Below are 144,179 nucleotides of genomic sequence, written 5' to 3'. Positions count from 1 at the left end.
CCAATTACTAAAATATTTAATATTAGACCTAATAAGATTTAATTTATACCAGAAAATATTTATCAAGAAATTGTAAATAAAAAACGCTAGTGGCAATTTGTGTCCAGTATATGGCAATAGGCTCACCCCTTATTACATGGGACTTATAACACAAATGGTGAAACGTGGGTACCTATATTGTATAGCGGCACTACGTGTCGGAATGAGCACCTCTGCCTACCCCTCCGGGGATAAAAGGCGTGACGTTGCTGCTGTGAAACGCTCATTCAGTTCATGCCAAATCTAAACCTTAATCGAACTAAAACACCCAAAAAACCTAATAAGTAAGAAGGTCCAATCTTTTGACTTCTCAAATGACAATAGATATTTTCGCAACCTAACGGCGACTCTATGGAAGTCTCGGTCATTTAATAAATTGCTTCCATTATCAAACGGAGCCGGGACGAAAGCGCAGCAATTTGTTTGCAAACTTTTTGACTCCCGAATAATGAACGTCCGTTCAAATTGTAGGGATCGATGGTGGTCTATAAATTAACTCTTTATTGCTTCAAGACAGTTTGACTTTGAACTAAAATAGGAAACAGTGGTTAAATGGTGACCTTAAGATATATTTTCAGAAATAGTCAAATTGAACAGTTCCTAATTAAATTGAATTAACTTCTGGTTTTGATTTGCAACAGTAATCACAATTTTCATAATCTACTGATACTTACCAATTTTTTTTTGCATTGAACAAAAAAATAATTACTTAATGTTATCAACTTTAAAAAGGATCTCATATCAAGTCAATAGGAAAATTAAAAACAAAAAAAAATCATCCTTATCACTACTGAATACAATTTAATTTAGACCCAAAATGTACTATCTTTTTACCACCCAAAATAATTTCAGTTTATCATCCAGTATTTCACTGTACAAAATGAATACAATACTACTTTCATTTAGTTATACACACTACAGTACTCTACAACGTTAATCTCTAGTATAAGTAACAAGCTTTATGAGACGAAAAGACATGTTTCATAATATTCCGTTTCTACCCCGAACTTTCTCTTCAGTTGAAACGCAAGGTTTAAATTTAATTTAGACGAGAAAGTTTCTTTGGCTGTCTAGTCTAACGATAGCAAGAAAGACTGCTACATACAACGATCTTAGGATGAAGAAAAGTCCGAAGCACAGGTCGGTAGAAATATTTTGGCTGTTCTCGATTACAAAATACTTAAGAAAAGAAACACAATTATCTACATAGTCTTGATGTTTGCAAGTAAACCTGTACTGTACCTTTAATATGAGTTTGCTTTACGTTTAAAGTAATCGAAACTAGAGCGCGTTCTACGCTCTGATTGGCTGGCTCGAATAAACCAACCAATCAGAGCGCCCAACGCATAGTAATATTATTTGCTCAACCTAGGCTCTTTCGGTGTTCTAAATACTTTGTAGTACATTTATTTATTAATTCATCTAAATCTTAACACAAACAGACATGAAGACACCACAGCATAACCACTTCCTACTCCCTCAAACTCATCAACAATTTTTATTTAAACGTTTAAGAAAAGAAACCTAGATTTTATTGAGAACAAAACGTAACACCCAGTAGTACCTATCCATTTTGCTTGTAACTTGTAACAATACAAAAAAACGTTTGTTAGGAGTACATTTAAAACCACATGTCACCTTTGATACGTGTACAACCGATCGGTCCGAGGCCTGGGCCGCAGTTTGTAGCACAATAGAGTATGACCGGTCGTTCCACAATCTCGTTTAGAATATTTTGCAGGCCTTCGTGTTATGCATGACATAACATAGCTGGGCCTGACGTAGGTGACTTGCGGAGTAACAGCTTTTGTTACGAAAACCCAGTCTACTACGGTATGCTTACAACGTAAACCGATTTTACTAAAATCGGTTTGTTGGTGATACTGATTTTTATCAAGGAAAATATTTTTTGGCAGTAATATGAAGACGGTTATAATTTATCTTAGTTTGTTTCATATTTCCTGCATCGACTGAGCGCACTACTTGTACCCACAAGAATATTTTTTATTTTAATGTCCGTCTGGAAGATTATTTAGAAACATTATCCAAGTGTTTTTTTTTTACTTGTATTACTTATTATTTTGTACTTGTATTGTATTTTTAAACGACATACTAAGAAAAATTAGGTAATATTTTTAACTGACGGAATAAATAGATTTTTATTGTTCATACTCTGCCCAATTATCTGTTTAAGATACAATTTCAATATGGTACATTTATTAATTACAAAGTTCATAGTTTGTTAATATGGCACATTTTTAACCCTTTAACTCACCTTAAATTAACTTAAGCACAGACACCGTTTAAGTACCCATTTTTTGGTAATGAGCACACAAAACAAATAGTCCTTTAAATGTATACGCAAAAGATTTAATGTTCTGACCCCTAGTCTCACCTGAATAAGTTCAACGACTTTCAGACTTGTCATGACATTAAATCCATCAAGTTTTAAGAACTCAATTTTAAAATACGTGGCCCCTATTAAAACCTGTTTAGAACATAATTCTTTGATGTTAACGTGTTCAACGTACAAATAAAATACAATAATTATTATAATTCTTTCTAAAATGATTATTATAAAAGATAATATATCTCCGCAGATGAATGTGAAGAATATTCTCACAAAGATATGTACCTAAGTTGTTACCTAATTCGAAAGACGTTGTATTCAAAATCTTTTGAGAAACACGTACTTCGTTATTACATTGAGAATTCAATATGAAAATGAAATTTTCACATTATTGGAGCTGAGAATAAATATGTACAGATCTTATTTTAAAAGTATATTTCATTGAATAATACCGTAGTGAATTGCGAAGAATTTTAATAAAATAAAATTATTACGTCATCCTTTTTAAAATACAACTTTATATATAAAATGCACGTGCTCCTGTGCATATACATTTGTCTCCCATTGGTAGGCAGATATAATGGAACAGCTTCAAAGAGCATACCTCGGCCCCTCTTTATACATTAATCCGTGTTTTCCAATGCATGCGTTTTCAATAACTTCTTACAGACAGTATCATTAATATATTCATTAATTTTTAATTCTCTTTGGATTAAAAAAATTGAATCACACACTTTGATGTGTTTTTTTTTTCGGATATGTAATTCAGAATTCCTAAATATGTATTACACTTTTTGAATATACATACTATGAGCTGCCAATGTATAAACACACGCAGCTAATTTTAAAACAAAAATGGCGTTTGAAGAAAATCTGGTTCAAGTGCTTAAGCAATTACTACAGGGGGAATTTTTAATCTTCTCATTATGAGTAAGGGCCACTGAGATTATGAGAGAGAATTATGAGATTAGATGGTAGAATACGGTAAATTATAACCACCGGTAACAAAGTAAGCGCACACAATTATTTTTGTTTATTTATGACGAGGATTTGTGGTTCGCTTATTTTATTTTATCCCGTTTATATATTAAGTTTTTGTAGGAGTCTTATCATGACCTCACCGAAAACCGACGTGAAACAACGCTTGCGTTGTGTTTCGTTGTGTGAGTTAGGTTACTGGAGACCCAATTCCCCCCTTCCCAATCTTTCCTATCCCCGATTCCCCAACAACCCTTAAATGTCTAATGGCAGCAACGCACTTGTTACGCCTCTGGTGTTTCAAGTGTCCATGGGCGGCAGCGATCGCTTACATTCAGGTGATACGTCTGCTAGTTTACCGACAGATTCCAATAAAAAAAATGTTTTTTTAAGTCTTGTCATGAAGACAAACATGGCGTGAATAGTTTGATTTGCGAGGAAATCGTAAAATTTTATTGAAAAGAAGTATGGCTGACGAACAATCTGCGGATGTATGCTGAACGCTTGCATGTAGATATAAAAATAAAAAATAAACGTCCGACTGGTTTGAAGTGCTAACTTTTTTGTGGATGTACGTAAAAGCTGTGGGTGTTGGGATCCAGCTAGGAATTCCATATTTATTTTCTTTTTTTTTGTTTGTGTACATCTAGCCCATGCCCATGTAGTCTGCCTGGTTCAACAGACTTCTTTCTATACGTTTTTCATAGGAACTTACAACAGAATTTAACATTTTTTATAAAAAAGTAATAAGAAAAAAGTGAGAAAATGTTACTGAAATCACATCTGAAACTTAAGGCGCAATAACGTACTTTTATCTATTCTACGTTAAAACATTTATACACATATAAGAATGCATTAACAAACCCATAAATCACATTTGAACCTTTAGGCCACCAGAAACAAACAAATATGTGAGGAAGGAAATCGTAAATAAACCACGTACTATCTATCTTCAAGACCTGCGTAAGTGTTAGCGCGTGTCTATAGAGGTGGCTTTGTTATTCAGGGTTGGTGATAACACTTACTTGGGCGCATCAGACTCGGAGCCCTTTCCACGTATTCGGATCACGACGCTCACATAAACTTTCATGGGTAACTTATAGCGTATTTGTGTCGAAAACCAATTACCTACGCAGGATTTCGTATCCCTTACTTCTGTGAAAAAAGTGGCGACACTGTGAATTTTAAGTTGGCAAATTAATATCGTTTTGTTTGTGATTTTTTTGTAAAAACGTGCTTTCATTGTAATTGGCCAAAATATTCACTACTGACTTATAGGAGGAGGATCCTCTTTAAAAGAAGAGGATTCTCACGTTTAGTAAAAGACTTGTAGTAAGTCACTAATAGAAAATTACTGACCATACCTTATGTCCGAATACTCAAACGCTACTCAATTTTAAGACGCTCTCAAATGTAGTTCAATGTGATAGTAACAACTATCAATTCTTTATAAAATGACAAAGATAGCACGATATTTTAGTATAACTTAAAATTGAGTAGCATTTGAGTATTCGGGCATTAGTCTGTATTTCAATATGGAAATTCTTCATTTATTACTATTTATTATAATCAAACAAACAACGGTACATATTTCCCGATACCCTAAAAGTTCAAAGACCTTTTCCATGACAGGGTAAGCGTGATACATATCAACTAAAGAGGTATCCTTAGGAATGTCTAATAAGATGTATATTTGCCGACAGAGTCCGGTTATCCGGTCCTACCTAACGACGCAGTAAAGTTGACCAGAACCGTGTAAGGTGAGGGACGACCCTCGTGACATATAAATTTTGGACCACTAAGTAGATGCTTAAAATTCATGAGCTTAGTTCTCCGTCTTATTGAAAATATTTATGTTTTTGCAATAATAGGCTCGATTACTAGGATTTCTATCACACAGGCTAACAATGTTGAGACATTTTTCTTTTGATGCAGATTAATTTCTTTAACTCAAAATTCCTTAATTCCTTTGTTGCTTACTTGTAAGTATTTATAAATTGATAAAAATGTAGTCATACCTTAATAGGTATACAAATACAAATACAAAATAAAAATAAACGAAGTCAAGAAAATTTTCTTTGAAATAAAACTGTAACGATATCATGTCTATACGTAATTACTCTTGATAACTAAAAATAAAAATTCAAAATAACCAAGGAACTGATACTCCCAAAATTAACACCAACAAAGCATTTCAAACTTTATTCCCTTTACTCTACATTACATAACAGTTTGATCTCCCAAACTGTAACAGAAGTACACAAACTTATTATTCCCAGGGGTTTTAATATATAAAAATATCGCTTGCGTTCGAGTTTACACTGTAAAGTTGTAAATCCCCTGTTTACGACCACCATAACCTCTCTGCTTCAAGTTTACTGTTGACGCGGAAAATAAGTCTATGATACACTCTCTATTGCTTTTACTCTCGAAATAACGACGATATTGTGAAATGAAACATAATATAAAGTATTTGATTCTAGGAAATTAATAAAAATATGAAAAAAGAGATACCATTTTCTGGTAAAGGACCACTTTTATAATTCTTGTTTGGTTAGGGACCACCATTACTTTTACTTTTTTCATGTGGTCCCAAACTCAGATTTTCTCATTCACTGAAAAAAATGTGACTACAGGATTATTGAAATCAGTAGCTCCTCTTGTTGAACTCCTTTGATATAAGTTTTGAGATTTGACCGTAGTATTTATTGGACAGACGTATGGTGATGTGTATTTGATTTCATGTACAGATTATGGTTATATTACTCCAAAGAAGTATGGTTGTGAACCACTGCATTTGAGCTTTATTGTACAGTAATTGAAGTCTAATACAATAGAAAATAATAGTAATTGGTTATTGGACCCCCCAAAAAATCGCGTACAAGTCACCTTGCTTTACACTTGTCACTCGACCTAACGTCTGAATAAAAACTGTAGACATTAATTTTATAGGCACTTCAAACATAAAGTGAAAACTTTATAAAGGTTACCACAAAGTCTAAAATGTAAAGAGACAAGCTTTTAATATACTGAGGTAGTTAGCTACATAATATGGCTAAGTGCGTGCCCGCTATTAAATTACCTTTTACCTGACTAATTAAAAACCCATTTAGGATCTTATTTAGACGGTAAATACCGTATTCTGGTTCGTTTTTAGATTAAAGGCTTTTATGAAACTAAAAGAACCTATATGTTTAAAACACATTGGAAATTGATCGCTAGTAACATTTCTTTAGAATTTATTTTTATCTGCTCGGCATTTGAAAACGCTGTTTCAATTGTTGATATTATCGTAAAAAAAGTTGAAGAAAACTCTCATAAAACATTATGTTTTCACATAAAAAATTTGTTGAATTTAATTATCATGGCCGTCGCCCTGAAATATAAGTTAATATAGTTAAATAAAACTTTGTCTCACAATTGTCCTTTGTAGTAAATGCGGACAAATGCAGAATAGAACAAAGAAAGCTTTACATTATCTTACAATACAATTTATCTTGAATTCTTTTATAACGATGTGAGAATGCACATGTAATTTCCTAACAAAGGCATTGCATGTATACGAGGCTGTTTATCTAGCTATACATAACCAGTATGAAATGACCGTTGAATATACGTAAAGATCATACAAAGTGAGGCTATGATAAACTGGTTATATATAGCTTGAGCTATATTAGAACGTTTTATCGAAATAAGTCTTATTTGCAACATTTATGTGGGTATTTTGTCTTAGTACATGATAAAGGAATTTCTTAGAAAATTCTACGTTTACAATAAAGGCTTCCGTACTGACTTTTCTTCTAAGAAACGTTTTCTCGGAGGACTTGCTAATGCTTCTTGTTAACTTGTTGAGAAGACTTAATACCGACCACACAAATGTCTTCGTAAACAACAACATTTGTTATTCTCCGAAAACATTACTGATAAATTAAGGTTTTATTTACATTAAAGCGATATATTGAATGTTAATGTAGTTAAACCTATTATTTTTAAACGTAACATGAAATTCTGCCGTACATCTCTTTTTGCTCGATTTGGAAATGTATTTAGCCACCAATAAAACAGTAGTATACATGAAATGCTACTAGAAGTTTTGGAAAAAATATAACAATGCTTTACCAGGGATTCCCAAGACCTATTGGTAGGTCGGTTTGTAGTATGACTCACTAACCTACCATTCTGCATTTTACTTTTCATATTAGTAACGGTTTAATTTCCTAAAAGTGGGTCCTGAATATAGTAACTTGATTTAGATAGGTTGTACTCCAGACAACTTTGGAAACCACTGCTTTAGACTTTCAAAGCTTATGATCTCTCGCTCATAATCGCACTTCTAATGCTTATCAGTCAAACAGATATGACTAACATAACATTTTGCTAATATTATTTCCTCAACTAAAGGGTTCAAAGTCGTAAATCAATCGTGTCTGTCACATGTTGCTACAGTCTTAGCATTTTGTTGAACACAAGAAAAGTATGGGTCAGCTGAGCGGGCATCGAATCGTTCGTATCGAATGGCATCCTTGCCATTACCGCAGGACTAAGTGAGAGGTTTCAATTGGCTCCTTTCCAACGAGTATTGGAAACGATCCAAGTCACGCGACCTCTTATTTGGAGAGAACCATTAGCAGATTTTAACACTTATTTATTTCATCTCTAAATTACGAGCTTGTATACTCGTATATCTTATGGGTGATCAAGATGTTGGCGCTTGTAATTTCTTTTATGCGATGGTAATTATTTTGTTTATGTAGATTGTGATTTTATTTGCATTAAGTTACGAGGCGGTACAAACGGACTTCGTGTTGTCAGAGTTTCAACATAGGTTTAGTCCCGCATTAAAATACGGACAAATTGCTTTACTTCCTCTTAAATCGTATCAATCACCATCTTTAGGACAAAGTTAAGACGTTTCTAATAAATTTGACTGCTTTATTAAAATACTTTATCATAAGGAAAGTAGTATATCACATCACAACAGCATCCTATAAGTGGCCACTGCAGACCAAAGGCCTCTTATCTCACGGAGAAGGTTTGAGCATTAATCGCCACGCTTGCTCATTGCGGATTGGCAATTTCAAACTTATAATTTGAAATAACGATAATAAGCCCAGGTTTCCTCGCGATGTTTTCTTCCCTGTTTGTCAATGGTGTCTAAATAATCTTAAAAAGAAAATATAAGTCGGCAAAGTCCCATTGGTACAGTACTTGTAGTAGGTTTCGAACCTGCACTCTCATGCATGACAAGCGCCTTGAACCTCTGGTCCAACACGACATTGGTTTTCAAGTCAGCAGTTAATTAACTGAATATGCTATTATTGAAACGAACATTAGTACTCATCTTTGACCCAAACCGTTTAGAAAAAGGTTTTGCAAAGAACATCTTTTTACACGTGACCGTATTTTGACATAAAAGTTCAAAGTGTTTTTCATCCAAAGGTCCTTTATGAGCATTTACGAAGGATGGCAGATATAATAATACTCGAAAACTCACTGAGCAATACAAAATGGTTTTACAATAAGGACCTACAGGAGATCATAGAATGAAAGAATCTCATTGCCCATAAATACTTCACAGTCCTGTTCAAAATTAAAATCAAAGAAATTCTGAAGTGTAGGTACTAAGTAATCGCACTGGAAAAATTAGCTACGTCATTTTGATTACAGTTTGAGAAATATCCAAACACAGACTACGTAAAAAAAATATTCAAGTACATTTATTGATAGATACCATTGTAATGTTTTTCTTGTAGGAAAAAACCACATACAACAACATTTAACCCTTCACAAAAACAGAATTAATATATTTATCTTCAAAGGATTGTTCGAAACTAGACGTGCGGTATATAGGAGACCAATCACGGAATATTTTCTTTGTAAAAAAAATAACCTTATGTCTGAAGCTTTGTAAAATAACATGTCATTTCCATTCTCATGGTAGGCAGACAAGACTCTGTTGATATCTAATAACGTATTCACTACACACTCTATGTCATATAAAACTTATGTATTTATACCAATACATTCATACGAAGGAAGAATTTGCTTTTTATGTATGAGTTCCGATCCAAGAAACGTTTTGACTTAGTTTGACAAATCTTCAAGTTAATGCATTGCTCTGTAAGTGTCGCGACGTGTTTTTCGAATTTTGATAGATATTTGGACGTTTGAAGAATAAATCATTTTGTATTACCATGTGCCATGTACACACGGCGGCAGGTCAACGTGTTCTCTTCTATCGAATGGTTGTATTTAATTTTCAACTTTATTATTCTCTTATATGAAGTCGAAAATCCAATGGAAGAATAAGTCAATGTATATGTTTCATTTGATATAAATATATAAGTATAAACAGACAGGACATAGGGCACTGCTCTTGGGTAGCGGAAAATAAAACAGCGTGGAGTTCAATGGCACGTTAATTTGGACGTGTTTAGGATAAAGGTGTGTTTCGTCAATTATATAGAAACGCTGGGGATATACATCTCATTTGTTGTTTACCTAAAGGTCGTTTACCTTAACTGATAACACGAAGTCTTCTAGGAGAGATACGTTTCTAATTTTAAACAAATATATTACGTGATTCGATATTTCCGAATAAACTTATTTATCTGATTGATAGCAGCTTTGTAGATATCCAAAAATAGAATCTAAGATATTTGCGAAGTATTTAAAGAAAATTCAGAAACGATACTTTTAAATGTATGGAAATAAATAAATGCTTAGTGTACGATCACACATAAACCTTTAATAGCTATACATAATCTAGTCCAATTGAATCAAAGAAACAATGTAACCCAGAATTGTATTGTGAACCTGATTAGAAAAGCGTAATCTATAGAGTTTGTCGCTCAAATGAACAAATAGAGGTCCTTATAACTGACCGACAGATTTTTTTTTATATTGTAATATTTGCTTTGACATTCAAACCTTCTCGGTCTATTTGAAATAAATAATTCTGATTTTGACTTAGTTAAAACCATTTAGATAAGTTTTGCCTACGTCCAATGATACATCATAATGTATCATAAGTTCTAAACATGGAGGTATTAAACAGTTACCAATGTGTTCAGTCCAAAGCATTCCAAGACGATAATTAAGCGGTTGCCTCGCATAATTAAAAGTAACCTTATACAACTAGTTATTAGGATGAAAATTGAATGTTATGTAAGCAGAAACTTTGAAATGTGGGATGCAGTTAGTTCTGTAAGTTATGATTAATTTATTGGTTCATTGAAGCGGTGTACGTAACTTAAAGGGGTAAATACCGGGTTCGGTCTCGTCTACATATTCGAGAGACGGTCGTTTTGGCATACATTTAAAGTGTCTGAGTAATAATTTATTAAATTGCCAATTATTCTAGTATGGGGCAACGTTTTTTTATTCCAATTATTTTAAACATTTAAGTAATTTTCTTATATTTGGGTAACTTAAACTCATTACACACGCACGCATAAATATAAGTATACCGCTGGCATTTCTGTGCTTCAATAAAATTATTCGTAAATTTTTCGATAATTTCGAAGTCGTAAGGTCTAAATTTGAAGTCGTAAGGCTGTGATTCATTGTTGTTGAATGACGTAGCAAGCGCACTATCGGTAGGTGTAGGCACTGTGCGTAATTAAATCACGTTACGACCCAAATTTAATGAGTCCTAAAATCTATGTCTAATTTCGTAACACTTCATATGTTTTGACTCATTAATACATTTTACATATAAAAAAATATAATACAAAAATAAAAATAAACTATTACCAAAGTACTATCGCACAACATTACAGATGACTAGGCAGCAATTACAAGTATAAAATGTGGTAAAGTTGACAATGCGCATGTTCTAAACACTGACATTAGCACTGCCAGCAACTATCACGCGACACGGTGACAACTTCAAATTAGTTTCAGCTAGACTGACGTAAAGTTGGATGGAAGCTATGAAACAACTTCAGTGTGTAAATTGACGTAAATAGTGTGAAAGTACTATTGACTTATGTTTTGGTGTTGTTAGAATATACATTTTTTAAAGACTCTCATTGCTGAGAGAGGTGAGAAAATTAAATTCAATAATAATGCAACGTCACGCCTTTTATACGGTAGACGGATGTGCACATTACGGCACGTAATGGCGCTATACAATGTAGACCCATTTTTCACCATTTGTGTTATAAGTCCCATGTAATAGGGGGTGAGCCTATTGCCACATACTGGGCACAATTCCAGACTCCGTGCTACTACTACAAAATTTTCGAAAATCTGATAAAAGCCCAGTAATACTTTGCCCGACCGATGAACGATCCGAATCGAATCCGAGACCCATTGTCCGGCAGTCGCGCTTAAATACGCAGAACTAACTAAATAAGTCAAATATTAAATACGCAGAACCAAGTAGTTTTTGAAAATGTGTTTAAAATTCAATAAAATACTAACAAGACGTCACTTATGCAATGACTCTATCACCCTAAAAACATTACAACAGTACATACATTATCCCAAGACATCGGTACATGTTTACACAACCCGAGTCCACCTTCGGCCAATCTCGTAAAAAGGTGTCGACTTGGACATCCAACGTGGATATCTACTTACTTACTTAACTCGAAACCCCTTTGTTCCGACCTTTTCCTAGCGGGAAACGGTACTAAAGATACTAAAACTATTACTAGAAAAAATACAAGTAAGTGCTTGTACTTTTGTCGAAGTAATTTCAAGAAGTGCACTTTACTGGACGAAACCAAAACGGAGTCCCATTATTCAGACTGATTTACGTCTTGTACCTCAACTGGAAATCTCTAGAGCGAGAGGTACCACTTTCTTTCTATATGTCTTGTATTGTAGAGAGTTTTTGCCTATATGATGCGTAATTCACCTTTCAATTTTATATAGCATAGAAACAATAGTCTCAAATTATAAATTAAAAACGTTAAATTACTTCACATACTTATTTCGACCAACAATCGGGATGATATGAACCTTTCATACCATTTAGAAGTATAGAATCAATTATATGGAGCTGCGGACTACCTAGCAGGTTACCGGAGCTCCGGCTCGAAAGGCAGGAGCGGGAACTGGGTGGTTTTAAGACAGTAAGAGTCTGACACTCCCTCTCACCTCGCTTAAGGCGGGAGAAATCATTGGATGATTTTCGCCCCTCAAAAAAATAGTTTATACAGAGCTCTAACCTACAAAAAGTCAATATAGAAACTAAACCTCGCCAAAATAATTAAAGCCACAATAGGTTTAGGCATCACATGTCATCTCACTTTATCAAACAAATCAAAACACGAAGTTCTCGTGATACAACACTGACAATAAACTAGAACGCAGATTAAAAGTGACTCTAGGGAAAATGGTATAGACATGTTCAACTCACTCGGGCCCCGGGGAGACCCGTCAGCCATGCCCATAACCTTTTCTTATCAAGACAACACAGCAACCACGAGGCCCATTCCCATCCGTTTCTCGACACAAAACATCTTACTCCTATACATATCCCTTTACGGTTATAAGCGAATCAACAGTGAGGATAAAGGGCTCAATGAACTGCAGCTTAGCTGTTTAATTATGTAATCTGGTTTGAGAGTACTTATATGCGTAATGTCGTGATGAAATCTTTTGTAGTAATTCATCTACGTATGAGTAACTCAGATATAATATTAGAGGACTAACTTAGATACATAAAATAGATTACCAAGTAAATTTTATGTTTTTTAAATCTACAATGACTTCCAGTGTTTTACACGACGGTGCGTACAAATATCATCATCATTTCATTTTATCAAAACATGGTGATGTCATTGTCACGTCCTTCTACATGAGATAAATATTTAATTTCACGTAGAAAAACGAAACCTTGTAACAAACAAACCCGAACGTCATGGTCATGAAGCGACTGTGTACCTGAATCAAAACCAGCTAATCCAAAATAGCAATCTGAATGAGTAGTATATGACAATAAAAGTAGCAACAACATACGTTGGATATTTTTTGCAGTCGCTCTAAAAGCTGAAGCATAAAACACGTTATGTTTGCTGTAAATCTTGAAGAATAATAACTCTCGTCGACAAAAAGGGACGTGTTTACACACACAAATCGAACTGAATAATAAAACGGAACATGAAATCTGGATTCCGAATGACTTTGTGCCATGAACGTCAAGAAAAAATATTTTCATTTTCTTTACGCGTGGGCACGGTCTTAAACACAGGACTCGGCTGCTTAACCTCACTTAATCCGCAAGCAAACCAGAGGCGAGGGTCGATTTTACACGCGATAAACCTGCAAAAGGATTTTGTTGGACGTCTGTACCCCGACCACTGCCCATATTCGCTGGTAAAACCATAAATCTGCCGGCGATCGTTCGTAATTGGTCGATTTTATGGAACGACTTTAACGGCTCCATCTACTCAAGCCGCTAGAGCCTAATCGCGTCACAACTCACACTAGTAAAATTATGTAAATTGAAAACGTTACGAACTAGTTTCAATAAATTTAAATATTCTAAGTATAACAAAAGACGTTTTACTAGAAAATACGTAAATAAAGAAAGGATTTTAAAGTTTCATAAGATTTTAAATGTTTAGAAATACATTTTCCACCCTTTATTTGCAAATCTTGTTAAAAAGTCGTTGTAGGTACTTTAAAAATTAGGAATCATTATTTATTTTAAAACAAATTTTACAAGATCTATTTAAAACGTAACTTAGAATAATTTAACTTATCTGCAGTAATAAAAAAGAAGATATACATAACTACATTGCAAAACAGCTCTTATTACATTAATAATAGGGGTTGGTCAACATTATTAACGAACCGGCTCACTGTCCGTGTCCGCGCGTCTGTTGTCTACAGCTTAATTCAGTAAACAGGACTTATTCGTCTGTAATTTGAACACACATGCGTAAAATTGTCTGTCTGTCTTTCCGGCGAAAATGTGAAATTTTATAAAATTATTTGTATTCAATTATACTCGCTATTTGCGATGTCAGTTTCAGCGGTTGTCGCCTTTCATATCAGATCCATGAAAGGTTTTATTTATTTGGTTTAAAGTGTGATATTACATTCTGGTCTCCTGTCGTCAGTTCTCTTATAAATATTACAGTAAGCTCAGTAGGGTTGCGCTTACGAGATCTTGTTTGTGGGTCAGTAATAAAGATCGACAAGAGAATCCCTAAGCGTAACCTTTTAGGATTTCTCGTACGACAGAAGCATGAAAACTGTCTCGACGGAGTAGAAAGAGTATATTTCAGCACATCAAACCATCATTCTTGTCGTCTATGGACTTTAGATTTTATTACAAAACAATAAAGATGAAAATATGTTATCAGACGGCTTGACGATAATAACTCAATTTATATAAATAAACCATTCTCACGACCATTTTTCTCATTAAGAATGCCTTCTTATTACGCACTTTTGTTACAAGTTACTTAATTGTAATTGAAGACAACTCTATTATTATAATAATAATTATAAACCAAACACAGTTCAAGACAGAGTCTTATTTATAGAACCAGACTTACTAAAAAATTACAAAATCGACAAAAAAGTCTGCCATATAAATATTATGAAATCCCATCCCATATGTAGGGATAATTTAGATGCGTAATTATGTTTTGCTCTCCTAACGAACAAAGGGTTCGTCGTGGTCGGTAACTGATACATGTAACAAACATGGGTACCGCGTTCATTTTACCAACATAATGAAATAATGCCACATTTTTAGGCACAGCTTCTTTTCATGTCACAAATGAATGTATTATTTTAATGGCGTAATGTTTTATTTTGTCATACGCTTTATTTGTGTGTACTGACAAAGTGGGGGATTTGTCTAAATGCTGGGTTGAATATAAATTTTGTTATAGATTCTGTAGCTATATGTGAAGTGAAGTGGGAATAATTGAGAGAACTTCCATACTGGTCCAGTAACAAGTGGGATAGATTTCTAGGTCGGACAAAGTATAATTGGTGTTTTGAAAATTCTTAATAAAAACACGTATCTAGTCTGCATATTAAGCAGTACTTAGCATATTATAGCAATAGGTTCACACTCAGTTATAGAACATAACATATTTATAGGTATATTTATACGCATTTATTTGCATCGCTATGTTCTATTATTATGTTCTCTACCTAAAATAAAAGATAATAACACATTTATAATATCAAATTCATTGAATAATAATGTAAGTATTACATTGCAAAATACGTTCTCATTTTGTAATTACCGTACGATAATATTTTATTATAAATACATAAGTGGTAACCCTATCACACTGCATTATATTTGATATTTTGTTTTAAACGTTGCGCCCACGCTAGGATTTTCTCCTGTATCGTGAGTGTGTTCACAAACATACAAGTTCACATACACATGATTACTTCAATGGCAACGGTAAGCCATCTCATATTGATGAAAATTAATATAATAATTGCAGTTATGACAAAGTATTTTTAAGTAGATAAAGTCCAAAATACACAGGTCGAATGACAGATGGTAAGCGGTCTCAGCACCTCTTCGATCAATCATAATACAAATCCCTTCAAAGGTTATACGTTCAAATCTACTAAAAAAGAGCGATGGTACTCCTTTTTAAAAAGTATTTGTGACTCCTCTGGTGTCTATACACTAAGTACCTACACCACAAATGTATTCATCATTATATCAAGTATCGTCACGCCTCTTATATCTTATATCGCCTCTTAAATCCCATGTAATAGGGGATGAGTCTATTGCGTGCTACTACTGAGAAATTTTGGAAAATTCGAGAAATTCTCAGTAATACTTTGCTCTACCTGGGAATCGAACCCAAGACCCCTTACCTGACAGTCACACTTGCAACCAGTTGATCAGCACGGCAATTATCATTATATAAGTACATTTCCGAGCGATCGATCATGCCAGACGAAAATAAATCGATTCTCTTCATCAGAGAAATATTTATAGGGAATATACCCACATTCTATATATACTCAAAAAAAATGACGAAAAGTGCTTTATAAATATTAAAATACAAACAATTGCGCACGCCAGCCCACCCTTTAAATAGATATAACATTTGCGTAGGAGTAAAACATAATAAAACAGGACAAAGCTCTTAGTTTATACAAAGGCTTTACTATTAACAGTGCAAACAAAATAATATTTTGTCGCAGCACTCCTCCATTAAGTCGACAGACTTATTCCAATTAGCTTGTAATCGCAGACGTTACAAAACGGGTCAGGTTTGCTTAGTCGCTTAGGATGTTCTCGATTTTATGCTATTATTTTAAAATGTTATGGAGAGAAATTTGAGGTAAGTCTTTATTATTGTTATTGCTTTAATGGGCTTTGAAGCTGAAACATATAATAGGGAGGATGACGGGGTATGAAAATTAAATATATTTTTTTTATGTTATAAGCCAGTAAACGAGCAAGCGGATCACCTGGTAAGCAATCGCATTACAAGTGCGCGACTGGCCTTTTGGGGGTTAGAAAATTGAGGATTTTTGGGGTATCGGGGTTGGGAAAATTGGAAAGGGGGGTAATTGGGCCTCCGATAACCTCACTCACACAACACAAGCGTTGTTTCACGTCGGTTTTCTGTAAGGCCATTTTAAAAATAATTTACAAGACGAACATTAAAATAAGAATTAGTTATCTACCATATTGAAGGAAACGACGGCACTTACCGGGAGTATCGTGAGAGGTAATTAAGGGACTACATATTTAGCAGAGACCAGGCGGTAGCGCTCTCTGATCAACCTGAAACTTTTGAACAACGATGTCCTACCCAAGCAGTAGCATGTCTGCTTGTATACAAACTTGAAAATAATGTTAAACCCTCTTAGAGGTGGTCTATAGGACAGCAGTGGACTATCACGATCTATACCCGGTTATAAAAAGACCGCTCTCGATAATACTAATGATAACGAATCGAATACCACAAAAAAACCGAGTTTATTATTATCGGCAAGCGACCCGAGCCGCTGTCAGCTGTGCGCGTTCGTTCGTTCACCTCTAGCGACAGCTGATTTTTGTATTTACATTGCTTATTTAAAAAAAGAAGAAATTACATGTTTTTTATGGTATAAAAGGTATATTTAATTAATTGCACAAAGCCCATATTACATGACAAAATCAAAAACAAAATTATTATTGTAATAATAAAACTCGGTTTTTTGTGGTATCCGATCAATTATCATCAGCATTATCACCTGTATTCGTTTTTGGGAGCGTTCTTTTTACACAAGTTAGATGTAAATGTTGCTTGTACAGAATTCCCCAACTATTTATCTAAAACCTGTTTTGCCGTATCTGTCCTTTCTAACGTGATTATTACACCGTCATTTTGTTTAGTTAGTAACAATATATAGTGTCCAATTAACGACTGACTAATTTAGTAGCGAAACGTGACTTGACCTAATAGAGCGCTGCCGGCTACAAACTATTGCTAGAATGTTCCACGGATATATAGCCAATTAACTAATCCCAATTAATCCTTGCAACTAAGCAGAATATTTTATTAGAAGAAAAAGAAAATGTTGTTTCTTTTTTTTAGATCTTTTCCTACGGACGGGAAAAAATGTCACAAGTAATTCTCGGTAATTTCCAGTAAAATTAAATCATTATTAGCACCAAATTTCTTATCGCTGGAATCGAAAAAAAAACTTAATTCAATTAATTTAAATTCAAATATGCGGTAAGAATTCGAAACATAGAAACACAAATACTAAAACGGGCAAAAAACCTAGGTACCTATTGTCCAAATAAATCCATGCGTAAATTAACGGCGAATTAGACACGGATCCATTAATTCCATTCGGGACAGCTGCCACTTCCAGTCGCTATGTAATGTCGTGAAAACCCAAAGGACGCGAGACTAATATTCGACACATAAAGGTAGAACGGGAGCCACCAATTAAGATAGCACCTAGTGGTCACTTGCACGTCTGACCAGAGCAGTTTACTACAGCATAATACGATGATTTTATTCCTCAAAGGGGTAAGCAGAGATGACCATACTTATACTATACACATTAAATACATATCGCTCACCTAGTAATACTGGCACATCTGCAAAAAATGCGAAATTGACTTTATATGTTTTACGTGTTTAAAAGGGCGTATTAATCTATTTATTTCCATATTCATCAAGAGAGGTCGTAAGTGCCATTATACCATTATTGTAGTTTCCCCCTTCACGCACGTAAAACAACGGTTCATTGGTCAGTAAACTAAAAACTAAACAAGTCAGGTAAACTATGAAAACCGTAAATGTGCCAATATATTACTAGGTGTGCGATATGTTAGACACCTTTGTCAGTTTTGTTACTGGGAAGTTCGCCAGATATGTTATGTGTCCCATTTTATATAGGGTCACAGTAGTAGTGAGATCCGAAATATTCCTGGGAGTCCAGAAAATGCTCTCGATCGATACTCGATTTTTGAATCGAATTTCTCAGTGACCACACTTATGACCACTTTGTCAACGAGACCATGAAGCCTTTTAGTAAATAAGTCCTGTCTATCCAGAAAAGTGGTTTCCCTCTAAGTAATTGATGAGAATTACAAGTAAGATTCTTAGTATTAGTCGACGGCTAAGTGATGACAAGCGTATCACGTACGGTAATGGACAGTGCCTAGACTAAAATAGAAGATCTTTTTTGGCTTTTTCTCTCTTATACTGTATCATTTGATTCGGAAAATAAGGCCAATGTACAGACATTAATTATGTATCTAATATTCAGTTGTAGCCAGTTATGTTATAGTTCTAACTTAATAAACGACCTTTCTCCTAGATTCTAAGATATAAATAGCTGAGTATTTCGAAATCCCTATTATAAATAGATCTTTGAGACTTTACTATACCTTATTTTTTGAGGGTGTCATTCAATGACTTCTCCCGCCCGACCTTACAAGACTCTTACTGACTAAAAACCACTCCGTTCCTACTCCTGCTTTTCGAGACGGAGCCCTGGTAACCAGCTAAGCAGTCCGCAGCTCCAAGACTTTACGAGACCTGGGAAATGAAACGAGACTTTAGCTAAGCAATAACTTGATCATTAGACAGTAACAAAGATCAAGTTACAAAAAGGCATCGTAAATAAGTACATTTCTACGACCGAACAGTCGAACCTAAATAAAATATACATTACCATCTAAATCTAAAAGAAACTTTGGAGAAGGAAGCGATTCCTATAGTTCAAAGGAAAGTTAAAGGAAACTAAAAGTAAAAGAAACAAACGAAGTTAGTGTAAAATTTACTGAGAAGTCGTTGTAGCCTTTCATGTGAAACGAACGGGCACGAGTGTGTTTGTAGTATATGTTTTGTAGGTAGAAACTAACCTCTTTTTAGAATATATGTACTTAGTATTGTAAGTAATTAGTTCTTGCAAAGGAAGCTATGTATGTACACGCAAGAGCGTAGAAAAAAGTATAACTACAAACGATAAATTACAAAAGGACAACTAATTTTCATTTATGTCTGGTATATCTATCATTTTCAAACATATTTTTATTGTCTTATAGAAATAAACACTTTGGACGATGTATTGATTTGTTATATCGCGTTACATTACTTTTGTGTACGTTCTATACTTAAAAGTGACGTAGTTAGCTCCTACTCCTACTACTTTGATTCGTTTTGTATAAGTATTATTTTCTTATAGGTACGACAGAAATAAAAAATTACATGTCTAACATTTTTTCATTACCTAACTAATGGACTAAATAGAATTTTACTTTTCATACCCTTCATTCTCAGCTTTGAGTTAAATGACAGTTCTACATTTCGCCATCAAAACTATTGAAACGTAAATAATAAATCAAAATATTCAGTGGTAATACTGTAATACCTTCCAAACAATAATTCCTAAGCTCGAAGCGAAATCACTAAAACACATAATTCGCAGTCAAGAATACGGAACGTAAGGAATGCGACAAATCGCACGATTTATCGTCGCACCGTGTTCGAAAATAACATTTTGATTAATTAAAACAACGTATTTTATAGAAGCGTAAATTAATTATTCGTGAATATTTTACGTTATAACTCGAGAATGTTATTAGGTTCTGTTTTCCAATTATTCGAATTATGTTTTCAAACATTCAACAGCTGTTCGTCATTGTTTCATTTCTGTTTACTTCAATTTCTCAATTTTTATAGTAAAACTTCGTCCAGACATTATTTGACTTAGAACTGATAAACCTAACTGGCACACTAAATATATATGTACCAACATATTTCCTGACATACGATTCACATTACTATCGCCATTGCTACTAAATTGTGGGCGAAACGTCATCAAACTTCAACGAAGCCCGCTAGGGATACCCTACAGACAGAAGCCAGTCACCAACACACGTACATTTAGTGAAACACTTCAAAGGCACTGAATATAACTCCATATGTTCCTAGCTTTTACATCGGTCCCTCGACACAGCCCGCAATGGACACCGTCCGTGCGATTTTATCGTACATATGAATAGTAGATATTTGAATAGTTAACGTAAAGGTAGCTTTTACGCAGAAATGGCACAAATGTACGTACGTTGAGGTACCTACCTACATTGCCACTTTAGTAGGTAAGTAGGTATGTGTGTGGCCGCTTTGTGTATTCACATTGTTAAATTCAATTTGACTTTTCAATGCTTAGTGTGTAACGTTACAATTTCGAGGAAGACGAAATTTCTCTTTTTATGCTGTCATTGAAACTTTTGATACGAGGTTGTCGAGCAAAATCTCAGTAGAGATTTACGATATCCTAGCTCCAATGGCTTACCTCCTTGTCACCAATTTTGATGCTAGAATTTAGCGAACATTCAATAATAAATCATTTAACTAAGTCTAAATTGATGAATAACAAAACATTCGATGTTCATTGTCTACATAATCCGCATCAGCCACGATAAGCGAGCCACAATATAGCAGTTAAACTAAAATATACTGCAAATAAAACATTGTGCAGTGCACAAACAAAGATTAGACTGTTTTTGTCACAATATATTAATCTAAATCAAAGCCAATAGCCAAACATAATACGATTAGCGGCCACTAAAACACAGCCAGCGGTCCATTCAACCACGCTATTATATTACTCAGCGACATATCGACATAGGGTCATCTAACATTCGTGCCAAACGCATTCGGCCCGTTGTCACCCACTGCTGATGCTACATGTCGAGAGATTTATTCATTTGAACGCCACGTGACGTCAACAGCCCTGTAATCTATCAACGTTTTATACGAAACCGCTTTCATATTGTTTCGGTGACGGAATTGTTGATTTCGAATTGATTTTCGTCGCTCATAAAGGTCAATTAGAGGTCGGATTAATATGATGCTTCATCGCACCGCCATGTAGTGATAGTAGAGTAGAATACGTTAGTCCCTATTCTTCTCGATGGTGTCATAAGAACCGATTAAGGACATTTAACGGAGACTTGGCAAGCGTCGATATTATGACAAAACTTCTTTTCTAGAATACGCCTAATCCAGTAGTGTACTGTAACAGACTGTTAATATTTAAATTAGTGAAGATAATAACTCCTATACTTACACAAAAACAAATAAAGAAAAGAAATGACACAAAGCATACGTACTCCGCTTTACCTCTACCTCCCCTTTCAAAAACCGTACATGATATTTACACTCATATACAGACGTGAGATTTAATTAAATTTACGTGTACCACAATAGGACAATGGATCGAAAATATAATAAAAGTTGAACAAAAGACTAAACTTATTAGAATGCAATGGAATGCACGAGCGACGGGAGATAGGACCGACTCAAATGGACAATACCATTTGAATAGACTTGCCTCTTACTCAGTACCCAGTGCAGCATCGATGCCTGAGGCAATCGCCAGTGTCCCATAATGCTGGCTTGTCAATGCAGATACAAAGGTTATGTGTTCTCTATGTATATTTACGTTATACACTAGCTTGTGTTTCATACGCGTGTAGAAAAATAAAAAATATAGTAGCAAATCCTCAATACGAGTAACAACTACTGAATAATGGTTGTTCTAAATGTACAGCTCTAAAAAGCATGCTTTTAGATTATTTTTTTATGGAAGAGGTGGCAAACAAGCAAATGGGTCACTTATTGGTAAGCGATCAGGGCCGCTCATGGACAATCGAAACACCAGAGGAATCCACTGTAAGTTGTGTTGATTCATGCTTAACTTAAAAGGCTATATATTTTTAAGGGTTATGACACACATGTTAGCATCATCTGATGGTAAGTTAACTAAACAACACTAAAACCAGAATCATGACTCTCCCACATGTAAACCCAAAGGTTTCTGATCATTCTGTAAAAAAAAATTATTATTTTATTATTCGATAGCAATGTTCATATTTCAACATAATTACGTACTTTATTTAGCTTCTATCGGTTGAACAACCAGTTGCTCGATTCAACTTTTGTAAGCTCTGCACGTGAGAGCAACTTGCAACTAACAAAGTTACTTCGGTAACTGCCTTTTTGTAAGCAAGTATTTTTCAAGCATAATCGATTCTCTTTCTTATAACATAATAACGTGAAAGCATTTATTTTATGCTGAGTTTAGCCTGTGGATTCATTCATACGATTTTTCTTAGTATAGTCTACCAATAAACAAAAACTAAATAGTGTGACCGAGTTAGAAAATAACCTAAATAAATAAGCATAAATCGATGCTTTACGCTGCTCGAGTAACCTATGGAGTTTCTCCATAGGAATCTACACTTTGAAACGAGCAAATAGCTTCACTAGAGGACTGACCGACAGAGAGACATTTTGGCTTTTTTTAAATATTGTAATATTAGCTTGACGTTCAAAAGTTATTATAGCATAGAGGATAGGTTGTTCTTTTTTAATTTCGCGGTTTATTTGAAATAAATAATGTTGACTTTACATATTACACAAATATGTAATTAAAACCGAATCTGTATTTACACGTAAATGCAACGGAACAAACAATATCAAATTGAATATTGTTAATAACTTGAGTCGGTAAGAAAGGGATGAGAACCATAATTCATGGATTATTGTTCGTAATGGAAAGGAAATTGAATACAAAGTCGATTACCATAAATAATTCCCAGTAGACTTGGTTAGGATGAAGTCAATTGACAGGATTTGTTGAATATTATGAGAAATTTTTCATTGATAGGTAATATTTTGAATATGTATTTTCGAGGCTTGCCTATCTGCCGAGAGCTAATTTAAAATTATGTCAATATGTTAGGTAACTAGAAAGAAAAAAGAAAGAAAAATCGTTTATTAGCGTTATGATATACATGACCATAGAACTACTACTATCGATTCCATTTAACTTCTTCCATTTAATACTGATGTGATACTGGATTCCACGTAGCATATTTTTAGTGTGAATCACTCAAACCAAATCACTCAAACATCAAATCCTAGAGTCAAAGCAATTTGTTCACGAAGTTTTTTAGGCGTTACTAAAATAATGTTTTCCAAACGTTTTGTCTTCTTTTTGTAATCGAGCGAAAGGTATGATAAGCAATCAGCGCAGCCCATGGTCACCCGCAACACCGGAGGCGTCACAGGCGCGTCGCCGTTTTAAAAAGGAGGCCGGCCTTTTTCTTGAAGATATTTAATATTTTCTATTGGGTATAATGAGACTGTTGCTTTGTCTACAAAAAAGGCACAAAATATACAGTACCTACGAGTATATCACAGACTGAAAGCTGAAAGTGTTCAAGTCGCTTATTATATGGAGAGGTACCTTCGGAACATTCTCAACGAATATAAAGTTGTACCGTTCACGGAATGGCGCCTAAAAAATTTCACGTGTCATTACTCTTTCTTACAAAAGAAAGGGTGCTTGCCGGATCATGTACCCTTAACACTCTTATGTACTCATTTAATAGTCAATATTTCTTGGTTTTTGTAATACTTTTTGCTTGTATTTGTTTCCTTTCTTGCATTTGATTACCTAATTGCTTAGGTGGAATACTGCGTGTCTCTTACCGTTCGTTCTAATACTAAACTTAATTATTATGTTTTTCGGCTTACTCGCGTAATTGTTTGACGAGGAACTCGACTAGTTTGAAGCCATGCTAGAGGCTTATATTCATGAGCAGCATTCCGCGACATTCGGCGCGGTGCTACTGATAATTACGTTAGTAAGCCGAAAAACATATATTATAATATAAATACTAAATTTATTCAAACAATTTCAAAAGCTTACAATCCTTTAAATTGTCAAACAAATTCCTTAAAAACAAACACTTTAAAAGCTTAAAGAAACAATTTCTTAGATCAACTTCTGCCACCTAAAGTGAGAATCGAAATGATTTCGCTGAAAACTGCTTAGACGTGCATAGCGGACTAAGTAAGGTAACTTTCGTGCTGGCTTGATGCCAATGTTTGTAAGAAGTTCCCCCGTACCGTACTAAGGTACTATAAAGTTTGAGAAAACTGTTCTGTACCGCCTTTGTGTCTGTTACGCTGACCGCAATTTGGAACTTTGGTAACAGCTACATGTATTCTTGAAACTGATAGCTATGAACGTATCAACTGTTCCTTCTTTATAATGGAATTTAATCCTCTAGTGATAGTAAAACTTGGTTTTAAAACTGCTGAGTTTAAGCAATAAAATCTTGTTCAAGCACAAACCTAGATTGCAATAACTTTTAACTTGAGATTTAAAGTATTCATCTATAATACCTGCATGTATGTCACCATGCTAGAAAATCTTATATTTATGTATAGCGACATAGTTTTCAATCAAATTGTATTGAGTGACAGAACACTTCGATCCGCAAGTTTATGTCTCCGTAGGGACTATAAACAGTACAGGAAAATAGACTAGGATAAGGAAACATGTAAAATATATCGAAACCGAGTCTACGAGTTTATGAACGAACGACGTAGAAGCTTCGAGAAATTTCTCGAAGTTATAAAGATCACGATCGATGTTCTAACGCTTGAGCGATAAGAAAATGATGAATGGATGATCGAGGTAATATTGAACGTTGCCCTACATGACGTGAATTTCGAAAGGTGTCAAGAAAAGCATGAAATTTTATAAGAAAAATCGCTGCGGGAGGTAGCATATGACTCCGCTCTCTGCGGGCTACAAACAAGTGTAATCGAAGAAAGTCAAAGTTTTGTTTCTTGAACCCTCGGGACATAAAAGTTTCTATTAAATGGATTGGTTCGTTCACGTGGCTTCGTATGTGATATTGTCTTGTTTGTTTTTAGTACTTACTTGATTATTCACCTCATCATCAATCTTGTGGTGTTTCATTAGAACTGAAAACGGGATATTTGCGATGTTTATTAGATTTTGTGGGTTTCCGATATTTCGGCACTACGACACAATGATATTACAAGTGGCCATATCAGTTTAAAAACTTATATCTTCTGATATTTGTTGATTTTCACTTCTTCTTAGTACAAGTACAAAGACTTGTTACGAAACATTTCCTTCTTTTCCTTTTATCAATGAGCTGAGACCAAATAAAACAAAAAACTTCTATGACCTTGGCATTGCACGACTTTGACATCCGGACAAACTATGTTCAAATGTCTTTGGCAAACCTATAATAAAAAGCATTGGATAAAGAAAACGGAACCAGACTATCATTAGAACGATGAACCCTGTCTCAAGGTCGTTCTATTGGTAAACTATGAAAGACTACCCCAGAGGAGACTATTTTTGGCAAACATTGTTCTTGTTAGCATAATATTATTTTGTTCAGTTATGTTTGTGCAGACAGCTTCAAGTAAACTAAACTCTGAATTAAAATTCGCGTTAAAAATTGGGTTCCAATAAAAAATACTCTATCACAATTAACAGGAAAAGCAGCTCAATGAACAGACTTAAATTTGTCTTATGTGTCTTAGGACTTGTTTCACAATATCTGGATAGCCGCAATGTATCCGATAACTTTGAATTAAGAACGTAATCTGTATGCACTATCTTTCGCATAAGTTTATTAGGCACTTCTATTATGAAGGTGGTGAAACGGGCGCTTAGTCTAACCATTTCCCTCTCTTTTAATTCTTGATTAACAACATGTGTAACATAAAAAGCATTATGTTTTTAATAATTAAAAAGTTTAATAAAAACCTTCCAATAACATTCTTCTCCATTCAAATCATCTTTTTAACATCAAACAAAATAATGAAAATTACAAGCCTATTCATTACATCGAATATTAAATCATGAACCACACATTATCAAGAACATACTGAGATTAAACGGCTTAAGGTTTTAATAGCTTCGTCATGGGAATAATGAGAGGAATGAATATTAATATGGCGAGACTTGAATGGCATTCATCTTTGCATTGCAAAGAGATTTCGTCTCAATGAGGTGCTCTGAATGATTATGTATGAGTGAAATGATATGGCTATTGACACAGAATACTCGTATATTGTTATTAGGTTATGCTTTTAGCGTAAAAATGGAGTAGCATAAAATCAATACTCCAGTATAGAATTTTGTTAAGTCTAAGTAATAACATGGAGTATTGAAATTCTATAGGAGCTTCGTTGCGTGCTGTTTTTGATTATAGGTTTGGTTTCTTATATGCATACAGTCCTTTAGTCCAAATAATCTTATATGTTTCTGCAGCCTATCTTACCTTACTATTTTATCTTATATATATTGTTATTCGTCTTTATAATAATTAGAAAAATAGAACATCGACTTTGAAGGATTCCTAAGCTAAAGATTTATTCTTTACAAACTGTATCCCATGACTCAGAATTTGAATATTCTGTTATAGGTATTTCATTGTAATCAGAATCTGTTATAGCATACCCTGGGTTTTAGCTGAAACATCTAAAGTGCCAGTTAGGGAGCAACATTCAATTCGGATCACAGCAACAGAATGCAGGCTGGTAACATCTCTTGAATCATTTCTCGGACTTGAACAATTGACGATAGATATTCTAGGAGGCACATGGTACATGGACATTGCAGTTACCTATATCGTTAAGCCTAAAGGAGAAATGTATGTATAGTTATTCTTCATTGTATTATGTACCTAAGTGTATAGTTTTTAAAGTTTATTCTTGTATTAGCTCGAACATAATTGGATACAAGTGTTCTGTCACAGGTTCTGTACCCTTAGTACGACTAGTACGAGTTGGTTTTACGTTGAACGAAAACGAAACGAAAGAACGTTCGGCACTCTGATTGGTCGGCGAAAATGAATCAAGCAATCAGAGCGTCGAACGCGCTTTCGTTGTGAGAGTGAGTGATGATATTGGTTAGCAAGTCAACATTTTTGATTTCGAAGTTCAAAGAAACTTACTATTTCGTACAAAAACCTAAACCTTCAAAATGCGCCTAGTTTTTTGGGGAAAAAACTAAGGAGTGTGGGATTTTTACTTCACTAACACCCTCCCATTCGCCACCATCTGCACCAAAAGGAGGCACCGGGTCCTCTTAATACGTATAGACAGTTATACGTTCGTACAGACACACCTACTGACACACTCTGAACATACACATTCAATACCACATACCAATAAAAGTTAACCAAAAAACACTACTGTATCTATTTGGACAACACGTGTAACCTCACGTATAAAAATCTAGCATTTCGTTAGCCCCTGCGTGATACATAATGTATGTACGCTACGTACGAGTACCGGCCATTCTCCAATGAGAAATGGCTGAAATAAATCCTAATTCAGTGCATTACATCAGCCGGTAAACGATGATGATACGAATTTATGAACAAACCTGCAGTCCTATATAATTCATATTTTAATGGTGTTTTTATCTGGTGCTACTTTTAATGGCGTGGAACATAGAAGAGAGAAATAGAAGCAAAAAAAAATGTTCATTATACGTAGATACCTATTGCTTGTTGACTAACACGTTGGTCGAGTGATCGCAAGTGCGACTGCCAGACAAGTTTCGGGTCCGATTCTCTGGTCAGGCAAAGTATTACTGAACTTTTTTTGGATTTTTCGATAAATTTTTCACTAGTAGCACAGTGTCTGGAATTGTGCCCAGTATATGGCAATAGGCTCACCCCCTATTACATGGGGCTTATAACACAAATGGTAATAAGTGGGTGTACATTGTATAGCGGCATTACGTGCCGTAATTTGCACCTCTGCCTACCCTTTCGGGGATAAAAGGCGTGACGTTGCATGACCTCTTGTAGATTATAATATAAGTAACATAATAATCTCTTCTAATTACTTGCTTTAACTCTTTGAAATCATAGTTTGTTTACAAGTCTAGCGATTCATTAGCGGCCAGTTCTTCGAATTATAGGTACTTTCTTTAAAATCAGATGTAAAGTGCAGATCACACTGATCAAGCAAGGCGGGCAAGTCTAGTCTAATATTCTTAGCATTCATTCCAGAATATATGTGGTCTTTGCAAATAGACTTAGATAACACTAACAGGATTAACCACATTGTTATTGATGTTACTTGTCCTGACATACAAAAAACAGTTATCAGAGGTCGTGACGTCTTCTCTTCTTCCTTTTTTTAAAATGTTGCCCCACTTTAGGATTTTCTCTTGTATCGTAGGTGCGTTTACAAACATACAAATTCAGATACACATTACAATCAAACCTGAAACAACTATTTGTAAATCTCACAAAGGGTTGGTCCGTTAGGCGATTCTAACCTGCGACATGTTACGCAGTAGCCAATTGCATAGCCACCGCACCAACTGTGCAGTCAAAGTCAAAGTTAGTCTATCCATACCACCAGTATGAGAAGTTCAGAGATGAGTTAGGTAGATACTAGATACTACATAGTTTCTGTATTCCGTGGGTATACAGCGTGTAACAAAATACCCATATACATCAAAAAGCACTGAAGAATACAGGTTGAATAGAAACTCTACACAAAGTTTCAAACTTAAAATACTTTAAAAAAACATTAGTACCAAATACTTGGTGTCGCATGGTTCTTGATTTTATAAATCATACAAACGTGTCACAATACTACAGGGGACACTCGCTAATTACGAAATATTTCTTCTGTAAATCTGATCGCCTAGTACCTATCAACCTAATTTTAAAAAATAAAAAAAAATGGAAAACATCATAACGTTTCATGAAAACATGAGTTTGAAAAACCCTTCCCGTATCGTTTGTTATGTAATCTAGAAACCGTGCACTTGATATGTATACCCCCTTTTTGTTACACCGTGTATACGTAATGTAACTATGTTCACCCATCTCACTCGCTAGTTAGCCAGTATGATCTCCGCTTAAACCAATCCCTGGAACACACAACTAACTTTGACATTACTTTGAAGTTCCAAAGTCACAATACAAAGATAACTTAATACTTATTAAATTCGAAACTAAAACCATGTTGGCGATTGTAAGATTATTAAATTCCCTTAGTTAACAAGTTTCGTGACCTCATAAGTTCTGTTGTTGCGATTATTCGTAATCTGCTTTAGTTGTTAATACTTATTAAACGATATTGAGATTTGAGCAGGTGCAAATGGTTAGCAAATACGGCGAAGAATCTAATGAGATTGTTGATTTAAAAAAGGACTACCATGTCATTATTGAGTATCTAACTCTTCATGGTATAATCATGTTCTGTCAATGCACCATTTGTCAATTTCTCAGTCACTTCTGCTACAAAAGCAAAAATATTTTACACGTGAAAATATTCAAACTCAATCATTATTATGTTTCGTTAACGAATACAAACAAAAACATTCATACAACGTTTGTGTTTATTCATATACGCACCTTAATAATACTTTCGTACCTACATATCGTTACAAATCAGTCCAATGTAAATGACAATCGTATTCAAAATCACTGTTATTCCGAACAATTTTTGTCAATCCCAATAGCCAAACATCACGTTTCAACCCTAAAGTCATGCAAATGAACCCGCCCGTCCATGTTTCACGTCCAATAACAATAAAATTCAACCCAACACCAGATATTTTACGAGCAGTCTCACAAACCCGAGCTTTTCCCTAATTAATTCTGCTAGGAAAAATATATTATTAAATTTTTCTTCATAGTATCAATTTTTAAAGTTGCCAGCGAGCCGTTGACCGGGGCATAGCGGTGCACCATTCATATTCGTTAGCCCTAGCTGACTGCAAGTGACAGCGTCATTTATTGTCCTTTTTTTACGTCCGACAGACGGTAGTGGAACATTCTAAATGTAGCCCACTAAAACCCTACGTGAAAAACATTAATGCAATGCTCAGCGAGGAAATGCTGCAGAAATTGCAAGTGAAAATTTCTTACTACTTTTTATAGACTTATTTACCGCAAAACGAGTCTTGTTAACGTTGGTGTATTTTTACCGATAAACAGCGTAATTAATGTTTCGTTTTAGTTCAGTTTTACGATATTTTCAGTGTAGTTTCGCAACGTCAGTACCTACATTTAAGCGATCGCATTATCTCAGACGCCACACGCCGTTCTACAAGAATCTCATTATCTCTTGAGAGTAGAAATTCTTTTTAAAAGCGCAGAGTACATTACGGTGCACTTCTTTAAATAATTACGTCTATTAAAATGAATATGAAAGATGGAAACTCAACTAAGAGCGAGTAGCTCTCAACTATAATTACCGTTATACGCGTGTCTTGCTTTATAATGTGAACTTCTACTTGAACTAACTATTCATTAAGTTTCTAACCTGCCAACCTCTTAAGTTATGAACACGACCTGGGTTCATTTCTTAACATATATATCTGTATTTTTTAACATCAAAATCACAAAAACCAATACGCTTATCGTCAAATTAAACAGGACTAAGAACCACTCGAAAAGTAAACACCTTTGTATCACAACTCCTTTACATAAAGACACCCTATAAAATGTCACACGTGTCACTTAAAACCAGACATACCACTCAAGATCACAAAGTTCAAAGTACAACAACCACCACATTTATTGGATCATCGTGTCTAACATCAAACAACAGTACGGACATGTCCTTAAACACCATCCGAAGTTTCGCCTTTAAACTTTATCGATCACAACTTTATCAATAGTCGGTCCGATCTCAAATAAGGTAAACTAACCGATTTAACCGATAGTTACTAAGATTTACAACACAAGTTAATGGTGAATTCAGATGCGATGTCGATACCAATAAAGTCGGTAAATCAAATAGTCCGGTTTAGTGAGGATCAAAGCATTCGATGCTGGTTGGTTGATAGTCGTTTGGTCAACCAATAAGATTAATTCGAGTTTGAAGATAAATATCAAATCAATATTATAAAAATTGTCCCCAACTAGTGACCTAGTGACTTAGTGACCTAAGTAAAATTGGAACGAAGATGAAAAGCATGTAGATTCCTTGGAGACTGTAGGAGAGGAGTAAGAGGATTTTGCATAATTCCCATGGGACGAGAAAAAATGAATAGTGATGGAATGCACGTTATAAGTTATGGGGAAAGGCTAGTGAACTGACACAAATACTATGCTATAAATCTTAAAATACCATAGATCTTATATGCAAAAAATAACGGTATAAAAATACAATAAAAAAACATAATAAGAATGATAGATTTAATTTCGGAATAATTTTGAATTTATTTGCAAAAGAATTGCAGGATAAAAATAACAAATTAAATTCTGTAATATTCTGTATACCTACCCACTCAAAATTACGATGCGAAAGTGAGGCGCCTTTTCCAACATTATCCCCTTTTAATGGCCGAAGCACAAAACGAAATTCCGTATTTTATTAAGAACAATAATTTAACATTTGCAGAAAAAAAAAATATAAGATTTATGAATCACTTCGGGCAGACATAATTCATAAACATCTGTCGAGGCAATAAAGGTTTAACGATGGTAACTTGCTGCCCTTACCCCACTTACATATATGAGATAAAACTGCTGTAGTTAATATCAAAAGAGATTCTATGGTCCCGAATATTTCTCAGTAGTAACACGGAGTCTGGTATTGTGCCCATTGGCAATAGGCTTGCCCCCTATTACATGGGACTTATAGACACAAATGGTAAAAAGTGAGTGTATGTATATTGTACAGTAGCATTACGTGCCATAAAGTTCACCTCCGATTACCGCTTCAGGGATAAATGATAAAACGATACGTAGATAGTATTACGTAAAAGATATTATATTACCATGCAAATTGAGCTAATGCTGCTTTCAGCATTAGCTTAGACTTAACCTTAGCCGTTGTCTTAGCCTTAAAACTATTGCAGCGATGTAGCAAAATTTTGATAATTATTAAGATTTGGAGTTTCTAAGAGTACCTATGTCGATGTCCTTACAATATTTTATTTTATTACCAAGTCGTTTCCCTACTATATTTACTTTACTTTTTAGTGTACCTAAAGAAGATCTAACACAGCTTTGTCCTTTTATTCCAAAATACATAAAAACAAAAAGATAAAACTCATATTGTTCAGGAGCGTCAGCCGTAACTTTGTGGCCTTTTTCATATATTATGCTAATAAGGACCGTAAAGGCATACTCATTAACATTCTTTTCTATTTTTTTTAATATCATATTAAAATTGCTTTGTTTCCAACTAGGGTGACCCAAGTAATAGGTTGGTTCAAGCTAAAGGAGAGTGTGTAAACATGTTTGTGCCTTTCATAATGGTATTGTGTGAAAAAGGTTAGACAGGGTCATTTATTTTTGTAAAGAGACCTAAAATATTCAGCGTATAAACATCTTTGGTATTTTACGCGTTGGAGTAAAAATATCGTTCTCGTATAAGAATGACTCTCGGAAAATTGAACCCTAAAAAGATTTGCTCATTACCTTATTGGGCATATTTTACTGGAAGTTGTTTAAAAAATGTTTGGCTATGAGTAGCCAAATATTTTTTATTTGTATATTCAAAGAAGGAAGTTTTCAAAGATTATTACACTAACAATCAAAAATATACTGCCTCGTTGGTTCAGTGGTCGCAAGTGTGACAAGGGGTCTTGGGTTCGATTCCCGGGTCGGATATAAGTATTACTGGGCTTTTTACGGTTTTTCAAATATTTCTCAGTAGTAGCACGGACTTTGGAATAGACTAACCCCCAATTACATGGGACTTACAACACAAATGGTGAAAAGTGGGTGTACATTGTACAGTGGCATTACGTGCCGTAATGTGCAGACACACCTCTGCCTACTCCTTCGGCTTAAAGATGTAACGTTATTATTGTATAAAAATTAGGAAGATTCATTATAGTTGGTCGCGGAAATTAGGTTCCTTTGAAAAAGTCTTTGTTACAAAAATAGTTCTTGATGTAACGATACTGGGTTGAAGGGCACGTGTGTTTTATGACTAAATATAAAAACACCTTCGCGCAGTAACTGAACGATACATTTACGATCTGAGCTCGCATTTATATTGGACAAACTTTATATGAAACTCTTAGTAAGCAAGTCTTTATTTGAATCAATAAAATGGAGTTATACTTGATAGTGTCGAAAGAAACTTGTGTTTCCTACTTTCATTGTTGTTTCAAAACATGCAAGCGTTTTCGTAAACTTGCGACTTGATGCGACGAACTTGCACCGTTTGCGCGTTCGTCTTTTACAATCCAGTTCTGATCTTAAGGTAACTCCTCCTGTAAGTTATAAATTAAGGTAAAGGTAAGGTAAGTAATATGAAGTGAAGTGTAAGGAACAACTGCTGCTCATTACATGAATTTCTCGTTCTAAAGAGCTATTAAAATGATTTATTTTGTTCAAAACAACGTGGCTCTTTCTTCCAGGTCATATTTGGTGAGCTGCGGATTACCTAGCGGGTTTACCGGCTCGAAAACCAAGAGTATGAACGGGGTCGTTTTTAGTCAGTAAGAGTCTGACACTCCCTCTCGCCTCGCCCAAGGCAAGAGAAGTCACTGGATGAAGTTCCACCTCAAAAAAGGAGTTCTTTAGAATTTGAGGTTTATAAAGAGGTTATTTGAAGTATAGAGAGGTTGTCACCAACCTCTATAATTAGCATTGCGAATAGGCATTGCTTCCATAGATAGTCAGTTAAACATCATATTTGAATTCGAACCAATTAATCGTGGCGTAGATATGACACTGATTATGATGCACTGATGCACTGCCATATAATTACTTGCACGAGAACTGCAAAATTGTGAACGAAACATATTACATAATTATGCATTTATTAGCCTAATTTCCCGCCACGTAATTTCGTTTCGCCAACACATAATGCTTAATTATTATAACAACATGGTGGATATTAATTTGATTTGCGGCCCTCAAATTAATATTAATGTCATTGTATTATTATTCAGGAAGGAAGGAATTTGTTTAATGAAAATAAGAACACATGCGAGTAATAACAGCAAATTAGAATACATTTATCTTAACTTCAACCTTTTGAAACCAATTCCGATCAACTTTCATATGGTGAAATTTCGTACTCTTGAGTTGCAACACTTGCATATCGTCGTAATAATTTGATTAAGATCAATGGATTTTGATTAAAGGTGATGCGTACGATGCGGGCCTGTGGACCTTAAGTCTCCCATCACGCCACCCAGACACCCACTAAATGATCTATTAGTGACCAATGTATTATGCTCTACCATCATTACACGACTATTTTAAAATGTACTGTATCCTTATATCTATAGAAATCAATATTCTTTAACAGTATTCCATGGTATACACACATATACATAACGCTACATAAACCAGTTTATCGTGATCTCATTTTATATGATCTTTCAACACATTCGACGGTTCATTTATAATGGTTTTTCATTCTTTGATATACTGGTTTTGCTCCAATAGGCTAAAAGTATCAAACCATTTGGAAACATCAAATCAAATGTTATTGTGGCGATTGATCAAAGACTGTGATTTTATTATTGCATGATACCGTCCCCGGTGTTACTGCGTTATCTGCATTTAATGCTGTTTTACGTTCTAAAGGTCCGTTCACACAGTTTTATTGATAACTACAAGGATTTATAGCGAAAATTAACTTACTAAAAATCACGGTTTACTCACGAGCCACGTAAATTAATGGAGAAAAGCTCAGTAGTCTGCGCACGTTGCTCATGGTGAAGAGTCCCACGGTGACTCGAAACTAGTAGAGCTTTTCTCTATTAATTTATTTTAATTAAGTTAATATATAAATGAACCATTTATTAAGTACTATTTTTATAATTATGTATCGTATGGGCAACATTTTCAAAGGGATAACTTTTTTTAAAAAACTGATAACATTTAGCTGAGTCTCGTTTAGACCCACAGTAGTTAGAGAAGAGCCAAAAGGAAAAAAAAAGTCTTGTGCAAAGATGTATGAGACTTTTTGAAAATGATACCCGCGTCAGGAGTTGATGCTGTACCAAAGCTACAGGCAATAGTAAGTATAAAAAATCCAAAAAATATACGACACATATAAAAGAACGCTTGATATACCTATCAATATTTTTAACAGTAACAGCTTTGTTTAAAACGTTGTGCAAAAGATTAATAGGTACATATCAACCTCTTGTTTTTGTATACTCTTTTAAAAAAGTCACAAAAACCAAATTGACATGTTTCACAAAGCTTTTATTTATTTTTTTGTCCATGATGTCAACACGTCTGTTAGTTCGCAATTCATGTATTGGTTATATATACGTACACTGAACAATATTTTGACTATTTACGAACAAAAAAAAAATATTTATTCGACGACAAAACTGAAGTTTTATACAGACGACAGCACATCAAACTACCCCAAACTAACAATTATTTCAATGGATTTTCAACTTTAATGTTACACAGTAAAGGTTGAAATTGCTATCTAAATAAAAGAGTACATTGAAGTGCTGGTGTAGCACGCCGTGTGCAGCTGAACAGTTTCATCTAAAAGGCCTTTAGGGACATAAACGCGATAGGAAACAATAACAAGCAAATATTATCAGCAGGGGTGCTTCATAACCGTGTTTATGTCTTTATCGACGGCTAGGGTTGCCACATAAATCGACGTCACTAGCCGCTCGTCTATAGATTGTTCCTGGCTTATGAGGAGGTTGTTAGTGGTTGAAGTTTTATTATGTAGATATTAATTTGTCTATAATTATACTTTTTCTACGTAATCATTCTTAATCGTTGTTATTAAATAAACACAGAAGAAAAAAATAATTACCTAGAATCCAAAATCTGATTTCTTTATCTGCTTATTAAAATCTAATTTATTGTAATCTTTTACGTAAAACTCACATTTACCCAATACAGAAGCGTAGATACTAGACCCTATTAGACTGTAGGTATTATTTAATTTACTTTATTATATTTCATACGTTTAATCACTACATTCACTGGCTATTAAAATTATAAAGCTCTTATAACATACTTTTACCCGTGTAAAATTAACAGTAATAATACCTGCAGGCAAATATAATATCTAGTTACACATAGATTATTTACTAATTTTGACCAAAATCCCGTAAAGCCACAGACTATAGGTATCTGTGTATAGCAAGCAACCCTTGCCGCAACCTAACGATAGATAATTGGCTGATCGATCGTTTATGCATGAGCACTGGCCGGTTAGAACGAACTGATGCTGAATTAAAAATCGCCAACCGTTCCACGTTTAAATATAGAAACAAAAAAAAATAAGGACGCCATTTTGCATGACGTTCTTAGAAGTTTGAAATTCGATTTTCATATTTTTTTATCTAGCTTTTGTTTTAGTAAACAGGCCAATCATTTTAAAAAACGTTTAAGGAATTCGAATTAGAATTTCAAAAGACGATAGTTATTTTACTGAAGGCTGATTTTTCAATCAACAGAATTTTTTGTTATCTGTAGAATAAAATTGACATTTTTGTCAGTTCTTAGTATGAAAGAAATTGTCTAATATTCAAAAATATTCCTACGGTACGATAAAATTTATCTGGCATTAGAAAATATGCCAGTAAAAAATCGGAGAAAATACCTCTAAATATAAAAAAAATCTTAACATTCAAACAATTCTCCAAAAATGTGCATAATTAACATTTGGTATCGGTGGTAATTTGGCCCCTTCATAACGATGTCGTCTATAAAATAATATCGACGCTACACAATCATGGAACATTTAAAGCGTAAATAGGAACGCAAAATGACGAAACGTTTTCCGATAATGGACCCATTAAAAAGCCCAACTACTGGTACCCAGTTTTTATGCATAATCGGTTTTTTATTAGGTTTTATGAATATTCATTTATAATAAGGCGCTTGTAATAAGGATGGTTAAGTAAAAGTAACAGCCTGTAACAATCTACTTACTGCATATGATAGTTGGTCATAATCTCCATGCTTTGCTGTTTGCTTGCTCCATGGTTTGAAGATCGTATCGGTTCGGAAATCCCACTAACGACAGCTCATTCCATAGCTTTGCTGTGCGAGGCAGAAAGTTTCGTGAAAAACAAATAGTTGTGGCCTGCCAACCACCTATATGATGTGGATGGAAATGCTGTCATGTAGGTCGATACCGAAAAGATGTGGTGGGTATCAGACCAAACATATCCTCAGAGCACTCCACGTGGTATAAACGATACAGAATGCACAACGAAGCTAAGAACTCTACGCATTCCCAAACTATCAAGTGGGTTTGAAATATCAATGTTTTGTAAAACGAATGCCCCATGGCACTTACACTATAAAGAGGACCAAGCAGTCAAGATATTTAAATAACTAATTATAATGCATACATTACCACAATTCACCGTAAAAAAACGACCCACATAATTTATGAATCTAAAACATAACTCGAGTCCAAATTCCAAGATACCTAACACTTTGAAGTTTTTGATGAATGGGTGAATAAAAAACACAGCCGCTTTACCCCACTTTCCCATTTTAGATAAGAGCAGGAAATTAAGACGTTTTTATTTTAACACAGAAAAAAAGTAAGAAAAAGACGAGAAAATTGTGTTCAAAAGAGAGAAATGGCCAAAAAAATAATAAGACAAAACGAACAAGTTAGTATAAAGTGTTAAAATCCTAACTCGCGCAAAGAACAAAGATTTAGAAAGCTAAAGAAAGAGAATTTACCTTAAAACTTTTCTGCCAACGTAGGTCGGTAATAAGTAACACCACGGGAGGCCATAAATTTTGCTAAGAAACAGCGTTTATACTCAATACCCGTAACATTAATACAGATTTTCTGCGATTATTGTAACTTACTCTTTGGAGAATCGTGGCCGCTTTCATTTGAAAAAATGTTAAGCGAAATATATTGGCGAACCAAGCCCTATTAAATGTCCAAGATGGTTTTATTGTCTCCGCAGGATTGCGAGTTATTATCATTTACTATTTTATGGTCCTAGACAATAATAATAAAAGATATTAAATCTTCTTATCTTATAAAACGCAAACTTGCCTGCTGAGCATAATCTTCTATTACTAACCTTTAGTATTAGAGGATAAATCATAAATCAAATAAATGGGAGTTTGCACTATTTTGCACTTGCATTTACAGCATAAAAAGACTAAAATAAAAATAGGCTTTTATTTATAAGCATTGGACATACTTTGCACGGAGTGATACCACGACCTCACAGAAAATCAACGTGATACAACACGTGTGTTGTATTTCGTTGTGTGAGTGATGTCACCGGAGACCCAATTACCCCTTAATCTTCCGATTCTCCAACAAGCTTTAAATTCCTAACGCCCAAAAGGCCGGCAACGCGCTTATAACGTCTCTGGTGTTGCGGGTGTCTATGATCGGCGGCGATTGCTTACCATCGGATGATCCATCTTATCGTTTACTGGCGTAAACAACAAAAAGAATATTACTTTGTAGGTATTTATCGCGCCTATTCTAAATTTGAAACAAAAATCAAATTCAGTCTGCTGTGGTTCTTTAAAAGACCTACATAGGTTAAGCGTCTGACATAAAATAAAATTAATACGATTACGAAATCAAACAAAGGTGTAATGATTAACCTGAATACTTACTAATAGTGGATAAATATAGTATATTTACATGTATAAGGGCTCCGTTTCTTAATACGAATGACAGTCTAATACAATGAACTATTGAATGTTAATTAGTTTCACTGATTACCATGTTTTGTGATAAAATGTTTTGTGGTTCTGTACATAGGAGTAGAATGTTTTTGTGTGGATAAATGTGGATATTTTTGTAGATACAGTTGCATTTTGTTGTTAAATTGGGTTCTATTACTTCATAATTTTTACCTTTACAACAAAACGATTGGTTTTGTGGCTTACCTAAATAATTGAGTGACTACGTCTTCTTTTTATTTTTTCCTAAGCATTATACAAAACACCAACCATTTTTTTAATACTAAACCATCAATCACACTTAAAATAGTATAAAAGTGAAATTTTGCTTGTTTGGATGTTTGTCCGTCAATCACGCCGAAACTACTGAACGGATTCCATCGAGCCGCCTACACTAGGTACATGTCAACATCGGCTGATTCGTCAGTCGCGCCATTTATGTAATAAAAAACACACAAACATCTAACATTTTAACTAACAAATTAAGTTGCGAATATTAAATGTGCTACTAAACAAGACATTAATTAACTGTCACAGTGAATGGTCACGATTTAATTCTACTATAATTGAAACATTATATTAATTACACACTGACTCCTAAAACAGTGTAAATCAGATGGACGCGCGCATGTAGTAGCCGTACCTATATTTACCTATTACTCTGAATACATGATAATTCACATTTACATTTAGCCAGTACATCGCCGAAGTTTATTTAAGCTGGTATAAACATGATTCAAAAGCACACGTCGGGTGACATCCGACGGTCGCAGTTAGCAATGGGACAAACTATGGAAGACAAGAGAATTAAACGCGGTATAACATTAAGTGTAATAGTTCAGAATTTCGAAAAGAATCTAGGTTTCAAAAATGACATAAAGTGGTCTAGTTTTATATTCATCACGTTGTATCATGTGCTTGCTGTGTACTGGTGCTACCACTACGCGTTCCCTGTGAAATGGCAGTCGCTTGTATTCGGTAAGTAATGATGAGTCACTGAACCTAATACCCATTTCTTCTTGACCTTTACCCGCCTCCTCGTATTTTACTTTACAAAAAACCTATTTAGAGAGATCTTGGAAAATAGTTCTTCTATTTTATCACACAAAAGCCTTTCTTAAATCATAGTTATTGAAGCACTTAATTCTGGTTCTCGTGCTTTCTTTTCTGTTATAGCATTAGTAGTTGTTTTCATTCTAGGGTTCTAGGAATGTATTCTTTTTAAATGGCTGAACATAACACCTCATATAATAGCCTACACGCGATAAACAGAAAAACTTTCATTTACGCAAGACTAGAATTTATTAAAGTAATAATTTCTAGTACTCAGATTCAAAGTTTATACGACTTTTCATTTATGTCATTCCAATTAAGTTCTGGCAATTTAATTAAACAACTAATTATGTTCGCAGCGTTGATTATGTACGTGGCATCTGGATTCGGAATAACTGGGGGCGCTCACCGCCTGTGGACGCACAAATCTTACAAAGCAACACTGCCTCTCAAACTATTTCTACTTTTATGTTTCTCAAGTGCGGGACAGGTAAACAAAGCTTAATTAAACATTTACTTTGTCTCTTAACTTTATTTTTGCCTTTTTACGAGCTGTAAAGAAACACACAACATTAAGCTAATAGCTACCTGGGATCTGGATGAATGAAGCTCTGAGAAATTGCGTGAAACATTGTACAAAAATGTTGAGATACTTTTTAAACTGAGCACGCAAGCTGCTTTTGCGTGGCTGTTTATTCGGAAACACGGGAATATTTTTAAGTCGGTATCACGTCTGACGTAAACAAATCTTAAGCAGATACCTAGTATGGCGTCTAAGAAAAATATCTTATGAAGAGAAAACAAAAAAGATATTAATGTTGTACATCAAAGCTACACCTACCTGTAATCCTTCATTCGATTTTCAAATTTATATTCTTTGAAATAAAGCCCTTTACACATTGAACTTTCTTCTTTCCTACAATTCTTCTGCAAAATGCTACCTTAATTATTATCTGAACAGAACTCCTTACTCCACTGGGTTCGTGATCACCGAGTACACCATAAATACAGCGACACTGATGCCGATCCTCATAATGCGAAACGCGGACTCTTCTTCTCACACATCGGCTGGCTGATGATGAAGAAGAACAGTGAAGTCATACTCCGAGGGAAACAGATGGACATGAGTGATATAGAAAATGATCCCTTAATACAGTTCTATGAAAGGTAACTATAAAATACTTTTACATGACATGAATGCTCGTCCCTCACGTAGACAATTTGTTTTCTGTACGCTGAATCTAATGGCTGGGTTGTTGCTGCGTAACGGAACACATATTTTCGTATTAAGGAGACAAGAGGTATTAGGTACATAATATATTATTCTAAAAGACAAAAAAATGGGATTTGAAACAGACTGTTAGAAATTAGAGATCTGCGGACTTCCTAGCGGGCTATCGGAGCTCCGGCTCGAAAAGCAGGAGTAGGAACGGGGTGGATTTTTATCAGTAAGAGTCTGACGCTCCCTCTCGCCCAGCCCAAGGCTAGAGAAGTCATTGGATGACTTCCAAAAAACAAAGAAAAATTTGCGATCATATCGTTACATAATGATTACTTAAACTATTCCTTAGTAACAAACTTGTTCCGAAAACAATAGCTATGGACTGGGTCAAGTAACCATTAAATGACTCTGAGTACGATATTTTAAACTAAAAATTATGGATTACGATTTTGATTAACTCGTGGAATAAACTTACACAAAATCAAGCCAGACTGGTATTAAATGGTAATAAATTATTACCAACTGTTACACTTTGAAACACATTAATAATTTAAATAACCCCACTTACATTAACTAAGTATTTACGAGTATTAGAAGTATTAAAACAAACTGTCTACAAAACTTGTTCTCATTCCAGAGTAAATAATTGATTTAAGACAATTAAAAACTGAATATAGAATCGGAAACTAAACCAATATAATAACATGTTACATAGGAACATTATTTTGAAATCGTGAATATTTCAATATCTGTTATAACTAAATGTTTGCTGCCCTAGTTTCCTTTCAAGTTCGTATGTACTTCGGTCGTGGCCCTGATTTCTAAGTCGGTCAAAGTAGTATTCATATTTTCAACTTAAAAACGTCCAATGCAGACACGGAAACTATAAATGCCTGATATGTTATTCGTAATAATCTCTATAATTACAGTGTCGTGAAATTGCAAATATTTACGTGATATGAGAAACATCTATCTTATGGGTTGAATTATTATAAAACTTTTAACGAATGCAACTACGCTACTATGTAAATAAGTTTTTTTTAATTGTAAAAGTCTTAATTTGTTGGGTTGGTAACAGGCGACTTAAAATCTTTGCAGTTTGGTTATAAGGTCGAATTTGCTTTCTATTACCTTTTTCGCGTAATTCTTCTTTATATGATCGACAAATTATTATTACTGCCATCTTTCACCTACAAAAGAGAAAAAAATTCCAGAGTAGAACGACAAAATAAATGAAATTGTTATTTCCAGAAACTTCAACATGCTCAAACTGGTATTCTGCTATATCCTACCAACAATGCTTGGAGTGTGGCTGTGGAATGAAGATTGGAAGTGCGCTGTAGCTTGGCAGTGCTTCATCAGGTTTCTCGGCATGTTCCACAGCGAACTCACTGTCAACAGCCTCGCACATGCTTATGGATATAAACCGTACAACAAGTGAGTTATTTTTAAAGAATACGGTTTTATAAATCCCGTTGGAGTACTCTCTGGGCCTTTTACTGCGATCTCTAATGCTTAGGCCTGCTAAACGTGGAGATTATAGCAAATATTGTTATGTAGAGGAGGCCCACAGTCTTACATAGAGGAAAAACATCATCAGTCTGCTTGTATCCGCTACAATATAGACACAGTCCTTTAAAATTCCATACTACTGAGCTTCATTTTTAGTTCTTTTCAACCAATATTGATGATAATATTTTTCTTCCATATACTTACCACTCTCAAAAACTTACAAAAGAAGTATCTTCATTTAATTTTCCGTTAGGCACATGTATAAAATGTTCAGAGATAAAAACATGTACCTACCTAACTTTAATTAAAATAACTTCATATTGATGTTAACTAAATGATAAACAATATGTAGGTACTCTACTAAGTATAATTATAAAGGTGTTTATCATCTACACAGCGTTGTTGCTGTATAATTAAACTCTTGTCTTCGTAAACATCGCCAATTTCTTACCATAATATTGTTACTCAATTTCCTTTAAAATTACAAACTTCCAATATCTGCCATCTTCCAGGCTCTTGTTGACAACTTACTTAAGTAACAGCCATCCTATCATTGAAGTATCGTCCCGTTTTGATTTTGTAACACAATCTACTGCCGAGCAGATACCTATATGCCAATATTTGCATGTTGTTTACAGAAATATAGTTCCTGCAGAGAATCGCTTCGTGGCGACGTGTACACTTGGTGAAGGTTGGCATAATTACCACCACGCTTTCCCCTTTGACTACAAAGCAGCTGAACACTTCGACGTACTCAACTTCGCCACTACTTTCATAAGATTTTTCGAGAAAATAGGATGGGCGTACGACTTGCGGGAAGCGAGCGCAGAAGTTATTAACTCAATGGCTAATAGATTAGGCGATGGCACGCCAGTTCATTTCCCACTACCCGCTGATAAATTAACAGAAGAAAGGGCAACTGGATGAAGTATTATCACCAATATCGGTCAGCTCTTCAAGGGCATAAGTAACGAATGAGTATTAAAATGGTGAACGAACGAATCAATAAAGAAAACCACAGATGTGTTTATAAATGGTATACACGTAGCCTAAGTTAGAATGTATTGTGAAACTTAAAGTAATGAAGACAATCTTCGTCTTAATAGAAACTAAATAAAATTATAACTAAATTATAAACTCTTTTCTTACATTAAGTACCTAAATGCAATCAATCTTTCTCCACTTTGGCGTACTACGTATACTATATGCATAAATTGGAGATATCCTTACAGTCCCGGTAATGTGGCGGGTCCGCTTGAGGCCCCAAACCTTTGACATAAGAGTATCTTCTTCCGTAAGCCGAACCCTTCAAATTGCTTGGATCAATTTGCCATCCATGTAACCAACTGGTACACTCTATGAAGTTGTACCTTTTAACTGGAGGTTCAGTATAACGCCTTTTTAAGTAAATCGTCCTTTGATCGGTGTGCAATAATTTCTTTATTTCTTCTGGTACTGGCTTCATGCATGGTACACTTTCTTTGATGTTGTCTAGCTTTACCAGATCAATGTCTCGAGGGGGTAATTTGTACCGAGTTTGAAAGCTCGTATTATGGTACTTCGCTAAAATCCCCATACTACCATCTATACGACACCTTTGAACATCAGTAGCAGAGTAATTTTTGACTTCCCTGTTCAAAGTAATTGCGGACTGTATACGCTGTGGATTCTTCTCAAACCAACGTGTGCGGCAAACTTTTTCTTTTTCAATCATATCACCATAAAAATTTATCAGTGCAGGGTCACCAAACAAACGAGTCGCCATTTTTTATGAATTACGTATTAATTAGTATACAAGGAATTTACTCTTATGTAATAAAAATCTCATCTTTCTTATCAGTCGACTATTATAGACATACTTATCACTATCTCATTTATATGTTTAGATCAAACAAATACAACAATCGGCAAATGGATGTCATTGTACCATAGATTAAATAAACACACTTCGATCAAGAGGTGGATTATAAATCCTTTTCCGTTATATTTTGCGTTATTTACTTTTGCCTATAATCATATTTATCAGCATATAATAGAAAGTAAATACCTAAGACTTAAGTAGGTACAATTTGAACGTTTTAGTAAACACGTAGTAAAAAAAACACTTGCGATTCCATGCAAGTGTCTTCTCTGTCAATGCTAGCTATGGCTATAAGGTTTTCTTAATTTATCAAATTATCATAGTGCCATTCACAAATGTTGCTGTTTCAATTTGTTACGATAGATATTTCACAGTAAGTTGTAAAACCTATTTGCTTGTCCTGTTTCGGTACTCTTTTTGATTTGAGGTATCAATGTTTTGTCTGTTCTCTTCTTTATTGAAGTTTTCATTCGTCTATCAGACATTTTGCTATTGTTGAATTGTATTTATTTTTGTTAAGTAATTTATTTTATATTCACACAATGCCTCTAGTTGACATAAATAATCCCCAAATGATAAAGTTCTTAGTTGAAACTTATGAAAAAACAGCACGATTGCGGATGAGATGGAACATCCTTAATGCTGATAAGTTGAATTCCGCTGCGAATCTCGATCGAGAAGAAAAGGGTTATCGAGACGTAGATGTTACCAAAGCGACCATGGAACTAGGCTTAGCTGGATTGCAAAGAGATAATATAACGGACGCTAGGAACAAACGACTAAAGCACAAGATAGACGGTAAAATACCTGGCATTGAGAGCCTACGAAAAGGACACTCTATCGTCGACGTTGAGCTCGGTAAAGCTACAGATGATCCTAAACTAGCACGACCAGACACAGATCTATCAATCGACCCGATCATGAGACCTGTGAATCCAAAACAAAAGAAGATATTATACATGGGCCGTCCCTACTATGGTCGTGAAGTTTATTTGAAGAAGAGATGTAAAGCACAGGCTCCTGAAGATAGATATTACTTTGCTGAAACCAGTTCTTGGGTGTATGGCTGGAGGATGAAAGACAGTTATCAGAAATCAAGAGGGCCGCTACACGGGCGTGTGTGGCGCCTGGCTCGCGAAGTAAGCCGCACAGGACCTGCCCCGGATCCAGCATATTACCAACAGCCTGGAAAGGATCCCGGTAAATGTTAACGTATGGACATTGAGTGATTTTATTCTTCAGTGTGATTTGTTATTTATTTATTGTCCTAACTTTTATTTGTTAATCGTATTACATAATTATTTCTATTATTTTTCGGTATTGTTTTTGTAGCGAGAATTATTTCACTATTTAACTGTGCATAGAACATACATTTTATACAAACGCAGATTTTTATGTTAATTTCAAAAGCTTATCACATTTAGAAGATACAGACCTACAAACAAATATTGAGATTGAATATTTTTTATAAATTCCCATTAATTTACCTACTAGCAATAGCAATGCCTAAATCGTTATTTTTAAAATTAGCGTGTGCCCTCTATAGGATATGGTCGCAAGGTCGCAAGCACAACACTGCAACGAATAAGGTTCAAATCGTGCAAAGTACTATTGGATTACATTTATTAATATGTGACTCAAGCTACTATTATTTACCTTAATAAATACTATTTCTTACTAGGTAACGGCATAGACGAAATGATTGGAGTTTTTTCCATAGTAGCTATGGCATGGCTATGACATTCTCATTACATATTGACAATGACATTATTGATGTTTTGATTTTATTGTGTATACACATTTTATATAACTATTATTTTTTATACATTTTACTCTTTTTACCTGATATCAAAATGCCACTAGACTACTCGAATCCAATGATACAAAAGTTTTTAATAGAAAGACAGGATCAGGAAAACTTGAAATGTATGCAGTGGTTCCTTAAAAATAAAGAGAAGATAATTAAGAATGCACCGAAGGTTGAGAATTGCAAGCATTATACTAGTGAGCAAGTAGCTAAGAAGAGAATGGAGGCTGATGTTAATATGTTAAGTGAGCAAAACAATATTAGCAGACGCTATCGAAGGAAGCTCTCCATGCAAGAAGCTGAAAGAACCATATTGCACGGATTCTTTGAGAAAAGCGAAGATGTTCCGATTATGAAACCTGTCGACCCAGAAGACTCTAGCATTCTTACCAGGGAATTAGCGGCCGGTGGTGGACGCAACGCGTACCTTAAGACGAGACATCGCAAGTTACCAGAAGACAAATACACTTCTTGTGTGACAACAAGCAACACGTATGGATGGAAACTTAATGAAAATAAATTAAAAAGGGTTCCACCAAAGCATAACCGTTATAGCGTATTTACCCATGAGCTAGTAGGGCGTTCTGGAGCACACCCAGACCCACCAGAAGCCTTACAGCCAAAGGATGCTCAGTATATACGCTGTAGTGGATTTTAACAATACTTTTAAAAATATTTCACTTGCAACGCTTAGGTGGAAATCCTTTCAAAACTTACAATATTACAAGAGTGGCAAATCACGGATCAATTGCAGATTGTAGATAATTCAATAAAGATCTTGTGGCAAAAAAAATATTTTTTCTTTCACTTAGCAGTTACAAAACTGTCTTTCCACGTTTTCCTATAGGAAAACGTGGAAAGACAGTTCAAAATAGTTGTATGTCAATAGATATATCTATTGACATACAACAGTTCAAAATAGTTGTATGTCAATATCTATTGACATACTACAACTATTTTGAACTTTCGTCACCCTACAGGAACATATATTTTAGTAAAAAATAATTTATAAACCGTATTAACAATCAATATTAGTAGATGTTGCAACTGAAGGACTATCCCAATTAGCACAGAATACTCCCTTAGTATATACTTGCATCACGTTTAAAGGAATCGAAACGAGAGCGCGTTTGGCGATCCGATTGGTCGGCTCGAATAAACCAACCAATCAGAGTGCCGAACCTGCTCTTGTTTCTATTACTTACGTAAACATAATTCATTGTAGGTAGGTACATTCTTAGACCTGACAGGCTACAAGGTAGTACTTTTAAGGGTTTGAACAAAAAGTAACAGCAATGTAAAACCCTTGAGCACGACACGTTTCAACAAAACATCGTCTAACGGTCACAATGGGACTGAAACTTTTATCATCTACCCAGCAACCACCCACTGAGCTCTAAGTTTTATTTAGCCCATAAACGACCGTGTAGATATGTAGTGTACAGACTATGCGACCCTAGCAATTTACCCAAAGTATAAAATAATTAAGGATATAGCTGTTTTTATGTCTTAACAGATAAACTCTTTAAATATAATTTTTGTTTCGATTAGAGTAGATTTTAGACAAACAATAATAACTATTTTTTTTGTTTTGGTTACAATAATATTGTTTTTGAATTACAAGCAACCGACCCGACCTTCTTGAATCGTGAATACAAGTAAAACTTTAAATACTCTTTGGTCACACAAGTTTTTGACATTGATTAACTTTTAAAACCACTTTTGAAAAGATTGTTTGCAAGATTTTATAATTTTACTTTCGCAACTTTTAATAATTTACCTAAAACATCAAAATGCCTCCTATCGATATGACCAATCCTGAGAAAATCAAATTCTTCATAGAAAATTACGAGAAGACCGCCCGTCTTCGTATGAGATGGAATAACCTTTATAGCGACAAGTTGCAAAAGGCTGCTACTCTAACCCGAGAAGAAAGAGGATATAGGGTCGAGGATGTTTTGAAAGAAACAATGGCCGGAGGTTTACCAACTATAACAAGAGATAATATATCTGGTGCGAGGAACAAGAGAAAGATACCACTCCGCGACGCAGCTTATATACCAGGTATAAAAGACATGAGGAAGGGGCATTCGATTGTTGACGTTGGGCTGGCAGATCCTGAAAAGGATCCGACCGTCGTCCGACCCGATACTGACCTCAAACCAGACCCCAAAATGCGGCCTGTTAATCCGAAGCATAGCAGGCTTATCTACAAAGGTCTTCCGAACTTTGGTCGAGAAGTTTACTTAAGGGAAAGGAATAAGATGGCTCCTGAAGAGAAGTATTATTTTCTTGAAACTACTGGCTGGGAATACGGATGGCGTCTCCACGACAGTTACTTCGGTAGACATGCACCGGAATATGGACGAGTGTGGTTACTGACTCGCGGCTCCGCATCCCGCAGCGGTCCGCAACCAGATCCGGACCACTACCAAACCATAAAACTACCGGGACCCGATAAATGTAATATGTAGGACGAATTCTCCATATTTTTAGGTAATGTTTTTCTCTATGCGGTTGTATGTGAACTAATTATTTTGATAGCTTTAATTTCTATTTGATAATTTAGTGATTTAATACACTTGTATTTTAAGATTAAGTTATCTTTTATTTCACTTTTAACTTTAAGTGAAAGATAGAGCATTCGTCACTTTGATCGCTATTCCCAATCTTCGGAACTAGATATGAGTAGGTGGTTTCGAGTGATTTTTGTAGGTAGGTACTTAACAAAATAATTAAATTAACTATCATAAGCTACTACACAATTGTAAGCATATACCTACTCAATTACTTGCCTACACTCTACGTGTGTATACTTATTTAGGTAAGTAGGTAGGTACGTACGTGCCCTCTAAAAGAAACACGTGCGTTAAACGTAAAAACTTCAGATAGTTTTTAATTCCCAAAATGGCGATCTCGGTGCCTAATTAAACTGGAGGTAATAACGAACTTTATGCGGTAAAATAAGAAACTAAAACAAATAACGTTAGCCGTAAGACCAAAAGACATAAATCAAGTTTAAATCTCCAGCCAATGTCGTCTCGTTTGCGCGTTATATAAAAGTTAGTAACGATAGAAGTTCCTTGCTAAACCGGTTCCAAGTCGTGAGACTTGGTTGATGCATACTGGGTTCATGTTTAGAATCTACACAGCTACTTGAACACTATCGTGAGACATACTAAATTAACTAAAAAAATCACGGTTTACTCACGTATATCAGTAGGCTGCGCGACGTCACCGCATCTGCGCACGCTGCTCCTGATAAAGAGTCCCTGTGTGACTCGAAACTAGTAGAGAGTTTCTCCATTAATGTACGAGAGTAAACCGTGACTTTTTAATTAATTTATTACTTATGACTTATAAGTTATAGTTACCTAATCACCACTGAATATTCTTGTGCTGAGCACTGGCCTTTTTGCTTCGTGTTGATTATTAATTATTAAAATTATTTTCTTGTTTTGCCTGCAATACGGTAACAATAAACTGTTTTCTTTCTTTCTTTCTAATAGATAGGTAACTAGTAGGTAGGTTCTTTATCGATTTTCCAAATCCGTATTTTGATTTTTCCGAATTTATAACCAACTGCTTTATTTTTCTGGATTATGGATATTGGGATATAAAAAATACATAGGTACACTATACAGTGCAAAATAATACAAAAGTGTCAATTTTCCACTATTTATTTTTGAAACTTAAGCTAAGATTTCATTAACCTAATAATATTTACAATCGTCATCGTAATAACAGACAACACACACAACACTTTTGTACAGTCAAATGATCGGTAAAAATAGATAAGGCATAGCTCCAGTTATCTAGCACAGACCCCAACAAAGTCATTAGATTTTCGACACAATAACAAACTCATAAAATAGAAAATCTATTATTAGAACAGGGCAATCTGCTGGCGTCTACGTATGTAGGTGATTTCTTTTTACCCAATCAAAACTAGCATTGCTAAATTTTATGGCAAGTTTTCTGGTACCATTCGTCATTATTCAACTTTATATTTATTGCTGAGCTTATAAAAATCTAATATTCAGTACTTTTAGAACACAATCCTTTAAGTTTGTTGCCTTCAAGACCACGTATAACACAAGACCTATAGCTAAAGGCCATTCTTGAAAGAGGTCCGCGCAGAAAAATAACCTGCACGAAAGGGAGCCCACGAATAGGACCATGTCTCGATAAAATTTGCTACAGACCTCGTGTCCACTAAATCCGCCATTATTTTATTACCTATTTATTCTCTTCAACTGTACAGTGATAAAGTATATAATTATCAGACATTATGCTTCCTCTTAGCGGACGGTTTGTCAAAAACTTGCTTCATGCCTCCTCTGAAGTTGGCCAGTCTAGCCGCTGCGCCTTCGTTGCTCCAAGCTGAATCAAACTCCGTTGTATCTTGGTCCACCAGATGTGTATATTTCGTACGTCCCGATCGACCGAATTTCTTTACTTGCATTACCTGTAAGAGAAATAATGTTGAGCCAATTTCAATTTTAGAGTTGACGCAATAAAGTTGTTATTTATACAAGAATAAAGGTAGAACTTACCTTAGGCAAAACAGTCTTATCAAAGTGATCGTCCAAAGTTGGACCAGAGAAGTCTTGTTTGAACACTTCGTCTTCTTTGTCCAAGTAGAAGGCACCCCTGCAATTTTAATCAAATATTAATTTAAGTACCTATATAATAAATCTAAACCGCTGGTTACAATCCTACTTATAAGAAGTTAACTTATTATAATAAAGTTAGCTTTACGTTGAATGAAAACAAATCGAGAGGTTATCGGCGGTCTGATTGGTCGACGCAAATGAACCAACCAATCAGAGCGCCGAACGCGTTTTGTTTTCGTTCAACATAAAGCCAACTCGTACTAAGGGTAAAGAATACTGATATTACAATTAAAATAAAATAGTATACCTGTGGTAATATTTCTGTAGGAACTTGTATTTGCCCTTGACAGACTTGTTGGTGACGAGTTTGGGATTGAGGCGTTGTTCCACGCGGCGTTCCTCTTCAGTCATGTTACGCATACGCTCGATAGCCAATAGTTCCTTCTCCACACTAAAATTAAAACAATAAAAGATGTTAGGAATTATATTATTTGTCGCTTAGTGATTGGAGAATAGAATACATTTTGTCTGCCTCTTTAGTTCCAACTCCGGGCTCCGGCTCAAAGCAGAAGAAAAAACGGGGTGGTTTTTAGTCGGTAGGAGTCTGACACTCCCTCCAACCTCACCCAATACGGGAGAAGTCATTGGATGACTTTCCACCCTCAAAAAAAAACTACATATTTTACGGAAACAAGGCAACAGCACTCTCAAGAGTTACTTAGCTTTAGGGAGCACCTAAAACTCTTTGATGAAAATGGGCGTAAGACATGATTAAAGGTTACTTACGCTTCTCTCTCTTCCTTGTCACGTTTGATGCGCTTCATTTCACGTAACTTCCACGCTTCATACTCGAGTTCATCGTTCTCGTCATCGGTGCATACGTCGTTGATGTTACCTTCTTTATGTTCACCCTGGAATACAAATGGTATTTTTTTTTATTGTAAAGGAGCAGACGGATCACTTGATGGTAAGCAATCACCGTCGCCCATGGACATCCGAAACGCGTAATGAGTGCGTTCCCGGCCTTTTGGGGATTAGGAATTTAACGGTTATGGAATCAGGGATTGGGAAGGAGGTTAATTAGGCCTCCGGTAGCCTCACACACACAACAAAACACAACGTAAGCGTTGCTACACGTCGGTCTGTGAGTCCCTGGTATCACTCTTTTCGAGCTGGCCCATTCGTGCCAAAGCATGGCTCTCTTTCACTTAATAAGAGTAAAGTTAAAAGACACCCTGAAGAGAACTAAGTGCTAAGCAGTAACTTAAACTGTGCAGAATTTAAAGGAGCTAGTACATAATTATTCAACCAACCTGTGTAGCCCTCTGCTCAGACCTTATGGTCTCTTCAACCAGTTTCAGAGCCTCTCTTCTCCTTTCTTCTTTTTCTTTCCTAGCTTCTGCTTCTTCTTTCTTCTGCTGTTTTATTTTCCGTTCTCTCTCTTGCACTGTCATTCTGTCTGAGGCCCTTACGAAAACGGGTTTCACGCGAGGACCTGAGAAAATAATTATTGTAGTTAGAAATAGTGTTGAATCAAAATTAAAATATAGCACAACATTTTTTATTGATATTTATGATATTGTAAGTCCCATGTAATAGAGAATGAGCCTATGGCTATATACGGGACACAATCCCAGATACCACTGAGAAATTTTCGAAAAACCGAAAAAAGACCAGTACCTACTACTTTGCCCGACAACCGGAATCAAATAGGGCAACCTAATTAATTAACTAACAGTCAGTTGCAGGAACGATCATTAAATTTTTAAAGTGACTTTAAATATTAATGAAGCTTTAAAGTGTTGCACAAAGAAGTATTTCTATCTCATTTTAATGCCGGATTAACTTTAATTAAAGAAACGTCAAATCGGGACTTTAGCCTATTTTTTACGTTGCACAAAACGTCATTAGCGCTAAAGGAGCATTAAATTGACAGTTTGGGGTTATAATTTTTAATGGCTAGTCAAACATCCATTAAACTTGTTATTAAACTCTCAATTCTTTTGTAAATAGTGCTAGTAATATTTTTTTACTTTATTACAGTATTATTTTGTCCCTTTCATCTTTATCCGCTCCTTCCACGACGACGTCGTGTAATTCCAGATAGGATAAATTTATTTGAAAAACATGACGGAGAAGAGTTTCGTGTGAGATACAGGATTTCTAAAGCTTTACACATTTGCGAGATACTCAATTTACAAACAAACTCGAAGAAATAGAGCCATCGATGGCCTCACATAGTTATTGATATGTTTGAGATTCTTCGCTACTGGATCTGCCGAAGATCAGCTTCCTGCCAAACATAGGCCTTCCTTAGTGTTAACAACCACTAGCAACACCAGACAGATATAATGTAGGATGTAATTATAATATAATAGTATTTAATTACTGAGTACTATTCATATAGAGATGAAAACTCCCAGGAAAGTTTCCATCTATAAGGAAAGATTCCTGAAAAATTCCATAGCTTCCGGAAGTTTTGGAAGTTTATAAAAAATATTATAATATCACTGAATTATAGCATTATTTCCCTTTTTTAATTTTATTATTATAAATGGAGTAGGTACTAATAGAAATATAAAATAGTTGCGGAAATACATTCAGAGAGCAAGCGCAAGTACTAACTTGTTCGCGGGCGGGGGACAATATTTTGGCGGGGGGAGGTGAGTGCCACTGCGCCGGCCGCCGAGATACGTCGTCCCGCTAGTATTGCTCATACGTCACTCGAAGCCGCGCGCCTGCGTCATTGCTGGATCGTTTTGTTTGTAAGGGCAGAGTCTTGCTTTTTTCTGTTATATATAGTATAGCAGTGCAGTGTGTAATAATAAGTGTTTAGGGAACAGAGAGTAAAGTTCCCTAAGAAAAGGAGGATCCTCCGACCAGGCGAGGTGATCAGCCTGGCGGGCTTTCTGCCCAACTGTTGTTCGTTGGGATTTTCTATCCGTGTTAATTCGCATGCAAACTTCATATGTGCGATGCAGGATATTTGTGACGTCATCCATTGATTTGCTCGTCGATAGTCTATGTGCGACTTCTGTCATCTGTCACTTGTTACTTGTCAATGTGTCGCCACAAGTGCAAGTTTAATTAAATAAATGAACTGTAAAAATGCCTCGGAAAACCGGAAAGGTTTGGGATTATTTTGAATTGATAAATACGGATGGCAAAAAAACCGCTAGGTGCAATTTTTGTCGAAAACATTTTGGAACCAATGCAACAAAGTTAAAAAATCATTGTTTGAGTGCTTGTAAACAGTGTCCGGAAGATATTAAAACAATTTTACAAGACAAGCCCATTGAAATATCACCATCTTCTGTGGGTAGTTCAACATCAACACAGTTCCAGCATGTTTTGTCCACAATTCCTATATCTACGCCGAGTCCTTTAGGAAGAGAAAACTCATTACAGTCATTAGCTTCTTCTCATGAGTCAAATGAACAACCACAAAATTCAATTACGCCAAATCAAAAAAGAGAAATAGATCTTAGTTTTGCTCGTGCAATTTATGCTACTGGTACGCCATTAAATATTTTAGAATCCAGTTTGTGGCAAAAGGCAATAAATGCTTTGAATCCAGCTTACTCAGTCCCTACAAGGTACATGATAAGCAATAGTCTGTTAAATGCTGAATATGAACGCGTGCAAAAAGAAACATCTGATATCATTAATCAAGCAGAAGCCCTGACAATTGTGATGGACGGCTGGACAGACATAAATGGTAAGGGTACCGTTAATTTTATAATAACGACCCCAAAGCCATTTTTTTACAAGTGTGTATACCCTGGTACAAATCGCGAGACTGCAACGTATTTATTTACACAATTAAAAACTATTATTGATGAAATTGGTCCATCTAAATTTGTAGCACTTGTGACTGACAATACGAATAGTATGAAAGCCACGTGGAGAATGATCGAGACCGAGTATATGCACGTCTTCGCGATAGGTTGTGCATCACACACTTTAAGTTTGCTCTTAAAGGATATCATGAAGCTTGAAAACTTTAAAGCATGCTGTGATTTGATTACTAAAATCATAAAATACATAAAAAAGAGGCACGTAGAATCAGCGTATTTTGAAAAGATGCAAAAAGAAAAATATGAAAATAATTCGAAGACTTTAAAGTTACCAAGCCCAACACGATGGGGAGGTTTTGTAATAATGATGGAATCCTTTCTTAGTAACCGAGAGGCTCTCGAAGCGACAATGATTTGTCAAGATTTAAGCATTAATCGGGAAATTAAGCAACATGTGCTTACGGAAGACATTTGGATCAAGGTCAATGCATACCACAATATCTTAAAGCCCATCCTTGTGGCAACTACTAAACTAGAATCAGACGCTGCAGTTATATCTGAAGTACCCCAAATGCTTGATTATGTTAAAGAAATTATGTCTAGCGCTCTAAGTACTTGCGAAGTCGTAACAGAAGAAGAGGAACGGTACATTATTGGAGCTATTGGGAAAAGGCAGCATTTCGTTGAGAAGCCCATTCATTTTGCGGCCAACATTTTAGACCCCAGATTTAGAGGGCTTAAGCTGACACCTGAAAAAGTTGCGAAAGGGCAAGAATTCATTAACCAATACGCCGGAATACTTCAAAAAAATACTGCTAAGATCATGGCAAACTTAGCTGAATACCGCGCAAAAAGTGGTTTTTACAGTCAAACTGGTATTTGGACTACTGTTGATCATATTGAACCAAGAACTTGGTGGAGAGGTCTCTGTAACTGCCAAATTCTATCATCCGTTGCCAGAAAATTGTTATCTATACCTCCATCTTCAGCGTCTACCGAACGAAATTGGTCCCTTTTTGGAAATACACTGACTCGTTGTAGAAATAGAATTACAACTGAAAGACTGCAGAAGCTGATTACAGTGCGAGCCAATATAAGATTGTTATCCGATAACCCAAACGAAAATGTTTATTTTGCTGATAAGGAGGAGGAATATATCAGTGATTTAGAGGAAGAAGAAATTGATGAAGATATAGAAGAAATTAGCTTCCAAGAGCCAGAAGCAAGCTTATCTAATTTTAATGTGTCAGAATCAGAGAATTCAGAGGGAATTGATCCTACACAAGATTCATTGAATTAGATTTTAGCAGAATCACTAATGATAAAAACTTAAATTAATGTTTCGATTATTTAATTAGTATTTTTATTACTTTACGTTCCTTAAATTATTTCGTATTTAACAAAGATTGCATCTATTATGCATTTCAAGTCATTGTGGTTACCTAAAATAAAAAAACGTTGCTTTTTTTCAAGAATATTATATTTTTGATAACTTCCAAAATTCCCTTGTTTTGGAAACTTTCCAGAATAATTCCGGAATTTTACCTGGAAAACTTCCAAAGTTTCAGAAACATTCCGAAATTTTCATCTCTCATAGGAATAAATATATTAAACCTTTTTCGTCATTTCATATTAAACCTTTTTCGTCATTTCATAGACTACATAAACTGTTTAAAATAAATGTTAGCTGACATGGAACGTCAAATGATATATTTAAAAACCGGCCAAGTGCGAGTCGGACTCGCCCATGAAGGGTTCCGTAACAGCAAGTAGATGACATATTATAAAAGTTACAAAATAACTTGGTTTTACATAGTGTTTGTATGAACGACAAAATTATATTTACGGTTTTTGATATCTCGTTCAAACCAATTTTCGTTGTTAGTTTCTATTGAAATCTACACCATATATTTTTTTTTTGTTTTTTCACTCTCTTATTTTAAAAGTTAGAGGGGGGGGGCACTCATTTTTCCTCTTTGGAAGCGTCTAACTTTCAAACGGTTGATTTTGACGAAAAATGGTTTTGGGAACCTTTTGGATGGGTGTCTATGGATATGTCTTTTTTAAAGACATTACTTTAAAAAAGACATATCCATAGACACCCATCACGGGTATGTTAGCTGAAAAAAAATTTTTTTGAATCAGTTCCATGTATGGATGTAAAAACCCTTTAATTTTTAAATTTAATAATTTTTATTCAAAATTCGAATAGCGGTTATCGAAATACATCAACCTACAGAGTTTCAACTATGTAGGCCCAACAGTTTCGGAAATAAATGGCTGTGACATACGGATGGACAGACAGACAGACAAACATGACGAATCTATAAGGGTTCCGTTTTTTGCCATTGGCTACGGAACCCTAAAAATGGCGGAAAATAATTAATTCGAATACTGGTCGATGAGACGGATTGTTGGTTTATAATAGTTCTGTAAAAATAAATTGTAATTCCTGAAATGTTATGAATTTCATTTAATCTTCTCGCATCTTGAAATAACATTCGGTATTTCCATATCATGCTAGGGGAATAGGTGTATTAATAGATGTATATACCTTGTATATTTTTAAGAATAAATAAAACGACTAATCTTGTTTTAAATTAATTTATTTTATTAGATATTTATTTTACTAAAATACCATACCGTCATTACATGGGGGCAATTCGTACTTCCTCTGTGGGTGCAATATTATACCATTCTTTGGTTAATTCTTTGCTTAAAAAGTTAGTACAAGGGCGATGCATACTGCCTGAACCAGCCTGTATTGCACCAGATACCATGGTTAATGAATAATGCTGAAAATTCTTTCTACAAAAGGAAAACTCGAGACGAGTCCAATTCTCAATTAATCACAACAATAACAAACACCTGGAAGCTACGTTAAATCTTCTCTCTTACAAACGCTGTTACGATACCAATGAAAGATAATTCAACACCACATTAAAGCAATTGATAATATTTTTATCGTAAAAAATTGGATTTTTCCTAAATACAGAGATGACAGAAACGCTCATGATGTCAATATTGACAACTAGGGCTGGCGATCTAGGAATTTCTTCCCGCGAACCAAAAAGGTTGATACCTATTTTAAATCGGAACACATAATTGAATCGGTCAGTGAATTAGAATAAGATTTGATATTTATATGTATTCCACTATTAAGATACTACAAAAAACATTTAATAGTAGCTAATTAAATTAACACATATGCTTAATCTGTCAAATATAGAGATATTTAATCAAATACAAAATATAGATATAGCTATTACGTAAATAATGTAATTAGCTCTGAAAAAACTCATAACTGAGTCTTAATTTACAAGTAACTAAGTAGTAACAAATGGTATTGTATTGATTTTTATAGTGTCCTTTAACTACATGAAATAAATCCAAACACAATCGATAAATCGTCATTTTAAAAAATCGGTTTCTTTCGAAGCGGGATTCGCTTCCTTCCATCCTTAATGACAATTTACATTCAATCAGTTCCAGAGAGTATACAAATACTACGTAATCAGTTCATTCAAAATATGTGTTTTAACTTGCAACACTTTTTAATGTCGTCTTTAGTTAAAGTCCCATTAAAGGGACCCGCAACAGTTTTGTGCAACGTCTTTAAATTTAATGGAATATTAGCGATAATGACGGATTAACTAATGTCGAATTTAAAGACAGTTTTCTGCAACTGACTGTAAATGATTTAAAAAATGTCAGTGATTTCAACATCATTATTATAATTGTAATCACTTTACCTGTATCTTCCTCACTGTCTGTGTACTCAGTGTCTGATGAGCCACTCTCTTCCTTATCTCCATCCAACATCTCCTCATCATCATCTCTACCAAGTACCTCCTTCTCAGCTTCCCTTTAAATGCAAATCAATAATGAATAACAGTAATAAAAGGTAACAGAGTTAAAGTCTTAGAATTCTAGTCTTTATCTCCTGATATTATTCTAAGACAATATTTTTGTGCACTTTAACTTGTTATTAAATTAAAGCTTAATACAGATTTTAAAACTTTGTATTGCCAAACAAATTGTATTTCTTTTATACCAAGACTGTGGTAAGAAAGCACACGGCCTACCTGATGGTGAGTGGTTACCGTGGCCTATGAACACTTGCAACACTTGGGGCATTTAATGTGCTTTGCCAACCATTAAGGAACCTATTTACTTCCTTCTTGAAACTAAAATTAAAGGCAAACATTTAATTTATGTACCTGGCAGCAAGTTTAGCTTTGAGAGCCTGTCGGCGTCTCTCAATCTCTTCTTCATCAAGTTCATCCTCACTCTCAGAACTGTCCTTGAATTCTTCAACACTACTTTCATGCTCCTCCTCAGGCTCTGCATCAATGATCTCTGGCTTGTGCTCAGCTCGTCTCGGAGGAGACTGGGCTGCTTGTCTTAAACGCCGCAAACGCGGATCATCAACCTAATGAACAAAGTTAATTAACTATTTAGTGAAATTACTTTTTAATGCTATAGAAGCAAGTTTTTTTTTTCAGTAATCTCACCTTAAGGCAAGAGCCTCATTAGGTAGGAAATATTTAAATGAAATAAACTAACTTCTTTCTCAGAATCACTATGGTGTTCTTCCTTCTTGCTTATAATCTGTGGTAAGGTCTGCTGCCTGCGATCTGGCTTCTGTTGCTCAATAAAGTCTTCAGTATCAGATTCTTCTGACGACGATGCTCCTTGGGCATAGTCTGGCTTTTTACCCGATATGTACCTCTGTACTTTCACCTTCTGCATAGAAATCTCTCCTGCAAACAAAAAAATGTGGAAGATGAAACATCAAAGAAAAACGGCAACGAAAAAATGGCAATATTGATACAAATACAAATAATGACTATTTATTATCAAAATGTATACTAACCTTTTTCATTTCGGATGGGAACAGCACCTGCTGTACTCTGTATCCCAACGGGCTGGGCTGGAAGCGTATTCATTTTGTCTTACGGATACTGCTTTTCAGTCACTTAAACTTTTCGTGATAAAATTTAGATTCCACACAGATATTAGATGAAGAAAGACAGTGTAATAGAGTTTAAGATGTAAGTAAATTATATGTATCAGTAGGAATTATTGGATCATAAAGTGAAGAAATAAACACAACCATCAACCACACTGAAATCACTTTTGTCAATGTCTTTTTGACAGCAAAATGACATTTACGTTGTAAAACCATCGAGTATAGAATATAATAGAGGAGCATTAGGAGTCCAGTCCAAAGTCCAACCAGTAACATTTGAAATCATGTCATTTATCGCATAATTGGCATATGGAAACAAAAATAAATTTTACAGTGTAATGTAATATGTTTGAAATACTGAAGAAGAAAGCAGAAGCTCGAAAATGTTCTAAACTTCTAGCAACATAAGTTGGAAATAACCCGACGACAACCCAGCGGCCCAACGTTGTTGAAAAATTAATAAATAGGCAAATAACAATCAATCGCAATCCAACAAAGAGATAATTTCATTCTCTTTACTAAAAGAATCCAAGTTGAAGTCCAATGGCACTCTACGGTTATAAGGCTAAGCTACAATAACCTATCCCAAATAAAAATAAATCATTTGTTTTTAATAGTTTGAAATGAAATAGCAGTGTTATATTTAGTTTTACTACAACTTTTACTTTACACCAGACTTCAGTATCTGTCAAATTCCATTAGATCAAGTTTATATAAATAACTTTCTGCGACTGTGACTTTCAACTTTCAACATTTATCATTTACATACCTATTTGGCATTTGTTAATAACATGTTTAATTATATACCTACATAATTTATATCTTATATAGATCTCATATTTTATTCATCTATTAAATGCATGTTGCGAGCTTCTGGTATTTGTATCACATTTGACTTTTGTTTTTATCAGTTTGTTATCATATTTTTACTCAACAGTCAACAACTTTATCTGTTTGATGTTTAGTTATTTCATATTACTGTTCTGTTAGTAACTGATAGGGAATTCAGACAGTTATTTTTCGGGTTTTGAGTAGGCCTAAGCACTTATAATGGCAGCTTCTTCTTCAGAGCTTCAGAGCCTAGACTTGTTGATATCAAAGAATTTGTCGAGTGTTGAATTACAAGAATACAACAGAATTCACTATGGCCGCACCCACCATCACGAACTGAACGTAAAGGAAAGCAGCCAAGAATCTGCAAAGGAAAATGGTTTCGAAATTGCTTCCTATGACTTTCCGACCAAGAAAGAAGAAACTAGAAGTCCACGCATAGTAAGAGTTGGTGTTGTTCAAAATACTATAGCTACATCCACCGATAAACCAATAGCGGTACAGAGACAAGCTATTTTTGATAAAATTCGCAAAATCATAGAAGTAGCTGGAGAGGAAGATGTGAATGTACTTTGTTTACAAGAAGCTTGGAGTATGCCATTTGCTTTTTGCACAAGGGAGAAGCAACCTTGGTGTGAATTTGCTGAATCTGCTGTAAATGGGCCAAGTACTCAATTCTTAAAAGATTTAGCCATCAAATATGGGATGGTTATTGTATCACCAATCTTAGAAAGAGATGAAGTTCATGGAGACACTATCTGGAACACTGCTGTGGTCATTAATGAAGTAGGAAAGGTAATTGGAAAGCATCGCAAGAACCATATTCCCCGTGTTGGAGATTTTAATGAATCTACTTACTACTTTGAGGGAAATACTGGCCACCCAGTGTTTGACACAAAATATGGCAAGATAGCTATTAACATTTGTTATGGCCGTCACCACCCACTTAACTGGCTTATGTTTGGAGTCAATGGTGCTGAAATTGTGTTCAACCCTTCAGCTACTGTAGCAGGATTGAGTGAACACCTGTGGGCTGTTGAAGCCAGAAATGCTGCTATAGCAAACAGCTATTTTACATTTGCTATCAATAGAGTTGGAACTGAATCATTCCCTAATGAATTTACATCTGGAGATGGTAAGCCAGCCCATAAAGACTTTGGACATTTCTATGGATCCAGCTACTGCACTGCTCCTGATGGTGCCAGAACTCCATCTTTGTCCAGAGTAAAGGATGGCTTGCTGATAAGCCAGATAGATCTCAATCTGTGCAGGCAGATCAAGGATAAATGGGGCTTCACAATGACCCAGCGTCTCGATTTATATGCAGACAGCCTCAACAAAGCTGTCAAACATGATTTTGTACCTCAAGTTGTTTCCAACAACTAATGCTGATCATACACAGCTTCTATGTTGTTTGATTGTGTTATAAATGGTGCTAATTTGTTGTGTTGATATTTTTTAAGCTTAAATGTACACTTTAAAATTGTTATCACAAATTATTTTTTTAAATGGTGTTGTAATCTAATGTAATGTCTTTACTAATTGTCTATTTTTATATGTTATGTTTTAAAAGTATACAACTTGTTATATCATAAACATGTTTTATTTAAGATATGAAATAAAACAACAATTTATAAAACCATTGTGTATCAATGAGAATAATACAGAAGTGAGCTATACATAAATATAGGGGTTAAAATGGGGTACACTCAGGCAATACCTCATTCAGCCAATCACAAAAACTTTGAGCACATCACTAATTACCATAACTTTGACAGAAGAATGCAACTAAATGGTATACAATTTTACTAAGAACTTAAAGTAGTTCATTCTAGATCAATTGATTTTGAATAATAAATACCAAAGGTACATAGAGGAATTAGGTGTACCTCATATTTATGTCTATCTACTTACAATTGCACAATAACAATGGCCAGCACCAGATTACAGCTGACAATGTTTAGAAAAATATTACAGCAAAAATAAGGCCCACGACTGTATGTACCCCAGTTCCATGACTGTATAATTAGTTTATCACTAAGCACTAATACTCTATGCAGTCTTTGCACGGATGGCAGCACGTTTACCGGTGACAGCCTGGAAACCAGACTTGATGCTGGCCACAGAGCAACGGGAACCACATGTTTCACACTGAAGGAAGAATAATCGAGTATCTTTCTGGAGGATGGTGTCAGGGGAGCGGCATGTGTGACATGTTACGTATTCCTTAATATACCGACGCAGTACATTCTCTATCTGTTTCTGTTGGAAACGACCTTTGATAATGAGTTGACTGTTACCATCCACGGACCCACTTGTACCCAACTCAGCCAATAAAAAGTCTAATAAATGTTTAGGCTGTCGATGAAGAGTTTTACAGATCTCTGTGAAGTTGGCAAATGATGTTTTCTTAGTACCAATTCTAACAACTTGTGGAGGTCTCATGATGAATTTCTGTTTTTTACCAGAAACCATGCTGGGGTTCTTTTCTCGCATGATGTCGAACACTCGCTCTAGTAGCTCGTCGTACGTGTAGTCACGGTCTGTGCCGCTCCATAAATCACCACTAACATCCTCGACATTCTCTTGATCTTCTCCCTTGGTGTCATCTTCAAGGACAAGCTCCTCGATGTTTTTCTTCTTCTTCTTCTTTTTCGTTTTAGAGAAGTCAATATCTAGATCTAAATCGTCAATAACTTCGTCCTCCTGCTGTTCCGGCTCTTCGGCCGGAGGTGTTTCCGGTAACGTACTTTCAAGTTCTTCCATGTTAAAGACTCCCTTCTTCTTCTTCTTCTTTTTCTTGCCAAAATTATCCAAATCGAGGTTATCATCCTCAGGCAAGTCGACGTCACCCGACCCAGCGGGCGCCTCCACGCTCGTGCTCTCACCTTGTTCGCCTGCGAGAGCGGCATCTAAGTCGAAACCGGTCTTCTTCTTCTTCTTTTTCTTTAAAGATGGATCAAATACCATGTCGTCGTCCATGATTAAGTTTAGAATTAACCACTAAATTACGTTAAATATTTTAGTGAATGGTTATATTTCAAGATAATTTGGCAGGTGGCTATCAGGCTGTGGCTAATGTCAAAACGTTGCATCAGCCTAGGACATTTCGTTCTGGAACGACTAATATTTTTAGTTGGTAACACTGAAAAATGTTTATAATTTTAACCATTTATTAAATATTTGCTTACTTTTATGTCAATGAAATAGAAAAGAAATATTGTTTGATGAAAATTCTAAAGTATTTTCAAATCTACACATTTTTATTGTTGTTTTTAGAAACCATCCTGTGTTCTTTGGATTTTGAATCTGTTTTTTGACATAATTGATTACAGTCAATTACAGAACGAAACATAACCTCAAAAATTAAATAAGCCTTCAAAATACTACAAACCCGAAGTGATTTAATTGTGGATCCAAAATGTATCTAAACAGAGTCCACAGAACGTTTCCTAAATTAAAAAAGTTAGTAACAAGACCGCAGTCTCAAGCTGTGCTCCCGGAACAAAATGAGTACACCGATACACCGGAGTATCCACCAATTTTGGACATGTCTTTGCAAGGGAAAAAATTAAGAGAAAGACAAGAACTTCATAAAAAAATTCAGGCAATAAATACTGTTGAGGAGAAACAGATTGCTCTGAATATGCCTCGTTATTATGGGTGGAAATGTATTTTATTTAATGAAGATAAGGTTCCCTACAATGCTATGCCATTAGTTCAATATTATACAAGAAGTCACTTCATCCCTGTTGATAAGCTCCCGGAATATTATAAGGAAACAAGCGAGGCAGCTGATGCCGTTGTTCAAGAGATTAAGGGCCTCATTGAAGAAGCAATTCTTATTGAAAATGGGGGTGTTGAGTAAGTACTAGATTACCTAAGTCTTAAAAGTAAACAACATCTTTGAGAAGCTTATAAGCTTCATAAGATGAATGATAAATGATGATTAAAGATGTTTACATCTTAGGAATGTTATAGTATTAAATGTTATTTATATAGTACAAAGTAAAAGGATTTTTTTTTTTACTATTATATTCTTAATATTAAACTATTTTACATTTCAGCCGAAAATTCATTACCAGCACAAAAAAGAAAGAACAGCCACAGTTGGAGGATGCATTAGCTAAATGTATAGTAAAGCAAATAAACAGAATCATCTCTAACAATTTGGCTGACAAAGTGGAACATGTTTTGTCATCTCAAGTAAGTACAAATACTAAATAAAAAATATCTATTTCAGTACAAATATTTATATACTAGATACAACATTATGGTTTAACTAGCTTCTGCCAGTAGCTTTGCCTGTGTTCCCATGGAATAAAAAGTAGCCTATTTGATTTTCCAGGCTTTAATCTACCCCTGTTCTGAATTTCATTCTGATCCCTTAAACTGTTTTGACATGAAACAGTCACAAACATCCATACTCAGAAACTTTTGCATTTATAATATTAGTATGATTTTTATTTTACATAAAGCTTCAAATCTAAGCATTCAGTTTAAATAGTTTTTACTTGCTTTAAAGTACATTTAATTATTATTAATGTAATTTTATTTGTATTCTAGGTTGATTATGATCCTCGTCATGAAGCATTTTGGTTTATTGGTGGTGTAGATACACCCATCAATGTTGTGAGGTGGAGACAGCAATATGGAAAGCTCAAGGATCGTTGGTACGAGTCTATTGACAGGCCTATTCAATACTTAGGTGGGTAATACATCACAATCATTGAAATTACAAATCTTAAACAAAAGGAACTTGTAATTGATTTATTATTGATCTTTGTTTCAGGATCTCCATTACTGACTGTAAGAAACCGTCTACCTTTGAAGCCCATTCTGCCTTTTGAGGAAGCTGTGAATCCTGAATTCAAAGTACCTAAGTTCACAGCTGAACCTCAAGCTTGTGGATATAGCACAGAACACAGACATGGCACGAATATACCAGGTAAAGTAAATTAACACTTATTGTCAAAGCTATTAAATTGTCATTTGTATAGCAATAAATCAAGTCCATTACTTCTTTTATTTCCACTAATTAAGGAAAATAATATCTTGTTTATTTTACAGGTTTCTGGCCTGGTGACTTTGATGAATTTGGCTTGGTATCTTATCATGGCCGTGGTCACATCCTAGGCAGAAGGGAATCCTTTGGACCTGAAGACCATATTGAGGCTTTGCATTGTCAAGCAATGAAGGCCAGCTTTGGTTGGCTACTAGCCCAGGCCAATTACCAAGGATTCACCACTTTCAATGATGTAACTTATCCTTTAGTTACACAAACTGTTATTACTAATGGTCAGCTGTGGTCTCTTTATGCATACCAATTAAATACTATAGAGTTGCATCGAGACAAGGTTGATAGCCCCAAAAGCAACATCTGCTTTGGAACAAAGCCTCTGAAATTATATGACAGCATAGAGAATGGAAAAGTACAGGGGCTTAATGAAGATGTCTTGAAAATGATTGTCCAGTTTTATTTGAATGCTCCTGAAGAACGAGACCATGAAATGAAACCTTATCTAGGAGAAGAGGAACAAGTTGTAGCTGATATTGAAGATGATAATAAGCGCTGTTGGCTTGAAAACCGATACAAACACTTAGTATCTAATAGACCCAAACATTACTTATTGCCTGAAGTTTACTTATGGGAGAGAGTGTTCAAGATTCAATTCAACTCAAGATTCTTTGAAGCTAAGAGGAGACCATTTGAACTTGGTATTAATCCTTACACCAGAAGATTGGATCAACATCTACCTCCTTATATTCCTAAAGTTTTGAGGCCATATCCCAAGAGCAGAAAGAAGTTCGAAACAACTTATTACCCTAAGGTTTAAACTAGATATCTATGTATGTATTAGCTGTAGCTACTGTAATTTATAGAGATAAACATTATTGTGTTGATTGGCACAGTTTTATTTTATGTTATCTTCCTATTGCAATTTTTTTTCTTTCTAAGTACAAATTGTACTTAGTAGGGATTGCTATAATTATTTCATTTATATATAATACTAGCAAACCCGGCGAACTCCGTTTCGCCACCAATAATTTTCCCTGTTTTCCTGCTTTTCTCTTGATTTTTTCCTGAATTTTCTTCTGCTATAAACCTCACGGAACCCGAGACCTTTCCAACGAATGCAAATCGTGGAAATCGGTTCGTGTGTTCTGGAGTTATAGCGTCAGGAAGGAAAAACCGACTTATTTTTATATTATAGACTAGCTACTTTCGGGCGGTTTCACCCGCTCTCTTCGGCTCCTATTGGTCATAGCGTGATGTTTTATAGCCTATAGCCTTCCTCGATAAATGCACTATCCAACACAAAAAGAATTATTCAATTCGGACCAGTAGTTCCGGAGATTAGCGCGTTCAAACAAACAAACTCTTCAGCTTTATAATATTATAGTATAGATTAATTTATTAATTGCCTACATCGCTTCTTACCGACGCCGCTCATCACGTGTCGGGTGCACAGAGATGTTTGTACTTGTGAAATACATTGTTATTACTTGACCGAACTTTAATTTAAACTCTAGACGTCATGCATTCGTGTTCATTCATCAAACGTGATTGTGATTATTTATTTATTATAAAAATATCACATAAACCTATTTTCGTGGTGCTTAAAATACTCAGTGTCAAGCATGCGCTAAAAATTTTTTTTCAAAATAGTAATGTCAATGTCATCTTGACATTGACGTTTGAAATTGTCATTTGTGTAAATCATTGATTCAAAACGTGTGTTTACGTTCGTATTTTCCACATTTTGCGACAATGAAAAACTTAAATGTTTGGGATGTTTCCGTCGGAGACCTCAATCTTAAATCAGTGGATAAACTTATAGTGTGTAATGGCCACGATGAAGTTAGTTCTACAAACGAACTGTATGTTTGTACACATAACCTAAGTGTGATTAATTTCGATCAAAATAATCAACTTAAGTGGACTAAAGATCTTTCGGACATCGCTTCTCCTGACAATAGTCCGATAAACATTACATTTCTCACACTTACCAACACTCTATGTGTTGGTCTTGCGAACGGTGAACTAATTACCATCAGCAATGATGGTAACAATGTAGAATTGACTGGACTGTGTGACAGTGGACTACTGGTATGTATCATATTAAATATACGACATTTTTATGTTACAAATTATTGTAATAGTAGTACTATTGGAATTGGAAAATCATACCACCACATACAATACTTGGTATTGCCGTATAGCAATACAATCATTGTTGTGGTTATGTTAGGAATTACCTACTCTAAATGTGTACATAATTTAAAAAAAACATAAAAATTATACTTTACTCAATTTCCAATAAGAAACTTTATTGTTCACTTATTGATTGAAAACTGCCTACTACAACAATGTGCCTGACAATCTTTTACAGGCTATGGAATGGAGTCCAGACCAAGAACTATTGGTACTAGTTACAAAAGACAAGAATATGATTCTAATGAGCATGTTTGATCCTGTACATGAGATCAGCCTGTTTAATGAAGAGTTTGGAGAGAAACAGTTCATCACTGTGGGTTGGGGGAAAAAAGAAACTCAGTTCCATGGGTCAGCTGGGAAACAGGCTGCTAAACAGAAAACTGAAGTTACTGCAGGTAAATTTATTATACATAGATTCTAGATACATACATAACCTCACACCTGTCTCCCATGGAGGTAGGCAAAAACAATGGACTGCCAATTGCTACAAATCTTACTTACTTCATTCACTTCATCAACAGTTGTAGTAAAGGGTACTTTTAATTTGGTCCTTCTTTAATTTATCACCAAACTGGTGTCTATACGTCCATCTAGAGCACCTTCTACCAACTATATTCTATGATATAATTTATTTTATCATCTGGAGCAGGAATATTGTCCAATGCGGAGTAGTCTAATACCTAGTCTTCACAGGACTTTTTATAACACAACAATAATTCTGTAAGTAACTTTTTATGATAAAATAATTAAAGTAGGTAATGGTTTGTTTTAGATCCTGAAATAGCAGACGATTCAGTTAAAATATCATGGAGAGGTGATGGTAACTTGTATGCAGTTGGATTCATGATGGATGGAATAAGAAGGTTCAAGGTTTTTGACAAAGAAGGCCATCTACAGTACACAAGTGAAAAACAACAAGGTTTGGAATCTAACCTGTCTTGGAGGCCCAGTGGCAATCTTATTGCTACAACACAGAAAATTAATGATAAGTACCTTGTTTCTTTCTTTGAGAAGAATGGCCTGAAACATGGTGAATTCGACATTCCTGTAAACACTAATACATTAGTAGAGGATATTAGTTGGAGTTCAGATTCAGAAATATTGACTTTACAGTGCAGAAACACTGAAAATAATACACAGACTTTACTTCTTTATACTATTGGCAACTACCATTGGTACCTTAAACAAAGCTTAACATTTAACAGCGACCAGAATATCAGCAGGATCATGTGGGACAATGACTTTGATATTGCCAACAACAAAAAATTGCATGTCTTTTTACACAATGGGCAACACTTTTCTTACACTTGGATTTGGAATGTAGATCACAGTAGAGGGTATGGGCCTGATGATGATGCAGTCGTTGCTGTTATTGATGGGAGTAAACTCCTCATGACAGGGTTCAGGCAAACTGTTGTACCACCACCAATGGCAGCAGTTGAAATCAAACTTGATGCTAATGTAAACTCAGTACATTTTGCGCCTAAAAAAGAGAAAGAAGGAGATCCCAATCCTAATTGCTTCTTTGCATACACTGCAGATAATAGGTTGGTGTTCTATGAACAAACTAATAAGTTTCCTCTGGAATATAAAGCATACAAAACTGTTGAAGCTCCTAAATACGATTATCCATTCCAATGTTACAATTGGTTCTGGGTCAATACTGACACAGTAGTGTGCAATGCAGTTGAAAATAGTGATACTTTTAAATTGGTAGAGTATTCAATTGGTGAAGATAAAATTGTTAAGAAACATGACATCTCCTTGCCAGCACCTATAACAAGGGTTCAATCACACCCAACTGAACATACATCACTATATTTCCAACTTCATGATGGTGATATTGCATTTGGCAAACTTGGGGAGGATCTTGAAATCCAAGATGTGTCTTTTGGGGTAACTTGTCCAAAATTTGATGTATTTACAGTAGACAATGAAGTGTATTTCATTGGACTATCACATAAAGGCCAACTCTACATTAATGACACAATGATAATGAACAATGTTAGCTCATTCTTTGTCCATACACATTTTCTTCTGTTAACAACACTACAGCATGTACTTCTTTGCACTGAATTAACAAAAACAGGTATTGAAGCCATTAGTGAATACCAGAAAACTGAATCAAATCACGTCTATAAAAGGAAAATTGAAAGGGGAGCTAAATTGGTTATTGCTGTACCAAATGATACAAGAACTGTGTTCCAAATGCCAAGAGGAAACCTTGAAACTATCCAGCCTAGGCCTTTGTCCTTGAAGATTATTGGAGAATTCCTAGATCGTCTTCAGTATCATGAAGCTTTCGACCTGATGAGGAAACAGAGAATCAACTTGAACCTCATTTATGACCATGACCCAGAAAAGTTCGTAAAACACATTGAGGTATTCCTAGATTCTGTGAAAAACATATCATGGTTGAATCTCTTCTTGTCAGATTTAGAAAACTCAGATGTAACAAAAACCATGTATTCCAGCAGTTACGCTGGTAAACCAGAAAAGCTTAAAAGCGAAGTAGATGGTAAGGTGCAGAAAATATGTGATATCGTTAGAGAATATTTGAAGAAGAGGTCAGATAAGGAAACTAAGATATTGCCTTTACTTACAACATTTGTGAAGAAAAATACGATAAAGGACTTGGAAAATGCTTTGTTGATCATAAAAGAGCTCAAGGTCCAAGAATCTGGCGGGTCAAAGTTGCCAGTTGGATCTGATGAAGCATTGAAGTACCTTCTGTACATGGTCGATGTGAATCAATTGTTTGATGTTGCATTAGGAATGTATGACTTTGATTTAGTCCTGTTAGTAGCTTACAAGTCACAGAAAGACCCAAAAGAATATGTTCCCATGCTTGATGAACTGAATGAAATGGAAGAAAATTACAAGAGATTCACAATTAATAAGCACTTGAAAAGGTTTGACAGGGCTGTAGAAAGTCTTGTTTCGTGTGGTGCCAGCAGACATAATGAATTGAAAACGTTTGTAAAGTACCATAGCTTGTACAGAGAAGCATTGTCCTTATTTTCGCCTGCTGACGAAATATTTCAAGAGATATCGGAAGATTTTGGTCTGTATTTGAAATTGAAAAAGCAATACACAGAAGCTGGTATTGTTTATGAAAGGGCCAATTGTGTAGATAAAGCTATTGAATGTTATAAAGAAGCTGTTGAATGGGAATTGGCGATCAATTTGGCGCAATCGTGGCCTGAAGACCAGTTTAAGGATTTGTGCTGGTATGTTTTCTTTAGATTACTTAGATGCTCTTTATTTTATTGAAATGAGGAGTTAAATAAATAATTATTTTGTTGTAGGGATCTGGTGGAAGCTTTGAAAGAAGAGAAGCGTCACAAGGAAGCATTGACGATACTAGATCAGTTTTATGGCAACTGTGACCTAACAATTTCTTACGCCATTGAATGTGCGCAATATAAAACAGCACTGAGACTCTGCTCGAAATACAATAAGTTAAATCTGAAAGGTTTGTATTGCGTTTTATTACTTAGTTTAGCCTAGACATATGTCAGTCAAACTCTTTCTGGTGATTCGAATATTTTTTTATGTCTTGTCATTTCATGTTCTTTTTATTTTTCTAGAAGAGAAACTTCTACCAGCGTTGTTAGAGGAATACAACAACACTAGAGAAATAATTGAGACTAACTACGCAACGTTTATAAGACATCGGGAGCGTCTCCAAGTAGTGAGAGTGAATAAAACGAAACACCCTGTAGATACATTCGATTTCTACACAAATAAGGACAGTGACTTATATTCAGATGCTGGAAGTACCGTCGCCTCATCTAGGGGTTCCACGTAAGGAAACTCTTTTATTTACTAACTATTTGATACTGAAATAACTTTAATAAAGTTTTGTAGTTGGTAGGTAAGTGTAGGTAGAAAGTACCGACACTCGACGTTAGGTACTGATTGGACACTGATGACATTTTATAAGTACCAAGATAGTGCTTGCTTGTAGGATATACCCTTATTTTCGAAAAGCCCAATAATAAAATTCCAGTGCATTTGTTGATATTTTTCCACTTTTATCTTTTACTCTGCAAGTTGTGCTTGACATTACCTACGAGGTAGTCTTCACTATTATTTGTACTTAAATTTATTTATTTTATTACAGCCGATCCTTCCGGTCAAGTAAGAACCGAAGAAAACATGAGCGCAAGGTAGCATCACTGAAAGAAGGATCTCAGTATGAAGATGTTGCATTGGTCATGGCTTTGCATACTCTAGTTACGGCTACATACGATCTGAGATTGTCTGTTAAAGAATTAGTTATTGCTCTCAGCTACTTTAGCAAAGACAAGGAGGCTTATATTTTACAGGTAAAAATTCTTCTTATACAGGGTGTCCCTGAAGTCGACGTCCAACAGGCACCAGATGATCGGCAAGGTTCCAAATGTTATCAGAAAAATATAAAAAAAATTCTAAGTCCTACAGTTTTTAAATTACAGTGACTTATGTATTACCCACGAAAAAGTACACCCTGTGCCAGTCTTTTGACTCTTGTTGCTACAAATCTTTATTTTTTCGTCTGCAGTCTTCTTTACATTATCCTGAATAGTGCTCCAGTAATATGGAATCATAAATTCTTAGCCAACTGCTTTAGATTGGAAAACATTGTTAGTTTTAGAGGAACCAAATACTCTGAATAAAATTTTCACCTTACTTTAAGTGACTGTACTGAATAAATTATGTATGGCGCTAGTAGTGGCAAATTTCACCAAAATTGGCGCATTTAATAAGGATTATAAAATGGTATAGCACTTTGCAAATTATTTCTTAAATTCGACACAAAAAAAGATTTTTCCACGAAACTCCGTTTCGATGAATTTATTTGAACTTACTAAAAATTCTTCTAGTGTACTCAAATTATACGTTATAACCTCGTACGTACTAGACAGCACTTTGCACGCGATTTGTTATCATTATGTTGAAAATCAGCGAGTATCTCTTGTCAAACAACATTGTCTGTCTACTCATGATTTCGCTTGCAGCTTTCGTCGGCAATATTAGCGCTAGACGAACTGGTGTTGTGCATCTCGAGCCATCGTACTCGGGTTTCGGCATTTTAGCTGAGCACTGGCTTTTTTGCGCCGTTTTGATTATTTATTTTTTAAATTATTTTTTGCTTTCCCTGCAATTCCTTATAAAGGTGCAAATAATTCTTTCTCGACAAACTAAAGAATATTTGATGCTTCATCCCGCATTTGATCACAAAGCATGAACACGTAATTTAATCGGAGGATTCACCCATTTCTTTTTTTTTTTTTTGATGGGGATATGACGAGTAATTGTGCGTAAGGGCTCATGTACACCATACCACTACCGCGTCGATACGCTGTATACATGACGCTGCCGCGTCCGTTCCTTTTGATTTTACTACACATTTGATAATGTGTTTGATACACTATGAACATCATATTGCAATCATTCCATATTATTTAGTGAAACATGATACACAACATCGGTTCCTCTAGTAAGTCTAGTAATATTGCCGACGAAAGCTGCAAGCGAAATCATGAGTAGACAGACAATGTTGTTTGACAAGAGATACTCGCTGATTTTCAACATAATGATAACAAATCGCGTGCAAAGTGTTGTCTAGTGCATACGAGGTTGTAACGTATGATTTGAGTACACTAGAAGAAATATTAGTAAGTTCAAATAAATTCATCGAAACGGAGTTTCGTTGAAAAATCTTTTTTTGTGTCGAATTTAAGAAATAATTTTCAAAGTGCTATACCATTTTATAATCCTTATTAAATGAGCCAACTTTGGTGAAATTTGCCACTACTAGCGCCATACATAATTTATTCAGTACAGTCACTTAAAGTAAGGTGAAAATTTTATTCAGAGTATTTGGTTCCTCTAAAACTAACAATGTTTTCCAATCTAAAGCAGTTGGCTAAGAATTTATGATTCCATATTACTGGAGCACTATTCAGGATAATGTAAGGAAGACTGCAGACGAAAAAATAAAGATTTGTAGCAACAAGAGTCAAAAGACTGGCACAGGGTGTACTTTTTCGTGGGTAATACATAAGTCACTGTAATTTAAAAACTGTAGGACTTAGAATTTTTTTTATATTTTTCTGATAACATTTGGAACCTTGCCGATCATCTGGTGCCCGTTGGACGTCGATTTCAGGGACACCCTGTATATTTTTTTAACGTGTTGTTAAATCTATGTTCGTAATAAAGGACAAGCCATAGCAAAGAAACAGGCACCTATATCCTCAACAGGACTCTTTTCGGCCTTGAGCTTCTAAAAACTGTGATGTGCAATATTTAAATATTTAATATGTTACGGTAAGAGTGAATAATTGAAAATTATTAATAATTATCTATGATTATTAATAATTACCGAAACTCGAGGTAAAAGTGATAAATTAATCACATTTGTCGGTTATTATTAATAATTTTACCCTAGTAGTGATAAATGTAATAAGTGGCCAAGATGTTATTTTTATTTCAATTTAAACGGCAATATATTGTACTTGCACAAGAAATATTTTTTGAAAATTTTAATTTGTTACATTTATAGGTGCTACAGAAGATTTACAGGCAAATCAAATAATATGATTGTTGATGATTTAGGATTCGTGTTGATTTTGTTAATGAAACAATAATTGTTTAATTATATTTTTGGTATAATTTTATGTACCACGAAAGACTTTCTTGCATAATTTTGATGGTAGATTAAATTTTTAAAAGAATTTTATCTTTAATTTTGTGATAAATGTGCCCTTTTTGGCAAGGCGAGAGGGTGTGTCAGAATTTTACTGACTAAAAACCATCCCGTTCCTACTCCTCCTTTTCGAGCCGGAGCCCCGGTAAATCCGCTAGGTAGTCCGCATTCCGCAACTTTTCGATTTAAGCTACTTACTATTTTCTAATTTTAGCACTATTTGTGTACCTAGGTACTCATGCTGAAATCTTTAAATTACAAAACTTAGGGTATAGTTTTCATAGTTTAGAATGAGTGAATTTGTTGTCCTTTCGTTTTAAAGCAAGTACAAGTAACCTTGTTTGTGTGATTTCTAATTAATATAATCGTAAGACTGTGTTTAATATTATAAATAAATACCGGCTGGTCAAAAAACATTGGGTTTATATTTATTTTATTACTTTCACCAATATGTGTCGTGAATTATTAATAATTACTAAAAGTAATAAATTTCGATCGATTATTCACATTTACCAAAACGTGTGATTATTATTAATAATTTCGTAAAATTATTAATAATTTTCAATTAATCAGATTTACCGTAACATTTACATCTATCTAAACCATTAAGTTGTTTTATAAAAAGACAAATATCTAACAAATTCTATATCTATCTACAGACGTCTTTGGAGAAAGTTTTGAAAGAAATGAAGGATAGTTTCAAAGAAATCTGGACAAATGAGTTTGTGCTAGAAGCGACAAACGCATCTATAGCGGCACAGAATGTTCCAGAAGGACAGAGCATAATACCACAAGGCATTGCCTCACTCGGTAAGTATTTATTATACCTACATAAGTATTTTATTTATTACACACATAAGTCATCACAGGCTTACATTACAATGCTTTTTCTTTCAGATCCACACATAAGAATAGCTCCAGTTATTTCCGACATCAGTTGGAAGCTTGAAGGTCTTAATTAAGTTATAATCATAAAATGAAAGCACATTTATCAATAAATATTTTATTTGATTGTTTAACTCAGTACTTTTATTATATCACACACATTTAGGCGAGCAGTAATAGCATAGGAAGGACACAGTGCCCTTTCTGCTCTTATCAGACACTACAACATGAAAATAATCTTTTAATTGGAACTCTTTATAGCTATAATGTTCTTTATTCATGACGGGTTCTCCACAAACACATGAGTTGGCATCATCTAAGTATTCTACTAAAGTCCATGGAATAGTATTGGGAGCATAAGAGATCTTCTGTTTTACAACAACTCTGGCTGCTAAGTCTACTAAACTGTTAACATACATTTCCCAGGGATTGTTTTTAAGTATTTTTGACTGTTCTGTGTCTCCTTCATAGAGTTTGTTGTCTGAAAGATCTATGTAATCCAGGCGACATTGGAGCAGACTGCATGGAAGTGATGTGAGGTTGTTCCGAGCTATTGTGAGATACCTAAAACAAAGGGTATGATGAGTGTTTTAACTACAAAATTTAATTAAAAGTACAGGGTAGTATCTTTTATAATCAATAGGCCTATAAGATACAATACACTATTTAAAAATCTTTAAGTAATGGTTGTATTTAAAGTGGATACCATCATCATCCTTCAATTGCAAGAGGCTTGCAGAGAGAAGTTTGATTTAGTGCAGGCATGCAGTGTAGGATGGCCTACTTTGCAATAAAAGACAAAAGGCAGCCAGCTGCCTTGTGACTTGTCCAGACAAGTATCACTGCAAATCACTCCTACTATGTTGCATAAGAATATGAAACAATGACTACATCATTCTTTTAGTTTAGTCATAAAAACCCAGTAACAAAAAATATCAAGTTTAACATAGTATAGCAAGAAAAGGTTAAAACACCCACCTGAGATTGCTCATGCGTCCAATAGTGTTTGGCAGATATTCCAACAAATTATTATCCACCTTCAGAGTAACAAGACTCTGTAATTTCCATATTGATTTTGGCAAGTATTTTAATTCATTCCCAGTTACATCCAACAGTTTTAGCTTATTCTTAACCTGTGAATGAAGTGCAGTGGTTATTATAAAAAAAATATAATTAAATACTCCATGTGATTTTTTTTTTGTACTTTTGAATAAATAAGCCTACTAATATTATAAATACAAAATGGCTGAAGAGATCAAGAATTGGAAACAGGAGTAGACTATGATCTGGAATAATACATAGGCCTCTTGAGAATGAGGCTGAAGCTACTGGCAGAAGAAACTATACATTATGTGAAAAAGATAACAAACATTATATTAAATGTTTTTTTTTTGATATTATTTATTTATTTATATGACAGGACATTATGTGGAAGTCTTAAACAAATTTTATTTTTTATTTTGAACAATTTATTACCTGAAGTCGCAATAACCACCGCCAATCTATTACTCCTTTAATTCCAAGTTTATTATTAGCCAAATGCAATTCAGCTAGATTTGCCATACTTCCTGGAAGTTAAAACTTTTTTTATAACAAAAGAGTTAACCTTTAAATTCTGTATTATTAAATTTCAAGCCATCCTTACCAAATTCTGGAGGTATGTTTTCAATGACATTGTTACTGAGATCAAGTACGACAAGTTGTTTCAATAATAAAATGTCTCTTCTAAAATTGCAAAGATTCAGTCCACTAATACAAAGAGATTCCAAAGTTCTTGGGAATCCTTTGTTGGGGAAAGCACTCCGATCACGTATTACCATTTTTGTGGGGGATTCTTTATGCGTTACGGCTACACTAGATAATTTAGCTAAATTTATTGTCTTTGTATCACCGACGATGCACGACCTAAGTAGTTTTACGAAACATTTTAATTGTATGTGTTCACATTTGATACATAAGTCATGAGGCGGTTCTTCGAAGCGTATGGTAGCTTTGCCTTCATTTATGAACTTAATAAACATTTGTTTCACAGATTTAACACGATATTTTGTACCAGTTTTGTTTACAGTTGAAAATAGTAGCACACTATACTCAGTTTCATTTTTAGGTTCTTTTATTAGAGCCAGAGTAGATTTTAAATACTTCCCACTAGGTCTTATATTTAAAGCACTATGCAGTCTATTGATAACTTCGACTTGGCAATGTAATTTCATGGTTATGTATTCTAAAACACCTTATGAAAACTAAAGAAAATTGAAAACAAACGTGCCAATACCGCCAAAATAATCTGACATTTATCAATAAACAAATCCAAATCAGTCGGTAAAATGTCAATGTCATAGATATCAGCGGTTCATGGTTGTGCTCTACCGAGAATAAAACAAAACCGATAAATATCGATAAATCAACAGAATATAGTTAGATATAGTAAAGAAACATTTCTCATCGATTATTTTTAAATTGAATTTCTTTATCTTAAATAAATCAAAATCAATACTACAATCAAAATAGATATGACAAACAGTAGTGTTTTGAAAATGCTGTATTTAGCTAGATCGGTTATGGTATGATAGATACAGTTAAGTTATTTCGTGTCGTGTACAAGACTTGATCGATTCTTAGTATAGCGGATATCGATAAGGATATTTTTTAAACACAACATCCCTAAGTGCGGTTCGACAGCAGCAGCGGTGGCGCGACCACGACGACGTTTCTAGTATACAAGGCATAAGGGCAACAACAACTAACGTAACAAACAAAACAAATGATATTCTTTATTCTAATCGAATTTTTACTCTGTAGCTACTGAAATTCTTAAAATATATTATGTTTTATAAATACTGCTGTTGTTGTGTATCTCATTAGTTTAGATCAACTCTATTTATCGACAGGCTAATTTATTGTTTATTGATTTTTTATTTTTTCTAATCTGGCAATCATACGTTTGTCGGCAGCTTCAGCTGTCTAATCCGTTGGATTTCCCTATCGCCGCTTTCTGGGAGTTTATTTGTTACAGCAAAACAGATCATTCGATTTCCCACTAATTTCCAATAGGTAAGTGAAAATAAATAATAATACACACTTTATGGGAAGAGAACAGTGGTCCATGTAAATTGATTCATCTATTTTTTTTTGCGATAGTTTCATTGGATATTGGTTTATGTTTATTTACGCAAAAATAATTTTAATCAGTATTATTATATTTAAGCAATATTAAAATATTTGTACAATAATATTTGTTATTATTTACAAACAGATCCAATATCCTGAAATGGCTCAATTGGTCGTACAATCTCGGTTTGCCGGTCTGAAGATCGAGGATGACGACTACCCACCCACCGAAAACCAGAAGTCGAAAAAGTCGAAAGTGAACAACTCTAAAAAGACTGAACCTCCAAAGAAGCAGAAAAATGTTACAAATAAACCCCAGGTAAATTTCCAATACAATCCTTACTAGAACCTGGTACTAATAGGAAAAAAAATGTTTATTATCTGTTTCTTCATCATCATTAATTAGATATTAGTTTTCATTGTATTAAAAATGTATGGCTTGTAGCCTGGACCAAAAAAGAAGAAGTCTAAACCACAACAAGTATCTGCCGATCAATGGGAACTGTGGAAACAGAAGGATGAAGAGATGGTTGTTGGCCATTTTGAGGATGAACTGCAGCAAGTAAGTTCTTTTATTTATTCAAATATTATAATTATTGTATTAACCATTTGACCACCATGTCAATAAAGAAAAAAAAAATCCCTTCCCCACACTATATCTATATCTTTAATACAAACAACAACAAATCTGTTTTTTTTTTCTGTTATCTGTAAAATAGTTATATTTTTGTTGACATTTGCCGACTAAAGTGTCGTGAACACATTCTGATTTGTCGAGTATAGCCGTCCATGGTGGTCTAAGGTTTATATGTTATTTTGTAGTATGCTATAAACCTTTATATGATGTTTCTAGTTACCAACCATAGTTGTTCACTATGTGTTTTCAATTTTCTTGTATTGTGTAAACTCTTTTTAACAAACCTTAAGGAAATTAACACAGGTCTTGTTCATGTGTTATGGAAACTAATAATAATTTTCAAAGAAAAACCAAAAAAACCCTGAACTAACATACTGATATTAACCATTTATTACAAATTAAACAAAGGCTTGTATGGTTTTGCATTCCACTCAATATTATACTTGGTTTGTTTTGCTCCAATTAATCATAGCATGATGTTTTATAGCCTAGACCTTTCTCCATAAATGGACTATTGAACACAAAAATAATTATAGCACTGGAGATTAGTGCATTCAAACAAACTCTAACTTTATACAAGAATAACATTCAACTTTCAATCTCAAATAAATATTATGTTATTTTGATTGTTTTCTTGCTTTACTAATATTTGTTTTATTGCTGTTTCAATATTATTTTAATCATGTTTTAAGTTGTGGTGTAAGTTTGTTTACTCAAAATGCATAACAACTTCGGTTGTTAGAGGTGGCTGTTAATTTAATTTTTCACTGTTTTATTAAATTTTTGTCTCTTTTATACTTATTCTTTACTCTTTTGTATGTTATTGTTTACTGTCTTATTACATATTGAGATTTAATCAACATGTAGTTTTTGTAATCAGTACAAAGATATAAGTGACAATACAATATTGATTTACTTCAATATGTTTATTATACTTATATCAAGTATTTCATTTATTTATTTTAATGCTGTAAACAAAGGCAGATAAATAAAAATAACATTTACAATAGTGATTTGAGTAGCAATAATCTGATACAAGTAATTCAACATTCACGTAAAGTAATTCAATTACATACAAACTTCTTCAATCAACTCAGTAGCTACCAACGATGAAACCGTTACAATAGTATTCCGAGACGAAAATAATGTTCCAGAGTTGCAGCTCTTGCATCACTTCCGGTTTTCAATAACAAATTGAATACTGCATATTAATGGCTCGCTATCAAGACCTTGCTGTCAGTTTCAATCAGTTGCAATAACAATTTCCTTCCATTTGTGACCTTTTATATGACATGTTCCAATGTTCTGTCCACTGCAAGATATTGATTTTACCTATTTGTTGAGTAAATTGGTAACTATATTTAGATCATTGATTGTAGGAGGGTGAGGCCAATTATTGTGAAGTTGTCTGCCCTAGTTTACGATTGAAAATTGTTTTATAGTTTTGAAATAGTGATTTTGACTGATTCTTTGCCTGAGTGGTTCCAAGTGCGACTGCCGGGCAAAGGGTCTCGTTTTCGATTCCTCGGTCAGGCGAAGTATTGCTGGGCTATTTTCGGTTTTCCGAAAATTTCTCAGTAGTTGCACGGAGTCTGGATATGTATCCCGGTTTATGGCAAAAGACTCACCACCAATACATGGGACTTACAACATATATTTTTTTAATAATTGCCCCTCTAGAATATGCTTCTGTGCCGTGTGTAATCACACCCATGTGTACAAAAAAAATCCATTTCACACACACCTCACTACTAGACCCAGAACAACAATTTGCAGATCACATAAAAATGGGTTCCGTGCGGCAATCGAAACCGCGTTAGCCAATCGCCAACGAGCAACACCGACTTTCAGTTCAGTTTTTTTAAGAAAATGTAATTGAAATCCAAGAGTGTGTGTGAAAATTCAATATATGTTTGAGACCTTTAAAGTTTTGTTGGAAACCTTTTTTAAGATGATAATAAAAAAAAACTTTGAATTTAAATAACTCTATTTGTATAACATTGCTGGCGATTTAATACATACTATTACATATCTATATCTTTTCACAATGACATGGCTGTTGCGCTATACACAAAAAAGACTAAAGGTTTTTTAAGAATTCAACTTTTTATTCCTAAAGTTGGATGAAGATTTTAACAAATGTTATAAAGAGTTTACACTGTTATTTCGCTACTATTTTTCTAAATATATTTTGTCCAATCTAGAAGACACATTGAAGTGTAGTACACATCAAAAAATTAAAATAGAGTAGCCTAATATTATCGTACTACTAGCAAGTGATAAAGGGCGCATCGCACGCACCGCATCATCAGCAATGCTTACATGCGATGCGTGCTGATGACGTCATACGGAATGCGTACGATGCGTGCGATACGTACAATGCGGGCCTGTGGACGCTTACCTTAAAAGAGTAATTCTGGATTATGTGCCCTTTTGTGTATGCTATTACAAGAATATAAGGCACTATATTGCGCACTTTAAAAAAAAATTATACTGTACATCTTTTGGATTGGATAAAGTAATCCTAGTTTTAATATAATGATTGCGAATGCTGATGTTTGTCTGTATTACACGTATTTTTATCATCCTTGCATGTTTGTGAAAAGGTTTTGATAATATTCTGTGTTTATTTTATTTGTAATTTTTGTCTAGATTTTATTTCCCATCAGCCCTCAGAGTTTACCAAAAATGCATTATTTTCCTATCTTACATTGTCTAAAATTAACATTATAAATATGAATATTAATTCGTTAAAAAGATTTAAATTTATTGACATGATTTGTTTCTGGAACTTTTGGAAACCCTTTCCTAAATATTTGAATTTTGTAAAGGTAGTTAGTTTCATACTTTCAAGTAGTTTATTTAGTAACTTAAAATTCGGTAGGGGGAGAAAATAGGAATATTTTATACAGACCTTTAAAGTCTACGTTAACGATGTTGCAGGCGAGAAGTTAGTATATCATTATTTTACAAAGCAAATGCAAATGGCAAATGGCTGAAGGGTTTGTTTTTAGATCTGCATGCATTACATGTTAAGATATATTTCTAGGCTATATTACTATCAAAGCTTGATTTTGAAAAGGAGGAAGGAAGAGTATACCTACAAACTAAGGAGAGTGCAGAATTTGAGGAAACGATTAGTGAGCTAAGCAAGCAAGAAGCTAAAAAACTAAAGAAAAAAAATGTCATGAGCCTGGACCAGTTTAATGATATGATGAATGCTGGAGAGGAATTGAAATGTAAGTGGATTTCATTATGTATTACGCCTATTTTTTAAGGGGCGAAAATCATCCAATTACTTCTCTCGCCTTGGGCGAGGCGAGAGGGAGTGTCAGACTCTTATTGACTAAAACCACCCCGTTCCTGCTCCTGCTTTTCGAGCCGTAGCCCCGGTAAATCAGCTGGGTAGTCCGCAGCTCCGGCCAGCGGATCATTCATTACATATTCTGCCTAGCATTCTTTCAGGGGGTAGGTACTACGTAGAGGTGTACCAGAGTGTACCTGAGTGTACTTATTGCCTCGTTGGTTAAGCGGCCTTTATTATTTGACTTGATACCAGGATCAGGTATATCAGGGGGAGAGCATCCATTGTTGCGCTCTGTTAATCAGATTGAATATCTAATCCAACTAATGCAAAAAGCCCTGGTATTCCTTTTTAGGTAATATCCGTTTACATATTTGGCATCGCATAGATCTAATTTCTTTTTTAAAATCACTTGTGACCATTCTTTCTCTTATCAATTTTCAGTACCACCCCATGTTAATGAGAAGTGTGTGCAGGAAGTTCCAAAGTCTCCCGGTAAGGACCCAGGGTTTTTCGACCGAGTAAAAGCCGAGACTAAGAAGGAACTCTTAAAGGAAAAGGTCGTTGACAAACCCAGGGTACCGCCTCCAATAAGTAATGAAGTTATTACGAGATTACAATTTACTGATGCATTGGAGAGAAAGGACCAGGAGATAGCAACACTGAAGGAAGAGGTTGAAAACCTCAAACATGAACTTTTCACAGTCAAATCCAGAAATAAGAAGCTGTGTAATATACTTGGACAGGGAGAGAGTAAGTTTTTGATTGTTATTTCTTGCAAATCAGTTACGAAAGTTTATTAACGGTGGTTTTGACCTTACTAGATAGTCCCAGTCTAAGATTTATTGGTTTACCAGTCAAGGGCTGTATTTTGTGAATTACTTCAAATAACTCATTTGAAAGAACTCAGGAATTTCAATCATCTTAGAAAAAACTAATTCAGATGCGAAAGCGCATCCTAAAAGTAAAGACTAACTTATTTAGTCAATACGTTTTCTATTATATTCTTCCCATTCGAAGATTAAAAGGCATATTATTATAATTTCCAGTGAAAGACAAAGCTGAAGTGTTAATAGAGGTGGAGCGACTGCGGTCGGTGCAGGCCGAGCTGACCGCGGAGCTGGCCTCGCTACACACGGACCTGGAGAAGGAACGCTCCAAGAATACTGACCCCAGAGCCCATAAAGACAAGGTAAGCGGAATTTGTGAATATTGACTGTCTATTGCTTACCTTGGGATTATTGCTTACCATATGACACTAATCTGTAATATAAAAAAAATAAGTCGGGTCTCGGGCTCCGTGGCGTGAGGTTTATAGCAAAGAAAATTCAGGAAACATTTTTAGAGAAAGGCAGGAAAACAGGTAAAACCATTGGTGGCGAAACGGAGTTCGCCGGGTTTGCTAGTCTGTAATATAAAAATAAGTCGGGTTTTTAGCGCTATAACTGCATAACGCATGAACCAATTTCCACGGTTTTGCCAGAAAAAAGAAAGCAGGGAAATCATTAGTGGCGAAACGGAGTTCGCCTGGTTTGCTAGTGCCCAGTAAAGAATTACCTAGTTGTAAATAATTGGGCAATTTTTTTACAGCTACAGCCATTTTATTTCAGTCAAAACGTCTAAAATAGGGAGACCTGTGAAACCAGTTATGGCATCGCGACAAAAGTGTTGTTTTTTTTTTCATTCCAGGTTGTGGTTTGAACCTTTTATTTGTTCTCTTACAGAAAAATACCACAAAAAAGAAAAACATACGGTTCGATGTTTCGTCAGAAGCTTTACTAGCAAAAGATTCGAGTTCCGGTACAGGTTAATTAAAAAATTTATACGTATTTTTAATAAAAATTAAATGTTATAAAAACCGAAATAAACGGAAAAAGATCTGTGAGATTTTTATTATTTGTATTATAGTTTAAGATTAGGTATTTGGATTGTGGTAGTATCATATCCTTTTGACACATATGTATGACTTTATTTTATTATAAAAAAAAACATAATTATTATGTTAGTATGTATGTTTTTCGTACTCTAGGTGTATAGGTTAAAAGTAAATGATACTCAAATATTGATCACCGTTATTTTAAGATATGTCAATTTATGTGAATAAAAATATTTTTACGCGGTAGGTACTGTGAAGGCAGCTACATTTTGTGTATCTGTATTATTCTGCTTCTGTTCCAACCACCACAAATACATCAATCGTAATTAGTCAAATTTCTTTAATCGATTATCAACTCTATGTATTTATAATAAACTTATTGTACGAAGATAAAGATTGTACGAAATCTCTAAGTTGTTCAATCGATTTTATACTATTTATTGATTGCATCTTGAATCATCCGACTACTGCGGAACAAAAAGAAGAGTTATAATTTTGATCACCATGAAGTTCTTCAATAGATTCTCGTCTATTAAATTATTATTATACTTGGAAATAGTTATTAAACTATTTTACTGTTCTAATACTATTACTTAAAACTATCTAGGCAGTGGTTGCAAGAGCACTGCAGAACAAGGAGTCTTGAATATTTTCAGTTTTGGAAATTCTAGAATGGAAGATTCACTTTATATTGCTTGAAATTAGTTCCAAGTCCTGACAAGGTATCCATAAGTATCACAACTCGTTAGGAGTGGGTATTATTATCAAAACATGCATTTACGGTAAGATGATTTCATTTACCTTAAGTTACCTATTAAGAGAAATTTGACAAATTATTGATTGACCAGCTTCTGTACACTATGTAAAATTTAATTCTGCAATATTGTAGATTTGGTTACACATGTTTGTAGTATTTTATTTGATACTCGCATTGGTGTACTTTGAACGTAAAATAGATGTTTGTCGTAGCTCAGACTAATCTTTAGTACGTGTAATTAGTTAGACTGCTCATGTATCGCTTAGCTGTTAAGTTTCTAGTACATTCGAGTGAAAATTTATGGCAGTTACGATGTGTGGCTCCGGCTCTTGATGATTAATTTCATACCGACTGTGTCTGTTTTGTCTTGTTTATACTAGGCTAGTATTTTAGTCGAGTAGCGAGTAATTTAGTAGCTATCTCTTGCTACTTTCCAAAATATTTCTCACTTTACAAGAATACTCGCCTAAATTATTGGTGTTCAGAAATATTGCAACGTAGTGCGAACTAAGCTAGAATAAACTGGTTTTGTTCACGGTTTGGTTCACATCTATCATTGTGGAGACGCTAGCATATTGAGTTTAAAACTGTCTCAATTGATTATATGATTTTCAACTTTATTACAAAACAATTCGATTTAAAATGTATTAAAGAATTGAACCTGGTAATGAATTTAGTATAGCTTGATAAGCGGCTATACATCTTGCTTCAATAAAAAGTCAACAAAAATCTGATCACTATTTTTCCTCTTGTAAGTAATAGTTTGTTTTGTGTTTCACCTCGTTGCCATAAATTTTGACTCGGATGATAATTATCACAAAATAATTCCGTGTAATTTTAAATAAGCTACATTATTTTTGCTTGTATTCCTATATTTTTATTGATTGATATGATTTAGATTTACTATTAGCTGGTTCTCTATGAACAATTGCTTTTTATATGTAAGTACTTTGAAGTATTTCTTGACTAGTCTTTCAAATGTGATTGGCTCCCTTTACTGATACTCAAATTTTAAAATGTGATTTTATGTTTTAATTTTCAAAATTCAATTAATGGTGCAAAACCAGTATTGATTTCGCCTATATTTTATAACTGTGATTTATATTTTTAGCTGGGTTTATTGAATTAGAAGTTATAAGTTTTGTATTGACAAAAATAAAAACATATTTAAAACAATGCACGATTTTATTGCCATATCTATTACATACACAATTGTAATCGGTAAAATAGAACAATACAACATTTTCCTACAATTAATAGTAAAAATGTAAACAGTTGATTTAATAAGTAATCTGTGCACAAAGGTTAGTTCTCTAAAGCGGTTTAAACATTACAAAATTAGAATTGTGTATCAATCGATCGACTCGTCCCTGATGCATCTTAGAACTGAAACATCAGTGGACTGGAAACTTTTCACATTGATATTAAAATCCTTAAAATAATTACGTGATAAATAAATGTATTACTAATATTTAAAATTATGCATAGTCACATAAAGGAGAACATAAACAATGCTTCTTAAATATTCATAAATATTACCGAAACATTTGTTCCAGAATTAGGCACAATTGTATATACTTAGTCCATATTTTCATACACACAAATTATTGATGAGAGGAGACATGTTTACAAGTTAACCTTACGTACGTTTCTAACTAATATAAGGGTACTTAATGTATAGTGTAAGAGGTCTACATTTCTACATTCTAGTGCTATTCTATGTTACTCGAATGATATATGGATGTAAACACAATACAACTGTGTAAAGCCTGGTGTACAAATGCCTAAGTTGTTGACTAGCTGATTTATTTATTGTCTGTAGGTATGCAATAGAAGCGATCAGATTCCAGCTCTGGATACCCAGCGTGACAATGTGTACGTTTATATTAAACTTATACCACTTAAATACAACACAATACTCAATAATTCATTTGTACAAAAATATGAATCATCCATGAATACATAACATTACACGACTTATGTATATACCTACTTATATCATACAAGTGTCATATTGGCAGTAAAAGTGATTATGGCAACGTGAATTTGATTTCTAAAATATTTTTGGTCCAAAATTTTTAATATTATACTTATACTCGTTCACATTACGTTAATTTGCATTATTTTATAGAAATACATACACCACTTTAATACTGATGTTACAGAATATAAAATATTATTTATTAGTAGTTAATAACTAAACAGAGACTATGTTTTAACTTATAATATGGCAGTAAGTGGTAATTGCAGAGCATTGTTGAATGTACTCGCAAGATTCGCACGTCACCACGTAGGGGTACTATTCGAGTACTTACACGTAACTGATTTATGTCTATTCGATGGGTTATGTCATATTGCAAAGAATATGTAACAAGTACAAAACACTGGCGCTCAGTCACTCACAACTCCGCAATTCGAGTGTCGCTCGATAGAGTCCTACACTGATTTTTATCACTTCACGTCTCACTTCAGCCATTGCCTATACAAATGCATTTGTCTCGGTATCATATTTCCGCGTTCCTTTCTAAACCCTGTTTTGCTCAATGGTGGCAGAAGCGTGTAGTCTGCAGTCCTGACTGAGCAGGTTTGAGCTGTCGCCCGGGCTATGACGAGACGTAGTGTTGGGAACACTATGTTTGAAACTTTTTTCTGTGTAATATGATTGTGTATCATAAAATCACTGATCGATCTTTCCTTATGGATTCAATTCCATGTGCGCGTGATATCTTCACGTTTAGCAAGCTGGTACGTCTGCACATTTGATTGTGCTTATTGGTTTGATAAGAGCATCGCATTCAGAGTCGTCTATCACTTTGTTTGTTATTTTATCCACGCAGTACACGCCGCGTTGTTTTATTGCCTCCTCGCCCTGTAACAAAGTGTAAGTGCTTAGTAAATGCAAGAACACCATTGGTGCCTATTTGCGACAAGAGAAAAATAAAGTAATAAAGTTTGATATAAAAATTGTAGAGGTAGTATTTTTTTCAGTTTACACAATTTTCCGCTAGAGGCGTCTTTGTCTTTTTGAATCTACTTACAACACACTCACTAAATAGGTCAACATGGCATACGTATGGCAATTATAATTTTCGCGTAAGTACCTACCCAAACTTACAATATGTCACAAAAAAATATTATCAAAGTACTTTGAAGAGTGCTGGTAAGTGTAAATGTAAAGAGATGTGTTAAATATCGCAGATACATACCGGCATGTGACAGGGTTTGGAGCACGGGTTCCAGGCACCCACCCACCAGTGTGTGAGAAGTGGTCGCTGAGTGGGGCAGGCCGGCTGCCTACACTGCTGCATCAGGGCCTCGTGGCGCGGTGACTCGATGTGGTAACATAGGGACTGTTCTACTGCACCTGTGGGATTTACACGAAGGTAAGTAACTTTGTTACCTAATATTGTATCAGAACTAGAGAAAAGAGCACCGAAATGTAATAACTAACTGACTTTTCCTTTTTATGTTCTAATTTTGTAGTTGTTTTTATGTTTCAGTTACCGTTATTTTTGAGTCAAGTTAGATCATTGATAGTTGCGTGATGATCAGAAGTTGGACTGTCTGATAGATGGTTTTAATAGATAAATTTTCAACATGTCATTCTGGATAAGTGGAAATACAGGAAGAAGTAGGTATCACAACATACTCAAAACCTGGAATCTGAAAAAAAGAATCTGGCTAAAACTTAATGCCCACTTACGCCTATAAAGATAAAATATCAACTTACGATTATTTTCATCGACGCATTCGTGATGTCTCCTCATATAGCCAACGCCACAGGTAACAGAGCAAGCCGACCACTCAGAGACGCGGTACTTGTATTGGCGACGCATGCGCTGGTCCACTGTATACTGATACGTCACTCCAGGGTTACGATGCCTACCTCGGTATATTCTTTGCTGCAAATATAAACAATTTATTTGAAATGGAATGTTCTGGAAAGTGAAGTAGTCAATAAGTGTTTTTACTGCATATCAATGTAGGTGAAAGGAACCTGTCGCCCCTAAATATCGATTTCACGATAACTGTTCGGTGCTGTACGGTGAATTGAACACATAACAATACAAATTACCATAATGCATGTTCCTTGTTACTCATAAAATGTTATTGTACTATTTCACTTACATAAACTTTGATGTCTTCTGCGAGCGGACCAACGATCCGTACTTTCTCCCAATCACGGTCTCGTTCGTAAATAGCCTGAGTTCCAGCTACAAAGTATTCCGTCATAGTTGCATTTCTGTAATAAAATTTGTAGGTTAGGAAAATGGCGGGCACTGGGAATTCATAGAAACGTTTTCCTCCGTTAATTTGCTTGTCTTACCTCGCTCCGGTGAGGTATATTTTATTGGACTTCGCGCTTCCAATGGATATGTAATTGCCTGGATTGACTTTCTCTTCTATTTTCACATTCCTTGACCCTGCAGGTATGACTGCAACCTGTTGATAGGGAATTGATTAGTATCTGTATGACAACTTCACGGTTATGGGTCTCTAATGAGTAGGTTTGTAGGTAAGATGTTAGGTACTTAGTAATATTAATGGAAAAGATACTTTTGATCAACAACTTTAGAAAACTAGAAACAGCAATCTTTTCAGTCTTTTAAACTTACTTCGCTTAATCCGGATTGTCTGGTAGTTCCTTTGCTGTAAATGCCCTGCACAGTCTTGCAGGCTGATCCATTGCCGCCACAAACTCCACATTTGTCTTCTTCGGTTTCCGAACCCACTATCCAGTCACAACCCACTTTGTAGCATACACCTGCGAAATTAGAACATTATTTATCAATCAAATGGTCTACTAAACATGAAACGATGTGAAATCTATATGAGGTGCCTATTGTGACCAAAATAATAGACATCGCCATTACATTTCGAAACGGCTGGATTAGTATAGGTTTTATAGCGTCACCGCTGAGCACGTTTGTGCGATTAAGGGTCTTAATCGGTTCAGCGCCCTAATTGCTGTTTTGTGACGATTTTAAACTACAATTGAGGTTTGTATTACCGCCAGATTGGCTATTAAGAAAATTTATTGAAATTCGATGATAGAAATTACTGAAAATCTAGGTTGAAATCCACTATGAGGGTCATCCCCTGTATTAGGTCCTATATTAGATTCTTCAGTCGACCAATGAACTTAGCTACTTTTACCAGTTAATGTACATCTTAAAATCTTTTAGAACATCTTTGACAAAACAAAGATAGGATTTAGCTTTGACGCCAATCGACATCAGACTTGTCTGAGTTTAACCACAATAAAATATTAACTAGATCAATTTTGAACGTATAATGCAACCAGCGTAATTGTGCTGTCCTTACCGGCTATACACATGTCCCGCGCCCCCAAGCTTTGTCTACAAGGAGTGCCGTCGGCAACGAACCCGCCCAACATTTCCACATCGGTGCCGTCGCGAGGCAGGCATCGTAGCTCGCAAGGTTTATCTGTAACAACACACCATTAACGTTATATCTGCATTCAACATTCAATTTAATAGTGTCTTATTTATAGCAATATTTTAGTGAATTTTAACAACTTGCTGTTTTGATGTTTATTCCGATTCGATATTGGTGGCCTTGTGATTGTGACCATTAAATTTTATTGGGAGATTTCCTGCTATCATTGCTAGATTTTCAATTTTAGCATCCACAATACCCATTGATCCCGAAATGAGTTTCGTATTGTCAATTTAATCCTATTCTTAAGTCCATATAAAATGGATTGACGTCTATGATTGAGTAAGGTCTTAAGGAAGGTTATCATAGACTTGGTATAACTGTCTGTTGGTATATTTGGTAAGGCTTACCTTGGTCATAGTAAGGTATCCATTCAGCTATAGTGTCGTTTCCATACGTCATGTTGTTATGTTTGGAGCATTGGACTTCTCTGTACGACGGTTCGTTAATAGGACAGGGGTTCGTGTTGCAGATCTTATATCTGTAAAAAGTACATTGGATAAGCAAATCTGAAATGGTATACCATAATAGGCCATTTTTATAACAAATACTTCTAAAAGAGTCTTTCTTCTGTACCAATCTTTAGTCTAACCTACATAGATAACGAGCTAAACTAAAAATAGACTCTTTAACAAAGACCTAGAAAAGAAGTAGTTTAAAACAGTATAGCCGGAATAGCAGTCATTAGTGGAATACTCACCGGCTTCTATCTCCAATACAGTAGTTGCCATTGTTGTTGGGTTCTGGGTTGTTGCACTCGCGCGACTGTGTGGAGACCCCGGCACCACACGTTCGAGAACATTCGCTCCATTCAGACCATGGGCCCCATTCGCCGTTGCGAGGTTTCGGGGACGGAGTACGTGGAACGCAGGTCTGATTTTGACACCACTGTGAGAGAAAATATGTGTTAGAGAGTTCATAGGAAACTTGTTGCAAAAAAATATTGTGTAGATTATTTATTTGGCACATAGACCATCATAGTCGCGGTCTCAATCGTTTTGAAGTGGCCTAAATCCTATGATGTTCTGAGATTTATCATTTGCTTATAATATTAGTAGGATATAACCACTTCAAATGTTCTTAGATGATTCGATTCTAAGGACTGTAAAACCCCATGAAGCCGGCTAAAAACCCACTCTGTAAAATGGCCGTTAGTAGAAAAACTTCAAAGAGTTTCCTGCGTGTCTTATCGTCTCACCATATCGGGTCCACAAGTGGTTCCTGGCGCGGCGGGGCGCAGCATAGTCTTGCACGTGTTGTTCACTAGACACCACAGATGTTCACACAACTCTGTTGGCTTCGCACAAACGACAGCTTCCGCACCGAACTGTAAGTGGCATTGACTTGCCGCGTCGAACATTACACCTGAACACGGAAATAACAGTAAATAAAATATGAAGATAAATATTTATCTTTGAAGTTTAACCACAAAGGAAGTGAAGGCTTACCGGCAGGATCTTTGGGGTAAATATACGAGGGCTCTTGAGCAGGCTGATCACTTAGGCACTCGCCCAAACCCGCACTGAAACAAACCATACATTTTCATAAAAAACTAAAACATTAAAACAAATGCTACCTTTATATATTATTTATTTCGATAACAAATCTAAAGTTTTAATAAATACAGAGATGTATAAAATTGTTCAACGTTATTCAGAGTTGAGTTAATTTGAGCTGGACTAGAAAATAATCGACCATAAAATTGTAGTACAATACGTTTTCTACGTAGTCGAGCGAATAACAGCTGAAGCAGAACTGCGGCCGCACCTACTGGATCCATTTCAGAACATTTCGCACAATTACGAGCGCGTTTACACACTTTACAATGATTTGTGCGTACGAATAGCGAATGTGGCTCTATAAACGCATGCGCCGGTTTCACAAGCGGCCGGTCCTTGGCAGACGTCGACGTGCAATAAACATGTCACACTCAGAACCATCAATTTTTTAACAGCCTCCGTTTATAATTCTATTCATCACGGAATACTTATTAAATTCATTATATAAGTGCCATAATTTGAATCTTTATGATGATTTGCCTGTTCGATGATGACAAATAAGTTGGGCGCGTGTTAGAATATAAATATTGCATGACATTTTAACTGATGGACTCCGTTGCTTCATTTAGTAATTAATTTTTCTAGTTCTAACATAACGACATCCGCCATTAGGTTTCGATCGTTATTTATGACTGCGTAGGATTTCTGCTTTCAATTTTATTGAGACTATAAAACATTTTATATAGTCTGCTAGTAATGACAGTATTATGCAAAGACGAGTCACTTTCATGTGCAAATGTCCGATTGAATTATGTTGAATTTGCGGTAGACACAATAAGTATAGAAATACTCAATGAGTCCACTACGGAAAAGGCTTGACCATTCAGTAAATAAAGTAGCCACAGAGTACATAATGAGCGTGTATTATGATCAGCGGCTATTTAACGGTTATGAAGTAAAATAAATAAACGAAAAGACTTAAAAGCTTTTCGCAATTTACACTAAAGACGGTGTCGAATGAGTCAATGTAATAAGGAAAAGTAAGTACCTTTAACTTTAAAGTAAAACGGTACAAACTCGTTAGCTTAGGGGCAATAAATATAACAAATAAGTGTTCGAACATTGTTGCGGTTCTTTGAACAGAGATTATAATACATAAGAAGTACTTATGATTAATGGGTACTTAATACTTAAGATGATTTGAAATGTTGACCTAAACAACTTATATTATCTTATTTAACAGGATAACCTCTCAAACCGCCGCAACTCTTGTAAGTCAGGATCTACAGTAGATACAACCATGAAAACCCCGGAACACTGAAGTTCGGCGCATCCCAGGGACATAAATGACTGTCTTAGATCCCGCAACGAAATAAATCAGAAAATATTATTAGAGGAGAAGAAAAAGAAAATTTGTAAACTTCGTGTATCAGTGATGGAATTGTTGACTTACTCTAAGAAGTTGGTGACGTCACGTTTGCTGCATCTCGACCATGCCACCTGAACAGTGTCGGATTCAAAGATCGGAGTCATGATGTGCAGCGTAGAACCTTCACGTCGATGGCAACCAATTTTCTCAGTGTCGTGGTACAAACCGAAACTGTGAACAAATAAGAGAAAAAAGATTAGTATGAAGAAAGATTTGAGTAACTTACATCACAGCTAAACTTCGGTATAGTCTTGCTGTACACGACGGAGTCTTTTAGTTCATCAAGGGAGAAAAGTTGCATATTTTGGAACTACGACTAAATCTATGATGACCTTCATGCAGATGTGTTCAGTAATAAAAAGAGACAACGAACCATGTTTCAAAAATTTTCTAAAGTTATTATCCTATTGATGAAAGACTTATCAGTCACGTAAATAGGGGTAATCAAGTATCAGCCCTATATCTAGTCCATACGGTACAACGGCAAAATTATTCTGGAATAGGCTCCTTACAAGTTACAGCACATCAAGAAGTGCTCGCTTAGATTGGCAGACGGTATCTACAGTTTTGCATACTCCGTTACTTATAAAAGCGTGTTCATTATCTAAACTACGTTTTGCATACTAGGAAGCATGTAGTAAAATAGCTATTCAACTTGCAACAACAGAATTTTCTTCTTTTCTTTAGATTGTTAACAGTTATTTTATCTGCGAACTATGAATCTCTAGTAGAATGTTTTTCGAAATTAACTTTAAGACTTAGTTCATTAACATTTTATTTAGGTAATATAATTAATAAATTATTTTTTAAACGTTTTGGCCCGATCTGTCAATAAGTGTATAATTATGTAAATATTGGCGGCAGAAACCTTATAGATTAAGATGGAATAAATCGATGTATTGCACCACAATGACGAAATGGCCATCTTTAAATAGTATTAACCACTGATTTAAGTTAGTAGTTATAATCGATATGGCCAGATGGATCATCTACGCATTATACATATATCATTCATGAAGCTTTATTAATGCAACGATAATGACGTTTATCGGGCCGTGTAGCAACATGTTAATCTTAATAGCTCTATTAGCATCGCTCGTAATCGTTATCTTATTGCATGAACGGTGGCGCTCCTGTAAAGGCACGGCTACAACAGCTGATCGTAAAGTCATTATAATGACACTACCAGACCTTGCCTAACATGTGACATGCTTACATAACATTTCGAGAAAATCTCTGACGTTTATGTAACAGGAGTGACATGTGTGGTTGACGTTTACGTTTTGTCTTTGAACGACAACTGCGCAATGTGTTTGTCAATACCCAAGCCCTGAGATGTGAAAATCGAGTGTGAATTAACGTTATCTTCATTTTTTTTGCACGACTCGTGGAAAGTTAAAAGTTAGAACGTTTTTGAAGTCAAAATTATCTTATTAACGAGCTGCGCTGTCAACTAAACAAATAACGTTGATGGAAGTAGACAATAAATAAATTTGCATTCAGCTTCAAAGAAAAAAAAGAACGTAGGTGATATTATTATCTGTATTTTTCCCGCGCAAAGTCTATAGGAGTTCGTTAATCTTTTTCTTTTCTTCGTATTTCTAAAAAATACGTTTTTAAAACAAGTTTGTTTAATGAAGCATGCTTGTTTAGTGTCTGAGTGTTGGAAAAACGGATACAGTTAATTGTTATTGCTAGCTGTGAGTTCACTGAGAGGTTTCAGGTTACGGTTAAATGTTATAGGTTAGGTTAAGTTATCTAGCTCGTTATAAATAATGTTGTATAATTATTGTGACGTATTCTCGTTAATGACGAGTAAACTAACAATAATAAATCATAAAATTAATCTGTTAAGTCTATCTGGTATATTCTCGGAATTATTACCTATTTATTATTGTAAACATAAATAGTGTATGTTTGCAACTTTATTAATGAATGGGTAAACTGTTTGTGGTTTACGGCCTAAATCAATAACCGATCTGACCCCAAAATCTCTGGATCATACTTCCCAATCTTTCCAAATCCCGATTCCCCAACAATTAAACAACAAATCCCCAGCACTTGTAACGCTTCTGGTGTTTCGGGTGTCCATGGGCGGCGGCGATTGCTTACCATCAGGTGATAAATAAAAATATTTAGATCGATCTATATTTTGAATTATAATGGGTAACTAATTAATATTTACATGACATTTATAGGTAACAAAAAAGTAACCATGTAATCTAAATAAAAATAGTAATTTATGATTAATAATAACACAATAATCTGTCGATAAAATAATATTGATAGGCAATAATTCCCATAATATTGTACATTTGATTGTTTTAAATGATAATCAGTAAAGATTATGACATTCAGTAGCCTGAGTTTATTACCAGCTTAGAGGTGGGTATCTACTGCAAGTTAATAAAAATTATAATCGAGTTGTGAGCAAATACTCTGGAATTTGTATCGGAAATGCATGATATGAAATAAAAGTATGGGACAATCTATTCATAAGCCAGACTCAATACGGCTAGACAAAACAGTGGGTCAGTCAGTCAGTCTCCGTGATATTTGGCACTGGATCCCACTATTATAATCTGGTGTCTGTCTATCACGGCACACTGTCAGTTACACGCTTAGACATCGCGAATGTGTATCGAAAATATATTGGCATAAACCCAAAATGTATCAATGGACGTTTCGCTTTTATCTACCACTCGAGATGGATTTTCACTTCAACACTCGTAAACCCAATGCAAAAAAACTTTGTGTCAAAATAAAAATATAATAATAAACCTGTCCGTAACAAAAAAAAGCGAAACGGATCTATTTGAATGTAAAAATATCAATTTAATTGCTTCTCAGCCAGACGAATTGAAACTCCGGAAGTGTCGGCACGCGAGGTTACGAACTTGTTAATTCAGTATTTTGGTAGGAGGAAAAATAAATTTGCAATTAATTTTATCAAGATGAGCCGCGACTGGTTTCGATTTGGATTAAAATAATATAATGGTTAATCTAAATCTGTATTTGTTAAAGTGAAACGATTTGGTTTTACATTCGAGCGATAAAATCCGATTGAATGCCCATCATGTTCATTGCACACCACATGAACGTAAATGTCAAGAGTCGCGCTCGCGACCCGTATAGCACGCCTGTCGCCTGCAAATTATTTAATTTATTAATAAATCCCTTATTCTTTATTCAAGATAACACTCTGAAAAATAATGAACTTGTGTGGGCCGATAGTGCGGCGTCAATGCACCGGGTGCATTGTACGCGGCGAATGATGCATTCATGTCTACAAGAAGGTCAATGGCTGACTCGTGCTGTTTGCACATTACATAATCAATGTTTGTATTATGATTGTAAGCGTTGTCTAATGTCAGAGACAACGCCTTATTTGTACTAAATACTACAATTATACGTTCACTTAATAACGTATGCAATGCAAGTGTTCAACAATTTTCTATCTCGAAAGCAACGTCCTTGCGGTAATCTCGGCTCAGAAACATGACTCAGTCCCGATAACCGAAGCACTCGGCAACGGTTGCCAAATAAAACTAGCACTTATTTCCAAAATAATACAAACAATATTACGCACAGTTGTTCGGAAATAATTTTAAAATATACATTATGAGTGGCGCCGGGGAATCGATGATACTGGTACTGATTTGTTTATTTAAGAATAAGTCAATCGTTTGATGTGGCGCTGAAACGATTCGCGGTATAGCCAGGTATATAAGGAAAAGTTGTTATTATTAACTATTCGCATAATAAACATAACGATTAGAAGATGTTTGAGTAAAGCTTTAACATCTTTGCCGACTGTTTCATAGGTAGACAGAGTAAAAATATGAACATAAAAAAACAGGCGCTTTGCGTTTACCGCACATAAAGTTAGTTTTAGTCGAAGTGCCTAAGTAATAAATTATAATTGTAGTAATAAGCGCATAATCTATTTATGTAGGTCAGATTTGTAATATACTGCAAACTGCAATTGAAATATGTCGTTCCGATGTGGCTACTTATACTAAATGGAAGATGTTTATGTATAACTAGCTTCCGCCCGCGACTCCGTCCGCGCGGATGTCGGTCTTCGCGTGGAAGTTTTATTTCTCCATTTTGAGTAACTCTGACAATGACATCTTATAAATATCTATTGGACCCAAATACGGCGAGGCCCATAATAATTAAGGAGATCCCTCTATTGAGCTACTGCTGTTGAGCTCGCGTTCTGTAGATAGATAAAACTGAAAAATAAATAATTTTTTTCTACGTATTTTTCAGGATAAAAAGTATCCTATTTTATGCCCAGGAAAATCTACCAAGTTGCATCGAAATCGAACCATTAGTTTTCACGTGATGCCTGAACATACAGACAAAAAGACTTTTTTTTTTTTAATATTTGGGTTTGGTATCGATCCAGTAACACCCCCTGCTATTTATTATTTCAATATTTTTAATGTACAGAATTGACCCTTCTACAGATTTATTATAATATGAATGAATTAATGAATTAATGAGAGTGTTATAAACGTAAGAGTAGAGAAATATAATCAGAAAGCTCCGAACTGCTAATCTATCGGGAGTTATACGTGTTATTGTGAATCAACCATAAAAGATAGACATTTGCTGTCGTGGAATATTTTTTAAACAATTTTAAGGACAACATTTCCGTCATACATTATTTCTATGTAGCTTTAACCATGTTATAACCATGTTGTTAACCATGTTATAAACGTAAGAGTAGACAAATATAATCAGAAACCTCCGAACTGCTAAACTATCGGGAGTTATACGTGTTATTGTGAGTCAACCATAAGAGATAGATATTTGCTGTCGTGGAATATTTTTTAAACAATTTTAAGGAAAACATTTCCGTCATACATTATTTCTGTGTAGCTTTAACCATTAAGGCTATACACGCGACGGAGGCTTAAAAAATGGAGTAAGTTCTCCTGTTTTCCCAACATTTCCCTTCACTGCTCTGCTCCTATTGATCGTAGCGTGATGAAAAGTATACTATAACCTGCCCAGGAGTATGAAGAACAATTGTACCAAGTTTCGTTGAAATCTGTCGAGTGGTTTTTATTTCTATAAAGAACATACAGACAGACAGACAGACAGACAGACAGACAGACAGACAGACAGACAGACAAAAAAAAAACTGATTGCATTTTTGGCGTCAGTATCGATCACTAATCACCCGCTGATAGTTATTTTGGAAATATATTTCATGTACAGAATTGACCTCTCTACAGATTTATTATAAGTATAGATCAGTAATGGGTTATAAAAAGCTTGATTGGTGAGAGTATCAATAAATCATAATAAAAAGTTCCTCGAGACCCCGTAAACCTACAAATGATATGAGGATTTATTAGTGGCGATTGGCATTTTATGAGTCGTGGGTACCGTCAGCCGATTGTATGGAAACTACTAAGGGTATGATAATGTTACGCTGTTAACATAAATCTTAGCTGGACTTTAAATCATTTTTTGTATCTAATCCGATATTCAATTCTTTATGGGATGTAAAACGTTCAGTAGATCGATGGAAAACTTATGAAGGACTGTACACATCTATTTTGGGAGCGGGTATCCAATCAGTAACTACGCTAGCTGTACATTATGTGTTATATAACCCGCGTGTTTACATTGCGATTAATATTCCCAGTTCAATAATCGATGCGTGAGTCATCTAATCGAAAACTTTTACAGAAAATTAATCACATTGTAATCTAAATATAAGCTGTAATTGTGAATCAAGGTCGTGTAATCAATGTGTTTAAACAACGCCCTGTGAGAGATTTTCAGTTAACTTCTGGTAATTTTATTTTAAGTTTAACTAATCATGGGATTTTAACTAATCAATCGTTAGTTATAAGGATAGAAGACGACGATACGAGATTACGAATTATACTTATAACAAAGACTCATTAGGGTTCCGTAGCCAAATGGCAAAGAACGGAACCCTTATAGATTCGTCATGTTTGTCTATCTATCTGTCCGTATGTCACAGCCATTTATTTTTTATACTTAATAGGATGGCATTTGGCCACTATCTCCCAAGTTGTATTTTGTAGGAAACACAGACTCCAGCAAGGAATTCCATTCCTTAGCGGTTCTAACAAGGAAACTAGAAGCAAAATGCTGTAGATCACTCATAAAAGGTATCAAAAAGTTGCCTATCGGAAGCACATGGAATTTTTAGATCATCTAAAAGCTGTGTTAGTGATTGATAAAAAATGCAAACAAATGAGATCTCATTTGCAATTCTAGTTCAAACTACTTAGCGAGAAAAACCACAAAATCGATGTTTCTTCTCGCAAATAGAATTAGATGAATCGAGATGAAGATAAAAGAATTTAACCACAAAACTAATTAATGAGTGCGAACTGCCAAATAACAGTAATTGGACGCATTTTATTTTTTACATTACACTGGACAGTTGCCGAAATAATCTCGTTTCTCGGAAAATTGCAAGAAAAAATATAATGATGCATTTACGATTCAAATAGATTTATAGAGTCGTTCAATTAAACATATGAGCACGGATAAAAGTAAAGTATTCGGGGATAGTAATTTTTCTTTAATACGGTAGTTTATTTTTGCAATGATTATTTTTAAAAGTTTTATTTTGACATACTTACATTAAATTATTTTATGACACTTGCTTACAAAGACCAGTCAGAGTTGTATGATCGTATGTACATTATGATCACCTATCATAACTAGGAAATTATTAGAAAGAAACTGTATTACAAGTATACTGAGCTTTTATGGTTTTTGAAAATAGGATGACTGATTTTTACTTTAATTTTATTCTCCGTCTTGTAGATAATTTCAAAATATTAGACACGTATTTTTTATTTTCTTACGCAAACAAATACTTTTGAAGATATGTTGATTTGAAATATCGCGTGACGTTTTTTCTGGGTACGTTTTACACATAGAAATGACGTATTTGCTCTCACTTCTAAACTTTGATTCGTTTTATATAAGCATTGTTATCTTATATGACAAATTTAAAAATACCTGACGAATATTTTTTCATTATCTAACTGACGGATCTCTATTCCTACTAACAGTTGCATTGGTATCTGTTGAGGTCAGACCACCGAACTTGTTCAGACCTGACTTTAAACCAATAAACCACATATTCAAGATACAATGTGTCGTTAATCCCAAGTATTTCTTTGAAATACAAGTAGTCTAACAGTGGTTTTCATTAGAAATACACTTTTTATGACAAGATCTACAGCTATGGCTGATTAACGCCGTGTCAATGACATCATTAAATCCCACGAATTAGTTCGCCATCACTTCTTAATTAGATTTCGGTATTTTCCATTACGTTAAACAAATAATCGTTGAGTAATTATAATTAACGCGTACTTAATTGAGTTTATCCTTTATCTGTTTCTAATTACATAGGTATTGTAATTAAATAGTGTGGGTCGTTTAATTGCTGGGAATGCTTGTTGCTCGTTCTTTTTTTACTTGTTTTTTATTATATTACGCACGTCACTAGAGTATTTAGTATAACCATAAAAGTAGACCCTTCCATGCAAATTTCTTTATTCCTGTTAAGATTGTTTTAGATCCCCATATTCAGTGATTGGTTCCGATTTATTCAAAATATTTGTATGTTTTCACGAAGGTATATAAAAAGTTTCGATGAAAATTAGTTCATTCCTGCTAGGCTTATTTTAGATCCCCGTGTATCTAAAACCATCTTACTATCCTGAATATGGATTCAGTGATTGGTCCCGATATTCAAAATATTTGTATTTTAAATAAAAAGTGGGTGCAATAAATTAAAAATTACTTACTTGTGTCCCAATTCGTGTGTGATGGTGTGAGCTAACATGATCCCGTTGTCTTCGTTGACGGAACAGCTGCGATCTGGCTTACACATTCCAGCCACGTGCGCTACTCCCAGCGTACTGCAACAAACATAGTACTTGTAATACATATTGTAACAACATTAATTCAGTCCAGTCCTAGACTAAAATTCATAAAAGGGCAAACCATTTTCCATCTCCAAACAAAAACATTGATTGGGACAACGTATTTAAAGTAGTCTTTTTTTTTAAGGGGGGAAAATCATGCAATGTCTTCTCTCGATGCGAGAAAGAGTGTCAGAATCTTACTGACTAAAAACCACCCCGTTCCTACTTCTGCTTTTCGAGACAGAGCCCCGGTAAACCCACTAGGTAGTCCACAGATCCGGATCAGACATCAGCCCTACTGTGCTATCCCATTTGAGGTGGTCTGATGGCTCTATGAAGCGCGCGTGAATTTAAAGTTAATTTAAATTAATTTTATGTTATCTTAAGTATGAAGAAATTATTTAAGGGTTTAATCGATTATGAAGTAGGCGAATAAATTCAGACATACGTAAAGAGGTCATTGCGAAATGTGACTTGTACCTATTCCCATAATTATAATATTTGAATGTAATATCTTACGTACGGTACTTAAAGAGTTTATTTTACGAAATTATAAAAAAAATGTCATAACTGTATTCTGTTGCTAAGGACTTATAGTTTTCTCTAACATAAATAAACATACATAAAGCTAATGAATAAAACCCGCGTTAATTGGCCGTAACTCATTAGTCAATATTGTCATAGCAATATCCCACGAGTTAACATCTTTAGTACTTATACAAATAATATAAGAACACATTGATTTCTAATTCTCTATTTATTTAATTGAATAAATTTAAAGTTTAGAAAAAAGGAAAAAAATACATTTTCTTTTCTATTTATTTTAAAAGTTACTGTTGGATTTTGAACTAAATATATTTATATTCAATATGGTACATTTAACTATCTATTGACCTCATACTCTGTCAGTAAGCAAATTTCATCAAAATCCGTTCATTAGTTTCAGCGTGATTGGCGGACAAACATCCTAACAAACAAACTTTCACATTTATAATATTAGTGTGATAGTGTGATTAATGTCACATTAAGTAAATAAATAAATATTAAGGACTTACATGGCGTTTGTTCTTAATATTCTTTTTTAATAACATGACTGTCGTTAACAGTTATATGTATAAATATATGAAGGGAATTATTTATACATTATGTATACATACATATATATGTATGTATGTGATGTCGTAGTGGCCCGGAGGTTTAAGCCCGCTCCTCATGAGTGAGGTATATGTACTTTCTAAGATTATTTAGACACTACTGATACACGGTGAAGGAAAAACATTGTAAGGAAACCGGGCCTTATATTTTCTAATTATAAGTTTGTAATCGCCAACCCGAATTCAGCAAGCGTGGTGAAATAATACTCAAAACCTTCTTCATGCGAGAAAAGATTTTAGTCAGTATTGGCCGCTAATACAGGCTGTTGATGTATACATATAGCAAAGTTCTCTAAAGCTGTTTGATAATATAATTTATACGAGTATTTATGTTTACAATTACATACTAAAATAATCACGTAAAGTTATCACACGGGAAACAAGGAAATAATTATTGTTTTGCATAATGAATTAGCAGCTAATAAAGAATGCAAGTCGTGTCTTCTAATTGCTTGCTAATGATACAGGTACATAGTGGGCGTGGCCTTATTACAGTCTAGGCGCCAGCGCACCTCTATCAAACTCGTGACGAGACGAGACACAACTACAAAGTGTAATAAAAAAAAAAGTAAAAGTGACGTTTTTTATAATTTTCTTCCGCTTACGTAAATAAATCGATTTCAGTAACAATTTCGGAAAGTTGTCAAAGAAAAGTTGTTGCGTAACAATAAAAACTTATGAATGGCGTTGAAAGCGAAATTCGATTTACGTTACAATAGTTAGAAAGGGAACGCTGTCGTATCTACCAGTCTATTTATTCTTTGATGTCGGCTAGTACGGGAATAGCCGGCTAATAATACACGTACGTCGCTGACTCACACGGAAGCCGATGAAAAGCTCTATAAATTCCATGTAATAAATTCAATACACTCATATACTATGTAAACGTATTTAAACATTAATATGTTTATTTATAACGGCATATCCACTTTACGATACTCGATTAATCAAAATATTTCACACATCGATATTTATTATCGAGATGTCACGACACTAAAGTAAATGTGATTTTTGTGAAGATTTATTCTGTTTGACTCATACATTGATAAAATTGATATGACACGTGTTCCCAATTTAATATTTATATTTTAAAAATAGAAGTAAATAATATTTAAATAATTTTGAATGCGTTGATGTCTTTTGTATAGGACATATTTAGGAATGCGAAGGTTTAAAAATTGTAAACAAAAAATCACTGTAAAGTTATTTTAGTTTTAAAAATTTTGGTGAATTACTAAAGAGGATCATAAACACATATATGACCAATTACTGGGTACATTGTAAAATGCTGGGCTATCCTTAATAAACGCGCACTGCGTGCTATAAAAGTTCAATTTGGGATTTAGGTCACCGCAGTGTTGTTGAACGTTGGGCCAACAATCGGTCACTATTTACGCACAATTTCGATCATTAACCTGAACTAGTGCTAAACGTGGATTTAATGGAAATACTGGTAGGCAGAAATTAGTTGTTCCTTTCAGTATACATTTGTAATATTGACACAATTATAAGAAACATTTTGTTGCTTAAGTCCTTATTGATTATTTTTTCCAATAACATTTGTTTAATTTAACTTTATATATTAAATTTAACCAAAATCACCCGTATTGCGTAAAAACCGGAACCAAATAAAGTAATTAATACCCACATTAACACCATAAGGGCCCCATACACTAACTTTACAGTTTACAGCTATAAAATTAACTGATCGTTTTATCGCCGCTGTAATACAATTCGCAATAACTTGTAATCACCTTTTAATGACGTTAAAACTTCGATTAATATTAACCTTTTACGTAGAAAGTCATAAATCAAACCGCTCCGTTAATTGTTCTCTTGTTTTAAAGTAAGCGTGAAATTAATGAAATATTAAATCGATGTCGGTTTCAGTGTAATGGCGCCTCGTTTGTTACACGGAAATGTTTTTGAAATTTTATATAAATGGAAGTGTTTTTTCAAAAGTCTCTTCATCTTCTTCAATAAAGAATTAAAAACGACTTTCGTGTGATTGGTGGCGCCACTGTCGAAAATGAGTCTTTACATTTTAATAGTCGGACAGAATTATTAATAAGATTTTCAGTTTTGAAATAATACCATAAAGTCTCGTATTTTACCTGGTCCTTATTTCATAATAGGCTCATCCCGCTTACGATAGAACTTACGACATAGCTAGCCAATAGGCATAATTGCCACATATCCTGACTGCTACTCATTGCGCAAAATTTCAAAATGAATAACCAATTATTATTTGCTCGTAGTAAAATCGTAAATCCCAATAATACATTATTCGACACAAAATCCAGATTGAGGTAGCAGTTACGCTTACAAGAACACTCGAACAATCCTTATTGTTCGAAATGCTACCTTTAGCATTTTGTCTAGTTTAAACGAAATAATTTATTCTTTTCATCCAAAAGTAGTGTTATTTATCAATCGTCATAAAAGGTTTCATTCGGTTACTGGCGCGACCTTCTTTGTTATGTCACAAGGTAACGAGTAGGTGCTAAATATCAGTTTCAATGTGTGCGTAATATTTGCAACGCGCCTTTCTGTCTAGCAGTCTCCTAAAGTTTGGCTGTTCGACCACCAGAGGGCGATACTATCGATTATGATACACCATTTTCCTTATGTTTTGTAGATAGTGTTCAGTTTTGTAGGTTGGTTTTGATAAATTGTTGTTATCGGTGAAATGTATCGTTGATTATACAATGTATTAAGTTTAGATGTAATAGTCTAATCAAGTTTTTTTTTAAGAAAATGATTTCGTTTTCGAACTGTCTGTACGTCGCTTGTTCATTGATTCAATGTTTGCAATTAGTTGTAAGATGTAATTAAAAAGAAACTGATTCGAAATTCTCTCGCAACCTCACCGAATGACCCGGTTGCCATCACAAGTAAAAATGCTAATTGAACGCGAACAAGACATCGGCAGAGTTCGCTTCAGGCGGCTCGATCAAACGGGAGGAGAAAGTCGCATTGTGAATTCATACATTTTCGGCCACAATACCAATTTTGGTCAATAATTGTACCGAATAGGGTCAAAGTATAAGTACGTATTTTCTGTTTATCATACCGATATATGTTTAGTTGCGTAAATAATCTATAGGTTATGTACATGTGTTTTTTACCTCGATCCAAGGATGTTTGATCCATCCATCTTGTATCATTTATTGCTTTATCGATCTAAATGCGTCATAGAAGGTGATTCCGATAATCTACGCCAATCAATAGGTGTTTTAATCTAAAGTATGCACATTATAAGATTAGTGATCGTGTAGCGGAAGAGATAAGCGCGCGCAGCTCGGTCGGGCGACCGCGCGGACACCCGAGACTGCGTGGCGTCGACACGACACAACTACGAATTAAAATTAACCGAGATCATTATTTTTAACGAGCGCCCTTTGTCCAACCGCCGCTACTCAGAAGTGCGACTTCGATTATGCAGGAGATTAATACCTAAGAAGATTAGATGATAACGTTTAAGGAAGCTCTTCTGCGTAATGAGAGCAACCGTCTGGTTTAACTGCAGTTAACTAAACATTGAACTGTGGTACAAATAATTACACTTGAAATAACACAGGTGCTACTGCTAACTCGTAACTATGCACACATAGATACGTATGATTATCGAGAGAAATATTCGATACACATGAGCAGATTTTTATGAATTTAGATTCCAATTAAGTTAATTTATGACAGTTTCGTGTTTATGAATACAAAATGAATATTAAATAATATGTGCATATTTATAACTACCAACTACCAATTAGAGAGGAAGGTAAAACTAAAAATTATTGCAATGTTAAGCAATCATAAAAATTCAAAGTTTTACGAGAGATTATTAAAATGATCACACAGGTAGACCGGCTGCCGTATAAAAACAGTAGTAATGCAATTTAATGTAAATACGTAGGTTTTATTGCATTTATATGGGAAGCACGTCGGCGTGGGATAAGTAAAAAGTTTAATATAATTCATAGTTGTATTGATTGCGATTTTTATACAGTCGTGCATAATGTATGGGTGTGCGCGTGGTGGGACCGCCCTGGGCTTGCACCGACACCGTTACCACGATTGTGTTTTGATTGCCGCCTTCTCAGAACATTCGACTACTCGTTTGTACCGTTTACCGAACGCAGCGAGCTTCCTCATTGCATTCATTACACACTGGTTTTGGGCTTGCGTGATCTGGATACGAATTAATGTAGTTAACAACTCAGAGCCGCTGTCGCCTCGCTTCAACGCCGTGTAATGGACAACATCGTTTATTAACCAGCTGCACTTTATGCAGTTACGAACGTGTGAAAATTTTTCGAATTGCGCAAAAGAAAATTCCATTATGAAACGTTCTGGGTTTCAGTTGTAATTTTCGGTATCTTCACAAAATCCCCAGATATAAAACTTGCTTTTTTTATCTCCGCAGTAAATTAATTTCAGCCGTACATACGGATACGGCAAACATCATCATGTTTGACCGTTCTATGTACTTGAGTGTTATCTATTTGGCTAATGTAAAGTGATAACAGTAATAATAAGTAAAATTTCCTCCCAAACGTCCGCTTTCCTCGACAGAATTACGTAATCTCGTGTTTTTATGAAAAAGAACGAGCAAATCTTGCAGACACTAGCAAAGGCAAGTTGCGGTGACATTGAGCCACGGTAATTACTTTGAGATGAAAAACTATAATTCATACAAGAGTTTATTATTTAGTAACGCTCTTTGAAAAACAAATATTATCTTTGAAAGATTAATGAGGATGCAAGTGAAGAAAAACATCCGATTCTAAACATTAGTGTAGGAAGTTACGTAACACAAGACGTCTGCTTTTCTTCATTCATAGTAGCAGTAGCTACGCTTGCAATGCGCTCATTATGTCTCGTTGAAACTAAAATGTTGTAATTTGTTAACACCTTACTTTCTCAATGTACCACCTAATTTCTTTTTTAAATGTTGCAAATAAGTCCAACGTTTTATTAGTTTCGAAAATAAAATTCTTATTTTTCGAGTGCACACGCTTGTTGAATCATGCATTTCGATACCAATGCGATTTGCGAACTAAAATAAAAGAATCCATTTTAAGATTAATTGAAGCGGTTACCTATTAGTTTCGACTCGTGTTTGCGGTTGAAATCAGTGCCATTTACAGGCAGTAACAACACTTCTTGTGCAACAGAGCTTCGCATGTCCAAAAAAATTGTACTTGTAATTATATAACGCTATATGGTTATAGGCTTTTGTTAAAATAATGAATGCCCAATTTGTAGCCACCGAACATCCTTGGCCTTAATGTCGGTGTTTTTGATGTGACCACTCGGGCCGGCACACCGCCGTTAGCGATTCGCAAATATACGCAAAAAACCGATAATGATGTAAACAGCAATTTGTCGAGAGTTCCAACGTTTTGGCAACGTTTTTTTATCAATCATTACACGTAACTGTGAACTTGATGAATTGCCGTTGCATTCTTTAAACGTGTTTATTTTATGCAGTGAGTATTTATTTAAATACTACTACTACTCTTGGGCCTATCGTATTTTTTTAAGGAGGAAAATCATCCAATGACTTCTCCCGACTTGGGTGAGGTAACAGGGAGTGTCAGACTCTTACTGACTAAAAACCACCCCGTTCCTACTCCTGCTTTTCGAGCCGGAGCCCCGCTAGGTAGTCCGCAGCTCCGGCTATCAAAGTATTGGATTCATATTTTATTATCATAGAATTAAGATTAGTGCCCAGTTTATTTTACTATGTAATTATCATTACCATATGAACATGAGGATAATAATTAACTTAAACAAATCTATTTACTTTAGCATTAAACGTTTAAAGAACGGGCCTAATATGTTGTCATTATCATCTTTTGCAAACTCTATTAAATATCATTATTATGTTTGCACATCTAACTTAAGTACAGTTAACTAAATCACTTAAGCACACTTCGCTGGAGAGACAGACACTTCACACCATCTGTTTATACTGCAATCGTTCAATGTCAAACCGTACACTATCGCCTCTTTCTAGAAACTCTTTTGCGTAAAGGATAAAAAATCATTGCAACAACTGTTGTGCGTGAACGTATCTTTATCTTTTTTTATCTTATTTAAAAATAGAAATGTGCACAATGAAAGTAGGCGATGATAACGAACAAATGTTTGAATATTATGACAAGTGTGTTTGGTCAGACATGGCGGTGCCGATTTTATTGAGTGTTGAAGTGTTCTGCGGATTATATCGACAAAGTAAACGTTCAAACTAAATACCGCACAGACTAAACACGAGCGGCGTTATGCAACACATGTGCCCGACCACCCGGCCTCTTACCGACACGAACCAAATGCAACAAAATTATGATTTATTTTAATTACAATCTAATTTTACTTTTATTTACCCGGTAAGTAGGAGAATATATTTGCGCGTATGTCAAAATATGTAAACACTGCCTTCATATGCCAGCCGTGTTTGGATCTCTTCAGTTTGATTTAATATATGTTTATCAATACTTCGGATTTGAGATTAGCAATTTCATTTTGATTGATGCATCGCGTATTTGATTCAAGCAAAAAATGCATGCTCTATGAATATATTCGATCGACAGAGAGTTTGCATACCGTACTGTTTATTACTGTTCCAAAATACTGATGGTGGATATATTTATTTAAACGTAAATATTTCTACCGTTTTTAAAAGAATGTTACACATAACAGTTCGATTAATGTGAGAATCATAGTTGTGACGTAAAGGAGAGAATATCTCTGTAAAACTTTTAGAAATGCGTACACCTACATCCAGGTGTCGGCGCTCAAATCAGAAAGTGTTCTATTTCTGCGTCGGTTACTCATCGCGATTCTGTTTACTTTGCTAACAGACGGCTGCTCCTGCCATTGACCTTGTCTCGACGTTCAGTAAAAAAGAAATGCTAATATGCTGTTGCCCCCAGTGTTCGAGTGTACTTAGCGACGACGTTTGTGCACTGTGACCGGTAGACTGATTGGCGTTTCGTTGGACGTATTTGTTTTTTACATCTACTACGATGTATGAAGGCAAACGAAAAGTTTCTTGTGTTAAATAGTAAAAAAGTCGGTTCGTACCTACAAGGAGTGTCGTGCTGGCTGCAGATGTCTCGCCTGGTCACTAGAATGGCCACGTCGTGGTGGTGAGGGTTGTTGTCTCCCTCCGGGTTCAGCTTGTTTTGCCAGCGACAGAACGAGCTCAGCGTAATGTCCGCGTTCGTCGTTACCTTTAGATCTGGGGCAGCCTCTATTTGTTCCAACAGGATGATCTTCACGACCACCACTTTTATGTAATTACCGATTGTAGGGTCCATATACAGTGACGATACCTGGACAACACATTTATTGCAATGTAAAACATATTCAAGAACTTGATTCGGTTTTTTACATTGAAATTATTAATAACTTTGATTATTTTTATTGTATTGGTTCAAGCAAAAAAAAAGCAAACGCGGAAGTTTTGTTTACACGTACCATATTCATAATAGTAAGCAGATATGTTTCCAAATTGCTCTGGTCGTGGAAATCGGTCATAGATTTGTCGGCGACTAATAAAACTTCGACGTGGCGCGGCTTGCTCACGGAGCGCGTGCTTCGTCTTGCGCCATCCGCAGTGCGCTGCGCCGTATTGTGATGATTCGGGTAATGAGGATGGTGCTGCATCTATAATAATACACAGTGTATAATAACTTACGGAAACATAAAATTACAGTTAAAAGATATTTACTTTTAGTTGGTAGGTACTATTTCTGTCCAATTTCAAGGAAAGGAATCGTGAATTCGATGAGTATTAATAGTTTTGTGTTTAAAGCCTAAGAATTGTGTCGTTGTTTCAGATGTAAATACTTAGTAATCAAATATTGGGGTCGAAACGAGCAAGTCTATTAAAGATCATAGGTCTAACAACATTAATTACGTAAAGTTACGTAATGTGTAAGAAACATGTTCAGTTTATCCATACCTTGTTACTGTGCTCGTAATTGTGTCGTGCTGATTCTGATTTTAGTAAGTTCTGTTTTCGCCAAAGGTACGTTGGCTGTTTCGTGGCGCAATTTTTCGATCTTTTCCGTCGTTGCTTGTTCCTTATGATGCGCATCCTCTGTGCTTCTGTCAACCTATTACGATTCCTTCTTCTCGATTTCATTGACGCTTGATCTATTGATCTACTGTTCTCATAAGAACTAGACTGACTCTTAGAATTAGGCTGACTTCTAGAGTTGTTCTGTAATCTCCTTTCCTCCATGCGGAGTATGCTCTGATGTCTTCTGTATTCCGCTGGGTTTCTCCTCATCATTTCCATTCTTCTTCGCCTCTGTTCCAAATATTCTCGTCTGCGCTTGTCAATTGCTTCTTTATTTTCGCGATATCGTCTAGCGTTAGCTCGAGTTCGTTGGTTGTATTGCCTTGGATTTCTGTCCCGGTTATCTCTAATTTGAGTATTGCTTCTGCTTCTACTGTCTACTTCTCTCTTAGCTCTGTGCCACGCGGCAACTTTATCGACAGCAGATCTTTTGAATATCACGTGCGGTCTTGGTTCTGATTTGTTGGCCGGTATTTGATTGGATGGTTCAATCCAATATTCTCCATGCTCCGTTCTCAAGAGACCCGCCTGTAGATAAAAACAGTAATAAATAACACAAGATAAATTACAACAACCGCAGCATACGTGCAAAAATCGGTACCTATTAAATAAATCACCTTGATTAAGGTAACAAACGTCTGTATCTCTTGTCGGTAACCTCGGTGTTCTTATGACAGCTTATCTCATTTGCGTCATGGCGATGGCGTGATGATATAATAAAGCATTATGATGATACTCTCAAAAATATCAAAGAACTGGGAACTTATCTGCGAAGGTTACATTGCAAAGTTTGGGCCGGAGATTAACGTAGTATTGCATGACTACTTAATGTTGTCGGATATCGTACACACAATTTATTAAAACATAATTTATTTAAATAGTAAAAAAAATCTATAGAGGTTACCGATCAGCATAATATACCTACATCTAAATAACATTGAATGGCCTACGGTCCATTGAGAGCTTCAAACCGGTCGAGCGAGTACTGGGTCAACAAATCTGGCATGTTTGCTAGTAAAGCTAGATAAATTGATTGATAACGAACCAGAGGCGGCTTTGCGCGAAATTTAATGGAAACTGTTCCATCTGAACGGATATCTTGATCAACTTAGTGGTCTGCCTGATTGTGGAATGATTTATACTCGATAGATAATCAGTTAAACGAATTTCCTTTGAATATAAAAATAATGAATCGTCTCCACGCGTCGTAAAGGCAATCAATTATAAAGGTAGATTAATTGTTTGCTTTGATTTTAAGGTTAAAATATGTATGCTTAAGTTCTTATTGAGATATAAACGTTCAAATTTATTTGGTAATCAAATACAACGAGGGGTTTTTAGGTGCGTAATTAAGTACATGTGCTTAATTAATATTGCACAGGTGTTGCTTGGCACTTTGCTAAACCGCTTCCACGTTGGTTTGGGCATATCAATTATCTCCGAGCCCTTGGATTTACATCAAAACTTGTCTTAAACAAGATTTTTTATTGATTTGACTAATATTTATCGGTGTAGTTAATTTTATAGGAAGTGTTAAACCGAGAAATGTATTTAGTTAGTAAAGCATTTGTATCTTTAACAAAGGAGCTTTTGCATAAACTAGGTATTACACTGTGTCGTTAGTATAATGAGTATATTTCAAAACTGAATGGTTTCAAGCATAAAGTTGTCTATTTTACACCGTTAGCATAAGCACATGATCGTGTACTCGTAGTCACGTCATAGTTCTTGTGAAATCGCACATCTAAGACGCCTGTGTGTAAGATATATTATGTTATAGTATGTAGTGGTATGTGGAGTGGTCTGCCTAGCCTGGGTGTCGCCGGCCTTGCCGTCAGAAGGCCGTCCGCGAAAGTCTTACTGCGCAATTTAACTCATTAAATTGATTGATGTAAAATTTGATTTAATAGCACTTAGTCGGTGTGACTTTGATAGCGCGCAGGCTTAATTTAGTTGCCGCAACATATATTGCGGTTTGAATTTAAGATAAGATTTAAGATTCGTTAAATGTTTACAGATATTTATTCAATGGTACCACTACGAGCCTTGCCTGGTGGAAAGCTGTTTTCTAACTGATAAAGTAGACCCGAACAAATTAATGGAAAATCTAAAGATCTCAATACAAATCACCTGATAGATGCTATCTTGTATAACTTATGCAAACGTTGCTTAACTACTATTAAATAGCCTTTATATAAGCCTTTACTCCGCAAAATGACTCGTGTTTTTGTACTGTATAAAACCGAACGTGGTTTACATTAAATACTCATTTTGTTGAAGTCGATAATCGAAATCGTTCTTGTTCATTGACAAAACTGCTACGAGGGAATCTCATTTGGCCTCTAGCGGTATCACTTTCAATTTTATTATCTTGGCGTTACGGTTGTAGGTAGAAAGTGAACATGGTCATGAAGTGACGCGGATATGAGCACTAGAAGTGTCCAGCTGTGCCGATCAAGTGCCCATTCAAACTCCTTAAGATCTACCAGCGTTTACTAATGTACACGCACAGTTTTTAGACATACATTTCCTGTATTTGTTTGTCTAAGTAGTACGAAACATTGGTTACACTTTCCGTTGAATAAATACATTAGCTATTAAATCAACACGTGTATATGTAAAGTACTGGATGTGGGTTGCAAATACGAGGTTTTTAATTTATGCATTGCCACCGGGGCTGTTTTTGTATTCAATATGAAGCGTGTACTTGTGGTGTTAATATTAGCAAATGTCGCCTGACGTCATCCAATCATCAGACATATCAGACACCATTAAGTTCTTATAGATATTTTTCATCTATCAAAAAGGTATACGTTTAAAAAGTTCTAAGAAGGTTGATATCCAACTCGGTTCAAACAGCCAGTTGTTTTATAAAATAAAATAATGATGTCTATGGAATTTAAATCTCGTGTTCTCTATTCAAAAAATCGTATTTGTTTTGTTTTTAGTGGCCGCCTTTTTCAATTAAATGAACCTTAATTTTGTTGATAGTGTAAAAAATAACTAAATTAAGCTCTTCAGGTATTATAACATTTAATTTTATTTTCTGAGATGATTAATGGGATTCTGGGTTCCCAGGTCGTTGGGTCATAGTCCAGTCTGCAGTTTTGCATAGTTTACGATTAACTTGCTGCATTTTTTGCAACCGTAATTGCTTACAACATTCATGTTTATTTACCCTTGTAAATACGAGTAATATGTCTTCCAGGCATACCAAACCAGTAATTTAACAAACACAAAGGATTGAACGAACGAACGAGTTTAATATATCATGTGTTTGACACCCCTTTAAGCTGAGCATTCATTCACCTGTCAAAGTTCATTCATCCTTACTTTTTAAGATTGATGTTGTTTGAAGAACCCAGATATACTACCATAGAGCAGCACGTTAAGCTCACCTAAATAGTGAGACAATTTTGGTCTTTATCGTTTTGTGTTACGGATCAAAATCTATTGACATATGTATAGGTTGATGTGCGTTGTCTGTCTTACACAGATATTTTTTTTATCGTAGCAACCTAATCCTTCGTAGTAGATATCTATCATAGATATAGTAAGCCTAGGATGAAAAAAAAAAAAGGGATGAGCTATGAATGTGTGAGTGCTAGGCACTTTGATTTACATTTTGAGTGTTTATTTAGTCCAAGTATTAGTTTAGTAGTTTTTTATATTAACTATCGTGAGACATACTAAAATATGCGTTGCTGTCAGTCTGTCTGTCGTAGGCTGCGCGACGTCACCGCGTCTGCGCACGCTGCTCATGATGAAGGGTCCCTCTGTGACTCAAAACTTGTAGAGCTTTTCTCCATTAATTTACGTGAGTAAACCGTGATTTTTAGTTAGATTAGTAATTGTTAATAATGGACCAGATTTTGTTTTTAATTATTGTATTCTCTATTTTGAGACGAAGTCATTATTGTGACGGTCTACTATAAGTAGAAAACATTTTGTTTTAACTCTTCTTGTGGGTATAAGGAACCATGTGCTTGGCAGTCATTTCAAATTTCAGATTTCAAAATTTAAATTAAATAAAAAAATTAATTAATCAAAGCATGAATGACTCGAAAGAGTTTGTTTAGACATCGAACGTAACTGCCTTGCTCAGAGTCATTTAATGATTACTTAACCCAGTCCTTAGCAATTGTTTTCGATACAAAATCGTTACTAAGGAATAGTTTAAGTAACGTTACATGTCTCTGATTAGCAGTAAGACATAATCACGATAGCTAATTTTGTTAATAATCCACTAAAACTCATTATGACTATTTTGCATAATTTCCATAATTATTATGATATAAACGTTTTTAAAATACCTAATTATATTTGCATTTTTATACAAAAACAAGCTTTATGTTGGGTTTACATAGTTTATTACGGAGGTTTTATTATTTAGTATATTTTAGTTTTAATGAAATTATTGTGTAATATTCAAGTTTGCATCGAATATTTTTATTGACCACAGCGTGATATCGATTTCAAAGGTTATAAGTGTAACATGTCGGGTTTTATTAAAATTTTGAATATTTTCTGTAATAAAATGTAACCTTTTTAACCCTCTGGAATTTGAAATGTGGCTTGGCAATAAAAGGGTTTCTTATGAGTACATTTGGACTACCCTTTCGATCCATAATGGGGTCAAAATTATTTTTAAATAAGGCTAAGAATTGGAAGTAACAAATAAAAAAATAGATTTTAAAATGACTGACTCTTTGACTGAAAGAGAAAGTAGTTTTTAAAATGACTTCTTGACTGACTCTTTGACTGATAGAGACTGGGACTTACGATACAGGGAATCCTAGTGTGGGGTCCAAGGCCATATTAAAATGTAACCAGATTCTTTTTGTTAAATTTTTTATAAAAAAGAATTACTGTAGAACCCACTCGGGATGTATAAGTGTAGGTATAATAATGGAAGGTTGAAATTAGGGTCAACGACTAATGAGATATCAAAAGTCCAATTACATCAAACGACCTATGTCTAACTAATGTTAATAACATTAAATAAAACAAAACAAAAAAATGGGATAATACAAATACAAAATAATATAATAATGAAACAAGATTGTTCTTATTATAAAGTACTTAAAATATCTACACGTCTAGTATTTGGCAATCTAACTTTATCAACCAGTGACAGGAAGACGTATTTTTAAAAACACCATGTAGGTTGAACGCAAATAAAAACTTCTAGCTAACTATTTGTGTATAATGAAGCACATCCGTTGTTAGGCTATTAAATTGTAAAACAAGAAAAATCAACTCTATTAAATACTTATTATAAAGACGTAATTGTTTTGTTCTGTGTCGGTGTAAAAAATAGGCGCAGACTATTAATATTATAATTATTATATTGGTATGTTTATAAACCTGTGTCCTGACTGATAGTTATGAATGATAGTGCTAAGTGCCTAATAGCTATAGTACCTAAATGGTGTTCAAAATATGTTGATTAAGTCTCTGACAGTTTATTACTTATCCTATTGTATTTTGTTCAATCTCGATTTAAAAATATTCTTATTATAAACATAATAGGGATGATGACGGGGTATGAAAATTAAAAATCTGTTCAGTCCGTCAGTTAGGTTTAGGTTAAAAAACAACAAGTTTTTTTTTGTCATATAAAATACTAATACTTAGGTAAAACGAATTAAAGTTTAAGATTAGGATTTGTTATACCAAAAAACAAATAATAACTTTCAAGTAATATCACAACAGATATATTGTGCTCCTACATAATATAATTAGTAGCTAAGTTAAAACAAGTGATTGTAAACAGAGTAAAGTCTTCATAGCACCTGCTGTTATCTACTGGTTTAGCGCTAAGCAAAAAATATAACATTAAAAATTCATGCAAATTTTCCTGTATACACATTTACACAAGACACGTGGAACCTATTTGGTTAAATTATTAGAGTACAACTATTATATTTTTGTACAAGTACAAATATTTTTTTATATATTATTTTTATTATACATAACGTAACGTCACGCTTTTTCATCCCCGAAGGGGTAGAAGGAAGGCAGGAAGGGGTAGGCAGAGGTGCACACCCGCACGTAATGCCACCGTACAATGTACACCCACTTTTCATCATTTGTGTTATAAGTCCCATGTAATAGGGGGTAAGCCTATTGCCATACACTGGGTACCATTCCAAACACCTAATACTACAGAGAAATTTTCGAAAAACTGAAAAACACCCAGCTTTTCATCCCGAGATCCCTTGCCCGGCAGTCGCAATTGCGACCACTTGACCAACGAGGCAGTTTTATTATACTTATTATGTAATAAGTAACAACTAGACATTATATCATATGGTTCCACAGCAATTTCCTTCGATACCATCTTAATTAGATGGGGTATATTTGAAGCTATAATTCCATATTTCTTATCGACTTGATCGTTTAAAAAAAAGTTTGTTTCCACGAAGAATAAATTTATATTACCCGCCCACGTGCCCAGTGAGCAATTAGTTTTTTTATTACGTTACACATGGATTATAAAGAATGGATAAAATTATATATTGAGCCGGCATGTCGGCTTAATTTGTGATATTGATTAATTTTCATGTCAAAAGTAATAAATTGTAAACAGTAGTGATAGATAAAGTGTAGGTAATTGCAGAATATAAATATCTAACAAAAAAACTATAAATACAAAAAAAAAATGTTTCAAGGTGAGCTAAATTATTCACAAGATGCTCTGCGGTGAATAATAGGTTATTTGTAGGCATTTTGTATTCGTGGCAACCCTACGTGCTACGAATATAGGTGCTACGTGCTGAGTCGAGAAAAACCATTAGAGTATATTTCTAGATTGTGAAGATGGAATGATTTACAGGTGAAAAATGAAAACTCTTTTACACAAATCTGGACAAGACTATGGAGCTTATAATTTTTAAGAAAGAAGTAAACCACGGTATTTTATCACCTTGTTGAATTAAATAGGAATTGACCTACGTGCGCAGTGGTAGGTATACCCGAACTTAGTAAAAACTCGTTTTCATTTAGTAATTTGTAACTTGATTTCCAAGAAGTTGATTTTCCTTGAGATATAAAATAAAAATTAAACCTTTTCCTTAAATCGAGAAATCCCCATTAATAGCCTGATTCTAAAAAATACAAGATTATTTACGAGTATATTAAGTTTATATGAGATTAAGTTGTAAAGAGGATAGGTAAGTTAACCTCTTTAAAACGCCTGTAAAATCTTACTTTATTCTTTATGTGTTATGGGGTTACACTACATAAGAAATTTTTATCTCTTAAAACAAGAACCGATCTATCATACAACACACACCATATGTCTAATTAACACTAATTACAATGTCAAAACAAATTAATTAAATGCATTCGAACCAAAAGTAACGCCCACTTTCATTCGGTAGTTGAAATTTTCAATAACTTGTATAATATATGGTAATTTTTTGCAAAATAATAACCAAGGTTGAATTTCATGAGGCATTTTATTTGACAAATGAATAAAATAAATAGTTTTAATGATTGTAGGTACTAAATGTTTTTGTGGTAATAATTTAATTATGAGTTATTGTTTAAAAGCTGTAACTAACTTAATGACCTTATTACGGCACCACATAATGGTCTTGTCTGTACGGAAACCCCCGAATGTAATCGTTTAGGTTTTTTCAAAAAGCAAAATTATCCAGTGATACCAATAATGAACATCTTGTGAATGTTTATTAAACCTACTTTTCATTAGCCCTTCTTTTGGTTACTTCAATTTGAGGCCATATAAATAAAAAAAAATATTGAGAATGAATACTCCTGATAATTCAGATTTCAGAATTGATGGAATTTCATCAATAAACCAATGAAAAATAATAACTTTTAATATTCTAATACTAATAAATTGTTTGCACATATAATAAGAGGTGTTATTAGGGCTTTTTATTTATTCAAATCTCGTCGCTATTTGTCAAGCGTTTAGTTTACGATGAGTTGTGACGGGGCCACCTGCCCGAACTGGTGCCTTGTCGCCCGCGGCAGAAACGAGCCGTCTACACGACTGTGAATGACCCTCCTAGCTAATAATACTAGGTGTCATCAACCGACCATTTTAATGTTTCAATTTTATAGTGTTTTAAATATTCACCTTCAAATTTCTTTCATCTTCAACGTCTATAATGCACGATAAAATAAACAAGATGTTTTATCAAGATTGCTAAAAATTCCACTAAATATGTATGATTCATTCTTCAATTAATCATAGGTTCACCCCCTATTAAATGAGACTTAAAGAATATTAGGTACATTGTCTAAGTGGACCCCTGTCTAAACATCCGGGGAATAAAAGGAGCTATGGTTATGTTAACTAAAATATCACGCCACTTATAATTAACTTTTAATCAAAACCAGTTTAATCAGTTCAATTACCAGTATAATGACTACGAATTAAAAGGTACACAAGTAATACAAGGCTAGATAAAATTGGACAGATTTACATTTACATAAGTGTGTTTATACAACATATAAAGACATAAACGGGCCAATCAATAGAGCATACTTTATTGCAAATTTATGCTCGATACATGTCAATAAACAGGTAATAGTTGAGAAGCAATTAATGAAACCCTACTTTTCGAAACTTGGAACTTGCGACCGGCCCCCACTAAATCATAATTTCACTTTCCATCAGATGTCTTTTGAAAGTAGTATATGATATAGCATTACTTTACTACGAGCCTAAGGAAAGTTTACTTAGATATAAATTCAATATCTTAATGCAAGTAAAATCGCATTATTTGTAGGTAAATAACTGTCTTCTACGAGAGGTTGTAAATTTCGAGACTCTTCGTTTTTATTACATTTTGCTTTAATATCTAATCATTAGCATTTCATAGTCAACACAAGTCATCGTTTTAGTGTTTGTTGTAACCTTTACCTATACATAACTATACATAGATACATAGTCATACTAATCTCAAGAAAGGTCGTGGGAAATCAGCACCTAGGTAGCTTAGCTTACTGCTGTTTTATTAAAATTGCTAAAGTTTTTTCTCATAGATTTCCCAATTAATTCCAATAAGGCAAGTCAAATATATACATTCACCCCCTACTATAAATAACATTTGTTATGGAACTGGGCGATAATCGAGCGGAAGTATTACCGGAAAGTAAGCGATCTTCGTCGCCCATGGACCACCACTAGAGGATTTATAAGTTTTAAAAGGACTCATTATAACTGACTAAAAGTGGGTGGTATTAACACCTATGCCTTTTCTTTAGGTGTATCAATTAAGCATGATATTGTATACCTATGTACTTGTATATGTTAAACACCTGCCCTCCACAATCCACTAGAGGTCAAACGCATATTGAGTTTAATGCATATTCATTCATTGTTACAAAATGTGTTCTTATATAACCATTGAGCATAGATTACCGTTAACAAAGACTATCTAATGTTCCTCACAATCTGTGAAGGTCGTTACAAATAGGCACGTATTTGTTAAACATTTTCTTAAATAGATATTTAAAATCCACATTTCTTTTGGTATCGAAATAGTCTTGATAACACTTTTATTACACCTATAAATATTTTAAATTATGTTTTTTATTCTATTACTTATTTCTCTATATCATTTTAATATCAATGAAATGTAGTTTCTATTTAAAGCCAGACTAGGATACATTTTTATGTGAATTTAATCGATTTTTTTTATCTAATTAAATCTGTATCTAGGAATTAAATTAATACTAATTATGTAAGTGTATCTTAAATATATCATCTGTATTAATTTGCCTATTTTATTCACTAACACATACATGTAGTTACTAATTTCATTGTAATAAACTATTGGAAAATAATAGGTACATTAAAACAAAAACCACTTATCGGTCAACGACCTTTGGCATCTGGCATCTATCTTGTTAGCACAATTTTCCTATCATTTGATAGATTCGCATGTCTCTGTTACCTCCTACCCAATAACCTGATTATTAGAGACGAGAGAGTATCAATGGAGTATTAAATGCTTTCAATAATAAAATGGGTAGATATAGTTACTAGATGATCTATTTTTGACATCGCTTGTCTGAACTTATTTATTTATTTAGTGTCACCAACATGAATACATCAATAAACTGAAATAAAAAAGGCTTATCTGTATTTACAATTATAGGTAACCACAGCATGCATATAATTTTTAAGTAACTTGACATACAGTATGCGACGGTCAATCAGCTCTAAAAAGGGAAGTAATAAAAAACAAAAGTAAAGGATCAAAGGTCCAAAAGTTGCAAGCAAAAAGACTGCAAGTCGTACAAAGGTCAAACAAAAGGTAACCCTAAAATGTATGGGACCTACCTACAGTTTAATTTGTTAGCCATATTGATTTGGCGAATTCCTGGTAAGCGTGTAACAGTCAGTTGTGTGTCGAATATATTTTATTGGACGACCTCACACTGCACAGAGATGGCCCGTGATTTATCTAACATTCCATTTATTTATGTCCAACTATAAAACTAACGAGTCGACTGTAGACATAAAAAGGTTAGACATTTGACTAGTTGACGCTTCATTTGACTGAGTTCAGTTTTCGTTTTGCTACATCAAAAATGTATACGATAATTTTCTGTCTTTTTTTGTAACAAAGTTAATACCTTACTGCTACCTTCTTCGGTTCTTCCAGCTAAATGTTGTTTTTGTTTATTTTGGGACAATTCTGATAAGGGTTAATATTTTTTTAATACTTAGGTGCCATTTTAATGCACTAAAATCTTTTAATGATCTTCTTGGTTCTGTAATTTAAAACCGCAAGTGTAAGCTACTTAAAGGAATCGTGAAAAAAGGTTTTATGCTGATCGGGAGTTTAGGACTTTAAAGATTTTATTATTGTATGTAATTATGTATGCTCGCAGATAAGGTACCATTAGGTGAAATCTACTCGCTGTCTCTTCATCGGTGGTTGTACACAGAACTCATAGAAGATATTCCTAGGTCATTTTAAGAACTAACCGTAGTAAAAGTTTCGTTGTGTAAGTGAGGTTACACGAAGCCCACCATAAACCCCGATCTATCAGAAAACTTCGTGAAACAATCCCGATTCTCCAACAGCCCAATAAACCCCCATCCCTATCCTCTAAAGACCGGCAACCCAAATTATAATGCCTCTGGTATTTCAAGTGTCCATGGGCGGCAGCGATTGCTTACCATCAGGTAATCCGTCCGTCAGCTCGTTTACCGGCTTATACCACAAAAAAAAACAGAATACAAATAATAAAGAAAAGAACTCACAAGTCCATCACACGCTGAGAGCGCAACACTAGACGCAGGCTGTCCTCTAATGGACCCGGTGTAGTGGCATGCAGTAGCGGCTGGGTGCGGATGGTCCCGAGTTCTCCCGTCCACGCTGTGGCGTTCCACCACCATCGCTGGCGTTATAAACGTTACTGATGGCCTGCAACAAAGAGTATTTTATTAGTTTGTGTTAAGTTTTTTGAAAGTATGTAGTAAGAGTCGTACTCGGTATATAGTGATATTATTGCTCTTTATCGAATTATGCTCAATATATGAGATTAACCTATCGTCCCCGTGAGCCAAAATGGAGACGATAATAATGAGTGCTTTAATAGTTATTCTGTTTTACGGAACTGAGATAAGTACATTACAAAAAAAAACGCTAATCCTTCTTGTCCCGTAAATCGCCTTCAAATTCAGAAATATGAGGAGCAAAATTCGTACACGGACACGGTGATTGAAAAGAGAATTTCACAATTTGATGAAATTGTATCGACTTATAGAGGTACGTTTGTGTTCGTATCATTTGAGCACGAACCCTTTGGAGGCCTATACAAGTTTACAAGTCACGACTTATGTGTGGGTGTCCAGTAATTAGAGGCAGATATCGTTGACGAGAAAACAAATGAAGGTCGAATGCTCCCATAACGAATAGTAATGTAAGGAGGAGTCGTTGAACAGAAACAAATGAATGATAAATACATTTCTGCCAAGCCCCCGGACGAAATTATATTTGTAGATGTCATTTCAAGTGCAATGCATGCAACCATTGTCTTTCAATTGTTGCATAAATTGAGTATGATTATGAAAGAATACATAATATTAATTTGTAAGAGATTCGTTCGGTTTATTTTTTTTAAGAGGTTTTGTCGATTAAATTGCGAGCTATCATTTTAATTGTAGTTAGCGGTCATAAGACGCAAATAAATGCGTAATTAAATTACATATTGAAGGATGAAACGACAATAAATATAACAATTAACGTTCTGATACAATCTAAATGATTCTAAAAATGCGCGTAATTCGTAATGGAGTAAAAAATATTTGCGCGTTTCCTTGTTTTTACACTGATGTATTACCCTTGTAGGATTATAACGACATAATTGGGATTCTCGGCCGGAAGGCGCACCTTATTCGACGAGGTCCAGGCAGATTACCACAAACTCTTTGCTCAACGCCGCGAGCTTCGGATTCTTGCGCGCGCTCACAACTATGTGACTACTCCGTAAATAAAACAAGAATAAATTAGATACATACAAACTATACTTAGACCACAGACTCGATTGTTTATGAAACTAAGTAGTGTGATTAACATTCCTTTCTAACGTTATTTTCGTGTGGATCGTTTTGTTTTGTCTATATTTATAATTTTGTTTTATTTTACAAATCTCAAATAACAATCGAACATTGAAAAAGTCCAGCCGATAGCCATAAATCCCAACTGCGGTTTAATCTTATATCGTCCAAGGAATCTGTCCACTATGGCGACGGCCACGACGACCATAAAAAGTAGATTTCACACTGGCACACGGTCAAGATTTATCGGACAGTATGGTCCGGCCTTAGATAGGTACCGGGCAGAATGCAGCAATTGTGGAATGTAACGATATATTAACCGCAGAAAAAGGAAAGGATACACTGCTGCTCACTGTATTTGTAAGTAACCGACCTTTATATCCTATTTATTGACTATAAGTGACAATAATTTATGAGTCAGTAATTGTAGTTGAATAAGTTTTATTGATGTCAGTTTACGGTCAACAACCTGCGCGTTACGCAACACTTTGATAATAAATGCTGAATTAACGTAATTTTTTCAATGGAACACACGCGCAGTCGTCGACATGGCGCCACTAAGCCAACACGGGACAAGTGCTGTTGTTTTTAGTTTCTGTAGACATTATCAGCCTTGGGTTGCGGGCTGTCGATCAGAGGCAAACAGTTCGAGTGGCGAGTAAGGTACTAAGCACACAGATAAGGCTCATTACGGCAATTAGTAGAGGTAAACACAGCCGCCCCAGATACGTGTTGACACAAGCGTCTATGTGTGTCCGTCTGTACACGGCAACAGATACACTACCTGTCATAATTGACGATTGATTGTTTCAAACGGTAAAGGACTGCGTTCATTAGCCCGTAACATTGTGGAAAACTGGTCGACTACAATGCTCGATTTGCATACGAACATCATTTAGTAAGCTATCAGCCAAATATTAGGCTCGTATTGTTGAATTGATATTCAATACGTCTTAATATACCTTCATTCACCTTAATGAATTCACGTCCTCAATTAAAGATAGTGGTACCTTAACAAGTCTTATCGCGCGGCGTTACTTCTCTTTTGCATACGAACGAATCAGCTGTACATTAATGTGTACACAAGTTGACACGACCACTTCGATTTCAACAGGACCTTATTTCTTATCGCTTACATTAAGCTGTTGCAATCCACACGTATTTCATTGAGAATAAAGGAAATATGCGCCAAATATTTAATTGTATAAAATTAGAATCTTATTTTTTTTACAAAAATGGCGCTAAATGGGTGATTAACGTAACATTTAAGATCTGGTTTATGCTGATTAGACCTGTTTGTAAAGTGCGCGTGTATCCTTATATGTGGCAACACAGGCGCCGTGGAGACCTTACGCGGCACTAGCTCTATACGCGGCTAATAGTTGCCATTAACATGCAAATTTCTTTGAAACACTATCATTATTACCACCTAATATTTATACTGTTGTTCGGTCGCTGACAAAAAAGGCCACCTATATTTTAGGTAGACTATCAATATGCTAAGAGGCTGTTGTATCTGCTTCTGTTTACTAGTCCCAGTTTCCTATTACATGAAAGAAAGACAACTGGTGAATAGTGAGTGTCCTATTAATCTCTGCCTACGCTACTGAGAAAATACAGTTGCGATGTTTTATGTTTCGAAGACTCAACACGCAACCATGGATTTCTGCCACCTCTAAATCTCCATGCAACTTTGTAACAACGTTTGTCCCATATTCAGTAGTGGAACATCGAATACCTATGTTCGTCATTATTTTTATATCAACTTTCACCTATTGATTTCAAACACACCTAAAGTTACTCTATACCCACGACACATCAAAGTGAACTTTTACGATCGTTTTCAGAAGAAAATGTAAAAGCAGACTTTCTCAGAACCGTAATGACGAACATATTCTCCGACATTAAAGAAGAAGAACATAAATATTGTTCTTTTAGACGCAGCGACATGTTATTTCGAGATGTTTAACATTCGCAAGTGTCATAGGTCGTTTGTTAAATGTCAACGCGAAAGCATTACAAAACTAAATGAAGGTAAAACGGCAGTAGGTGTGAAGTGTGAAGCTAACGTATTATTTCCTGGGAATGAGAGAAACGCCGAGTCCAGAGTCAGACGCTTCCTTAGCGACACAAAATAAAAGGGTAAAACTTAAAGCGTATTGTTTTGAGTCGGCTGTAGCACGTATCAGGTATCGCACGGTGATATATACAGCGTGTGTAGATATAAATCTCTCAGAGCCCTGTGGTTTCGGCGCCCTGCCGTGCGAAACCTTTATTTTATTACAGCGTCTTACGAGTTCCTTGCACTTGAACTTGCAATGCGTTTTACCTACATACATGCTAGCCTATAATAATATCGACGACTTGCGACTCATTCTGTTGCTTCATTTTAGCTCTCGAAATAGAAACCTCCTACGCAGTCGGCACCTGCTGTGGGCGGTCCCTTATGTGTTAAAAATGATAAAATTACCATATAAACGAATGATTTTGGGATTATAACCATATCAATAATCAATAAATTAACTATTACAAAACTATCCAATCAATATTAAATATTCAAACATCAACTAAATCATAAACATGTTCCTAAATAAAGTTTTATAAAAAACTCTATTCTCATACCAATTACTCAAATACTTACAAATTGTTATGCAAATCTTTTGAACCTAACGACTTGGCACGCAGAACCTGTCTGATCTCGCGCCGTGTTGATGTTACCAATGCGAAAATTTATTATCGATGCCCCCAATTTACCAGTACCGATGAAATTTACAACAATCATTAGACCGCTTTGGTGCGATCTCTTGTCCAATTTTATGCGATAAAAATATTAACTGCAGATTGCAGGCGATAACACAACAGGCGCAATTTTCGAAATAACCTTAGCATATACATAAGTTGGGTTTTACAACTTACTAAGGTACAAAATGTTTCAAAGCATTTATTTGTACGCGTTCAAATTGCTGGAGCAATTTCCTTCTTGTACAGTCAAAATGTTCTGCAACGCGACAACAAAAGCCTAACTAAATTATATCAGCGATTATCAACATTCGTTAAGTGTTTGGCAAATAGAATTCGCTGTCCACAATCTTAATTCGTAGCTATAAAATCTTATAATTCGATAAACCTAATGGACTGCATATAAATTAGGAATTACGACAACTATTACAATTTTACTAGGGTGAAAGGACTAAAGCCTATATCGTATACTTCGCGTTTACAGTTATTACAAAATCCAGGATTTTATAGAGAATGTAAACCTGACAACAGTTATTATTAAATAATATTTAATGTAATATTATTGCGTAGTTCACGGGAGGTATATTGGCCTGGCTTATTTGATTCTATAAATCTTAAAGCTGCGTTAATGCAATTAAATGTTTCGTTAGTTGACCGGTGTTTCATTTCAACAGTATTTCGAGTATGAAGTCGTTTATTCTGGTTATGACCAGGATAACATCAAAATAGAAGAGTCATGAATACATGAATAGTTCAGTCACCACCTGGTCCAGTTATAAATCTTCGTAGCACTCGACGCGGGACTACATAAGTGTGGACTGTATATTGCATTATGTATACAAATATAATTCTGCGTTTGATCGCTGTATACATAAACAATGTTTAACCTTGGCCTTACTCATATAATTATCCAGTTCAAGAGTAACTGTAACAGAGTCATTTTAGATGGTAACGGTATCGTTTACTCTGTATTTGGACGTTTTAGGAAAATGGGAAAACTATTGACTTTCAGATTTTTTATTTTGCTGCCTTTGTTTTTTTGTTACTCGATTTCGCCCGACAGCTCCAATCAGCCATTGCTCGCACTTAATATTATTGACAGTAGCATTAAACAGTCGTTTTTCATTTATTTGGGTATTACTATATTCGGTGCACGGGCGGTCCCGCTACGTAGGGTCACGTTGTGCAATCCTTGCAATATTCATCGTTCATTGTATTACAATAATTGCCACATAAATATGTATGAATTGAACTTCGAAGACCATACAGCAACTTTCAAACTGTCGAGTTTTTGTCCCCAGTACATTAAAAATGCATGAGCCCAGCGTCCCAGTTGCTGCATGAGAAGAAATTCGACGAGGTCACGAGGCCCGCACCCCAGTCTGTCAAGTTTGGTGACAACTGTCTGCATTAAGGTGATCATGTGTATTTTTTTACTGCCACTGGATCAATACCGATAAGAAACTTACTATAGGCATTTATTGGCATTTTTTATTTAATTTAGAAAGTGTGAGCTTATTTAAAAAGGTAGTCTGCAATCAAGTCGGTGTACGTAGGCACAAAAAGTGCACGAGCAGCTTCTAGCTAGTGTTGCGCTTGCGTTCACACGAGTGCGAGTGATAGCGACGCTTCCGCGAAACTATTGCGCGGCGAAAACGCGACACACGCTCGATGCGTTCGCGCAGCTTTGATCACACTGCATACGCAACCAGATAACTTCGGTAGGTGTCATTCATTGTTATTCTTATATCACAGCTGTTTACATTTACTATACGCCTACCTGTTTATAATTAGATTTATGCCATTATCCCATTACAACATAACAGCTACAATAAATCAATAAGCCTGATTATTACGAAACCTCACTTTAATAGCTACGAGAGCATGATTATCTGCTCCTTATTGGTAACTATAAATTAATTGGATATAACTCAAATTATGTGCAATTTCCATGATATGGCTTTAAGGGAAAATGGGTTGTCTTTTTAGGGTGTCACCAAATTAAGCAGTATTCAGTTTTTGTGAATGTTGCAAACGTGAAGATGACGAGAGAGTGTGATGTAATGGTTTAGCAATATAATGATAATAATCTTGGACTCGGTGCAAGTGAGCAAGGGTTTATCTATTTCGAAAGAAATAATGAGTGGCTCATGTATCTGATCCCGTGTGCATAGCCTACGTCTGGGATTGCGTTAGTCGATGGCGACATTACTTGTATGCGTCTAAGTATTTCGTAAGCACGAACACCTCAATTAATCAAACTAATATATTGAACGCATGTACTGATACTGACTTTATAATGTTCTGATATAATTTATGCACAAATAAATGCCCAGTAATTGAATCGAGAGGTTACCTATACTCGTAGTTGTTACCTATATGCTGAGTGATGATGAAGTATATAAACTTCCTGAATCTGACTGGACGTTTCGTTATCATAATCTTAGATTGCTTCGATAATTTATTTACATCATTATTTGTTGTATGAGTGAGGTTACCGGAGGCCCAATTACCCTTCCTAACCTTCCAATCCCCGTTTCCTCAACAACCCTTAAATTCCTAACCCCCAAAAGGCTGACAACGCACTTATAAAGTCTCTGGTGTTTCAAGTGTCCATGGGCGGCGGCGATTGCTTATCATCGGGTGATCCGTCTGCTCGTTTACCGGCTTATTCCATAAAAAAATATATGCATGAAATTGCAATAGGAACTAATATCAGCAATAGGTACGTAACCCTAAGAAATTCTTGTAGAGTTTAAGTACACGTTCGCGAACAAATTTAATTTTATTAACAATCTTGTGTTTCATAAATTATTAACACTATTCGGCAAAGGAATGCTGTTATGCCTTCCAGATTTGGAATTCATTATATCTAAGTTAAGATAAAACAAGCTTTAAGCTCGATTAGGAAAACTAAGCATTATTTTGCTAGCAACACTAACAGTAGTTATTGATTTATTATGGCAACATTATCTTAAAGAGTAATCGGGAGGAGATCAGATCTTGGTATTTTACATCTTTACTACCATAAGTGTTTCGTTGGAATGAGTATGAATTTAGTGGTCACGCCACCTGTTGGCTGTCTCACAATTTATCACTGTCTCTAATGACTGTATTATTTACTACTGGTTGGCAAAAACTGTCAATAAAAACGTTTGTTCGACAAGACACCGACTGTCGTACCTATTTTCATTACGAAAGGCGCGTATTTCATTATAACTCTTGTGATTTATAGACTGTTCGACAAAGCCAATAAATTGAACTATTACAACTAATTAAATTAAGATAAGAGAATGTTGTGTGATTTATTTTGTGACGGAAAGTCCTAGTTTGATGTTGTTGGTGCTATATTTCGTTTGCACCTAGATACATGGATATTATATTATTCTTGTTAGCGAAACATTAGTCAATGCTGGGATACAAGTTTGCTGTAAAAATGTACGGAAATAGCCTTCGAAATTTATGAGCTTTAGTAAGTAGTGCGTGCGGTGAGTTAGGCGCGGGGCCAACTACATGTCTGAAATTAATATCGTGTACCTATCCAACACCAGTGATCGACTACAAACGGTCGATCCTAATTCCATACGCCATTATTGATTCTTTTCTATGAAGTCTAAAGGCAAAGGCATTAGATATACAATTGTGCTTGTTATCCAGTGTAAAAGGTCGAGCACAGTTCCAGATTTCATGTTTTTAGGTACTGATAATTTTAAATCGAAAATAGTTACTTGACTGCTTCACAATCGAGGCGAATTTTCGTAATTAGGGTTTATCTAAATTCCTTTCCTCAAATGTAAGATTTCCTTTATTTGTTACACAACCACATGAATATAGTATACTCTATTTTTAAATATGACATCTAAACCAGATAGGAAGAACCAACAAAATCTTTTATGACAGTCAAATAAAACCGTCAAAAATAAATAGGCAAAAATGTCCAATTATAACTGTAGTTTGTATGCGATTAAATAAATAATGGTTGGCGGTAAACAAAGAGTCATTTGTTTAACTAGTGGTGGTTGGCCGGTAGCGACAACAGTATTAATGCTGCGTCAGACGAACAACGAGCAGATTTACAAAGATTTATGTGCATAGTCCTCGGAAACGAGCTCAGACCGTCTCAAGGTTAAAACTTATTAAAATCACATAATTCCAGATGAAGAGATATTGTTATGTATTTTTACAGAACTGCAAAACATTTTAAGCAATTTTACTCGCTTCTTAATCTGCTTCGAAACGTCTAATTTTGCCCAATCTGAATTGTTTATTGAAAGCAAAAAACAAAAGCTAGCGCCCTCTTTATGGCGACCTCGCTAAACTAAAATCCTCCCAATTAAGATTTTTAAGAACACTCCAGATCGGTCCCGTAGATTGGGAGAAGACATATTGAACACGATCGATTCCTTAGAAAAATATTCACTAAAAAGTGTTATAAGAGGTCAATGTTTGTACATAATTAGTTGGCAAAAACAACCAAAAACGTATGTAACATTCAGAATAAAGACTAGATTTACTGCTCATTAAAATTCATACAATAAAGATTAACTTCCTATTCGGCACGATACCGGCTTACAGATGACCATATTTCAACTTGATTGATTATTCCAACTTTATTTTTTACGAGCGTTGCGATAAAAAAAAGTACGAAAAAAGAGTACAATCAGGTGATAGAATTAAAGCTACCTGTATAAAGCATAATGGAATAATGTAAGTGATAAGGTAGATAATGTGTCATTAGTTTTGTTCAACAGATAAACGTCGATGTGGCCCAGAGTGATAGCGAAGCCAAGTTCAAATATTTGAGAAGGTCGATTCGCGATAGGCGAAAAAACAAACTATGTCAGTCCAGACGGCAACAGAGAGCGGCTCTGGCGCACGCTTGCTCTGTTATCTATTCAATTATGGCCGAATTTCACATGGCCCAGGTTATCGCTACGAGAGATACTGTCCGAATCATGTTTTATACTTTAATGGATTAAATAAAAACATTTTATTACTAAGGAAAAACTACATCACCGGTACTTGCTTTTGTATTCCAAAAATAAATACAATAAATTATATTTTTTACATCTGTATGCAACGATGCATTGCAGTCATGATTGATTTTGAACAAGATGATTTTTGCTTCGGGGTTTTTTAACATGACCAATTTTGCTTTTTTGCCCTTCTTACCTTTATTATTAAAAAGGTTAACTGTAATTATTGGAAGCGCAGTAAAAACATTGCAATAATCGTTTTATTGTATTAGCTGTCAAATAATTACACGATTTTTTATCTTATTCTGAGTACTAATTTGATATGCTAAATATGCATAAATCAAAGGAAAAACAACATATTTTTAATTAACCTATTCACAAATGCAGGATAACTTTACAACAATACAGTACCAACTTTTAACACCGACATTGTACGATTAGAATTGTAGAACATTTATCTCTATCAAAAAAAAAAACAACAATAGATGTTTGTATGTAGAGTAATATATCGATATGTTTTGTAATAAAAAACAGATCACGTGATCCATCGGGTCAATTTACCATCACGTTGAACGTACTCGCCGCTATCGCTCGCCTTTGCCCGTGAACTTCATTTTGTATCTGTGCGTACTCCAGATACAGTGACAGACGTAATCTTATCTATTTAAGTAATAGAAGAAGCCACTGAAAGTTATTACAATTTGATTCTTATGTTTTTTATTGTAATAACGTTGTTTTCTGATTGTATTGTATCGAATCACATGTTAAACAGCATGATGTTTTTCAAAACGGTAGGTAAGGGTTTATTGCAGAAATGTGTTGATGCTATAAAGCCAAATGAGTATACGGATCACCCGAGTGCATTGCTTGTCTTGTCTGAGAGCAGTGCAATGTGAATTTAATTGTGCCAAGATCAGACACATTATTATTATTTTGAAGTTATCTGTATTAGAATTAATCAATAATCTGGTGCCCTATAATCACTGACTGATAGGAGTGTTACATTTAATGTGACTGGTTTTTCTAATAGAAATAGGCTTTGGAGCACAAAGTGGCGTTACCTTAATAGTCGACAATCTACTTAATAGTGCTCAGTTCGTTAATAAATAATAAAAACCTCAAATTTTCCCTGTACGTCCTGGAAAAATACCCAAAGCTTCGTGTTCAGATGTGTGTGGCTGTGGCCTTTAGAACCACAATTCACTTTTTGTTTGCATAATTAAATTATATTGTTTCTTAATATAAAAAATATCTAGTATTCAAAGTGCAATAAAACTATTAGGTATTGATTACTTAAATTGATTTTTTATTGAAACGTACGTTTATTTCTTCTAACATCAGAAATAATAAATAATTGATGGATTGACATAACTGATAAGGTTCATCAGTTTCTTCTGTTATTTCTTGTGTATTTTTATGAATTAAAAAAATATTAAATATTAAAACATCACTTCTTCTATTCTCAGAATTAGCGAAGGTTTTGGACGTAATATTTAGTTTTTTGTTATATTGACCTTTCCCTCTTGCCCCCTAAAAATACGCTTATTGCTATACACCGAACACATTTCCTTGACACTTCAACTAACAATTACTCCTTATGAGACACAAAAAATAAATAAATATTAATAATTATAATAACACCTGAGTAGGCTAACGTTAGATGGTTGGATCAAGAGCCTGATGCAGAAGGCAGTACTTCTGGATACGGCGCGTATTGTCCGGAAATTCCTCTCTCTTGAGCCCTGACTGCCGGTAGCTTGGATTTATCCCGTTACTGGTGGGCTACTGCTTTTTATATTTTTAAATGTTTTTTTTTAATTGAATATTTAAAAATGTAAATATCAAGTAAAGTAAATAAATAAATGATAATTATAATAAGATATTCCTTACCTCAGGTCCAGCCTGAGTTCTCGTCCATCGACAGTAAGGTTATAATGAACCACATGAGGCTGGTGTTGCTCCGTGTGTTGTAGATCCCTGCGAGCTCGCGCGTGCCCGTGCGCATGGGCGTGGTCGACCGCATGCGAGACCAGCTCGCCGTGCGGCGTCACCTTCACAGGATGCACCACTTGCACTTTCGACGCGTCCAGGTGTTGGTGGGAATAGATACCTGTGTAGAAAATAGAACTGTGTTATTAAAGGCAAAGAGTTCAGATTTGGAAATGATTTAGGCTAACGAGATCAAGTTGTAGACATAGTGTCGTAGACTTGTTGCTGGTAATATGTAGCCTAAAATTTTGGTTAATATAAATAAGTAAAGATGTTTGTTAGTGATAATTTTCGGACTAATCCTCATGGAAGCAGAGTCACATGACTTCCATAGATTAGTGACTAGAAATAAATAGGTAGAAAAATCTAGCACGTTGCTAAGGAAAGGAAAAATTATGATTATGTAGTTTAACGTACAGTAATGGGCGCTGAGCAAAGTTTGTGTTTGTAAATCGTACGCAACGGGATGGAAATAGCTGCTGGAGTAACAGTTGGCGTTTACGATGAAAGGGTTATACACACTATTACGCATGTCAGTAAAAATGTTTACTCTGATAATGATTGTATTAAGTAAGACCACGTGTTTGTAACGCGATAGCTGGTAGTGATAATAATCGTCCCAGTATAGAAAGGAAAGAGTACCGAAGAAATATCAGGGGATAGTTAAAAAAAAATAAAAGAGTAGGTGAAGCCAATTCACGATGGGAATGAAATAGAAAAAATAAATAAGATTATTGTGTCACTTCAACCTCTATTATGAACTGAATCAAGAATAGGAAGAGGATTATCAGAATAAGGAGTTAAATAGATAGAGAAAGACTTAAAGCCTTTTTTCGTTGCCAGTAAGATATAAAATTATTTTAAGATTTATCTTTATCAACGTATCAACTAAAACAGATATCAAAGACACAAATATTATACAACAATTTGATAATAAACCTCGCAGAGTAAAATTCTCAGAAAAGGATAATAAATTCACAAAACTAACAACGATAACCTAGATTTTAGTGACAATAATGACAACGTAGCAGTTTCAACGCCACGGGATGTAAAGCTGGGTATTCACTTAACCGTGTAGCATGTAACGTATCAGATACAGTATCGAGTGAGCTCGCAGTGACCCGCCGATTGGCGGTATCACTGCGAACATAAAGGCGCACAGTGTTTTAGAATCCCTGGGGGGAAGACATTCTTAGCTAAAAAAGTAACCGCCTTTATTATTACAAATAGCAAAGTCAAAACAAGTTAAAATTCATACCTGTTGTAAAGCTTGAATAACACATCAAATAATATATGTGATAAAATCCGGATATTAAATTTTGCTCTTAAAGATAAAAGAAAAATAAAAAAAAGTTCTATTTAAACCACACTCCGAATTAGCAACTTTAGTATTTTTTTTTCTCGAAACTAAAAATAAAATTGACATGGGTTTCCTTTTGCAATTTGTGCTATTAGGACTAGCTACATCGATATACGCTATTAGCTAAGAACGTCTTCCTCCAAGGGATTCTAAAGCACTGGGAGGCGGCTTGTAGCTAGATATGCTGTGGATCGTGGACCAGCCGTACCCACCGTAGCAACCACGCAGGTTGATACTGTATCTGATACGTTACGTGCTACACGGTAAAGTGAGTACTCAGCTTAATGACTTAGTTTTCTAGTTACAACGCTTTGACAAACAATATCGTACGACAATAACCTGTCTTTCGCTGACGCTAGTAAATAAATAATTTAGTCTGCCATGTGTATTGGTGACGCAAGTAAAAAGTTGTTTAAATAAGACACCCTTTTTACACTCAGCGTTTTGTTCGACAAATCTAATTTTAGATGTGATTATGAATTCGTGACACGGCTTCTGTGGTTGTTAAAGGGTTTGTGACTCGTGTTTAGACCCTTTTTTATAAATATTTTTTTTCGCAGTGTCCCGTATTTTAACGTCAAATGATTACTTTTGAATTTATTGAAGTGCTAGTTAGGGTCGGTTCATATATGACGGAGGATGCATCGCGTATCATCGGTTGCGAAACGCCAGAACAGACAAATGTATAGAAAAACACTTCCGACCGTTCACACTCAACCGATGATACGTTTGTGATACGTTAGTGCAAGCGATGATACGCTCAACAGATATGAACCGACCCTTAAGAACTGATTTAGAGAATAGAAGAAAAATGAAAAAAAAAAGTTGAAAAAGCCATTGGTACAGGCACGTAAAAATCTTTGCCTGAAAAAAAAAAACTATCAAAGCCATTAATCTACTTCGAAATTTAAAACAAAAATAAAAATACAATGGAACGTTAACAACTGTCCGCATAGAATGGACGGACTTAATGGCATTGCGTTTATGAAGTAATGCGGTCCCGTGCGCCTGCGCGACCGTCCTAAACATGGCGCCAACTCCAGGCGCCATTGCACTTGTATTTTTATACCGTATCTCAAAACGATTAACGCCTTAATTATACACTTACAACATTCCTTCAATAAATTATTACGTGGTTTTTGTTTATTTTGTGTTTGTTTGGAATTAACATCAAATTCAATTAATCGTTTAAAACAAAGTTTTATGGTATGGTGATTCAAATTTATATTGGTACTTAGCAACTAAACAACTGATAAATGTATTTTTTTACCGTTTGGCCACCAACCCTCTTACTGCTAGGCGAAGCGAAGATGTGAAAATGAAAACGCTTTACAATATTTATTGGATGGAATGTGTTTTCATTTCTACAAAATAAATATTTTGTAGAAGTATGTAACTATATCATAGTATAACATTAAACGCTATTAAATTCCCATGGCGTCAAGTCCAGTAACATAACCCTCACCGCGCTAGCCTGACACGTTCCTAGACTACAAAATTCTCGGTAATATGTTCAATTTTTCATAGACAATCACAATTACTAGCTTATCACTCATCATATGAACGATTTCATATGAAATCTGTGTGCGTGGTCAGCGACGGAGCGGCGCTAGTCACTCGACACTCGCTGCAAAGGCCACACAAGTTCCACTCGCAACTCGTGTTTTTCTCACTCCATATTAGTCTTCCGAGGCTCATACATAAATGAATTTAATTAAGGTAAAAACTGCAATTGTCCAAGCCTTACCTGGTTTAAGTACTGACGATAAATGGATTAATAGAGCGATAATTTTCTTAGAAGTCGCCTTGAAAATTGTAGCGACGATGCGCGATGCTTCAATAAAATTGTGCGAGGCTTTTTTTTCGAAAACCAGAATTTTATTAATGAATCCGAATTTTAAGGCAACAAAGCTTTAAAATTTACTATTATTATTTAGACTGGTCGTAAAAGCGGCATTTAAAATTATGAAACTGATCTTTAGATAATAAAATAATGGTGCTTACATAATGAAACCAAATATTCATTCCCAAAAAATTATGTTGATTATGCTTGTAATCGTATTAAATGTACATTAAGGCATTAGATATGCCGCGGAATTTCCATAACGTTGTGAATCTTTAAGGAAATTATTTTATCTAAAGGAAATTATTTTAAGTAGTGCTTTTGTAATAAAATTAATAAACTCTTCTACTGTTACATACAATGCACAGAAGCAATTCTAGCGTTTTCTGTCAAAAACACCACCCAATGTCGGGCGCCAATATCTCATCGCAACATATACATACACTGTATTTGATAACTTAAATAATTTAAATTCTCTACAATCTCTAGCTAAATTCACCAATTAATTTAACACAACAAATATTACATAAAATAACCTTCGTTTTATTTTAATTTAGCAGTACTTGCTTACTATTCTATGCATAGTACGTACGTACGTACATGTTGGTAATGATTTGCAATAGATTGATTACGTAAATTAATTTTATGCCCATATACACTAGATCATTCAATTAACGTAGTCAGGTAACCTAGTTAGGTCGATATTACCTCTGTAGGGCGCCATGTACGTGGCCTAAAGGACTAACTAATTTGACGAAGAATTTTTATTACGTAGACCTTAACACGATAACCCCTGTGGTCATAAGTATTGTATAATCTAATAGAATTAATTATTTATTATTCATAAAATTCGAATACCGGATAGGAACCAGTCCGATGTAATTTTCGCGTCTGAGAATCATTCCATATTGGTTCAAACGTCATTATATTTCGGGTCTTCGGTCAAGGCGACCCATAATTGACATCAGATTTTTATAATAGCGAATCAAACGAGCAAAACTAAGGTTCAACTCGCCGAGCAACAAAACTAACTTGTGCGAGGCGATAAAAGTATGTTACATCACCCTTAATTGTACATAATCAGAGTGTTCAAACAAAGGTATTACATGTGATGTGACAAGAACAAACGTCTTAATAATAGTTTCCTGTAAGAAAACTAGAGATGCGTAACTATATTTACATTGTGACTAAACTATTACAAGCATTATAAAAAGTTAGGACAATATTGCCGCATGAATTGGTTAGATACAGTTTTCGCGCAGTGGAATAAACGTTCGCGTCTCCTGTTTTACTGTGATTAATGGGTGAACATGATCAGGCGCACGATCTCTTTACGATCGTATCCTCGGGCGACAAGTGACAGCTTTACGTCATGGTTCACGTCACCAAGATCAACAGATTCGCGCCTTTTCTGCACTACACTGATAAGATTGCTTGGGCAAATATTGAACTTGTAAGATAAGCGAATCAGGATCGTTATACTTTGCACTTTCCAGCGATAAATTTGGGCAATAATTAAGTACTTTTACGATATGATAATCAAACATTAAGAAGGTAATTTACGGGATGAATAATAAAAGTTGTCGCACGCACTAGATATCAGATTTAGTTAGGATATTGGTAACATTTGATGTGGTACTAATTTAGAATGAAAGTTCGACGACCGTGTCGCTCACTAACAGCTTTGTTTTATAAATCCCGCCACCTATTGCCGCTTTACGGTTATTGATTTGATTACGTTTATGCTTCATTTTGAAGCTTTCAGTTCAACTCACTCAGCGTTATCCGCGATCTATTTTTGAAATGTTCTTAAGTCTGCAAATAGAACTCTTTATAGCATTAGTGCTTCAGTTAATTCATGTTCCATCGGCCACTTATTATTGGTTTGAGATGCGCTTAAAATCCACTATGTACGCGTACACCGTTAATATTAATTCTCTACAGGTGCGTTATTCATTTGTATTACGTACGACACCGAATGTTCATGTAGCCAGCATGTCTAAACGGACAAATGCATACGCAGAAATTACATCACTATTTTGTACGACTCCACAGAAAAATTGGCCAGACATCGTACGATTTTAACAATAGCGTTGTAAGCATTCTGCCATGTTATTTGAATTTATAATGATAGCTGTTTCTAAATTTGAATTCAGTGTACCGTTCGTTTTTCATTTGTTTTCGTATTATGTTTATAAAATAAAATCCGCAATTTTAATTTTAATGCATTTGACCTTAAGAGCATTGAGATGCAAAAAACATAATGATAAAAATATCCACCACGTAGGTGACTGCCGCAAAATGTCAGTTGGATACAGTAACACAATACTGTGTTATATTATAGTTTAGCGTTTTATTTTACAGCCTTTCATAAGCCGATTTTATGCGGTAGGTAACCTAAAAAAATATACGCTTTATTTTGATATTCAAGTATTTTATAACAAGTTCGAAATGGCTGTATAACTACTGGTGTGGTCGTAAGTTGGTAGAAGAAATTTGTAATTAAAATAATTATATGTTCGTGGTTACTGGTCTTGTGTAACGTAGTCTGTCTGTAGTATCATATCGAAAATTGTACAATAGTAATTTATTGGGAACCAGTTTTTATGAATGTTCGTAAACAAATATTAAATTATGTTATCTAAATTATAAGTATATAGCTATATGTAAATTATCGTGTATAATTTGTTGAATCGAAGTTTATGGGACATAAAACATTTATAGGAGGAAATATTAGTTAGCAAAATTAAAGCTTCGCATTTTCGCGTTAAAGTAAATAGGGTCTAACTTTAAAGCGACCGCGTGCAGGGGGCCTATTCCGGTTCTCGAATCCGAAGTTTCGTTTAATCTTCGGCCGTAGGTTTTATTGATTTACTAATAGAATTACTTGAAATAACGGTTTAAGTTTAATTTCATATCAAAACCTATTTATTTATCTTCATTTCATTCGTTCATTTTTCTTCACGAAAGTTCGCAATAAATAGAATTGTAGTATGCAATCTGTGAAGATTTTTCGTTCGTGCGTTGAATTAGAGTAGGCCCCCTGGTCGCAACTGTCAATCGCGCTCCGAATCCAATTACGAGTATTTCAAACTTTTTGACATTTACAAAACAAGGCGTAAGATTAGCGTGACGATGTACGAAGATATGATACTTTATCTGATGGTGGACCCTTGTCACATGTCACTTTTAATTGTATAACAAAAATCTGAGATATCGGATTATACGAAGATTTGACCTCTAACGCCTTGACATGTTTTATATCGGTTCTGATTTACATTATGACTCATTCGAATTGACATATATCTTGTTTAAATAAATGGCCTTATTATTGAGAAATTATGTTTTTTGTGGAAAAGGAAAAAAATCATGAATGGGATTCTTTTGGCGTGTTATTGAGTCGTCTTGTTGAAATTTTAAGGTTTGGCAAAAAACGTTTGGCTAGCGCGTGCTACATTTTTTTGGCTTGAAATATTATACATATACATAGATTTGACAACATTGTAAATAGTATAATTCAATTCCTACACGGAACAAATATTTGTGTACATACCGAAATGTTGGCATACAAGAAAAATAAATTAGTACCGTAATGTTTTTAAATGACACTGGAGAAATATCTTAGTTTAGGAGCAACATTTTATAATTAAGAATGCAAACATAAAATAAATATAAAAATGCTAGAAATAAAATAGATTTAACAACTCCTTTGACTGTTTATTTGACCGGTCGTTAGCATTTAATCACTTTCATTCGGAGTGTGTACACTTACTTAAGCAAAACAGAAAGTGTTGCCAAAACGAAATATTTAATAGCCTCATTAAAAAAATCGCTATTACTCTGTAAATAAGATGGATGGCGGGAACTTCGCCTACGATGCCATTAACCCATTTCACTCAGTCAAACAATTCAGTTTACAAATTAACTCAGTTATTGCATTCACGTTTTATTAGTTTTTGCTGTCAAAACATAACTTTTTGATTAAGTTAGGGTTATTTTTGACCCTGTGAGATTTCTCTGATCCAAACCCTCTATCCAATAATAATTAACTAACGTAGGTATAATTATTAAATATGTATAGTTATTATTCTAAAGAAGAAACTAACAGTTTCTCAGTGGGTAAGAGTTTCCCCTTTAGAGTCAAACAAACACGATTTTACTACACTTTTCATTAGCATGAAATAACATGCAGTAAATTTAGAAAATCCTGTATTAAAGCCTTGTTTTACCTACTTATTAAAAATTAAAATGTGTAAAGGTCTGTGTGCCTTTTTATCTTTTAATTTAGGGGCTTTTAAAGTCCCTATGATAAAAGTCAATATTTCAGTAATTCAACCACTCAATCACAGATAAAAAAAGTTTTCTGTTTAAATCAATGTGAGCTAGAAAACATATTCATTGCAAAATAATGCATAAACCTACAAAGCTGATATTAATATTTATTTCGACATGATAAATTAATTGGGTAATGTTTTGACTAAGAGTTAATCTCAAGAGGATAAAACATTGTTTTTAACTCATCACATGATACAGTATACAAAAACAGGATAATTTTTGTTTCATAAAACATTGATAAGTACCTAAAATATTTGTCATATACATATATATCTGTATGATTCTATTAGTATTTTGGCGACATAGGTATACTTGGGAAATCCGACTGTTAATGATCTAAACATTAAACTAATATAGAAAGATATAAAGACTAACCGCCATACTCAGAGTCATTTAATGATTACTTAATCCAGTCCTTAGTAATTGTTTTCGATGCAAAATCGTTACAAAGGAATACTTTGAGTGTTCAATAAATGTCTATAAGTGCGGTAGTGAATTTTTAAACTGACATGTACACTAACAATATCATTAGATATTGAGACGGGATATTTCAATTAATTAGTTTAATTTCCGATATTTCGGCACTGTTGCAAGCGCCATGATCACGGATAAACATTCCATCTCAAGTTCTAATGATATATAAACATAAAGATTTTAAAATGATACTGATAACCTGTTAACAAATATTTTGACCTTCTCGGAACACTAAAATGCCTATGGTAATTTAAAAACTAATTTAAATGTATTAAAAATAAAAATAAAATGTTGATTCACAATCGTCTTTAAATAATCACTTAGGCTGACCCACATGCCTATTTTAATCATCATTGTCTAAGCTGTCTACATTTAAAAATGTGAATTAGCTATTTTTATAAATAACAAATAGTTTTGTCTATGCTGATATAATGCTTTAAGAATAGTTTAATGTGTGTCACTGGCTAGGCGTCTTGTTTATTGAAAGAGTAAGTTCTAATTTCATTAATAAAAGAAAATCTGTATATAAAGGTATGTATAGTAGTTATAAAAATAGATTTTCGAAAATATTCACAAATATTATTTTATTACATAAATTATATCCTACGGGAAAATACTAGTTTAATTTCCGCAACTTAATAATTAGGCATACCTACATATTTTTCCTGTAGTATTGTCCAACTCAATTTCCAAACAGCAATTAGCGTTATAACAATTTGCAAGCTTTATTTCGAAATAGGAAGGAAAACGAATTACCTAATACAAATATGTATAGTATAAAATTGACTTACCAGTATGTAATAGGTTCCTTATGCTATCCTGGACGTCTCTCTCGTCCGCGTCTCCCGCGTCCCTCGTCAGATCTATCGTGACATGCTTGGCGGCACACCATGCCACCAGCATTTGGAACAATAAAAGTTTGAACAACGAACACCGCACGTCCATCTTTCTTAACACCCGACAGTCAGTACGCATTCTGAGTCCACGTTAAAATAATTGTCTTTAACTTAAAATTTCACTTATATGGTCACCAGACACCACACTACTACCGGCAAAGGAATCGGCCAAAATGATCTCGACGTAACATTTACGAAGCTTTATGCTTGTAGTTCGATATTGATAAAGCGCTCATCATTCGTCTTCTGAGCTGGTTTGTCATCATACACTACCTGAAACAAAAAATTATCACAATCAGAACACGATTCACGGTTTTTTTTTATAACTTACTTTGTAATTTTTTTTTTTGTTACGTATCGATTTAATAGTCTATATATGAATGGGACATAATATTAAAAAGTCACAGGCCAATTTTAAATGCCACACAGTATTCAAATATTTTTATTTTTAATATAACGTTATAAATATTAATTTTTATAGGATTTTGTCGATAATGATATACCTACATACATATGTTATTTAAATAATCACTTCATTTTAAATATAATTAAGTGGCAAATGAATATAAATACACTGTTGCCGGATGTGTTGCCACTCACCATAATTTAATGTAGTACGAAATGTATTGAACTGTAAAATATTTAGGTATTAAAGCTTATAGATCGTGCGATGTAAAATGTGTGTAATAAAGCGCGGCGTTTGTGTGATACTAGGTGTAGCGTAGCGACGCGCGACGTACGCGACTGCTGTCTATAGATCACTATCTGTGTCTGAGAGCCGCCTCATAGTAGGTTATATAATTATTCACAATTATGTATTATCTCCTCACGCCGTACTCCGTAGGTACACACAATCTGGGAATACGTCCCAGAGATATAGTAATCTTTTTATGAAATCCATTTACTAAAACAATATAATTTATGTTAGCAGCCTATTTTGCAAAATGTACGCGTAAAATTGCTAATGAAGCACATTGTCATTCTAGGTTGTGATTAAGACGTGATATGATTTTTATGGATGCCAAAAAAACTGGGACTATTAAATGTGAGATCCCAAGAATAGTTGGCTACCTATCTTTATAAGGTAGAGCTTTCTTCATCGGCATTGCGACAAAACACGATTGATTGACAGCCTGTAGAATTATTTGCAATTTCAGGCCCATAAATAAACGATCTTCTCTACAAAAATGCACATATATTTTTACATTGCTATCATTGCACATTAAAATAGATAATCGTAATTTGCACTGTACGTTGTACAGTGTCTTGAATAGTTTTAATCGCTTTGCTAAAATAGTAAAAGATAAAATGAAACAATAGCCGAGAGATGACGTGCCTTTCTATGAAGGAATGTATTTTAGGAATAAGATTGAAAGGGCGTAGGGCCCACGTGCCGCGATAACGTAGGCGCCAGCCACCTCGGTTGCACTCTTTGTTTTTATTTGGCTCCTTCGTACGGAGCGGAGGCGAGGGCCGGCGCCATGACGGATTGTTAAAATGTTTACCGAGACGCTTTATGTCTCCGTAATTAGCGTTATATGGTGGAACCAAAACGTTACCCCTCCTTATCTCAGGACGAGCGCAGTTTCACCAGAAGATTATGGCATTTAAAACAATTACACAGCCACACAATGAAAGAAAGTGCTTCATATAAATACAAAGGAGGTAACGGGTCGACATAATTGTGACGATTGCGGGCTTGACAACTGTTCACAGTAACGAGGCTACGAAACTCCGTAGCAACAATATTCAGCAAATAAAGCGAAAAAACTTCCGAAAACGTTCCAATTATTGGTCGTGTAATGTGATTCTTTATATTTCGTTTCCATTTACTTACGCACGTGTGTGGTGCCACGATTTTAACATATTTTACCTCATGAGGCTCTATCCAATAGCCGCGTGCCAATATAGGCCACCTGTATCAAACATTAGGTACATATTACGACAGCTCTGTAGGTACTTCTCTACAGCTGTGTCAATTTTTAGGTGT

The 144,179-nt window shown here is 34.8% G+C and overlaps 13 protein-coding genes across 13 annotated transcripts; 8 read left to right on the top strand and 5 right to left on the bottom strand.

The window, feature by feature from the left end:
* Positions 1 to 39,985: 39,985 nt before the first annotated feature.
* LOC126913072 (acyl-CoA Delta(11) desaturase-like) lies at positions 39,986 to 44,082 on the top strand. Its single transcript, XM_050707828.1, has 5 exons — positions 39,986 to 40,271; positions 40,706 to 40,836; positions 41,308 to 41,513; positions 42,820 to 43,005; positions 43,719 to 44,082. The coding sequence occupies exons 1-5, from the start codon at positions 40,025 to 40,027 to the stop codon at positions 44,005 to 44,007; spliced, it is 1,059 nt and encodes a 352-aa protein (XP_050563785.1). The 5' UTR covers positions 39,986 to 40,024; the 3' UTR covers positions 44,008 to 44,082.
* Positions 44,083 to 44,104: 22 nt separating this feature from the next.
* On the bottom strand, positions 44,105 to 45,260 carry LOC126913074 (uncharacterized). Its single transcript, XM_050707830.1, has one exon. The coding sequence runs from the start codon at positions 44,843 to 44,845 to the stop codon at positions 44,282 to 44,284; it is 564 nt and encodes a 187-aa protein (XP_050563787.1). The 5' UTR covers positions 44,846 to 45,260; the 3' UTR covers positions 44,105 to 44,281.
* Positions 45,261 to 45,371: 111 nt separating this feature from the next.
* Positions 45,372 to 46,251, top strand: LOC126913073 (uncharacterized). Its single transcript, XM_050707829.1, has one exon. It carries the CDS (start codon positions 45,484 to 45,486, stop codon positions 46,150 to 46,152), a length of 669 nt encoding a protein of 222 aa, XP_050563786.1. The 5' UTR covers positions 45,372 to 45,483; the 3' UTR covers positions 46,153 to 46,251.
* Positions 46,252 to 46,693: 442 nt separating this feature from the next.
* LOC126912620 (uncharacterized) lies at positions 46,694 to 47,508 on the top strand. Its single transcript, XM_050705629.1, has one exon. It carries the CDS (start codon positions 46,795 to 46,797, stop codon positions 47,404 to 47,406), a length of 612 nt encoding a protein of 203 aa, XP_050561586.1. The 5' UTR covers positions 46,694 to 46,794; the 3' UTR covers positions 47,407 to 47,508.
* Positions 47,509 to 48,424: 916 nt separating this feature from the next.
* On the top strand, positions 48,425 to 49,235 carry LOC126912664 (uncharacterized). The gene has a single exon (XM_050705790.1). The coding sequence runs from the start codon at positions 48,542 to 48,544 to the stop codon at positions 49,220 to 49,222; it is 681 nt and encodes a 226-aa protein (XP_050561747.1). The 5' UTR covers positions 48,425 to 48,541; the 3' UTR covers positions 49,223 to 49,235.
* Positions 49,236 to 50,412: 1,177 nt separating this feature from the next.
* Positions 50,413 to 60,298, bottom strand: LOC118274187 (microfibrillar-associated protein 1). Its single transcript, XM_050707833.1, has 9 exons — positions 60,038 to 60,298; positions 59,728 to 59,924; positions 59,382 to 59,593; positions 58,914 to 59,026; positions 52,678 to 52,859; positions 52,151 to 52,275; positions 51,672 to 51,815; positions 51,305 to 51,401; positions 50,413 to 51,216 (listed from the first exon to the last, which is right to left on the bottom strand). Exons 1-9 carry the CDS (start codon positions 60,108 to 60,110, stop codon positions 51,031 to 51,033), a joined length of 1,329 nt encoding a protein of 442 aa, XP_050563790.1. The 5' UTR covers positions 60,111 to 60,298; the 3' UTR covers positions 50,413 to 51,030.
* A 310-nt stretch (positions 60,299 to 60,608) lies between these two features.
* Positions 60,609 to 62,560, top strand: LOC118273907 (uncharacterized). The gene has a single exon (XM_035591106.2). The coding sequence runs from the start codon at positions 61,184 to 61,186 to the stop codon at positions 62,348 to 62,350; it is 1,167 nt and encodes a 388-aa protein (XP_035446999.1). The 5' UTR covers positions 60,609 to 61,183; the 3' UTR covers positions 62,351 to 62,560.
* Positions 62,561 to 62,594: 34 nt separating this feature from the next.
* Positions 62,595 to 63,946, bottom strand: LOC118273908 (eukaryotic translation initiation factor 2 subunit 2). Its single transcript, XM_035591108.2, has one exon. It carries the CDS (start codon positions 63,944 to 63,946, stop codon positions 63,017 to 63,019), a length of 930 nt encoding a protein of 309 aa, XP_035447001.1. The 3' UTR covers positions 62,595 to 63,016.
* A 346-nt stretch (positions 63,947 to 64,292) lies between these two features.
* LOC118273906 (39S ribosomal protein S30, mitochondrial) lies at positions 64,293 to 66,868 on the top strand. The gene is made up of 5 exons (XM_035591105.2): positions 64,293 to 64,828; positions 65,032 to 65,170; positions 65,531 to 65,672; positions 65,757 to 65,912; positions 66,035 to 66,868. Exons 1-5 carry the CDS (start codon positions 64,386 to 64,388, stop codon positions 66,799 to 66,801), a joined length of 1,647 nt encoding a protein of 548 aa, XP_035446998.2. The 5' UTR covers positions 64,293 to 64,385; the 3' UTR covers positions 66,802 to 66,868.
* A 797-nt stretch (positions 66,869 to 67,665) lies between these two features.
* On the top strand, positions 67,666 to 75,899 carry LOC118273976 (elongator complex protein 1). Its single transcript, XM_035591276.2, has 8 exons — positions 67,666 to 68,075; positions 68,359 to 68,578; positions 68,956 to 71,413; positions 71,492 to 71,658; positions 71,774 to 71,990; positions 72,310 to 72,514; positions 75,540 to 75,690; positions 75,778 to 75,899. The coding sequence occupies exons 1-8, from the start codon at positions 67,737 to 67,739 to the stop codon at positions 75,840 to 75,842; spliced, it is 3,822 nt and encodes a 1,273-aa protein (XP_035447169.2). The 5' UTR covers positions 67,666 to 67,736; the 3' UTR covers positions 75,843 to 75,899.
* Positions 75,868 to 78,107, bottom strand: LOC118273977 (leucine-rich repeat protein 1). The gene is made up of 4 exons (XM_035591277.2): positions 77,411 to 78,107; positions 77,242 to 77,333; positions 76,744 to 76,898; positions 75,868 to 76,329 (listed from the first exon to the last, which is right to left on the bottom strand). Exons 1-4 carry the CDS (start codon positions 77,976 to 77,978, stop codon positions 75,918 to 75,920), a joined length of 1,227 nt encoding a protein of 408 aa, XP_035447170.1. The 5' UTR covers positions 77,979 to 78,107; the 3' UTR covers positions 75,868 to 75,917.
* Positions 78,108 to 78,656: 549 nt separating this feature from the next.
* LOC118273922 (G kinase-anchoring protein 1) lies at positions 78,657 to 86,626 on the top strand. Its single transcript, XM_035591135.2, has 7 exons — positions 78,657 to 78,819; positions 79,022 to 79,195; positions 79,322 to 79,438; positions 82,563 to 82,752; positions 83,262 to 83,570; positions 83,867 to 84,009; positions 84,542 to 86,626. The coding sequence occupies exons 2-7, from the start codon at positions 79,037 to 79,039 to the stop codon at positions 84,626 to 84,628; spliced, it is 1,005 nt and encodes a 334-aa protein (XP_035447028.1). The 5' UTR covers positions 78,657 to 78,819; positions 79,022 to 79,036; the 3' UTR covers positions 84,629 to 86,626.
* On the bottom strand, positions 86,617 to 142,941 carry LOC118273921 (A disintegrin and metalloproteinase with thrombospondin motifs 7). The gene is made up of 20 exons (XM_035591134.2): positions 142,790 to 142,941; positions 142,085 to 142,462; positions 133,183 to 133,402; positions 122,279 to 122,441; positions 110,905 to 111,552; positions 110,418 to 110,606; positions 110,022 to 110,272; positions 101,662 to 101,775; positions 93,863 to 94,009; positions 92,359 to 92,432; positions 92,109 to 92,275; positions 91,611 to 91,798; positions 91,261 to 91,391; positions 90,776 to 90,898; positions 90,067 to 90,215; positions 89,778 to 89,893; positions 89,579 to 89,693; positions 89,181 to 89,352; positions 88,657 to 88,814; positions 86,617 to 88,319 (listed from the first exon to the last, which is right to left on the bottom strand). Exons 2-20 carry the CDS (start codon positions 142,266 to 142,268, stop codon positions 88,185 to 88,187), a joined length of 3,444 nt encoding a protein of 1,147 aa, XP_035447027.2. The 5' UTR covers positions 142,269 to 142,462; positions 142,790 to 142,941; the 3' UTR covers positions 86,617 to 88,184.
* Between the last annotated feature and the right edge of the window lie 1,238 nt (positions 142,942 to 144,179).

Source organism: Spodoptera frugiperda, chromosome 3 (genome assembly GCF_023101765.2).
Source record: "Spodoptera frugiperda isolate SF20-4 chromosome 3, AGI-APGP_CSIRO_Sfru_2.0, whole genome shotgun sequence".
NCBI lineage: Eukaryota > Metazoa > Arthropoda > Insecta > Lepidoptera > Noctuidae > Spodoptera > Spodoptera frugiperda.
This window is presented reverse-complemented; position numbering and strand designations above follow the sequence as displayed.

What these genes read in the sequence shown, in the direction of transcription:
- LOC118273922 (XM_035591135.2), top strand. Translation starts at nt 79,037, where the DNA reads ATGGCTCAATTGGTCGTACAATCTCGGTTTGCCGGTCTGAAGATCGAG. An exon ending in TTGAGGATGAACTGCAGCAA is followed by an intron (nt 79,439 to 82,562) that starts GTAAGTTCTTTT and finishes ATATATTTCTAG; the next exon opens with GCTATATTACTATCAAAGCT. An exon ending in TGCTGGAGAGGAATTGAAAT is followed by an intron (nt 82,753 to 83,261) that starts GTAAGTGGATTT and finishes ATCAATTTTCAG; the next exon opens with TACCACCCCATGTTAATGAG.
- LOC126912664 (XM_050705790.1), top strand. Translation starts at nt 48,542, where the DNA reads ATGCCTCCTATCGATATGACCAATCCTGAGAAAATCAAATTCTTCATA.
- LOC118273976 (XM_035591276.2), top strand. Translation starts at nt 67,737, where the DNA reads ATGAAAAACTTAAATGTTTGGGATGTTTCCGTCGGAGACCTCAATCTT. An exon ending in GAAAACTGAAGTTACTGCAG is followed by an intron (nt 68,579 to 68,955) that starts GTAAATTTATTA and finishes GGTTTGTTTTAG; the next exon opens with ATCCTGAAATAGCAGACGAT. An exon ending in CAGTTTAAGGATTTGTGCTG is followed by an intron (nt 71,414 to 71,491) that starts GTATGTTTTCTT and finishes ATTTTGTTGTAG; the next exon opens with GGATCTGGTGGAAGCTTTGA.
- LOC118273977 (XM_035591277.2), bottom strand. Translation starts at nt 77,978, where the DNA reads ATGAAATTACATTGCCAAGTCGAAGTTATCAATAGACTGCATAGTGCT. An exon ending in AAACATACCTCCAGAATTTG is followed by an intron (nt 77,334 to 77,410) that starts GTAAGGATGGCT and finishes TTTAACTTCCAG; the next exon opens with GAAGTATGGCAAATCTAGCT. An exon ending in GGTGGTTATTGCGACTTCAG is followed by an intron (nt 76,899 to 77,241) that starts GTAATAAATTGT and finishes CTTCATTCACAG; the next exon opens with GTTAAGAATAAGCTAAAACT.
- LOC118274187 (XM_050707833.1), bottom strand. Translation starts at nt 60,110, where the DNA reads ATGAATACGCTTCCAGCCCAGCCCGTTGGGATACAGAGTACAGCAGGT. An exon ending in ATAGTGATTCTGAGAAAGAA is followed by an intron (nt 59,594 to 59,727) that starts GTTAGTTTATTT and finishes TTTGTTCATTAG; the next exon opens with GTTGATGATCCGCGTTTGCG. An exon ending in AGACAGTGAGGAAGATACAG is followed by an intron (nt 52,860 to 58,913) that starts GTAAAGTGATTA and finishes TTATTTTCTCAG; the next exon opens with GTCCTCGCGTGAAACCCGTT.
- LOC118273921 (XM_035591134.2), bottom strand. Translation starts at nt 142,268, where the DNA reads ATGCGTACTGACTGTCGGGTGTTAAGAAAGATGGACGTGCGGTGTTCG. An exon ending in TCTCAGCGTGTGATGGACTT is followed by an intron (nt 111,553 to 122,278) that starts GTGAGTTCTTTT and finishes TTTTATCTACAG; the next exon opens with GCGGGTCTCTTGAGAACGGA. An exon ending in CAGCACGACACTCCTTGTAG is followed by an intron (nt 101,776 to 110,021) that starts GTACGAACCGAC and finishes TGTTTGTTGCAG; the next exon opens with TACGCTGGGAGTAGCGCACG.
- LOC118273906 (XM_035591105.2), top strand. Translation starts at nt 64,386, where the DNA reads ATGTATCTAAACAGAGTCCACAGAACGTTTCCTAAATTAAAAAAGTTA. An exon ending in AACATGTTTTGTCATCTCAA is followed by an intron (nt 65,171 to 65,530) that starts GTAAGTACAAAT and finishes TTTGTATTCTAG; the next exon opens with GTTGATTATGATCCTCGTCA. An exon ending in ACATGGCACGAATATACCAG is followed by an intron (nt 65,913 to 66,034) that starts GTAAAGTAAATT and finishes TTTATTTTACAG; the next exon opens with GTTTCTGGCCTGGTGACTTT.
- LOC118273908 (XM_035591108.2), bottom strand. Translation starts at nt 63,946, where the DNA reads ATGGACGACGACATGGTATTTGATCCATCTTTAAAGAAAAAGAAGAAG.
- LOC126913074 (XM_050707830.1), bottom strand. Translation starts at nt 44,845, where the DNA reads ATGGCGACTCGTTTGTTTGGTGACCCTGCACTGATAAATTTTTATGGT.
- LOC126912620 (XM_050705629.1), top strand. Translation starts at nt 46,795, where the DNA reads ATGCCACTAGACTACTCGAATCCAATGATACAAAAGTTTTTAATAGAA.
- LOC118273907 (XM_035591106.2), top strand. Translation starts at nt 61,184, where the DNA reads ATGGCAGCTTCTTCTTCAGAGCTTCAGAGCCTAGACTTGTTGATATCA.
- LOC126913073 (XM_050707829.1), top strand. Translation starts at nt 45,484, where the DNA reads ATGCCTCTAGTTGACATAAATAATCCCCAAATGATAAAGTTCTTAGTT.
- LOC126913072 (XM_050707828.1), top strand. Translation starts at nt 40,025, where the DNA reads ATGATTCAAAAGCACACGTCGGGTGACATCCGACGGTCGCAGTTAGCA. An exon ending in TTAATACAGTTCTATGAAAG is followed by an intron (nt 41,514 to 42,819) that starts GTAACTATAAAA and finishes TGTTATTTCCAG; the next exon opens with AAACTTCAACATGCTCAAAC. An exon ending in GGATATAAACCGTACAACAA is followed by an intron (nt 43,006 to 43,718) that starts GTGAGTTATTTT and finishes TGTTGTTTACAG; the next exon opens with AAATATAGTTCCTGCAGAGA.